Source organism: Podarcis liolepis (genome assembly GCF_965112155.1).
Source record: "Podarcis liolepis genome assembly, contig: HAP1_SCAFFOLD_36, whole genome shotgun sequence".
Taxonomy (NCBI): Eukaryota; Metazoa; Chordata; class Lepidosauria; order Squamata; family Lacertidae; genus Podarcis; species Podarcis liolepis.
Genome location: NW_028148820.1, coordinates 1,090,418 through 1,212,313, shown reverse-complemented (window position 1 = coordinate 1,212,313; position 121,896 = coordinate 1,090,418). Strand labels below are relative to the sequence as shown.

The 121,896-nt window shown below is 43.4% G+C and overlaps 1 protein-coding gene and 1 long non-coding RNA gene across 17 annotated transcripts; one reads left to right on the top strand and one right to left on the bottom strand.

Moving 5' to 3' along the window:
- Nucleotides 1–259: 259 nt before the first annotated feature.
- On the bottom strand, nt 260–76,459 carry LOC310699034 (muscleblind-like protein 2). Of its 16 annotated transcripts, none has more exons than XM_083520628.1 (10): nt 76,362–76,459; nt 54,527–55,293; nt 37,152–37,316; nt 34,442–34,642; nt 32,718–32,981; nt 28,723–28,776; nt 27,940–28,093; nt 21,296–21,331; nt 16,965–17,059; nt 260–1,235 (listed from the first exon to the last, which is right to left on the bottom strand). In XM_083520628.1, the coding sequence occupies exons 2-10, from the start codon at nt 54,698–54,700 to the stop codon at nt 1,221–1,223; spliced, it is 1,158 nt and encodes a 385-aa protein (XP_083376754.1). In that variant the 5' UTR covers nt 54,701–55,293; nt 76,362–76,459; the 3' UTR covers nt 260–1,220. The 16 variants fall into 16 exon arrangements, with proteins under 16 accessions (XP_083376754.1, XP_083376756.1, XP_083376746.1 ...); XM_083520630.1 differs by lacking the exon at nt 76,362–76,459 and adding an exon at nt 75,772–75,792; XM_083520620.1 differs by lacking the exon at nt 76,362–76,459 and adding an exon at nt 65,364–65,576.
- LOC310699037 lies at nt 28,783–30,159 on the top strand. The gene is made up of 2 exons (XR_014521900.1): nt 28,783–30,054; nt 30,126–30,159. It is a non-coding gene; the product is annotated as an uncharacterized lncRNA (long non-coding RNA).
- Nucleotides 76,460–121,896: the final 45,437 nt, after the last annotated feature.

The window sequence follows — 121,896 nt, the reverse complement described above, 5'->3', positions numbered from 1 at the left end:
CAATGACTCAGTTTCAATTATTCTGTTTTGAGTTAAATTAGAATATCTTGCTATCTTTTCACCTATAGACCCATTTCTTTAATTGGGAAGAAGTTATTTCATAACAAGTTCTTATTTTTGGTAACCTGATTGCAAATCTGAAAGCTTAATCACTTTGTGTAAATTCAATTATAGACATCAGTGTCACATAGTTTCAAGTCTGATGTGGCAAAATTTAGGCACTTTTGCAAAGGCTTTATTTTAAAAAATATCCTCTCTCTTTGTAAAATAACATAGTCAAGACTTTGTTTGGGGTATGGAAACCATACTGTGCAAAGGTTTAATTTAGTTCTAGAATGCCACAATTCCAGTACAGCTTCTCCGCACCTGCCCAAAATCAGCTCGTGTGCATCTCCGCAATTTGTGCTTTGCTTTGGAGCTTTGGACGGGTGATGTTCAGGGATACAGGGTTCGGCTTTCACATCACCTCCTTTGCCTTGGCATCAACTGCCTAGTAGAGAAGTGAGCTTTTTAAGAGAGTACAAAGTGGTCAAAGGGTTAAAAGTTAAGTCTGCAGTTGGTGAAGACTGGCCAAGATCCAAAGGGTGACTGGGGTGGGCACCCGAGGGCTTGCACGTGCTTTGATCCCCCCCCCCCCCGCTTCCTCTGAGCAGGAGAACCCCCTTTGCCGTCTCACCTACAGCTTTGGGAACTCTCCACAATTTCCGAAGCAGTTTGCCCTGCGAAGTGGCCGGGGCCCTCGCCCACGTGGAGCTAGTTAGGTGGTTCTCTGGACCTTGGGCTTAGTGGCCAATGTAAATCATTTATTGCTAACATTGAAAGATTCATAAAGTTGTGAACCCTACAATAATATATGAATAGGACTACTTACATTAGCTATAATCATGGCGGTAAGACGATATTTGTAAGAAGTAAACGGTGCTGTATAAAACCTTTAAAAGTAAAATGTTACCCTTTTTTTAAGTCTTGAACCATCACAGCTGGCATCAGATAGTTAACTAGATTAGTTTGGAATATACTAAGCATACCATATTTAATATTCATTTTATGATATAGCAGCACTAGCTCTTTAGTGTTTTTGTGATTTGTCCAGACGAACAAACTCTTTACTCAGCATGCAGTTTGTGGCAATTCTATTGAAGAGACAGGGTAGTATGTACAGTAACAATGCTTTGCTGTCCTCATCGAGGCCTCTTGACATTCCATCCCATTCCTGTTGACTATTTCAGGATTATCTGTTAGAAGAAAAGAAAAAACAGCAACAACATGGTTGGGTGTGCTATTCAATTCTGATGAAGTGATGAAGCGACTATTCCCCCCCCCCCCCTTTGCTTTTATGTTGCCTCAGAATGAAGCACACAGATGATGCGCCTAATGTTCTTATGGACTAAACTTGCATAGTATGCGAGCCTTTTAAGAATAACGCTGCTAATTTGTTACAATGGTGTGTGTTCCCAATAATTTCCTGGACATGCAATACAGTCGTACCTCGGATCCCAAACGCCTTGCGAGTCAAACATTTTGGCTCCTGAACGCTGCAAACCCGGAAATGAGTGTTCCGGTTTGTGAACCTTCTTTGGAACCTGAACGTCAAACGCAACTTTCCGTCAGCTACAGGAGCTTCCTGAAGCGAATTGGAAGCCGCGCTTTTGTTTCCAAACATTTTGGAAGTCGAACAGACTTCCAGAACGGATTCCGTTCGACTTCCGAGGTAGCACTGTATTCGGAAACTCACCACTGTGCCCCCAGCTGTACCCTGTGCCTTTGCCCTGTCTTGACAGATGTTGCTGAGAGCTGGGAATACTCTGGCTGCCATCTCTGAATGGCGCCACCTCAGCACCATGCTCAGCTGGGTTTCTCCTGTGCCACATCATTATTTCTTCCACAGGCACCTTCCCCTATGCCGGGGAAAAGTAGTCTCCAATTAGGGAATGTACTTCAAGCTTGCCTTTAGAACCAGAGACTAACCTGGAAAGGGAGATGTATCCATGAATATTTGCCCAATATGTCACCTAGGACGCAGCTATACAGCTGCAAATAAAACATTGTAAGAGTGTTTTAAGTGCAATATAGAATGTGACACTAGATGGTGATGGTGAGCCTTATGGAAAATTCAATGTACAGTGGAACCTCGGTTGTCGAACGTAATCCGTTCCGGAAGACCGTTCGGCTTTGAAAACGTTCGACAACCAAGGTGCACTGGGCGATCATCAAAGTGAATGGAGAAAGTTGAAAAACGCACCTCGGAAGCCGTTCGACTTACGAGGCGTGTTCAAAAATGGAAGCATTCACTTCTGGGTTTACGGCGTTCAGGTTCTGAAATGTTCGGCTTCTGAGATGCTCAAAAACTGAGGTTCCACTGTATTTTTGTTAAAAGCTTAAAAAAAACCCCATTTTTAAAAAATGTGTGTGCAGATTCCACCCTAACCTGCTTAGTAGTAGTAAGAAACCAGAAATCCACAAATACTGAAAAGTAGTCTCCAATTGGGAAATGTACTTCAACCTTGCAAACAGACACTCTCAGACTGAATAAAAGGGAAAACGCCTCCAGGTAATTGGGCAAGGAAGAATTGGTGGCTTTTTTCTTTCAGGGTCGCAAATTATTAATTTAAGCACCGTAAGACTAATGAAATGGGCTAGTAATTTTTGTGGACTTATTTACAAGGCTGATTTATTATTAAACTCAACTGCTTGAAGCGGGAGCTGCTTGCCTGGTGGGGTGGAGCTGCAGCAATAGCCTTCAGGCAACAGTGTTGATGCCATTCAGCAACCGCTGAACGGGCATCTCAGCAGGAACGTTGCATTGGCTCTGCCAGGGCACCCACGCAGCCGCAACCATGCAGCTGCCCTTCTTGGAAAGAAGCAAAGATGCTGCTGCCAGGAGACTCTTGCCGCAGCTGACCCACCAGGTGAGCTGCTTGAAAGTAAATTTCTCTTGGTAGATCCTTGAGGCCTCAACTCCCAAATTCTAGCACAGGCTCCCACTTATGCAGAAGTTACATTCTGGGCCTCCGCACGTGTCTGTGAAATGCACATTAAGTGGGGAACACCCTGAAGAGTCCTAGCGGCTTGCAAGGAGACACTACCTGGAACCTGAAGAGGATATCCTCTTTGAGCTCCGGGGAGGGCCTTCTTGCAAGCCGGAGGGGGAGCGGGGCTTTGTTGAGGCTGCTCTGCCTCCCTGCCTAGCAGCTGACATGTGGGGTAGCGCAGCAGCCGCTTCCCCGCACATCAGATGAGCATCCCAACAAAGCCCCACTGTCCCTCCAACTTACGAGGAGAGCCTCCCAGGGGACCAAAGAGGATGTCTTCTCTCTGGGGAGGGTTTTCATGTGAACCAAGAGGATTCTCCAGGGTGCTCCCCACGTCCCGGCACCAGATGTGTGCACGGTCGCGTGCAAGTGGGGAGCTGCCTGTACACAGTTTTCCAGTTAAAGTAGAAGATGTAAAATTTATATGCATGTGCACACCACAATTTAGCATGAGATGAACAAGTTGCAGCAAGCTTCAGGCTTGTGCACTGATTTCCCGGCATGGCCAGATATTCAAAAGATTCCGCTTTTGATTAACCACAGCTTGCCATGTAGTTTGGACCCACAATTATAGTAAGCATTAGCTATGGTTTGTTTGAACAAGCCAGCGTCGGTTAACTATGGTTTGAAGGTAAATATTATCATAGTTAATATTAAACCAGTTTGTCAGTCAGAATGCTACAATTAGGATTCAGAAAAAGTGACAACTTCCAAATTACTTCTCCCTGATTCAACAGCATCTGGGGACCCAATGTTGAAGAAAACTGCTATGGGAAATGCAACCACTATGAAGATCTAATTGGGGATACTTTAGGATGTTCCTGGTTGATTTTTAAAGTTCAATGTACAGTCATACCTTGGAAGTCGAACGGAATCCATTCCGGATGTCCATTCGACTTCCAAAACGTCCAAAAACCAAAGTGCGGCTTCTGATTGGCTGCAGGAAGCTCCTGCAGCCAATCGGAAGCCCCATTGGACGTTCGGCTTCCAAAAGAACGTTTGAAAACCGGAACACTCGCTTCCAGGGTTCAATCGTTCAGGAGCCAAAATGTTCGAGAACTAGGCTGTTCAAAAACCAAGGTACAACTGTATAAGGTTTGAGTCCTATATCATCACCTGAGGACTATGAGACACTACACCAGCATGGAGCCTACAGTTCCAAAATATGCAGCTGCTACATTTTTCTACATAACATTCAGAACATATTTCTGATAAAAGGTGGCAGTCTTCATCAGAATGGTGGGTGTATTTCATGTTCTCAGGGCAAATGGATATATTCTGTATGATATACATGAACTATTAACTACAGTGAAATATTACCTCTGCCCTACAGTCTAAAACTAAAATGCTATAATACATTACTAAAAACTAATACAAAAAGCTAAAATACATTAGCCATTAGGAGGCTTATTTCAGCCACATAAAGAATCAACTCCTTTATCAATAAATAGTTGCTGGAGCCAGATATGAGAATATAAAAGACTAGTGAGAGACCAAGCTTAAACCACAGGATGGACGGTTCATAAAATAAGCAAATAATAATTTCAAGTTATTTTATCCAGCTTCCTGCAGATAGCTCTACAGAGTTTCATTTATTTATGGGAAACATATTTTTCAATCACAACACTATTCTAATAATATTAGAGTGAGAGTACAAGAATCTGAGGCCTTACACTAATCCACAGATGTTCCCTGCCATAGCTTCCTCCTTGCTGTAGCTGCTTCTATCATTTATTTATTCAAATATTATTTATTTTTAATTCTGTTTTTAAGACCAAGAAAAAGGCTCCCAGAGCAGCTCACAAATCACTAAAAATTGACAGTCCCTGTCAGCAGCATTACAATATAAACAGACATGACGCAAAAGGGAAATGGATTGGGGAGAGGAATAAATGAACTTGGGTTCAAGTTCATGGTTAAAAGTTGCTCTAATGACTAGCTGGGAATGGAGCAGGGCAGGAAACGAGGCAACTCCCCACAACTCTTCCTTTCCTCTGCTGCAACTAGGGGGGCAATTTAATCACAGGAAGCTGGTATGAAGCCAGATCCAAACTCCATTCAGCAGTGGGGCTGCTGCTGGAAGAGGGAAAACAGGCCTTAAAAATAATGTTCTCTGCTGAGTTGCCCAGTCCTGTGGCCAAGAGGAACAGGTATAGGAGCTGGCCAAGTGCCATGCCCCTGGAACACCCATTTTGGGGAATTTGTAGCAGCCTCGGCTCAGCCCTAAAAGAGCCAGGATGACCACATTACACTGGCTGAGCTGGGGTTGGGGACTTAGCTCTGACTGCGTGGGGGCGTCAACCAGCCAAGCCAGAGATCCACTGCATCCTAAGCTGCTCACCCCAGCAGACCTTGCCATGGGATTGCATCCTTCCACTGCTGTTATGTTATGCCCCATACCTTTATTTAGAACAAATACCTTTGGGATTTGGCCGTGGTAGAGCAAGGGTGAGGTGACGCTGTACTCTTCTGTATACTGCAGCACAAGCTAATGTTCACAACCGAATGCAAGAAACATGATGACCTGCTTATCTCATTTAAATCAAAGGGCCAAAATAAAAAATAAAAATGGTGCATTCGGGGTCATTCCAGAACAGAGATGCCCTTTACAAAGCTATATCTGGCCCAGTGAGATCTGTTTTGGGACTGCAAGCCATATTCTATAATTCTTGGTCTACTTGAATGAACGGGACTCTCCAAATACATATGTTTACATATTTAAAAAATATTATCAATGAAAAACTGGCACATCCTTTGGGAATGACAATCTAGGCACCTCTTTCACAATCAACACTTCACCTTTACCTGAGGTTACCTGCCCAAGGATCAAAGTGCATTACCTTAAGGGTTCTTTTGCAAGAGATTTTGAAATTTCAAACAAACAGCGTCACAAACTACCGTATTTTTCGCTCTATAACACGCACCTGACCTTAACACGCACATCGTTTTTAGAGGAGGAAAACGGGGGGGGGGGGGGATTCTGAATGAAACAGTGGATGTATCACTTTTGTGCTTCATGCTGTGGCCACAGACATGTGATCTGATGGTGAATTTGGGGTGGCCCAATGCAAAAATCCTGAGAATCCCTGTGGATTCATGCTTTGTAACCACATTTTTGAACCGTTGCAGCCCCAGGCAACAGTGGGTGCGTGATTTTTTTGGTGCAGGCTGTAGCCATGGACATGCTATGTGATCTGATGGCGAATTTGGGGTGACCCAATACAGAGATCCTGAGGATCCATGTGGATCCATGCTTTGTAACTACATTTTAAGTGGGGAGGGAAGGAAAAACACAGAAGGGACAAGGAGCATGAGAGGGGTGTGCAGAGAAGCAGCTGGCTAAGAATGCAGGAGAGGGATTTAATGGGAGGGAGGAAAGAAAGGCAAAAGTTCCCCCTCCACCCAAGCCAGCCCTCTCTCTCCCTCTCTCTCTCCCACCTGCATGTTTTCTGGCTGCCTGCGAGGAGCAGGGAGAGGAATTAGAAGGAAGGACGCTCTGCTTTCCCCTCTGCTTGCCTGGAGGGGAGGGGATTTGCCTGCTCTTTGTTCCGTTTGAGCAAACACAGCAACGAAACACAAGCGGGTGGGCAGTAAGACCCTGAGGCAGAATGCAGGAAAGCAGCAGCTTCCTCTTTTCAGGTTTCCCTTCTCCGACACGCGATTTGATTTATGCCTGATTTTTGTTCCTGCGCTCGCCCTAGTCGGCTCCAGGGACCACACATTCACTCAATAACATGCACAGACATTTCCCCTTCCTTTTTAGGAGAAAAAAAATCTGTGTGTTATAGAGAGAAAAATACGGTACTTTTCAGTGCCAGAGAATTTTTGCCTCTGGGAGAAGTACCTGAATGCTATACCACAGTACAGGCATGCAAAACCCTTTTGGCTGCACAGGTCAGATCCTTAACAGGCCAAATTTGAAAGGGCTTAAATCCTGCTCGGGAAGGGGTTTGCATTGGAACCGCAGCTAAGAGGAAGGGGGAAACCCAAAGTTATAGCAAGGGGTTTCGTCCAGCTTAGCACTGGGTTTGGCCTCACAGCTTGCAAACGCAGGCAAGCATCAAAACAAGTTGGTCAGATCACTCAGACTCTGCTTCTATTTTACTAGAACCCCAAGTCCCACCAGTCAGAATTTGGTGCAACACAGCGACTTGTCCATGCGCATGTGAAATACATAGGGTGGCAATCAATGCTAGTCCTGCTCACAGCTGACTCACTGAATTTAGTGGGCATGGCTAGCATAGGTTTATTAATTGCAGTGGGTTTACTCTCAGTTGGACTTTGTTGAATAGAACCCATACACGTTCTCTTGAGGCAAAGGGTTCCCCTGAGCATGTGTTTAGCCAAGAAATTTGTTTTCAGGACTGGAACTGAGCTCATAGTCATAGTTAACTCCTGGTTTCCCCATCATTTTATTCATTTCAGCAGCGTACTTAAGGAAAGAAATAAAGGGCACTTCTGTTGCTATTGTTAAACAATCAGAACACTTTATTGATCTACTGCAAATCTTGCAAAGATCCACCACTAGAGATCCTGATCTATAAAGAATGTGTCTGTTCCTCCTGCTGCTACAGTGTGTGGGTTTCCATGATTAAAAACACACACAACTGAAATATGGTGGCTGGCGGCGACTGGCGCAGTGGCCGCCTCCATCAGCTGAATACAATGAACAAGGCAGCTGCTCTACTAATTTAAATCGACTGGAGGAACAAGATGGTATAACTTAAATCAACTTAAGAAAAGGTATAGTTTGAAATGGTAGCAAATTCTGGTTTGGAAGCATATGCTGACTTACTCATCTGGCTATTATTTTTGATTGAATTGATAGAAAATAGAAGTGACATCTCCGCATTATCATACCGCATAGCCAACTTCAATTTGTGTTTGCAAATGTTGATCTCATGATAAGGAAGCTGGCACTGTTTTTTATTTTGTTGCAAAGAAGGGGAAGAGTAGGAGGTCCGTTGCTCTGGCTCTCCCAATGTACTTTAGATTCCACCTCTTGTCCAACTGTTTCCATCCCAAAAAGTTCTTATAAGAACTCTGAGACTTTAAGTTACAGATAGGTAGCCGTGTTGGTCTGCCATAGTCAAAATAAAAAAGTTCCTTCCAGTAGCACCTTAAAGACCAACTAAATTAGTTCTTGTCTGAGACTTTAAGAGTAGGTTCCTGAGTCTGCTTGGGTCCCCTTTTCCCCTCAATTTCTTCTTCCATTGGTGCCATGCCTCTTAGATTAAGGCACAGACTGTCCTCCTTTTATTATTGATCTGTAAGCTGCTCTGGGAACATTTTTGGCAGAATAGCAGGGCAAAACAGGAAAACGTAAAGGGACCCCTGACCATTAGGTCCAGATGTGACTGACTCTGGGGTTGTGGCGCTCATCTTGCTTTATTGACCAAGGGAGCCGGCGTACAGCTTCTGGGTCATGTGGCCAGCATGACGAAGCCACTTTTGGCGAGCCAGAGCAGCGCACGAAAACGCCGTTTACCTTCCCGCTGGAGCGGTACCTATTTATCAACTTGCATTGTGTGCTTTCGAACTGCTAGGTTGGCAGGAGCAGGGACCGAGCAACGGGAGCTCATCCCATCGCGGGGATTCGAACTGCTGACCTTCTGATCGGGAAGTCCTAGGCTCTGTGGTTTAACCCACAGTGCCACCCGCATCCCTAGCAGGGCAAAATACATTGCATTAAAAAGTAATAAATATGTATTTATGCATTTACTGCAGTTCTCAAGCCCGGCAACCAAATTTCCTTCTCACTTTCATAATTAGCACAAAAGGAGTGGGAATAGAGAACATTTTCGGGAGGAGCCATAACTTGTAACAGTACTCTCATTCCTTATCCCAAGCAACTGATGTTCAGAGCCAATACTGGAGGTAGGGCGTAGTCATAATGACTAGAAGCCATCAATACCCTTATCTTCTATGAATCTGTCCAATTCCCTTTTAAAGTGGACCAAGTTGGTGTCCCTCACTGCCTCTTGTTAGAAGAAATCCCATAGTTCCAGCTATGCGTTGTATGAAGAAGTACTGCCTAAACTGAAAAGCCCCAAATGCTATAAGCTTTCCTTATAGGGGAGCTGCTCCAGCCCATTGACCCCATTGCTTGCCCCTTTCTGAACATTCCCCAGCTGAACAGAGTCTTCCAAGTACAAAATATATCTGTATATTGGCAGTTTTACATGCCAAAGGTCCCAGGTTCCATCCTTAGCAGAGTCTTTGCCCATGGAGGATGCTGTGCTGGCAAAGGAGAGCTGCTGGTGGTCACAACCGACAGACCTGAGATAATTGAGCCAGTAGCCTGAAAAAGGCAGGTTCATCTGCTGATATTTCTCCTGCCACCAATGTAAGTGTTTTTAAGAAGTCTTGTGATGACAGTCCTGGTACAGCTCAGAAATCCCTCCATAAATTAGTTTCATTTCCACCATTAGTTTCATTTCCAACATTAACCAGGAGAAAACGTCCAGATTTTGAAAGCAACAAATTGCTCCTCAAACGTTTTCTGGAATGTAAAATATGGTTTTTATTAAAGGTACTAAAACAGCTTTCTGTTGAATTGAGAGGATACTGTATTCCAAAAAGTTAATGGTTTGAGGAAAGAATTATTTTGACTTCCTGGTATATCCATCCGTCCCCATGTCCAACCAGAGTAATTCCTTCCCACCCTACATTTTGGAGCCATCAACTTTTGGCTTCCTTCTGGCGTAGTGCAATAAATGAACAAATATCGCCTGCGCAGAAGTGGTGTGAATGGAAGGAAAAGAGTAGCACAAGGTACAGCGGTTGGCAAGAAGCTGCTCAGCTCATTGTTGCTACAGGTGGAATTGCCAAGTGGGACTGAACAGCTGACATGCTCAGACACTGACTTGAAGACTGCATAGGATACAAATAGCACGATTGTGTGTGTGGCTAGCTCTTCTACCTTCTGCTTCAGATAATTCATGGCACTGACTACCAGCCTTACATTGCATCAAGGCTATTGGTCCATTGGGTCAGTAGGGTCATTGGCAGCAGCTCTCCACTCGAGGGTTTTGGGCGAGAGTCTTCCAGCAGAAGCTGGAGATGCCAGGGACTGAACTTGGGACCTTCTGCTAAACATGTGATACATTGTGGAGTTATTGCTGTTTCCCTAATATTTAACATTTGGCATAGCAACCAAAGAGTTCAGAGTCTTCACCTGCATTACCGCACTATAATCCTTATCACAACCCTGTAAAAGTAGGTCAGCAGTATTATCCCCCCAACTGCTGATTGGGGATTGATGGTCCTGATGAAAGTGCATGGTATTTATTGAGAGGTACCAATCGTTGCATGATCTTGCATCGACAAATGACAGAAATAAGAAGGAATTTTGGCCACTTGTGAAAGGTTTTTGATTAGTCCTGAGATTTACAACTCACTACAGTGGTGCCTCGCAAGACGAAAAGAATCCGTTCTGTGATTCTCTTCGTCTAGCGGTTTTTTTCGTTTTGCGAAGCAAGCCCATTGACGGATTAGCGGCTTTTAGCGGCTTATCTGCTGATCGGATCAGCTGATAAGCGGCTTAGCGCTATTAGCTGCTTTTAGCGGCTTATCTGCTGATCAGATCAGCTGATAAGCGGCTTAGCGCTATTAGCAGCTTTTAGCTGCTTTTAGCGGCTTATCTGCTGATCGGATCAGCTGATAAGCGGCTTAGAAAAAGGGAGGGGGAAGGAAAAAAAAAACCAGCAGGAACTCGCAAGACATTGTCATCTTGCGAAGCAAGCCCATAGGAGATTCGTTTTGCGAAGCACCTCCAAAATGGAAAACTCTTTCGTCTAGCGAGTTTTCCGTCTTGCGAGGCATTCGTCTTGCGGGGCACCACTGTATTTACTGATTTTCTAGACATTTATTGTAAGTGTGTGTGTGTGTGTTTTACTGTTATGGACTGTTGAGGGGACAGCCTTTGGGTAACAAGGTGTTTTATGGAGGATTTATAGTCTTTAGTTTTAATGTACAGCAATTCACATACTTGCCCAGAGTGGCATACACTGTGAGCATATACAGACAACAATTCTGCCACACATATTACCACATTGGCTGGTGATGTGTGGCAGTGTTGAGACAGATTGAAAGATACCATGGGCTGCTCTACATAGACTCAGTGATGTTTAGATGCACGCATCCTGCTTTGCAGAGGGTGGCACTAGATTACCCTCAGGATCCCTTCTAACTCTGCAATTCTATATATAATTGTGATCTATTAAGTCTCTCTTGAGTTTTGGAATTTATTTATTTTTTTACTTTTTTTCTTAAGAGACTATGAAGATGCCTTTTCAGAGTTCATATAGTAAATGCTGAATAGGTCGCAGTCTACAAGTTGCAGAAAACTGAAATGGAAATTACGTTTAGTGGCTGAAAGTGCTGTGAAGAGGATGCTAAACACTGGTATTTGCAGGCAATAGAGCTTTCTTTTAATGAAATGGCTTTTTAAAGCAATCCTTTGCATGTGAGTGGCATAGCAGGGAAATATGATGATAAAGTACATTCTAGAATCTAGATATCTTACAGAAACTCACAAGATTGCACTTACTGGAAACAATGTTATTTCCCCCCTACAAGTTACATAAAAAATTGAACTGAACAATTATTACGTGTATGTGTTGCATTCTGGACAGTTTGCTCATCAAAGCCATCACTGTGTTCTTCAGAAGGCATTTCCATGCTCTAAGTTATAATCTTAACCCTTAACTCTCCACTACTGCTTGCTGAATTTATTTTTACATTTGCAAACTAAAAAAAGGATCCAAAGCAAACTCTGGAGTGAGACATTCCATCCCAAATTAGTGGAATTAAAAAGCCATACTAGCCATACTAGCACTCCCTTATTAGGATAGTTACACAAATTTTCCTATAACTTAAAACATGACCTGTACCTGAAAAAAACTTTGATCAAAATACTGCTTCGCTAACTTATTCCCACACCTGAAATTGAAGAATACAAATGAAGTCTCTGGCATTTCACGAAAGTTCACTTTCAGATAGGCAATGGTATTTCGCACTTCTTAAAGTAGTGCTATCACATATTGGAAGGCAAATGTTAACTTTGAATTTGTGGCTGTAGCTGATGCAAAGCACCTTTACCGAAAAACAACCTTCTTTGCAAAGTTCTGTTTGGAGACAAGTTTTAAGTGCTGGAAAGCAATGTGGCATGTGGAAAATTAAGAATAAAAAGGGCATGTGAAATATGTATTAATGAGTTTACTGACTGTGTGCTGCAAAACTATTGGACAGCCATGTAAAATGGCATCTTTAATAAGAAGGAAACAAAGAAGTCCTAAATCATTCTAGTAATGATGTATGGAAGTGAGAGCTGGACCATAAAGAAGGCTGATGGCTGAAGAATTGATGCTTTTGAATTATGGGGCTGGAGGAGACTCTTGAGAGTCCCATGGACTGCAAGAAGATCAAACCTATCCATTCTGAAGGAAATCAGCCCTGAGTGCTCACTGGAAGGACAGATCGTGAAGCTGAGGCTCCAATACTTTGGCCACCTCATGAGAAGAGAAGACTCCCTGGAAAAGACCCTGATGCTGGGAAAGATGGAGGGCACAAGGAGAAGGGGACGACAGAGGACGAGATGGTGGGACAGTGTTCTCAAAGCTATCAGCATGAGTTTGACCAAACTGCGGGAGGCAGTGGAAGACAGGAGTGTCTGGCATGCTCTGGTCCATGGGGTCACGAAGAGTCGGAGATGACTAAATGACTAAACAACAACAACAATTGTTCTAGGCAGCCAAGTAGGTGGATGCTTTTTCTATTGCTGACAAAATCAACATCCTACAGAGAACAAAGCTTTTTACCTTTGGCAGTAGGCTATGTATTGTGGACAATCTGTAGGGTGGGTTCTTCAAACAGGTTTATGTTGCATCTGATCAGGAGGAGGTGGGGGATACAGAGCTAGGACATGGTGTCTGGTTTAGTCTGGCCTGCCTGCTTTCTGGCTCTGAATGCTAGAGTCCTTACCCCCGCCTCCAAAAACACTTCACAGCAGAGCGCATTAGAGTGGCACAGTCTTCTGTAGCTTGGACTTGACTTGCGGCGCACTGACCACAGTGCATGGCTACTGTTGCTCTGTACGAGATTGTTTTGATTTTAATAATGGTCTGCCAGCTTTTGCGACATGCTCCGGTCGGCTGCCGTAGTGCTAAGTGCTTTCCCATTAAGACATGTGTGGCTATGCATGTACTATTTATTTTAAACTGTGTTTTAAAACCATTTTAAATGGTTGAATCCTGGTCTGAGACCTTATGGTGAAGGGCTGGTAATAATAATAATATTGGTAGCACGTTTCCAAGCAGTGTGCTCATAATGTGCCATACTATAACCTCGATGCCGTTATGTTCCCAAGTATAGCCTAGGTCATCAAGGCTTGTGGCAGATATATGAACCAACCCCAGGCCCAGGTATGCAGAAGCAAGCATAAGCTGTGCTCAAGATAGGAAAGTGTGTCAGAGGCAGCTTAGATATCAGGGCTAGGGCTTAAAGAAAGAGATAAATAGCTGTGCCTTTGAGATTGGTGCAAGTGGACTGGAGTAGTCTCTGAGTAAAAGGGCTAGTAAATAATACTAAAGAATACTGTGTGTAGGTGTATTATCTATCAGCATTTTAGATTGCTTTTACTCGTTTTTATATTTGGTTTACTGTTCGTTTTGTAAGTCACTTCGAGTCACTTAGTAAAAACAAAGCAACTAATGCAATCCAAATCAGGGTGTTCACTGCAGAAAGATGCCTTAAAAAACAAAGAGCTCCAGGTGATATGAACAAATAAACTAAGCTCCAAGGAAAAGATGAGAGAGATCCCTTTGAGAGTACCACTATCTGGTGGTATATTTCTTAATTCTCTCAAATATGGTGATCAATCAGATTCTGAGTGTAAGCAAAAAAGGCTGATTCATAATCCACATCCATGCATGCATGTGTGAAATGGCTATCACAAATCAAACACTGCAATATAACTTTCCTGTCAATGCACACAGATTTCAGGGGGGAAATATGCTTTTAAAAGAGAAGCACTGTTCATGGTCAGTTGGTCAAGTCAGCTGTGCATGTCTTTGCTTTGCTAAACAAACAAACAAACAAACAAACAAAGCATGATTGCTCGTTTTGCTATAGGGGGTGGTGAAGTCTACTTTTTCCACTAAATGAAGTGTCTCCAAACACAAAAGAGAAGCACTAAATACAAAAGAGCAAAAAGAGAGGCAAGCTCTGGATAGTACAGAAAAATAGTGGGACGTTTAATAAAAGAGTAAGTTGCCCAAGATAGATTGGGAGTTTCTTATGTGCCTAAGGAATTTTTGTTCCTGTTTTGAAAACATTTAGGGAAGGCAGGGAGGTGAATATACCTTATACACATAGGTGAGCTCCACACCTCTGCGCTGGATGGAGTCAGTCTTAACCTGTTGCTTTCCTCTATTCTCCTACTGCTTCCGCTTTCCCCTCTGCTCTATGCACTAGGCAGATTTGAAGGACCATGCACGAAGATAGCAATAATATGGGGCACCCAGTACAGAGCTTTCCAAACTCTGTCACGACACATAGGTGTGTCGCTCCTTCTGGGGGATGGAAAACTGGTTTGCTAGCAAAACTGAATTACTGTATCGCAAAAGGATACATGTCTAAAAAGTGTGCCAACAACATGAGAAGTTTGGAAAGCTCTGGCATAGTGCCCAAAGGCTTGAGCAGACTTGCTCATTTAAGTTCTTGGTTGAAATCTGGCCATTTTACCAAAAGCAAAAAAAAATAAAAAATAGTATTATGAGGCTTCCTAACATCTGCCACATCTGTTTTGGCTTAGACAAATTGTGCTTAGACAGCTCTGAAGTTCACTATTAGCACTTAACTGATGCACACATTTTGCCCGTGAATGTGAATATACAAGCATGCATACAGATAAATTAGAGAAGCATGATTAGAACAGTAGAATGGTACCTCGGTTTAAGAACAGCCCTGTTTACGAACGATTCGGTTTACAAACTCTGAAAAACCGGAAGAAGTGTCCCAGTTTGCAAACTTTACCTTGGTCTAAGAACAGAATCTGAACGGTGGAAGGGCACCGGCGGTGGGAGGCCTCATTAGGGAAAGCATGCCTCGGTTTAAGAACCGTTTCGGTTTAAGAACGGACTTCCGGAACGGACTTAAGTTCGTAAACCGAGGTACCACTGTAGATGTAAAATTCCTGGGGGGAAAGCGAGGCAGCACTCCCTGAGTAAGGTGGCAAGCCAGCTGCAGGTGTGCATGCAGGAAGCAGATTATATCGTCCTATTTTGGTCAGCCTTCATGCCTGGTCTTAGCACTGAAACAACCTTAGTTGCCCTGACCGATGAGAGAGACTGCAGTGTGACCCTGTTGGCTCTCTTAGTGGCATTCGACACCACTAACCATGCTGTCCTTTTGGAATAACTGAAGAGTGGAAGTGGAGAGCACTGCCCTTCTACTTGCAAGGCTGTAACCAGAAAGCAGCACTACGTGACTGTGGCTTCTGAGCTGGGGGGGTCCTACAAAGGTCTATTCTGTTTCCTTTGCTATCTGACATGCAGTTGTTGAAAGATGTCATCAGGATTCGGAGCACAGTGTCACCAATATCCTGATGACACAAAGCACTCTTTCTCCCCATTCCATCCAAAACAAAAAGTTCTATGTTGAACCATTGCCCAGAAGCAGTGATGTGCTGGATTAAGGGCCAATAACCTGAGGCAGAAACCCGATAAGATGGAAGTGCAGTGCGTGGCTAGGTGCTGTTTCTAGGAACCTGCTCTAGAAGGAGCTTCTCGACCCTTGAAGGAGCAGGTTCATAGCCTGGGGGTACTCCTGGATTCCTGTCAATGGAGCCCCCGATTGATAGGAGAGCTTATGCCCAGCTTGGGCTTCTTTGGCAGCAGTGGCTGTTCTTGGACTTGGGATAGCCTGGCCTCAGTAGCCATCTCCAGCTTGGGCCACTGCAATGTACTTTACAGCAGGTTGCCCTTGAAGGAGGCATGGGAGCTTCAACTAGTGCAGAAAGTGGCTTTTAGGTTGGTGGAAGTACTGCACCGACTCTCTGTGAATTACAGGGGCCAATTCAAGGTGATGCGCACAGCTCTAAATGGCTTGGGATCCAAGGGTCTACACGATATCCCCCACAACACACACAAATCAACCATCTTGGGCTTTATGGTGGACAAGGGAGGCCCTGTTACTGGTGCTGCTACTGTTGTCTGGCTGCTGCTGACTTGACACACGGCCTTCTTGGTAGTTGTTCTCCGATGATGGAATACCCTTTCAGACATATGTCCCCTCCCTTATTAACATTTAGGCAGAACTTAAAAACATTTCTCTATACCCAGCAATCGATGGATACTTGATTCTATTTTAAAAAAATGAATTCCTTTTTCTGTTTTGTTGTTTGGTACCCAGGTGACTTTAGGAGGAAGGGCAGGGAAATAAATATAGATAGATGGATGATAGATAAATCCTCCAGCTGTTATTGCAGCTGACTTTGTCCTTTTGGAGTTTGTTTCAGCCTTAAGAAAAAGACTAGTTATTTATACTTACTGTGTGGAGAAAAGGTAGTTAGCATTTGAAAAATGATTTAACACATTACCCCACCCCACCCCCGCAATTCCAAAAGTTAATTGGATCATTCCAATAGATCACCGCTAAAATGAATGTATATGAGTTGGGTTAATTACACAGTGTTAGAAACAAAAAACGAACAGTGCAACATTAGACATAGCTATACCATTATTTGCAATAAATGTTAACTCTAAATAAGTGCAACCTGTCCACAAATACTTGCTAAAGGACTACTTCAAAATAAAGTTTGATGGGTAAAACCATGAAGAAAAAAATTCTCCAGGAGAATTTTTTTTTAATAAGTACCAGCACTCATTTAGAGTTCGGGATTTGTGAAAGAAAGCTTTAAAAGGAGCAAACCTGATTGGCTGTGGCTGTTGCGGCGAAGGGGACACTTGTTGCAGGAGTTGTTGCTGCAGAGACAGTGGCGGACGTAGCGCTGTGCATCATGGGTACTTTCAGGAGGGGAGCCATGGAAGCAATGAACAGGAGTGTGTAGCATTATGGCAATGGCAGTGGAATTTTGGCATGGTGAATATCAGAGCAGCAGCAGCAGCAAGCCATCATGGGTTAAACCAGCAGATGGCATGCAATCACAGTGCAAAGCAAGAAAGCGTGGCAGAGAAATAAAACAAAAGGGAAAATAGCTTATTACAGGTACAATTTAAAGGAAGAATGTCACAGTTATCAACGATTCCCAGAAAAGAATTATTAATTCGTGGTTTTGGTATTTTTTATTTAATAATGCTTTCATGAAAATGGCCAGTTTGTTTATGGAAAAGCTGGCGTGGTTTCCCCCTAAAATAACAAAGGTATCCGAGTAGGGGTTCTCTGTCAAAGTTTAAAAGCCAAGGATGATATCCAGTGACGTCAGCCCCCAGACTAGCCTTCGGAAGGCTGCTCCGAAGCCTGGCGGTGGGGCGGAGAGACCTCCTCCCGCCGCCAGGCTTCGGAAGGCTGCTCCGAAGCCTGGCGGCGGGAGGAGGTCTCTCCGCCCACCGCCAGCCTTCGGAAGGCTGCTCCGAAGCCTGGCGGCGGGAGGAGGTCTCTCCGCCCCACCGCCAGCCTTCGGAAGGCTCCTCCGAAGCCTGGCGGTGGGGCGGAGAGTCCTTCTCCCTGCGCCAGCCTTCAGAAGGCTGTCCTGAAGACTTGCGGTGGGAGGAGGGTTTTCCTTCCCACCGCCAACATTCAGAATGCTGTTCTGAATGTTGGCAGTGGGGAGGAAAAACCCTCCTCCCACCGCAAGCCCCGGGAACAGAGGAGAAGCGCTGCGCTCCTTCCCCTCTGTTCCCGTACCTGTCCTGAAGGCTTGCGGTGGGGAGAAAAGCCCTTCTCCGCACCGCCAGCCTGGCAAGCGGTTTCCATAGGAACGCATTAATTGATTTTCAATGCATTCCTATGGGAAACCGTGCTTCGCAAGACGAAAAACTCGCAAGAAGAAAAAACTTGCGGAACGAATTAATTTCGTCTTGCGAGGCACCACTGTATTTGGAATTCATTTATTTTTTTAAAAAACAAACCAACCTAGTTTTCTAAAAAGCCCAATTGCCTGGCTCTGAAGGTGCTCCCGAGCAGGCAGCAGACACCTCTATCTGCAGAATGAAGGTTATTCCCCCAGTTCCTGCCTAAGGCTGTTCCAGAAAAGTCCCTAACCCTCCAGAGGGTGTTTTCTGGAGGAATACAGGAGGGATGCATTAAGAACGAGAGTGTGGAAAAGCTCCATTCCCTCACATTTCTCAAACCCTCTGCCTAGCAAACTTCCCCGTCACTGTCCTAGAAATTACGATCCTACAAACTTAATTTTGGGCCGATCTGCTCTCACCTTCTGCCTGCCTGCCCGCATGTGACAATGTTCTGACACCTGCTTCTTGTCATCTTTACCAAAACCTGCTCTTATACAGTGGTGCCTCGCAAGATGAAAAGAATTCGTTCCGCGAGTCTTTTCGTCTTGCAATGTTTTTCGTCTTGCGAAGCACGGTCCGTCGCAACTGCGCCTCTTCAAGCGGCTTTAAAAAAAAAGCGCAAGATGTTTTCGTCTTGCGAAGCAAGCCCATAGGGAAATTTGTCTAGCGAAGCACGCAAAAACGGAAAACCCTTTCGTCTAGCGAGTTTTTCGTCTTGCGAGGCATTCGTCTTGCGGGGCACCACTGTATATGAGCAGCTGGTACTAAAATCCTTAGGCAAGCCTGTGATCATATTACTCTTAAACTACTGGATTCACCTCTGTGTCCATTTCTGTCACCTCTTCCCACTTTGGAAAGAGAGAAGTCTTCCAAAATAAGTGCTCCTCCCAGATGTTATGACTACATCATTACTCTGTTTTAGGCTAAAAAACCCATGCACATTTGCAAGGAAGCTCCACAGAATATAATGGAACATATTACCCCTAACTGCATATAGGATGGTGGTTCCTGAAGTAACCCTCCGTCATTTTCTATTGCCACCTCTGACCCCCAATATCTGGTTCAGGAGCAATACAGGTCATGTGGATCTTGCTCAACTTCTGTTCCCATCAGTTTTATCCTGCAGCCTTTTCTGCTTTATTGGCCGAGGGAGCCGGCGTACAGCTTCTGGGTCATGTGGCCAGCATGACTAAGCCGCTTCTGGCCAACCAGAGCAGTGCACGGAAACACCGTTTACCTTCCCGCCGGAGTAGTACCTATTTATCTACTTGCACTTTGATGTGCTTTCAAACTGCTAGGTTGGCAGGAGCAGGGACCGAGCAACGGGAGCTCACCCCGTCACGGGGATTCAAACCGCCGACCTTCTGATTGGCAAGTCCGAGGCTCAGTGATTTAACCCACAGCGCCAACCGTGTCCCAATATTTCTTTAGGGTACTGCAAAAATGCACGTACAATGTGCAAAGTCTTACTTTCTGGGGCTTCCTAATACACTCCCTCGCCTATTTCTACTTCAGGTCCTGGCAGGGTCCTCTAGCCATAGCTGTCAACGTTTTCCTTTTTTAAAGGGAAATTCCCTTATTCCGAATAGGATTCATCGCAAGAAAAGGGGAAAGTTGACAGCTATGCCTCTAGCTGCCTTATTCTCTCACTCCTCAAACATTCTTCACCTCCTCTCTTTTAAGTCCTTCAAAACACCTTACTTGCACTTAACTACATCCTTCCATCCATCTATATAAAGTCAGGGTTTGGATGAATTAATCTTATTATAGAGACACGCATTTTAGCTACATGAAAGATGCAGCCCTGCAACCCACTAGCGCCATATGCATGGACAGCTGCTTATGCAGAAAACTGGCAATCACTGGCCATAGATTGATATAAAACTTGAGGTTTAGCAAATGGAATCAGTTTATACTATCACACCGAAATAGGGGCACAACCTGCTTTATTTCCTTCTGAAATGGGAAAGGTACAATTATGAAAATGAAATAAACTTAATTCTGGTTTCTTATGTTCTTATATCAAGCTTACAGGTTTTGTCTTTTGAAAGGACAAGCGATACTCATTCAATCCTTTAAATGTATCCTTTTGCTTTTTATGACTCTCGGACAAAATCTGATTTATTTCACTGTCTGTAACCATTTTCTGAGGGAGCTATTCTACACGAGGAGCTGGCATAAAGAAAGCTGGTGCGAGTTAAGCTGTCCGGCAGCTAAGCCAACCTTACCTGGGCAAAGGGAAAACAGGCCTTTAGAATGGGGTTTCAGATACACCACATTTTTTGTTAGCTTAATTTATGCTGGGTTGTCCAGTCCCATGACTGAGCTGAACAGGGCTTAGGATTCAGTGTAATTGCCACCTCCCTGTTCCTGCCCCCAAAACCCCTCTTGTTCAAAGCTTTCGCCAGCTTCAGATCCAGCTGTGACCTGGATGAGTCAAGGATGAGGGAATTAGGCTGACACAGTTCAGCTGGAGATCCACTGGATCCCAACCCACTCATCCTGGCAGATCTTGCTATAAGATTTAGCTTGTATATTATTTGATCCTGAGGAGGAAAGCAGTTTATTATGGTAATTTATTTTGGTTCAGTTTTATAGATAAATTGATCTCTTATCATAGCACATAGCAGAAGTTTGATTGCAAATGAGTAGTTAAAAGGCAACAGACATAATGGATATTCAGTATTAATTTGGGGAAAGTCTGCTGGGCAAACTCTAATTTTATTTTTTTTAAACCAGAAAGTGAAAACTTTTCAAATGTTTCAACTCTTAAGTCAGATATATTTTCAATCAAAGGAAAATATTCTTTAGGTCTAAATACTTTTCTCTACTTTTTATTGCAAGTATTAAAATTAGGATTTCTGGGAAACGCTGATAAAACTTTCTCACAACACAGCAAAAAGAAGAAACAGGCACACCACTATGAAACTTTAGAACACTAATGAAATTAGACTGCTTTTTCAATATCTTATGGTTTAATAATGCTAGCAATATAAAATATAGAAAAAGGTTTTTTTTTCTTTTGAAAACAGAAAAGCAGCTTGGAATTCATGGTGTTTGTGCTTTTTGCAGTGGGATTGTCATAGCACGTGATGTTGCATCTAAGCAGCAGGGTTTTTTGTTTCATTTTTTTTTAACAATTAAGTTGAAAAATTTAACTGTTCAAGCAGAAGTCCAAATGGATCATCAGATTGAGTCAATTGTCTAAGTTATGTTTCAGTTCCTCAAAACAAAGGAAACTACAGAATACGATAAAAAAAGAGATCAAGAAAGAAGTTTGAAACCTACCAATACTGGTAGCGGGTGTCATGCACAAAACTGACCCTGGGTGTCATGCAATGATAGGTGGAAAAAGTGAATAAAGGGAAGAAACAGGTTAGCTGTTTAGAGTTAACATTCAAAGTGAGATCCAAGCATCCCCAAGATAAGCCAAAGTTAGTTAAATACAATTTCAAAGAGATCATTCATAGCTTCTTTGCTGTTTTAAAACAGTTCTTCTTATAGTCACTCAACACATTGTGCACATTAATCAAAATCCATATGGCAGAGCCTTTCTTTAGCATTTCCTTTCAGCAACGGGAACTAACTCTTTAAAAAGCAATCACTTTGAATAGTCTAGGTTATCCAACAATGGTCTGTATCACAATCTACAACTCGCAGCTCTGTTTTAAGCCCCCAAAATGTACTACTAAGATAAACAAGATTACTTCAGAGCCAATATAGTTAATACTGCAGCCATGACAGACAGGAAATCTGTGCAGACAACACTTGGCAGTAAGTCCCATTGGACTCAGTGGGACTTCCTTCCAAATATGTATAGCATTGAGCTACCCTCCATCATTTAAACAATTTGCTTTACGCACAGGTAAGTATAAATCAGGGTGTTTTTTTCTGCGTTTCACGTTCAAAGATAGTTTTTAGCTTGCAATGCCTATTCAGAAGGAAGCCCTATTGAATTTAATGGGACTTACTCCCAGGTAAGTGGGGGGTTAGGACTGCAGCCTAACAATGCAATTGCATAAATGTCTTCTCAAAACGAGATTGCACTGAGTTAAGCGGGACTTACTCCGAGCTATAGGATTGCAACCTAAAAGTATTAATACTCTACATTAACAAAGCTATTAAGTCTGCTTCACATTATACTCCTAAATACACTTACTAGAGAGTAAGTCCCACTGAACACAACGGAATACACCTCCAAGCAAACATGCATAGGACTGTGCTGTTAGTATGGGTGGGTTTCATTTTCGACCTGACGCAGTGCCTGGCGTACCATTATATTTCTTGTATTTTCTTTTGCATCTTTGCAATAACTCAGTGTTCCCTAGGGCCCTCGTAGTTAGGAGAAAATAGGCAGATGGGGGGGGGGGAAGGATCTGTATATGTAAAATGCTTTGAAATCCCAGCACGTCCTGCACTTCCATATACATTACCTACAGCTAGCTAGCTATGAAAGACCTTGCCTTGAAGGAACAACCTCCAGTGAATAATTCAATATTTCTATTATCATGCTCAATTAAAAAACCCCAAAGAAATGAGTATTTGACGAAAAATACTGCTGTTCCTTTGCAGATCATAAAGCAAACCAGGCATCAAATTACCAAATGACTATGCTAAAGGCATAGTAACTTTGCCTATAGCCCACAATCCATTTACTTTAATTCTTCTTACTGTGGAAGAATCAATGAGATGACTCTAGCATTTGTGGGCAGTGAATGGTAGCAGTAGTGGATAGTGCAGTATTGAAAAATGGAGACGGGAGATACTCCGTATTTTTCACATGGCTTGGTTTAAAAAACAACCACAACCTCATATGTATTTTCCCACATCCCCCCAAATAGAGGTTTTAGGAGTTAAAAAATCCCATTTTCACATGGGACAGATATACAAATGTTAACTGGTGTTGTGTTCCTCTAGGTGTCCCTCTAGGCAAGCTCCTTCACATCATTATTTAGATCAGGGCAGTCCATTGTGCAGCCTAGGGGCTGCATGCAGCCCTTGAGGCCTTTTTTGGTGGCCCTCAGCAATATTTCATGCCCGCCTGCTGTCTTCCCAAAGGCAGATAAGTGGGGCACTGGGCTCCAGGAAGGAGGCATGAGGTGGGGTCTCTAGGTGGGGTCCTAGAGTCCTCCCGTCTCCTTCCCAAATCCTAGTTAGTGTTTTCCCAGCTTTGGGAAGGAGCTGGAAGGCTCTAGGGCCTGACCAGAGCCTCACATCTCCTTCCCAAAGCCTGAAGAAAGCTGGGGACTGTCAAATTTGGGCCTCGCTCCCACCTCCCCTGCAACAAGGCAGTGAGCAGCCCGCAGGTTCATTGTTGAAGTACCCCACTTGGTATGAAACGTTGGACCACCCTGATTTAGATCACTGTAAAGGAGGCATACTCTGCTCAATAAATGAGAGGTATGGAAAAGTAAGCCATAGCATTTAAGGAAGCCCCTGTCAGATTCAACAGAAAAGGGGCTGCCTATTGGGGGGTGGGGATATTGTTGAGGTGTGTGAGCCCCAATCATTGCCTCTTCAGAGAAGAAAATCTCAGGCATTGCTCCTCCCCCCTCTCGGCATCAGTGCTCACCTGCTGCCTACAACCCACTCCTTGCAGGAGCAGCAATGTTCTACTGATCGCAGTCTTACTGCTTTCCCCAGGGATGAACAACACATGCACAGATGATGTCAGAATTGCATAAAGCTAAAATCCACTTAGTGGGAAGATGTGAATGAGCACCGAAGAAAGCTGACCATGGTTTCTGTGTCTTCTTAAATTTTGTTTGCAAATGCAGAAAGCCACTTCTCTGTACTCCCCTCAGTGAGAGGCTGCTCAAATGAGTCTGTGCAAGGGATGCATCTCTTTTAATACACTCCTGTTTTCCTTGTGTTAGCAGCAGCAGACTTGCAGCCTTCTTACACCATGTGAGTATCAACTCTCTCATGGCATCTACCGTATTTTTCGCCCCATAGGACGCACCGGCCCATAGGACGCATCAAGTTTTTTTGGGGGGGAAATAAAGAAAAAAAAATTATTTCCCCCCCAGGCGCTTGTGGGGCAGGCAGCGGGGAGAAGCGCTCTTCTCCCCGCCGCCCGCCTTGAGATCAGGTCCGGGGACAACGGGGAGACGTGCTGCGTCTCCCTGCTGTCCCCGGAGTGGTGGGGCGGGGAGAAGCGCTCTTCTCCCTGCCGTCAGCCTCCAAACCACTTCGGGAGACAGCGGGATGGCGGCGTTCCGCCTCCCTCTGTCCCCCGACCTTGTGGGGCTGGCGCTGGGGCTCTCCTGAAGCAAAGAAGAATGAATAATCCCGAGAATGTTTTAGCAATAAATTGATACTGGGCACTATGAAATTTTCCTTTTCAGGTGTAACACTGAACCAGTTTAGTGCTAGATTCACCACCACCACTAGCACCAACCCCTCTCGCTCTCCAGGCTTCAGTGAAAGCCTGCATTCGCCCCATAGGACGCACCCACATTTCCCCTTCATTTTTGGAGGGGGAAAAGTGCGTCCTATAGGGCGAAAAATACGGTAACCTCCAATGGAGGATTTTGGAGAGGAGAAGTGTCTGTACTGCCTCTTTTCCCTCTCTTTGGCACATCACAAGATTGGCTCCAGGTTGTACCAGACACAAGCACTTCTCTCAATTGACACTTACACTGACAGGCAATGACTGGTGATTCCCCTTAGCTGGGAACAAAGTACAGGCCACATCTATATCTGAATTTTCAAGTCACTACATATTGGAGTTAAGTTGTGCCAAAAGGGGTAGAGTTCTGCAGAGACATATTAAAAGATCTTCCAGTCCAATTGTCTTTATGGACGTCTTCACTAGTGTTTCAAGTTATTGTTTTTTGTTAGGGGTCACTACATTTCCCTACCTCTTTTCATAACGGAAACAAATGGCAAAATCTTTTGTTATTGATCTTTTGTGGAAAGCTGCAGAAAATGGGTGCTTTCAAAGTTCATATAGTTTACTGGGCAAGATACCTCTGCACTGCAAAAAAACTCAAATACAAAAATTTGCTGTAATGCAGGTGGATGCTATTCATGCAACTACTCTTTAGATCTGTGCCATTTTGTAAATACAGCTGCTGGAAATACCAGACAAAGGAGAACATCTTTAGCTCCTTCACAGATGTAATTCTTATTCCTGACTGCCCTCTTAAGTAAAATAACATAAGGCAACTATTTTTTTTCAAAATGTAGAAAGAAACCTTTTCCAACAAAGAAGAATGAATAATCCCGAGAATGTTTTAGCAATAAATTGATACTGGGCACTATGAAATTTTCCTTTTCAGGTGTAACACTGAACCAGTTTAGTGCTAGATTCACCACCACCACTAGCAGCAAGCCTCGGGCTCTACACTCTCACCTTCTGTAGTGAACCGTGAGGAGAAGACTGAAAGCTTTGCCTTCTCTTTGCAGTCAAAACTGGGAGGGAACGCTGATTGGTTTAACCTGTAGTTTGTTCCAACAAGCCAGGATCAAACTGTGGCTCGTGCTCCTATCTTGCTTGAACAAACCACAGTTTGATCTAACCAAAGTCCCCAAAGTCCAGATGCAATCAAAAGCTCTGGTTTAAAACAGAAAGCAAAAGCTTCCAATCCACTCTCCTCTTTGGGCTTGCAAGAAGAACAAAGGGAAGGCAGGACTCCTCTAACCCAAGCTGCTCACCCACACAGTCATACTGTTTGGGGCTCTGACCGGCCACAGGTTCCTCATGCCTAGTTTAGCCATTATGTCTGAACTAGGCCAAAGTTGGAGATCCCATAAGCATTGTTTTCTTTATAACAGCTTCTTCTAATGTTAAAAAGTATGTTTCGGAGGCATGGACATGCAAATCATAGCAATAACAAAATTCATGATATTCAAAAGACTGATAAGCATACCCACCTGTAATTCAGGCACAGGTAAGTTAGGCTGCAGCTGGGATGCTCAGCCTAATTTAGTTTTTGTTATGAGAGTGAAATGCAACAATAATGTAGCTTTAAGCACCATAAAAATTAACAGAGCTTGTATGTGCATGACAGCATCACACCCAAGCTGACATAGATTTTTCACTCTTTGTTTTTAATTATAGTTTATAAAATATCGGCCCGTTTCAGACTTAACACTAAACCATGTTTAGCATGATGTGAGCCTCACACTCACAAGCTCCTCCTCCCTTCCTTTGTGAGGAAATGATTGGAAGCTTCTGAGTCCCATTTTAAACTAACTGGAGTTTATCATTACATCTGAACTGGGGTTGTCCAAATTCTCTATCATTAATAAGGTAGGACCATAAACCTTACTTTTCTATAATCAAAGCTTGAATTTCTTTTGAACTCTTTAATGTATGTGCATATATTTAACTGCACAGTGAAAACCTTCCAAAATTATACTAGGGGTTACATGTGGGTGGTCATTTTAAATTACTTCAAAACAATCACTCATCCATGTCTATCAATTAAATAGTGATACTGATGTTTGCCCAGGCACTGTAAACACTACAAACTTCAGAATCAAGCATTGATTCTGTCCCTGAGAAACTATCATATCTAGTTGTGCAGTGATCTTTCTTTCTGAGAAAGAAAATATATCCCTGTACTATATTATCTGAAATTATAGATGGTGCTTGCCAGTGCTAATACGACAAGCTGAAAGATCTTCCATTTCATTTTCCGTGAGTAAGTTACCATTTATAGCTAAGGACACTGAAGATCTCAGCAGCTATTCTGGTGACTAGGGGTTTTTCTAGTGGCGGAGGTAGCCGCTGCAATCTTTTACACATCTCTGCATCCGGTGTCATACTGCTCATGCGAGTAGACCACTCATGTGAGCAGTTAATTACAGTAATCTACCAGCTGCAATAACATGTGCATTGGCTTCAGTGTTCAAAGGGGCAAGGAAACTCTTATCTTATTAGGATTCCATCACCAATTAGAATAGCCCTGTTCCAGATTGCACACCGTACCACTAACTATTGTTTAAGGGGGTAGAGCAGAGCGGCACTCATGGGTCCTGCCTTCCCACGAGCCCCCGTTGTCCATGTACTGAGGAGGGAACACCTTGGGAGGGTAGTCTGGTTGCAGAGGGAGCCCAGGAACATACGGCAGGTTGCCCTCTCCAGCAGATGTCCACCAAAGCATGGACAGCAGGGAAAGTAGAAAATTCTCAGGAAGCCCTGTTCTCTGCCACTGCCTGATCCCACCTGTTGCCTCTGGGTAACTGTACAGAACACATGCTCTCCTTGCCCATGCGAATTAGCTGCAGAAAGGTATCGTCACCTTGGTTTTTTATAGCAATAGCGGAAAGAGTCTGAATATTAGCAAGCAGGTTGATGTTAAGTAGGAATTTCATTCTGCTTGAGAAATGTACAGGTAAGCCATGCAAGATATACTTGAAGGACAGAGGAAGTTAATTGCAAGTACTTCACATACTCCTCGTGAAACTGAATGCCTACTTTGTCCTTCAAGGCTCTTCTCATCAGTTCCCAAAACCCCTGTGCAAAGAGGTGTATTGCAGAACATGCTTCAAGCTGACAGAAAACAATGGAGACGAGAACAGACTGTGTTCTGTCCCAATGGGTTGTTGTGACACATAGGAAGAAAGACCCAAAATAAGCAGTCCTGTAGATTGTCACATTCAGTGTATTGGGTCCAGGGCTTAGTCACCCTTAGATCAGACCCACCAAAATCTCCATGGGACTCGCAGATTTCAATGGGTCTGTTCTAAGAATGAGTGGGTCTGGATCCAACCCAAAGCCTTTTGACCACACTGACATGTTTCTGAAATCCTAATGCTCTTCAGAAGTAAAATATAATCCCACATAATATTTTTTTGGTCACAAAAGAGGTTAGAAAATGATGGATTTGTCCAAGTGAAAGCACAATGAATGTGATCACAAAGAGAGTGATCTCTGCTGCGGAGATTTAAAGAAACAAAACTAAACTCTCAAAATGACCTACCTGTTGGAATAAAGGCTGCATGTTGCTGCAACTGTGCACTAGCAAGAGCCTGTTGGTAGTGCAAGAAACTGGGATTAAAAACAGCACTGGCCCCATTGCTTTTCTCAAGTGCTTGCCTCTTTGGTAAAGTGTGAAGAACACCAGGAGGAAAGGCCTGCAAATGGAATAATAAGAGTAGCAGTAGTAAGGTTGACAGAAGCTGTAATAGGTTGTTCTGCTCTTAAAATATTACATTTGGTTGAAGATGCCTTGCCATGCACATTAGTTCAAAACAGGAACAATGTCAAATGGATGGCATTTTTTTGTTATTGATAGTAAATGCATGGCACAATTAAACTAAAATTATAGCACCACAACAATTAAACTGAAACAAAGAAAACAAAAAAAAGCTTTTCAAGACTGAAGGGGTTTTTAAAGAAATCCAAAGTTCTTTCTTTAAATATGGCTAAAAATAGAAGAAGAAAAACAGCACTTGTCTTTCATAACATTTTAAAAAAGTTAAATATCTTTGCACCGTTAACTATATTAATTAGCATAGAAGAAGCATCTTCAATTACAAAAGCAGGATGTTTAAAAAGCTTTTAAGGGAATATATTTGAAGATGAAACTGTGTTAGGAAAGGCGGAAAGTTGCTTTGCAATCACTACATGTGGAAATGAAATGGCTAAAATACGGAAATTATTTTTGTAAAATTAATAATACAAGAAAATTCAGTTAACATTAAAAATTATTTTGCATCTCGGAAAAGCTACATGCAAAGCAAAAGGTGAAAGGTCAAAGTACCAGGTCTACAGTTGCTTCGAGAGGTCGCTTCATTGCTTTGGCAGTCGACTGAGTCTTTTAATAACAGGCAGCGAGCACATGATGGCAGTGGGCCAATGGGATTCAAGCGAATTAACATACAGGTAAACAGCAAGCAGAGGTGCATCATGGGAACGGCATTGCATTGTGGATAGGTGAGAAGGAAAAAAATATTCTGAATGCAATATACAACATACAAAACACTAGGCATGCACAACAACAAAAATGTTTTGTTTTCTAAAGAAATGAATATTACATCTTGAATTAGTACCGAAGCAAAAAATGCATCTACTGTACCTTAGTTAAAAGCATATAAGAGAGTAAAATATAGATGTTTGAAATTTAGGAAAGTTGATTAAAACAGCAGCTTGCAGACACCCTTAAGCATTTATAAGCACCAGTAAGCTTGAATGCTACATAGGAAAGCATTATTTTAGGGGGGGAGGTGTTCCTAAAAGAATTTTTGATAAGTTAGTTATGCCATGTTAAAAAGCACAAGTTAATCTCCAAATGCTAACATTCAAATCTAAACAACTGAAAACGTTTTTTTAAAATGATTTAATGGAATGAGCACATAAGAGGTTTACCATGTTATTAGGAACAGATCTTCTATTAGCAAAGTGTAAAAATTTAAATCTGTTTTAATTTTAAAATCTATTTCTTTTTTTGGTGTATTTAGTAAATGTTATTTAGGATAATTAACTTATCAGCAAATTCAGCACGGGCCTTTTTCTTTTTCTATGCTGGGAACAACAGCTTAAAGGTTTTTTCCAGTGAACTTACCGCACAAAGCAGAGAAAAACTGCACATTACTTTGAATTAGTACTTTCTATGTTGTTGTTTTTTCACCTTTAGTCAAATAATCTATATACCAAGTTTTAATAAAACATAGTAATGGAAAACACTGCTCATTATGAGTCAGAAGTTTTATGATCAAAGCAGAAATGGCAACACTATAATATTTTAGAGACATTACGTCCTGTGTAAGAACAAAAAGCATATGAAACTGCCTTCCACAAAGCCGTATCATTTATCCATCTACACTGCTATTTTTTACCCTGTGTAGCAGTGGCTTTCCAGAGTCTCCTTTACCAGCCTTACTAATGCGGAACTGGAGGTTCTTGGGACCTCTTTCATACAAGTTTGGACCGTCAATATTTCAAAGTAACAAAGAGGGGTGGGCTTGACTACACCTCCAATAAATGTCTGTGAAGTTTTTCGTCTAAGCTAAAATTTTGAACTCTCATTTAGACTCTCAGCACAATAGGTTTCTCCTCTGGAGACAACAGTATTTGGGGGTCATATTTTCTTGTCGTGGCGCCACACTTGGAGCAAGAAGAAAGCCTGATCTTTGCAGCATTGCCAGCACATAACTCTCCAAAGAGAATGGAGTCACTCAAAGGTTGTACTTATATACAAACAAAAAAAGGGAAGAGGCTCTGTAGGTCCCAAGTTTGAGTCTGTCGATGCTTGGAAAGGGTTGTTGCTGCATTTGTACGACTGCATATGTTTATTCTTAGTACTTAAGAACGCTTTGAATGACATTTTAAGCAGCAATCAAAAAAAGTTGTGTGTGCATGTTTTGGAAACCCTCCGACCTTGCTTCTTAAGACAGCTGTCCCAGCAAGGGAGAGCTATGAGCAGAAACAGGCTAAGATGTAATTAGTCAATGCGCATGTTTGATGCGCATCTGAATTTGTATTCTCATGCTCATCTGAGTCCACTGAAATGAATGTGTCTCTTCACAGAGGTGGAAATGCATAGCCATACCACTAGCTGTTGCGTACGACTGGTTGCACATGACAAGGTGTGGATCAAGGGCAATGGTGGCCACAGAAGCTAAGAAACAAGTAAGGTAGCTTCTGGGCTTCTAATCCAAGATAAAATTATGTTCTTGACCTTAAGAAGGATATAACTGCTAGGCCAATGATTCTGCATTCCTATAGTCATCAATGGAACACACCATCCTTTTCAAATGTTCAGTTTGAACACTGGCTTATGTAAATTTAAAAGGAGGTGCAGTTCCTATGTGCTTCAGAGGCATTTTCGCTCTGAGCCGCATTCACACCCAAACCCTAAACTGCTTTTTAAGTTAAACAAACATTAGAATAACTGCGATGCTTTAAGATTATTCTGGTGTGCTGCGAACATACACTGAAGTGGGAGACATCCTCCTCTCTCCCTCTAAAACATGTGTATTCTTTGACCTTGAAATATTTCTGTTCTCTTCTTTGCAGAAGGTTGGCTTTCATTAAGTAAATTCTGTAGTGTGCTGTATTTCTCATACTGCATACAGTAGAAGTCTGAAATATTTGCCCAGTGCCAGGAATGAGGACAATGCCTCTTTGACCTGTGTGTGGAGTCAGCTTATCTTCCAGATAGGAAAATTCTGCTTCTACTGATACTAATTTGCTACCAATATAAAAGTTTTCAGGATGATAAGTACCCACATTCCAGAAGTAGTGAGAAAAATGTGAAGCAAAACCAGCTCTTTCAGCACTTCTTTTGAACTAAAAGAAGCCACTTCTGGAAAGATACTTTCTCTAGCCATCAGTATGACATTCCTGGCAGTCTTAAAAACAGCAGCAGAATGTGTCGTGTGGTTAGCTCTATACGCACCTGAGAACTTTCAGTGTACAGCGGGTACTTTCAGCATTCCTTTTTAAAAACTCAGTACAGTGCAATGAGCTTTTTCAGAAGCCTGGGTGTACCTGCAGAAACCCTTCTAAGCACTTAGGAGTTCTTGGAACTGTGCAAAAATGCTGTGGCAAGTCAGTGCATTAAGCTATCCTTCAACCTTCTGAGATAACAGCGTGTTCTTTTAATTTTTTACTTTAAAGAAAAATGAGGCGTCCGTTCAAACAATCATGGTGGTAACTGATTGCATGCCAAGGGCACTGAAGTCTGCCACGTCCAAGTTCAATCCTCATTTGGAAATTTTCTTTAGGAGATCTCAATTCACAAGATGCCACACTGGTTTGTGCATGTTCACCATGTTACCTCCACATCAAATTAGTCAGGTGAACAGACCCTAAATCAGGGGTAGGCAACCTAAGGCGCATGGGCCGGATGCGGCCCAATCGCCTTCTCAATCTGGCCCACGGGCAGTCCGGGAATCAGCATGTTTTTACATGAGTAGAATGTGTCCTTTTATTTTAAATGCATCTCTGGGTTATTTGTGGGGTCTGCCTTGTGTTTTTATATGAGTAGAATGTGTGCTTTTATTTAAAATGCATCTCTGGGTTATTTGTGGGGCCTGCCTGGTGTTTTTACATGAGTAGAAAGTGTGCTTTTATTTAAATTGCATCTCTGGGTTATTTGTGGGGCATAGGAATTCATTCATATATTTTTTTCAAAATATAGTCCAGCCCACCACATGGTCTAAGGGACGGTGGATCGGCCCACGGCTGAAAAGGGTTGCTGGCCCCTGCCCTAAATGTACATAAATTTAGGATTCTATTCTCTTCAGTCCTCAATACCTGCATATATAAAGCATTTTTTCCTCTTCTCCCTTGCTAGCTTTCATTTAACAAGTTTTATATCCTGCTTAATCAAAAAGCAACACTTCCAGTCACTAAGAAAACAGCAATCAACTTATCAGAGACTCCTATACAGCTACATCAAAACTATGGGTCCCAGAAACCACTATGCAAATGTTAACTGCATGTTGCTGTTAGACGAGCCTATCCAAATTTCTGAACATCCAAATAGACTCCTCACCCAGCCATTCCTAAAAAACCCCGTCCTAAACTATGGCAAATAGGGCATTAAGTACGCTGTTCTCCAAAAGGATGCCTATTGTGCTAAAGGTACAAAGTGAAAAAGGACCTTGGATCACTGGATTATTTCGTTAGATCAGCATTCGTAAATTAATAGAAGACCATATTCTGGTAAAGGCTTTAAGCTAAATTACACTCTTAAAAGCAATGCTGGCTTCACAAAAGCAGTAATTACGGATCCTGCGTTCTTGCACTTACCATCACTGTAGCAGCTGCAGCAGCTGCCTGGGCAGCCACTGCAGCCTGGTTGGCTTGGTGCTGAGCAGCTTTGATTTTGGCCTGCAAGTGAGCAGGAGGGTGAAAATATTTGCATTTCTCCCTCATGCAGCGCCCCTTTATGTAATCCATACAAACAGTTACGGTGTTGTCATTTGTATCAATCATTGTGCTGTCTGCAGGATGTGCAAAGCGGCAGTCAGTTTCGCCCCGTGCACAGTTTCCTCGCTGGAACTCCCTGCAAACCTGGTGCGCAAAACAATACTCATTATGCATACTAGATCAGGAGCGGCGGGGTGGGGTAGTTGCATATACTGAACAAGAGAAGACATTCAAAAATGTAACTCCCGAAGGCTTGAGACCAAATGGCCTCCAGTGCTTTTCAAACCAAACTTCCAACTTCAACCTACAACCGCTCTGCAACTTATATATCTTCAGGCACACAGGTCTGGATCATAAGATAACGTAAGGCAAGGAAGTTCACTGAAGGAATGCTTCCTGTCCCCTTCTTCCCCCTTCAGCCACCTGCTTCCCCTGAAAAGCCTTCCTTCTCTAGAAGCCGGTTTAAATAATGTGGCCTGGTGGCTCCTGGAGAAGAGGGGAATTGGCTAAAACGGGACTTGAATGCTAGGGTAAGTTATCAGAAGGAAGTTCACAGAAGGAAAATGTCTCATTCCTTGTTTTCACCCCCTCCCCAGCCCCCTGCTGCCCCCATACCCCATGTCACATTGTTCAGGAAGAGCACCTGACCTCTCAGAGTAGAAGCCCAGGGGGCTGCAAGAGGGACGGGTGACTTTCCTTCCCTGAACTTTTAAGTTAATTTATCTCAGGATCCACGCCATGCCATCTCGCTTCAAATTAGCCCTTTCCCCATTTCCATCTCTGTTACACTGCCCTTTCCTCCTTCGCTGCAGGATAGTTTTCCTGCCATTGGCTCACCCCAACTTAGCGAAACTCACAACCCCCAAGATGAAGACCAGCAGCCTAGATTTTCCTTGTACCTGCCTGCAATCACCTTTGAGGCATTAGGAGAATTGGGTATTTTAACCCTTAATGCTTCCTCACAAATCTATAAAGTCGCCTAAGTGTGCTTCAAAAATACAAGCAAATTTTGCTCTTCTGCCCCTTGTTTATAGTGTCAGCAGAGCTGGTTAGTGGTAGGGGTCACACAGCAGCCGTATTGTCTGCCATCAGGAAGAGAGCAAAATGATGGAACCCTCGCTTCCGACTTAGCATAGAGCCCTCCTGCTATCCCTCTGGCCCATTTTGTGCTAGTTGTCCTGTGTTACAAGGTTGGGAAAGTAGCTCCGCTTTACCAAAATACATTGTTTTCTTTTCATTCAAACTGGTAGGTAACTTAGGACAAGCAAACAATTGTGCATGTTTAGTTGGTAACAGACCTATAAATAGCTGGTGCGCAGAGTCTCTCCCTGGGTTTATGTTCCGGATTTATTAGGTCCTTTCCGTGTAAAACTGCTAACAGCCTCAAACCCACGCCATATAAAAACACAACAGCAGTAATATAATGATGTAATTACTTCTGTACTCCTGTTACTCTGAGCTGATCTCTGCTGTAGTATCTGCAATGCCTCTGCTCAGCGGTGACTAAGGTTAGGGAACTGCTTCACTGCACTAACCCCTCCCCCCCCATTTTCCCAGAATCCTAACATACGAAATACGCATCAGCATAATGGTGCTCACCATACCTCTAGCTTATCGGTCCTGAGGAGTTTCTGGGTCGTGGTTGAACCAGGGACTGAGACAGGGGGGCTTCCAGGAACAATGACAGGCTGCGTGGGGACAATTTCAGTAGGAACTAATCCAACCCCAGGAGTGACGGGTGTTAAATAGGGTGCAAAGCTAAGTGCTGTGTTGGATCCTATTGTTGGCCCTACAGGAAATGAGTGCTGAGGAAAGGGGGAGGGGAGAGAGAGAGAGAGAGAGAGATGAAAAACAAACATGTAAATCCTATAGGCAAACATGGTTCTGTATTAAAAACAATAAGGGTCAAAATTGGTTTCAATTTCCATCCAGATGCACCACTTTTTAGGAGAACCACAACTACACTGGCCAGCTTCCAGAACGCTGCTCCAGACTTTGCAGGGAACTTTGAAAAAAAGAATTTCTCTTGTTAAGATATAAACCGAGTTGACGTTCATGTGTCCAGAGCCTACAGTGATGGATAACTCACATTCCAGACAAACACTGCCGCAATAAACAGGTTCATATCAGGGAAGCAGCTTGCCTGCAGAGAATTATGACAAAAGTCAATATGGTTCTGCCCTGCATGGACTGTTTACAGCCTCCTCAGCATCTGAGTCTGGAGTTAGGCAATTTGCCAGGGGTGTGTGAGTGCAGGTGGGTGGGTTTTAATTACCGTATTTTTCGCCCCATAGGGCGCACCGGCCCATAGGGCACACCTAGTTTTGGGGGGAGGAAATAAAGGGGGAAAATTTATTCCCCCCCCCCCGGCGCGGGGCTGGGGAAGCCTGAGCTTCCCCCGACCCCAGCCCCCAGAACAGGCTGCTCTCCGCAAGCCGTGGGAGCCATCCCGCGGCTTGCGGAGAGCTACCCGAAGCCCGGGCACGACTGCTTAGCGCGCCCAGGCTTCGGGATAGAGGCAGCACTGTGCAAGCCGTGGGAGCCCGGCAGGAACTCCCGTGGGCTCCCAAGGCTTGCAGAGAGCTTCCTGAAGCCTGGAGAGTGAGAGGGGTCGGTGCGCACTGACCCCTCTCACTCTCCAGGCTTCAGCGAAAGCCTACATTTGCCCCATAGGACACACACACATTTCCCCTTCATTTTTGGAGGGGAAAAAGTGCGTCCTATAGGGTGAAAAATACAGTATTTCATTAAAAAGAAATAGTAAAATACAACCAAGCAGGTCCTTTAAAAAGTCAGTGTTCACTACAGAGTCAAACAATTGCCAGGTTGGAAAGAATATGCTGCTGAATTTGGTCAAAAACAGGATGGGAGAACAGGGAAGCTTCCAGACATCTGAGCAGTTTCTTGAAGTGGGGGAATGATTTAACCATGTGAGACTGAAATATGTGGTTGTAGTTTGAAATTATGGACCTGAGGCTACTCAAAGAAAACATGGGATAGTATGTGTAATGTATGAGGGCTCACAATGCAAATAGATGGATGTTTCCAAACACATATCATTTCATTGTTTTTAAGTGACTCACCAGTCTGAAAAGCATGTGTGATTGTGTCTAGAATATATTACGTGCTGCTGAGGTAGCTTCCACTACAGGCCTCAGCCTCAGAGGAAAAACATGGCTTAGCCTCCATAAATTGGACCAAAAGGAATAACCAAAACAGACATTAAGAAGCAGAAAAATTGAAGTTCACATTTTATAACTGGCTCAATATGAGTTCTTAAGTCATTTTTGTGTGGGAGGATATATGAGTACTGCACATAAAGGCATAAGATAAAGATGGGAAAAGGCAGCACAACCAACCAGTAAATGGCTGGGTGATTTTACATCGGTAAAATTAACTAAACTATAAACCTGCAAATCCAGTTGAAGGCATATATTTGGAATGATCCTTCTGGAAAACTGTGAGGGGTACTCAATACTGTTTCAGGAAAAGGAAACCTGTGGTTATCCAGATAATGTTAACTCAAAATCCAAAACATTTCAGCCAGCATGACTTGCTCCCAAGTGTGACTGCAGAGTACAACCATCTGCATAACCCTTCTGAAGTCCAAAAAACAAATCTGAACCACGGTTTGTTATACATTATGGTATGGCCTACTTCTAGTTGGACTAAAGAAGGGTAAGTAGAAATTGTCAGTTACAGATTAGGAAATTCATAGGTATTATCTGAACCTATAAAGGAATAGCATGCACCTGAAACTGTGATGAGAAAAATGCTAAAGGACAATCAACAAGAATGCTAAACAAAAAGCTGCAAGTTCATAATATGATTTCCACATTATAGGTTAAACTTTCAGAAAAAAAGCCATTCTAGAATAAGAACACCCCCCAGTAACCCTGCCTTTAATGAAGAATGCATACAAATTATGTTATATAAAAATATTTTTATAAACTATCCAAATATAGCTCTACAGCTCAGACTTTCACTTATTGGCCTAATAATCAATAAGCTGCCTAGTCCTGAAACTGAAACGTTTCAAAACAGCTGCACAAATCTATTTATGTATATATTGATATAGATATATATGAATTTAATTTACAAAACCTAGATATATATCTATACACATATAGATATATATGAATTTAATTTACAAAACTGATCTAGGCATTTTATTTCAGAACTTCACAACAGCAATATTGTAATAACTACGTAAGTTAAGGTGGAAATGTTAAAGTGCTTGAAAAGCATTTGTCAGTTTATCTGGAAATGACTTGTAAAGTTAATACAGACAGCTCTTTTGTTAAAGGTACTTACCATTGGCTGAAGAGGCGTTCCTGGAAACATAAATTGCATCTGCTGTGCAAGCATTGCTGCTGCAGTTTTCTGTTGGATCAGGTTGTTCCTTCCATTAATTTCTAGCTGCGTTTTCAAATGTGTTGGTGGATGAAGATATTTGCAGTTCTCCCTTGTGCAACGGCTCTGAAAAATGTGAAAATATTACTCAGTTCTGGAAATTTAACGATAGTCTGGTGTTATCACAAAAGCATCTGCAATGGTTGGCCTTTCTCCAAGGCATTACATCCCTATCCTAATAATATTGAGCATTCCATTGAAATCAATGGGAAGTACTTGTATGTAGCATATTTAGTATTGTGGTCTGATCACTAACGGCCTTGCAAAATAATACTTCAGCAGTTAGGTGGAGCCTTGGTGCTGCTCTCTATGGATGGAATGAAGGGAGAAGTTGAAGGTTTAGGAGCATCATATCCAATGCAAAAAGGCAGAGGCATGCCCTGCTCTACTTCCAAACACACCCCATGACATATGCCACGAGACTGGACGTAGTGCTCACAGAACTGCATTTCTCAGCCACACTGCAAGAGCTTCAATGGGGGAGACTCTAGAGCAGCAGTTCTCAACCTGTGGGTCCCCAGATGTTGTCGGACTACAACTCCCATCATCCCTGAGCTCTGGCCTTGCTAAGCTAGGGGTGATGGGCGTTGTAGTCCAACAACATCTGGGGACCCACAGGTTGAGAACGGCTGCTCTGGAGTCAGCTCCAGGCTCAATCCCACCCCAGGACACATCTCAGGGTGGGCTAATTACATTGCCAAGCGAGAGAGAGAAAAGGCCAATATAGAAAATAGGGACCACTTTTTATATGAGGCAGTAACTTGGCCATACAGAAGTGAGAAGGATGGGTTGTTAAGGCCTCTTAAAGACCCTCAAGTGCCCTGCAATTGAGAAGGGTCAAGAGGCATTCTCCCAGGACCAACCTTTGCTTGACACCATTCTCCTCCTTCCAGCAGATGTGATGAGAACTACCATGATTACAGTCTTCCATTCACCCACCCGCTTGGATATTCAATAAAGCTGCCGCCTACTTCATGAGATAAACCATAAATGTCCATACTATCTTAACTGACACAGTTCAAAAAGTAACAACGTACACATGACATAATGGGTTGGATCCAAAGGTCCAAAGCAGAACTCTCCACTCTTCCAAAAGCCAGTGTGATGTTGTGGTTAGAGAAACGGAGGTTCAAATTCCCACTTAACCCAGAAGCTCCTTAGGTGATCTCAGACAAGTCAATCTCTCTCTCTGTCTATATTATTTTATAGGGTTGTTGTGAGGACTAAATGAAGGGGGTGAGGAGAACCAGATATACTGCCCTGAGCTCATTGGAAGAAAGGTAGGATAGCAATGTAGTAAATAAAGTAGTAGTAAAAATCTGCAGAGACCGCTGCTAAATTACAGCCCCCTCTGAAAACTTTAGAGCTGCTTCAGTTTACAGAAAGGCCACCTGGGATGTAACTCATTATGCCACATTTGAAATGTCTGATCTCAAAAGGAGAATGTTTTTGACAGCCCTTTGTTTTGATTTGTTCAACAATAAGAAACAGGCTTCATTTTAATGGCTGTGTGTAGAGAATCCTATCTCAGCTTAATAAGCTTTATATAAATGAGATATAAATGAGCTTTTTGTCTGTGCCTGCAGACCCTTCACGGCTTGGGGACTCAAACCAGGAAGTCTTTAATGAACCATGTTTTCTGTTTTGTGCAAACAGGGAAGCTATGGTTACCAGAACTGGGCCAAGACAGGATATTAAACCAAATTCAAACAGTGGGTTAACATCCTGGCTGGTTCTGAAGTCAGGTTTCCCAGTTTGGGCAAAATGAGAAACAATGGTTAATTAGAGACTTAATGGTTTGAATGTCTGCTCTGCAAAGAGAAGAGTGAAGGGACTGTGTGCACAACTAAAAAGGCCAAGATACAGTTGTTCAAACTGAGTCTTTCTATTTGATAAGAGTAAGGGATTCAATTTTTTTGTATGTAGACTTCCATTTGTTTTGTTACATTAGTCTCAGATTCCAATTTAACACAATTTTACATTTGATCAAGTTAAATAATAAAAAATAGCATCCCTTCTTACACCCAGACAGAAAACCTGTTTGTTTTTTGTTTTGAAAATACAGCAAGACGAATGCCTCGCAAGACAGAAAACCCGCTAGACGAAAGGGTTTTCCGTTTTGGAGGTGCTTCGCAAAATGAATTTCCTATGGGCTTGCTTCGCAAGACGAAAATGTCTTGCGAGTTCCTGCGGGGTTTTTTTCCTCCCCCCCCCTTTCCCCAAGCCGCTAAGCCGCTTATCAGCTGATCTGCTAAGCCGCTAAACAGCTGATCCGCTAAGCCACTTATCAGCTGATCCGCTAAGCCGCTTAACAGCTGATCTGCTAAGCCGCTTATCAGCTGATCCGCTAAGCCGCTAATAGCGCTAAGCCGCTAATGGGCTTGCTTCGCAAGACGAAAAAACCGCAAGACGAAGAGACTTGCAGAACGGATTCTTTTTGTCTTGCGAGGCACCACTGTAGGGAGATTTTAACAGGGTGACATTTCCCCTAGAAATCACATACAGAGTGTCTCGAGTACCCTTCCTCTGATTCCCCCCGCTCCTCTCTAGAATTACCCAGTGCAGTTCTAACCTTACAAAATATCTGCTATTTTTACTTAAATCCATATATAATTGTTTATTACCTCCTACAAGCCTAAGCATAACACATTATTGACACTAAATAAACGTTTAGAAGCTGGAGCTCAATTTACTTTGCAAACTGCGAAGAAATCCTGTTACATACAGTAACGGAGGCATTTGGAAACCGAGGTTTGACTGTTTTGTGTAACTTAGCGTGTTTTTCTGTATTGCAATGTCTGCTGCATGATTTTATTTTATTTTAAAAAATAAATATTAAAGATTTTCTTGGTTTACAAAAGCACGTGCATCGTCTCTTTTTCAGGTTGTGTTTTCTACAGATCAGTTACATTTGTTGTGAGACTTTAGTGTTGAATAACATGGGAAGAAAGGAGGGGGGAAGAGACCCATACACTAAAGTAGAAGAATATAAGCTTTACCACCCCACCCAACCTTTGTATAATGTTTGTGATAGAAGAAGTCTTCTATCTGGTCAGGTGAAAGTCGGTTTATAACAGTCACTGGGGAACCCTAACTGACAGCTGGGAAGGGGCTGGAGAAGGAACTCTCAGTATGAAAAAGAAGGAGAGAAGGTCTGCAAATTCTGGTTGGTGGTAGAATTCTTAGTTGGACAGTGTGATTGGCTGGAGCTGGATGTGGGGTGGAGTCAGAAGAAATGCATATATGGCTAGGTGCTAGTCAGGATAAATCAATGTAGCTTGGTGCTTGGTCCTTGCGGTGGACAGCCAGAAGAAGATGAAAAACAGATCCTATGCTTGAATACGTGACCGAACAAGGGCTTTTGCCAAAGTCCTCAGTTACACTGTTAGTAAGGCTTAACTGGAGTGGAGTCAAATACCAAGGCAGAAGATTTTTAATACTGTAACAGATTACATCCTCCAAGTTGTCTTGGTTGGTATTTCAAGTTCCAGTAACAAGTTAGAAAAGTGTATAAGAATTTAAGGAGATAGAACTATATTAAAGTAACCACATAAGCCTGTGTACTACATAATCTTGTAAGAAATAAACATTAATATCATAGTTAAGTATAGCAACTATACCAGATTGGCTTAGAAGCACGTCTATATCCTACTGGGCTATTAAGGACAGAGGTGGAATTAAATGGTGGCAGAAGTATGGGTTTAAGAAAACCATTGGACTAGAAGTTGGGTTTTGTTAATAAAGTAAGGAAACCCCCCCCCTTTCCTCCACACAACACTATAATAAAGCCATCTGCATACCATAGTGAACATAAATTATAATTAATAAATTATCTGCTTCTGTTACATATGTTAATCCCATCCTTTTGCACTAATTACATAAATGGAAACTCAATTACTAAAGGGGCAAGTACAGCAGAGGAAATTAAAAGGCCCTAAATTCTATTATTCTGACCATCTAACCATCCATAAGACCTGCCTGACTGAGACCATGGCTTCTCCTTTGCTGGAGAACAGGTTGAATTCTTCAGATCTGGGAACTAACTAGATGACACTGCTAATTGGAGAAATGGAAATAGGAGGTTATTAAGCAACTGGCCTGCAGAACAAGATGTGTTAAGAACGTATCAAGAAGGTCACCCAGGGCAGGATCCAGCCAAAGTTAAGTATTATTTTAAGCACTGGTGATTTCAATAGGAATTAAATATGCTAAACTCTGGCTGGAAAATCAATACCAATGGTTTACATATTACTGTCTCTCTGAGGCAAGGTCTACATTTTTACTACATATGCCCCAAGTGCCTGGCACAATGCGAGTCTGATATCACCAACCGTCTCTAAGCTTTACTGTATTATGAACAATATACAGAGGCTTTATTTTATTAGTAGGCTTCATCCTTCATTGTCCAACCAGAAAAGTGGTTTTCCTAGAAAAGGGCAAAACGCAACAATCTTGCAAAGCATTCAAGTAGATGGATGAAAATTCCACCACTATACAAAGGCACATTCTCTTATCTCTGTGTGAGGCTGGCTGGCCTGGGTTTCATTGCTTAATGATACTGCCAGAGCTGCAACTATGCCATTAACAATGCATGTGTTTAGGGGGGGCAGGATTTCCCAACGAGAGGGCAGCATGATAAAACATTTCCAGTTTCTTGGGAAGGTGACAAAAAATTATGGGGAGCAGATTAAAAATAAACTAAGAACTTCATTGGCCAAGTCATTCATTAATCTTGATAAAGCAGAGCTTGAGGGGATTAAAGAAAATAAAGGACAGTCCAGGTTCCATTCACATTTATAGCTGAAATGAATACCTCACATGCCAAGGCAGAGTTTGCATGCATCCTGTATTATTCCTGCAAAAAATACATTAAAGCAGGGTCTGCCGGTGTAAACATTGCTTATTGGGAATGACCTTAGAGGCTGTGGGGAGGGAAAATTTGTCTTCTTCTGCCAGGATGCTCCTTTTCCTCCTTTGAGACTGAAAGTGATCACCCTGCCATGGGGTAAACAAGCACAATACTTTCATTATCCACCTCTCTCACCTTTACAAGATCTAACCTGCAGTCTAGCATAACAGATCCGTCTGTTGGGTGGACCGGGTGTTGCTGCTCCTCCCAGCCTCAGTCAGCCTTCCTTGCCTGCCTTCCAACCTCTCCAGGTGATGGTGCTGCCTGTCAGCTTTGCCCTTCTCAGTCTCATTGCTGCTGTTATACAAATCATTGCTGAGAAGGGTGGGGTGGGGGGAACTGGAATGAGCTGGCTCCGACTCTCATCAAGTCATCTTTTGGTTACTTGAGTTCTACAACTTTTGTGGGTCCTCCCATTAGGCGAGCCTGAACAAACTTAGCCTCATCATCAGGGCCCTGCAGGATCTGATTACTTTCCACAGAGTTGTTCCGGCTGGCCTTTGGCTTGGAATCAACTTGATCCCCTCCCCTATTTGGGGACTTCCCTGGCTTTTTTCTGGCCCACGTAGGACCATTCTTGATAGTTGGCCTTGGTGAAGATTTGACGTTTTCATCCCCAAAAAGTTTTTGATTTGAGTTTCTACTGAAATGAGGCTGCATTTTAATCTTGTTTTTAAGTTGTATTTTAATCAATTGTTTTTATACCTGGTGTTAGCCGCCCTGAGCCCGGTCTTGGCTGGGGAGGGCGGGGTATAGAAAAAAATTATTATTGTTGTTGTTGTTATCAGATGAGCTGCCCAGAGTGGATGGGGAAACCCAGCCAGATGAGCAGGGTATAAATAAAATTATTATGATTATTATGATTATTATTAGGTGCTATGCAAATAAAACACACCAAGAGTAGTAAGGGAATCAGGGAAGCTACTCAAAATATGATTAACAAAATTAATCTGTCTCTGGCAATATCTGCAAAGCTGCCTAGCAGAAAAGTCAGAGTACGATGAAGGACATAGGTGGCAATTATTCTGAACAGACAACCCAAAGCAAATACTAGCTTAGTTCAGAAATCTGATTTCACTTGATCGAATTCTGGCATTCAAGATGGATATTTTTACATTCAGGATGACCACAGCATTGTAATACACAGCAAATGCATGTTTCTAATTATCTCCATGCCACAGTCCCAAGCACTTATAACAAAGATGACTGAGTTACTTGTTTCAAGCTTTTCTTTCTGACATGTACCTCATGCCATGATTAAAATCACCATGGCACTTCAGATCTGAAAGATATTTAGGTTAAAAATATAACAGAGCTTAAACTGTGCTCTATCATTAGTCCTTTTCAAGTTTAAGATTTTTCCGTAATGCTTTTCAAACGACATGTATTCTAAAAATAACTGATTTACTTGAGTGAAGTCTTTTTCTTTTTCTGTCTTATATCAGTGTGTGACAGTAAAATTATGATGGATAAGTAGCATTTTGTCTGAAGAAAATTCACACAGCCAGATCACTAGGCAACATCTGAGCTGGAGGGCAGAAACAACCCTACTTTGGTAAGGATTTCAAGTTTACTTTATTAAAAGAAATTAATAATTGTATGCGGCTGTTCCTTGAGGAAAGGGGATGAACAGCTCTCATCAACATGTCACTGCAAATGATTGCTACAGATTATTCCTATCAACAGAGATGTCTGAAATTAATTTTATACATACAGAGATCTACAAATTAGAACTAGACTTGCAAATCTGGTAGCTAGCTGTGATGTCCAATCCTGTCAGAATTTTAGTGATCCTCACTTCTAAGCCAGGATGTTAAGGATCACATCTTAAATAGCAGCTAGTTTATTTAGGACTTTATTAAGTAATTGCTGCCTTCAAAATTTAGGTTGCAATCCTACCTCCCTATGTTGACAACAAGAAGGTAGTAACAATGCAGCAGTCATCTCTCCACCGGCAGAGGTGAGAACTGATATGAAGGTCTCTCCTGCCAACAGTAGTCAGTGGAAGCCACAAAATGGGATGTTTGGGCGCAAGGTCATGGAGACTTTGGACCAGCGACAGCAATAAAAAGGAGGGAAAGCCTCTCATCATTTACCAGGGCTTCAGTTGGGGCGGTATATCCATCATTCTGCACTGCCCCAGCCCTTCAGTATTGATTTGCCCTGGTGCAATCCTATACATGAGGGGCTGCCGTCCCAGAACCCATGAAAGCTTTCAGGGTGCTCCTAAAAAGACGCCCCAGTTTCATGTTTTAAAAAAGGATTTTTCAAAGTGTGTGTGTGTGTGTGTGTATTGCACCTCAGAAGCTAATTCCAGACCCAGCTCTAGCCCTCTTGTCCCTAGAAAGTGACTCACACCATGTGAGACTAGTAACAACATCCCACTGGAAATCTCAAGAGATGTGGTATAAAAATATATGGATTATATAGTTCTCAGAACATCTAACTTACCACCATTATTTAAGGGGGGACTGAACTTATAATCTTCATAGAACTCTAGCCCAATGGTTGCCATTAATTTGATTCTGAACTGATTTTAGAATGTGTTTCAATTAACTGACTGTGATTTTATGTAAACTGTGCTATTTTTACTGTTGCTAGCTGCTCTGAGCCCAGCTTTGGCTGGGGAGGGCAGGATATAAATAAAATATTATTATCATTAATGAACGGTATCCCTTTTTAAGTGTCTTAATGAAGGGGGCAGGTTTAGGCAGCCTCCAGCAATTCTTGACAGGAGAATTTGAAAATTCAGCAATGTTGCTTGGGATCTTAGGTATATTTGTACAGCAGACTTAACACCTTATGTAATTGTGTTCTACTCCATTACACCAAAGTTGTTCTTGATTTTTGTGTTTTGTTACTGTTAAAGAGATTTATAATAATAATCTAAAATAATAATAAAAAAGGTTTTCGCCCACTTGGAAAGCAAGCTATAGGGCAAAATGTGCATATAACTTCTGATTTCTGCAAACTGAGAGTGGTGTGGCTACCTCGTATATTTTTCCTGGTACTGATGAATGCTCTCTGTTGTTAATAGACAGCACCAGCATTAATGTTTGTATGTATGATCTCCATTATCAGGACCAGCAGGACACAGTGGACTTCCCACAAGAAGCATAAAGAAGGGGACGGTTGCCCCTCTCTAATTTTGTATTATGCCCCCCACCACCATGACACAACAGCCATTTTGTGACTGGCACCCCATCACTTGCTCAATATTTGAAATTTCAACACTAGTTCTTGAAAGTTGGCAACTCCTACTATAAAGGTTTACTCAAAATACACACTTTCAATGGAGTTTACTGTAAAGGAGGATACATGGGGTGGTTTTTAAATATTTAACTTACAATGATATGCACTGTCAGTCAAAAACCTTAAAATTTTACTCCTGGGTGTCTTCCCTTTGTAATCATGAATAGATCAGTACGGTGATACCTCTGGATACGAACAGGATCCGTTCCGGAGCCCCGTTCACATCCTGAAGTAAATGCAACTTGTATCTGCGCATGCACGGGTTGCGATTTGCCGCTTCCGCGCATGCGTGTGACGTCATTTTGACCATCTGCGCATGCGCGAGCGGCGAAACCCAGAAGTAACGTGTTCCGTTACTTCTGGGTCGCCGCAGAGCACAACCTGAAAGCACTCAACCTGAAGCAACTTCAACCCGAGGTATGACTGCAGTTCTAAATTAGAAATTCCTGGCTCATAATATTTCTAGCATTCCCAGATAAATCAACAAGTCTCATATCTAATTGTAATAATAATAATAATAATAATAATAATAATAATAATAATAATAATAATAAATTTTATTTATACCCCGCCCTCCCCAGCTAAGACCGGGCTCAGGGCAGCTAACAACCAATAAAAAACAAGTTGATTGAAATGCAACTTAAAAAACAAGATTAAAATACAACATTAAAACATTAAAATGCAGCCTCATCACAGGAGGAGAAAGGAAAAAGAAAGAGGGGGAGGGAATCAACTTGACTCCAAGCCAAAGGCCAGGCGGAACAACTCTGTCTTACAGGCCCTGTGGAAAGAAATCAGATCCTGCAGGGCCCTGGCCTCATGAGACAGAGCATTCCACCAGGCCGGAGCCAGTGTTGAGAAGGCCCTGGCTCTGGTTGAGGCTAATCTAACTTCCTTAGGGCCCGGGACCACTAGGGTGTTGCTATATATGGACTTTAAGGTCCTCCGTGGGGCATACCGGGAGAGGACATCACACATTTTCCCTGGCATTTTTATTCCCCATTTCTACTCTCTCTGTTTCCCACTAGTTCAAGGTGGGAAGTACGAAATCTTGATTCTTTAAAGCTATAATCCTTAACACACTTACTAGAGGGGGCAATCCCCAATAAACGCAGTGGTTCTTACTTCCAAGTAAGCATGAGCAGGATTGTACTGTAAATCAATTACCATCTAATAATTAGGAAACTGCGCTGAATGGATTATATAATTTCTCTTAATGAACATTCAGCTTTTAAAAATGTACAATCCCAAACTTGAAAAGGAGAAGCAAACAAACATATTGTATTTTGTGGTTCTCTTTAAACAACCAAATATATTACAAGTTGTACACTTAATTGCTCATTTCAATGTAAGATGACAGACTCTTCTGTTAGCAGAAGGCTACAATTTGAAACAAATCTATAATTACTAAGACAAGCTATTACAAGCCTGTGAATGTGTCTTTATATCTTGATGTTTCTACTTCAAGAGATGCTACAGCTGCAAAAACAAAAAATCCCCGAAAACCTGAAAAACAAAACCCAGTCCTACTAAATATGTTGGTAAATATCATTGGTTGACCTATTCTTCCAATTATAAGGCTGAGTGGGTTTTTTTTGGGGGGGGGGGCTGATTTAAAAGGAGGTCTGAATACAATACAAACATGCTAAATTCAAACATCTTAAAGCAAAGTCATTTACAACTGACTCCATGACCCTCTTTCAAACATAATGAGGAGATCTCTCTACCTATATACAGAAGTAGTGCATTATTATGGTAACCAGAGAAAGAACAGGGACTACAAAATCATCAAAAGTATTGTGATCCGGCAGGGGTCTGCAACCCGCGGCTCCGGAGCCGCATGTGGCTCTTTTACATCTTTGCTGCGGCTCCGGGGCGGATACTAGCGAGGGGAGGAGGCGCATTGTGCGCCCCGACACTCCTCACTGTGGCGGGCGCTGTACTGGCTGTGACATCGCATGGGGGCGGTGCGTGCGTTAGTCACGCACCGTCCCGACGTCACCTTCCCGCCCGCTGTCAGATTGTGGCTCCGGAGATATATTTGTTTTAAATGTCGCAATGGTTTTGCGGCTCCCAGTTGTTGTTTTTTCTTCGGAAACGGGTCCAAGTGGCTCTTTTTGTCTTAAAGGTTGCAGACCCCTGCCCTAGGTCCAAGAAGCCAATCTCTTTTCATTCAGAATAATCCATGAACAGAATCCAGTTTTATACCCTCCAGCTACCTCAGCAGTCAGCTCAGCTCTAAAAATAAATAAAAAATACATTATTCTCTGCAAAGAATGTGAACTCTTCTTCTGGGATTGACATGTGTCTAATGAACAACAAGCAGAAGCCCGTGCTTTCAAATCAAATCACAGTGAGATCCTATAGAGGCATACTCAAAAGTAGCGTCATTAAGTTCAGTGAGGCTTACCCTTAGAGCATGCAAGTATAGAGAACTGTGTGAGCTTGTGGAGGCATTTAGAGGATGGATAACAGATTGAGATTGAATCTCGACAAGACAGAAGTACTGGGGACAGCAAGTGGGCAGGTGTGGAGGACTCCCTGGAACTATGCCCCTAGGACCAGGTACGCAGCCTGGGGTCATTTAGGATTCCATGGAGGCACAGGCCAATTATGTGTCCAGGAGGTCCATCCAGTACGCCAGCTGAGACCCTACTTGTCTGCGTCCTGTCTCACCAGAGTGGTATATGCTTTGGCTATCTCCCGCTTGGACTACTGCAATGTGCTCTACGTGGGGTTACCTTTGAAGGTGACCTGGAAACTACAATTAACCCAGAATGCAGCAGCTAGATTGGTGACCAGGAGTGGCCGCCAAGACCATATAACACTGGTCCTGAAAGACCTACATTGGCTCCCAGTACGTTTCCGAGCACAAGTCAAAGTGTTGGTGAGGACCTTTAAAGCCCTAAACAGCATTGGCCCTGCATACCTGAAGGAGCATCTCTATTGCCCCCCATCGTTCAACCCAGCTGGAAAGAGAGGTCCAGTTTTCAGGGCCTTCTGGTGGTTTCTTCATTGTAAGAAGTGAAATTACAGGGAACCGGGCAGAGGGCCTTCTTGGTAGTGGCGCCTGCTCTGCGGAATGCCCTCCCCTCAGATGTCAAAGAGAGACACAATTATGCAACTTTCCATAGTCATCAGGATGTTTTTAATGCCTGATGTTTCATTATGTTCTATTAGATTTTGTTGGAAACTGCCTAGAGTGGCTTGGGCAACTCAGACAGATGGGTGTGGTACAACTAATAAATTATGTTGTTGTTGTTGTTGTTGTTGTTGTTGTTGTTGTTGTTGTTGTTGTTGTTGTACTGATGTACAACCAACTTTAGAAAATATCTGACTAGTAAAAATGAAGTTTGATTTAAATCATTTTAAAGCAGGATTTTTCTTATTTATTTAGTATGAAAGCCTTAAAAAGAGGGGGTTATTAGATTATAAGAATCTAAGGGAAGCTGCACTTGCTTAAATCATTTTTATGTGATTATTAAATTCAAAAAATTCTAACGACATATATACTTTAGTAGGGTCTGAACTGGTGATGACTGGCCAGGAAAGAGATACTGGAGTTGTTGTCACTGTGTATCAGCTCCATCTTAGGGAGTATTAGGAAAGGAGTTGAAAATAAATGCTAATATGGTAATGCCATTATACAAATGTATGGTGCAATTGCAGTTGGAGTGCTGGTTCAAATCTCACCCCTGCCATGAATCTACTATGTGTCCTTAGGCATGGCATTCTCTTTCAGCAACAGTCCATTCAGCTGAAATATGGGGATAATAATGTTTGCACACCTTGCAGAGTCAGAAGGATTACAACCACAGAAAGCACGTGAAGCACTGTGAACAAGTGAAAACGCTTTACAACCATTAAGTATTGTTATACTACAGCCTGATTTAAACAGTACCTTTTAAAATTACAACCAAGGTTTTTGCCATCTCCCTTAGTAAAAATGAATATGGGGGGGGGGGTGTTTGATGCTACTGTTCATCATTTACTTTAAGGTATGTGGATAGCCTGCATTAAATCTGTTTCAGCAGCAAAGATATAATATCAGATCCAGTATCAACTTTAAACATTAATAGGCCATGCACATCAGATATGCTCTATTATAGGGCTGGCAACATGGTGGTGTTCCCTATTGGAACTGAGATATGTATTTGCTAAGTTTAGTATTAGTACCTTGTTCTCAGGCAGAGAACACTCCGGCACAGGGCTAGCTATTGGTGCGACTTGTGCTTCTAGGTAACAATTCTTAAGGAACATGATGCATTGAAGTTCCAAACAATTTAAGTCTCAAACATTTGGGGCCAATTTTATGTGTATGGAATGGAAAAATTAGCATGCATGTTTTCTTCAAATATTTATCTCATTATAATCCATGTGATTACTCCAGTATTGATCTGGATTAAATGGCTGAAGAGTGGAGGGCCACAATTTTAGATCTGGGATTAGTTACTGTTGAACTCCTGCCACCCCTAGGTAAGATATAAACATTATGTATATATTCATATTTTGGTACAGAAAACAGATGTCTTTAAAACAGACAAGGTGCTTATTTCAGGGATTGGATGCATTCAGATCCTCACCGTTCCCATGTCCCAGGAGCATCAGTCTATAAAATAGGTTGATGACATCCAGCCCTTTTCAATGGGATGGGTGAAGGCTATTAAACAGAAACTCAATCCTGACAAGATGGAAGTTCTATTATTTTATTTAAGGCATTCATGCCCCACTTTTCACCATATGTCCAAAAGTGGCTATGGGCAAGGGGTACATCTGGTCAGGCAGATTGTGTTCAGCCTGTTCTGAATTGATTTGCACTCCCCCCTAAAATGATCAGGTTCCTAGGTATGGCCCAAGTGACCTCTGTTCATGAAGCACCTTTCCATCAGCTTCAGCTGATGAAGAGATACCCAGGCACTGTTATCCAATGAAGCTGTCTTTCAAAACTGCACAGAAACTGTAGTTCAAAATACAGCCTCTGGGCTTATAAAGGCCAGCTATTGGGCAGAAATATTTCAAAATATTGCATTTTTAAAATTATTATGCAACACCCCCTACAAACATGATTGCTTATGTTAAAGGAAAACAAAAACACCTGGCATCTTGCCAGTCAATACAGCTAACAAATATTAATGTGAAATATGGATAGTAATGTTAAGCTGTCTTTTGCTTTGGCCCTGGTTATCCAATAATTTGGATCACCTCATGGTGATTTTTCCCTTCCCATTCTCCCTTCGTGAAGCTTTCTTGTTGATGGGTCTTCATGCGTTCAGACTTTTAATGAACTGCACCCTTAATGAACACTGGCCCTTAGGCAGCAGCTAAATCCAATATATATATATATATATATATATATATATATATATATATATGCATGCATATTTGCAATAATACTTCCCCACTGGAAAATTACAGAGAAGATGATATACTATGTCTTTGGCTTCACTGCAAGCCTTCCTTCTAAGAAGACTTTTGGATTAGTGTTTAATTCTGCTGAAAACTGTCTAAGGCTATTGCCCGTATGTATGTGTTAATTCTCTTCTGAAAGTTTGCAAATATAATATTATGTCAGAAATGTTAACTTGGTATACCTGGAATATAACTTCTAGGCAGGAGAAAGGCGTAAAGAAGGAGTGAGGTGGCAGAAAGGTTGTCATGATGAAAACACACCACTGGCTCCGCTGCTGCTTCTACGCTGTGCCAACTTCCTGCAAGCAACAGTGACCCACCTAACAGGACGTCAGTGTGGCATCTCTGCTACACCCAGCGGGTCACTTCTGCTAGTAACCACTGAGAATCTGAAGCAAATTTGGCCAAGTGATTGGTATCACAGTTAAGGATTTCATGAATATGGAATAAAAGTTGTAAAAATAAATGGCCGTCAAAATGCTTTCAATTAGGAATTTCCTTTTCTCTAGAACCCCGATACTTTCATACACATGCTCTGCTGCAGCCCCTCTGGGGTTATGTCTCTTGTAAATATGAACTAGAAGGAGAGCAGATTCTGTGCAGCAGGCAAGAAGTTTTCATCCCCTAATCATTTTACAGTTCTCCACCTTGTTCATTCATTCAGGGAGGTGCTTAATCTTTTACTGAGATTGAGAACAGAGACTGAGATATTGTGACTTGCCCCAAATCACCAAGTGAGTTAATAACAGAGTGGTTTGGGGCAGCTGTGCTTGCTGTTCCCATATCTGTCCAATCAGACAAAAAGCAACAGATAGGTGGGTCAAATTTTTAAGAAAAAAAGAAGGGTGCTGGCAAGAGATGAACTTTCCACACCATCATTGTGAGAAGTGACAGGTGTCCGTCCCCCCTTTCTTTCTTTCTTTCTAAACCTTTACTGCTCACACTACCTGTGAATAAGGGCAGATCCACGAAGAAACAAATGTCTTTGCTTCCATCATGCTGAGTTTGTCCCTGTGCTGTGACTTGCGAACAAGCCTCCCAGCCCCCAGGGTCATCATGCAGACTTGCTAACATAAAAATTTAAGCAAAGATAACTCTGCTTGTATGAAAAGCATGGCAATGGTGACCCTCACGCACGTTCAATCACTTGGACTCCTGTTCCTGCTGCTAAATATTTAACTGCACATAGCGCCAAGTCTTCCTTGGTATTATACAAATTCACAAAAGTGGCAAACAGTTGACAATAGACACGCAATACAGCGATGGAGGAGAGGTCAGGGACTGACAGTGAATAATGGGGATGAGCAAGTCTGATGTTAGGAGTTAACCCAGGAGTGGGTTACGGTAGCAAGGCAAGTTGCGTTGGACATAAAATGGTTTATATGCGGCGCATATAGACTAAGAGAGCAAAGGATGTGCATGTAACAATAAAACATGCATGCTTCCACTGTCCTAAATGAGCTAGAACATCTCTTAAGAAGCTATTAAAACACAATATGATAATCCATGGATTAAGGTCATTAATAGTGCACAAAGACAATTGTTTGTCTGAAGGACTTGCATGATATAAAGCCAACAGATTTTCCTGAAGGGGCCTTTCTTTTTTCTACAGTTACTTCTCTCCCCGCCCCCCCTTAACATACATCTCTCTCCAGACCAGACACACACCAGAAATATCCTAAAGGAAGGTTATCGTGTGAACCTGTTTACTGCCAACATGTACATTTGCAGACTAACTTGCATCTTGGTGGTGATGCAAACACTTCCTCTTCTTAAAGGGTATGCATACATCCAAATGTCTTAGATTTAAGACATACAAAGTTGAAAAACATTTTATGGAAGGGGGCTCTAAGCCAAAGAGAGAATGGGCATGATAGACAAGTACTTACCATTCCGAGAAATAGAGCATAAAAGTCTACACACTAGCCAAGTACCACCACTAGCCAAAAATAGCCTTAATCATTTAACCACATCAACGTTTTAAAACTAAACAGGTCTTTTGATTCTCAGAACTAAGCATTTGACTCTTAATATACCTGTATAAACAACCAAACCAATTACAATAAAAAATGCACGATAAAACTTTTGTTACTCTTATGCTTTATACAAACAAAGTTTCAAGAAGCCAGACAGACTTTCTCAGGCTGATCCCACAATTTGACGGTGAGGAGCAGGGCTGAAAAGCCAATGGGCTCCCAGAAACCCTGCTGCCCTTAGCTTAGGAAGGTAGTGGCTGAAGAAAGAAGACATGTGCACCTTGTAGCATCAACTGACTATCAAACAGCTTTGGTGAAGCTCTACAGCTTCTGGGATGCTGAGTATGCTAATTGGAAATGTTGGGGTTTATAGGAGAGTGGGTTTAGGGACGCAGGCAAGAGATACTGGGCTCTGACTCTCACACACCAGGCCAGTTGACTTGGGAAGGATAGAATAAGCAGGGGAAGAAGAAGTACCTCATCTAAAGGTGTCATTTACAGGAATCTGTGGCTAAAGGAGCTTGGGGTGCTTTCAGAATATGACAGTATTAAACACATTTGAATCTCTTGATTTTTCTAAATCGCATCATCAGTTTTAATTCTAGAGGGGATTGAGTAAAGTTGAGTGTGCATCCAGCCCATCTAGTTTGTACATTCACATTAGAAGTTTTCAAAACATAACCATTTAAGAGTCAGTTACAGATAGGTAGCCGTGTTGGTCTGCCATAGTCAAAATAAAAAAAATCCTTCCAGTAGCACCTTAAAGACCAACTAAGTTAGTTCTTGGTATGAGCTTTTGTGTGCATGCACACTTCTTCAGATACATTTAAGAGTCATTTGAGAAAGTGGCCTAATGGATAAGTTGTTCACAATGTATTAGCCTGTGTGTAAGAATTACCTCCACACTGTGGAGGCTGACAGGAGGGAGGTAAGGCCAGAGCAATTAAAGCTGCAGGAACAGTGGGCAGCCTCCTTTGGTTGTACTTTGGGAACATAGGAGCTTATAATTATGCAAATCAATTTATTACTCATGGCATACTAGGTGACACCACAGACTTTGAGATTCACAGCTACAAGGAAAATATGCAGCCTCCCCCTCCCCTTTCCCCCCCTTCTTCTTCAAATAAGATACAACACAGGCTGAATTCAGACAATACCTCAAATAAAAGGAGTGGTGATCTAGTTTGGATGCAATGGAAAACCCATGTTTGGCTTTCGTTAATAGTTTCAGGCTCATGCGTTCCCTTCACCCACCTCCATTCTCCTATTCGCTCCTTGACTTCCTAAGTCCAGGCATAGGCAAACTCGGCCCTCCAGATGTCTTGGGACAACAACTTCCATCATCCCTAGCTAGCAGGACCAGTGGTCAGGGATGATGGGATGGGAAAACATCTGGAGGGCCGAGTTTGCCTATGCCTGTGGTAGTCTGTGGAACACCATAGTCTGCTGTTCTATCCAGACCAGACTTTTGAAACACAGACAGCAGTGAATTTAATTAAGCTGGGTATAGAGAGGGGTTGGGAAACAAAAAGAGGCAAGTTCCAGTCCATGGTTTGCCTGCTGTACGTTTGGAAGCTCACATCGTAGTCTGGATTCTAAGCTGCTGTTAATACAAACCATAATTTGTATTTAATTTACACTGCAACTATTAACAGCAGCAGCATCTTTAAAATTACTTAATAAGCCATTATTTCTTGCCATAAACAAGACACATAATGTTTAGTTCTTACCTTTAGGGAATCGAAGCAGGCAATAACTCTCCCATTTTCAACCTGGCAGCTTTTGGGTGGATGTGCAAATTTACATTCCTCATCAGATCGTGAACAAGTTCCTCTCTGAAACTGCCTGCACACTTCTAATGTCAGCCATTTTGTATCTCTTACAGGAGCAACATTCAAAGCCATGATGTACAATTGATTTAGATTTTGAGAGTTGCTGTTAATGAAATCACCTCGAGTTATGAATTCCAACAACTCGGGGAAACCCTTTCAATGTAAATAGCTCCTTGCAGCAATGATGTAATAAATGCTTCAGAGAGTCCAATGCGCACAAAGCTGAATGAGACAACTATTTATCAGCAAGCATGTCAATCATCAATCAATATGTGCCACTTGTAGACTTTTGGCTGCACAATATTCATGCTCGGTAGCATTTCTGGATGTAGAAAATGTGAGTCCCTCGATGGTTTTGTTGACACCGTTTTGTTAAGCAAGTTTTATTTTCATGCAATGACATTCCTCAACAACATTTTAGCCCACTGTGTCCTCTTTGTTGGCATTGATTACACAGAAAGAGCTACACATTCAGCAGTTTTCATGCCCAAACTAATATTTTCCTCAGGCTCTGTAAATGCAGGAGTCAGTTTTGCATCAAGTGGCTGGCACACTGCTGCAGATGACACATAAGGTAAGAGCTGGCAGAGAAATCGTTCTGGAAAAAAGCAGGCGAATTGTTTCTTGTACGAGTGACTTCAGAAAGGCACTTGCAATGCATGGACCTGTGAAAATAAAGCAGAAATCTTATTCAAACAACTTTCAAATTACCTGTGGTTTTTCGCCCTATCTAAGTAGCTTTATGGCATTAGCTGCTTCTTACAATGTGCCACAGATTTTTAAAGCCAAGGATATGTAAAGGAAATATAGCACAACTGCACAATGAGCTAATCTCTTCATCCTTAAATGACAAACACAAGTTTTGCAGGAAACACTCCTTTTTTATTATTATTAACTAGTCACTTTCACTATCAGTATCAGTTGTAAGGTTTTTTTCCACCTCAGACGTGCTAACACAAATGAGCATTTTCCACTGTTACTTGATATTTGTCTGTCTGGGCTGACTTTGGGAGGGAAGGATTAAGCTGGGAGAAGACCAAGTTCTTAATGTTTTAACGCATTTGACACTCAGTCTTGGGGCTAGCTACATATTTTAAAATTAAAAATATAAAACAAATTACTGATCATTCTAGTCCTAGCATAATGCAGATGAGCATGCTTACTATTCAGAAGGCTCTATAACAGTTTCCAGTTCATCATTTTACTACTCACGAGGCAATCCTATGCATGCTCAGTGTTTAGGGCTGCAGTCCCAGTTTGCATTATTTAGCAGCTATCTCCAAGCAGTCTGTCCTCATTTCCTCAGGAGGTAAAGGCCTTCTCTGAATGTGCCTTCTTCCAGGAAAAAAATAGTGTTCCTCATCTCTTAGCAGAGACAGTCTGTAACCCTAAATAGATTTCATTGCAAAGCATCGTGACTGGCACCACAGAATTAAACTTAAAATGTAGCAAAACGTGTACTAGGAATCAAATGGATGGGATTATTTTGCAAGGCAGATCAAGCTTTGTTTATTTGTTTTCTTATTTATAATGTTCACCTACAAGTAACAATTTCATTAAAATGAACCACATCTTCCTTGCCAGGATTACTTAATCTGATCCACTGATCCACTAGCCACTATAAGGTAGGTTGGGTTTTTTTTAATGTGCTATTTACAGGATAGCAATGAGCTTATTAAGAAAATCTATTGGGTTTACTTCAAAGCTGGCTTTATATTATAATAGCACGGGTGGCGTTTAGGCCATGTGGGAAAGCGGGACAAAAAATCTACCACCAGCTGCAAAGGAAGCAGGGCCCATGTTGCTACAACGGCAAAAACTCTCCAGAAAAGAATTCCTTTATGCAAGGCTGGATAATTGTGTATTGGGTCAGCTTAGTTAATGTATTTTGAAATCTGTTGTGACAAGAGAAGGCACCCCTTGTGCCCCGATAATGGCAGTGAGGATTCATCACAGGTTGTTGTACTGCCAACATCATCTCCCTTCCCATCATGGTTAAATCCTTGAACTGGTCCTTAAGCAACAGGACAGGGTGGCTGTATCTCTCCCTACAACGCTGGGACCTTCCTGGGTGTGGTGGGTTATCGTGCTCCTCTGTATGGTGCTGCAGACCAGGGTCTGAAGGATTCAGGACTCCACGGACCCTCACATCAGCTGCAATGTTCTACCAGGTGAGCTGAGAAGAGCAAGTCTGAGGGTCTTTGGACTTTGGGGAGTGGCCATGGCTTAGCAACAGAGCACATCCAAAGGGCCCCAGGTAAGGCTGGAAAAGAGAACGATCTGAAAACCTAGAAAGTTACTTCCAGGCAGAAAAAACAATACTGAACTAGATGGACCATTAGTCTGACCAGCTTCCTAAAGTCACTTCCGTGGCAACTCCACCCTCTCCGGCAGGCAGTACAGCACCAAAGTGGTTCTTCTCCCTACTTGGGACAGTCATTTGCAAAACGGTTGTGCGGGGAGACGGATGCTCTCCTCTGCGGCAATTATGCCACGGGGATCCTAAAGGCTCCATTTTATCCTCCATGCTTTTCAATATCCACACAAAACTGCTTGCAGATCCTGTTGGGAGTCCAGCAGCACCTTTTTCTTCTTACACAATTCTTAGATCATTACTCTCTTCCTTTTTGTTATGATTTTCTCTGCTTCATTCAGAAATGAGCTAAAACTGGTCAACCCCATCAAATGCACATAAAATAAACTTCTGTACGCAGCACTTGTTGGGGATATACTAGCACTACACTCGTGTCTTGACTAACACACATTAAGTATGAAGGGCAGATGCACACCAACAGCCGTCTGCACGTGCTAACAGCTCTAGCTGGCTGAAGGTCCCCTTCAGGTGTGCATTCAGCATTACAAGTCCACAAATTATACCTGCTTGAGAAACTGGGCAGCAAACGCAGGTATGGCATGAAGTATGAGGCTGTTCTAAACAACTCATCAGAAACAAATCTCAAAGAATCTGCGGTGTATCTAATGTTAAGAACAGAAGACACAATCATAGAATGAAAGAGTTGCGAGGGACCGTGAGGATCATCTAGTCCGACCCTCTGCAATGCAGGAATCTTTTGCCCAATGTAGGGCTTGACCCCACAACCCTGAGATGAACAGTCTCATGCTCTACCAACTGAGGTATCCCTAGCTGAGATTCCTGTATTGCAGGGGGTTGGACGAGATGACCTTTGCAGTCCCCTTCAATTCTATGATTCTTCCCCTCCAATTCTATGATTCTAAGATAACTCGCCTAAGAATAGGCCGAAATAAGAATACACACAAATTAAGGTAAAAGTTAAAGAACTTCGAAGTCACTACAATGTGTATAGGGGCTTGCTTGTACGCTGAATTCACTGCAGAGAGACATCCATTCTTTGTTGGGATGCGCTTTGAAAAGCCAACAGGCCAATTGCGTTTAGCTTACCATACTGGTTCACATGTCATGCTCACCTAATCAACAAATGATTGGGAATGTTCCACAAGTCTGAGCAGTCCTTGTTCTGCCCCATCCCCCTCATGCGCAGCAGCTTCACCCCTCCCTTCCGTGGTTTGCAATAACCAAAGCTTGCCAATGCCATGCAACTTAAGGCCAGCCCTAACCAGGACCGCTTCCAAACCTACGTCACACTAGGATTTCAATTTCAAACAAGGATTTGGAAGCAGTTTGTGAAATCTTTAATAAAATCTGCTGCCTTAGGTCTACTCTGCCTGTGGGTTTGTCGGTCAAGCCCAGGCAAGATGTAATGGATAACAACTCTTGCAAGTGGAAAGTGATCAGGCCAGTCAGGTTAGTTTCAAAGCCATTAGTAACTCGCTGCAAAAAGGCGCATTGCTTAAATGAGGGTGTCTTTCCTGATGCCACAAAAGCAAGTTAAAAGTGTAAGTAGGCGTATGCTATGTTAGCAAATGCAAACTTGCAACAGCTCTGAAAGTGGAAAGATTCTATAGGATACCTTTACGCTGAGGTCTGATTTAAAGGTTACCTTTGCTGGGCGGGAGCTGCCTCTCTGGCTGTGTACACACCACATGTTTAATGCACATTGAAAGCACATGACTTTCCCCGAAGTAGTCTAGGAACTAAATGCTGGAAATTGTAGCTCTGCAATGGTTAAACCACCGTTTCCAGGATTCTTTGAGGTAAGTCATGTGCTTTAAATATACAGTGTGTGTGTGTGTGTGTGTGTGTGTGTGTGTGTGTGTGCTGTCTCCAGATCTCAACTCCTTTGAGCCCTGTTTCTTCATCCCAATCACGTGGGAGAGTTCAAACTGCTTAGCTACTATCTAGTAAGTCCCCACAGAATCTGGTTTCTGCTGTTAATGTCAGCAGTACTTCATAATTCTCATAGGATTTGGACATACAGAGGTTTTTTGGTAGTGTGAAATCCCATTGTGATGAATTGGCTCAACCATCAAGAAGGTAATATTTCAACTGAGTCGGGAGATAAATAAAAACCAAAGACTTCAGTATAAACACACTTCCTAGGAAGCAAGACCTGCCAAAATTATTGGAATTTATTTTCCATGTAATCACAGTTAGGATTAGGATCAGAGTGTAAAGTATCCACAAATTCTCCAAGCCAATAAACCCAATTGAAATCAATGGGATTTGATATATTGGGGTTTTAATATGTATGGTTATTAAATTACAAAATGTATATAATGGTCTGCATCCCTTGTCAACTATTGAAACATGTTTTGAATGGGTACATATGTAATGTTAATTCGTGCTTCACTCCAGGTAGTAGGAAGGAGTGAGGGGAACACAGGAAAGAATTTACCATCAGAAGCTAAAATTAAATTAGCAAAAGAATGGCAATTAAGATCAATACACTCAAGGGAGCAACAGCAGAGTACAGTATATCAAAGAGATGATATGCGGATATTAATTAATTCATGCAGGAACTCAAATTGTAGATATGCTGTTATTTACCAATTACCAGATGGATGTTTGCGGAATTCGAGGACATAAGGCAAATTTCAAATCTTATTTCTGCACGAGACTGTCCTCTCTGCTTAATAGTAGTTTTATTATATCAATGTCATTCTTAAGTATCCATATATTGTATTCTAAATTCAAATACCACATCAGCAAATATCACCTAACAACAACAACTACAACAACAACTCCAACTAGTATCTTTATATTAAATGTATTTTTGTGTTTTTATACTGTAAACCGCCCAATGATCCTTGGGCTGAAGGGCTGTTAATTAATTAACTGATTGGATTGGATTGATTGATTGATTGATTGATTGAACGTAGGTGCACATAAGCCCCATTAAATTCAATAGGGAATATACACAAGTTATGTTTATTAAGCATTACCTCTTCTTTGTTTTCCAAAAAGCTAATGCACTAATGAGATATAAATCAAAAGGCCAAAGTCTTGCCAGACCAAAGATTTTAAGCATCTATTGATTTCAGTGCAAGTTATTTAAACACATGGTTAATATTCCCATTAAAATCAGTGGAACCGGATCATGCCCCAAGAGTCAACACGATAACATGCAATAGCAACCATACCAATTCCCACCATCACTCCCTCTAATATCAGTGCATAAATGAAAGCTTCATGGTTGCTAACGAATTCTTCTTATACCTGCAGGTGAATACGGCACCTGGCATTTGGAGTACCCTTCCTCCCTATTCTAAACGTAATGTATTCTGCTAGCAGCCTCAGGCAACATCCATCACGAGTAAAAGCAAAGAGTGTTAAATACTTCTGGAACAGTTTTTTCAGGCTAGCATGCCTTACCTCAGTGTCCACATGTATATTTAGAGATGTATATACTTCACATTTTCCTCACACTACTTGAAGTTAAAAATATACTGCCAAGTTCTCTTGAGCTGTACTCTCTGCAATGAGAGCATTCAGTGCCCACCCAATGAAGGGCACACACCTTGGTAATCACAGACTTTTTGCCACAAGTGTTCTAGCACAATTTCCTGCCTAACAGCAGGACTATCCATTCACAAGTCTTGGCAGTCCAGAGCACAATGTGCCACAAGCAGAGAGAGCTGACGCACTGCACAAAACAACTTAGAAAGCAAATAGTTGTTGATGTCTCAAGCAAAAGGACGGAGGCGCATGCGACTCCTGCTCAGTGGTGTCCAGCCTATATGTACAGACAATTCTTTTCCAAACTAGTCAGATCCCCAGAGGATCATGCAAAAAGGAAATTCTGCATGACGCAACTCCATCACATCCCAAGTACTGTGACATAGGGCCAATTCACAGAGTACCATCTTCCTAATAAAGGTTGTCTCGACCCAAAACTGTCACTAGAAGAATGAAAAAAGCTTGGGTTTTAGGTAGCTAGTACTGCAAACGTATGATTCAGGTGCACTATATCTTGCCTTGCCCAGTGTCCTTCAAAAGGGGAGTGCCCCAGCTACTATTGTTACAGCGCATTCCCACACTTCATGCTCAATTTCCTTCCCATTTGCTATCGCAGTGGCTGCTTTCCTCCAAATCTGCTTTCCATTATTACTGCTGCTGCTGTTGTTGTTGTTGCTGCTGCTGCTGCTGTTATTGGCATCTGTCTCAAGAGACAATGGAGTGCACCTCCACGGGTGAACATTAGCAGCACCAGTGACCTACCTGGGATGCAAACCTGTGCATTGTGTATGGAGGTTCTGGGCTGCCCAGACAACAAGATCTCTCTGATGTGGGCCAAAGGAAAGCAGAGCAACACGTTTGGCAACAGCTTGGCTGCAGGATTTTCCAAAAGGAGGCATGCAAGTCCCCATCCAACTGTCTTAGGGACACCACTCTGAATTTGTGTAGGGTTTACTCCTTGGCCTTTTCTTCTCCCGAAGATGTCATGTAAGGCTGTGGAGGTTTAGGACCAGAATTCTCCTTCTCTTGTATGGGTTGCCTTCTCAGGTTGATGAGCCCAATCTGCCCCTCACTTCCCTCTATGGCATGTGCCAAAACTGCCTTCTTGACCATTGGACCCGCTATTGCTTTTTCCACTCCATCTGCTGGAGCCTATCTTTGCATGTAGGGGAAATCCCTAACTCACTGAGGGTTTGAGACCCATCAGCTACCCACACCTGGTTTAGCCAGCCAGTTGAAGCCTTTCCTGGTGTGTGGCTGCTGTCACATACTGACAGCTTCTAGGAGCCACAGGTGAGAGCTGAGTGCATAGTGGGGATCAGAGGTGCTACTCCTCCCCTAACACCCCATAAAGGTAAAGGTAAAGGGACCCCTGACCATTAGGTCCAGTCGTGTCCGACTCTGGGGTTGTGGAGCTCATCTATCTTTATTGGCTGAGGGAGCCAGCATACAGCTTCCGGGTCATGTGGCCAGCATGACAAAGCTGCTTCTGGCGAACCAGAACAGCACACAGAAACACTGTTTACCTTCCCGCTGGAGCGGTACCTATTTATCTACTTGCACTCTGACATGCTTTCAAACTGCTAGGTTGGCAGGAGCAGGTACCGAGCAATGGGAGCTCACCCCGTTGCGGGGATTTGAACTGCCGACCTTCTGATAGGCAAGTCCGAGGCTCTGTGGTTTAACCCACAGTGCCACCCGCGTCCCTTAACACCCCATACGTTATTATTAATTATCATTATTATCGTCGTCGTCATCATCATCATCCTATCCTTCCCCCAAGGTCCCTGAGCAGGTTACAACATTTTAAAAAACAGTATTAAAAACATTTTAAAACAACTTACAACACCCAAAACAAGGTGGGTCCTAAAAATATACACCCTGAGTGTCAAAAGCCAGTTAATGCAGTACGTCTTCAGAATTGGCCGCAAGCTGTATAATGAGCATTCCAGACCTACCTCTGTAAGTAAGGAGTTCCACAACACAGGGACTGTCACAGAGAATGCCCTCTCTTCCAGTCACTACTACACCAAACTTCCGCAGACAGAGGAACTACCCTCTGTTGATCTTAGTCCCCAAGAGGGTCTGTAGAGAAGGAAGTGTTCTTTCATATATTTGGGGGCCTAAGTTGTTTATGGTTTAAAACATTAACATGATAACCATGAATTGGGTCTGAAAACAAGCTGGCAATCTAGCCCCAAAGTACTAGCACTACATGCTTCCTCTTATATCTACTGAAAGTGGTATTTGCCACAATGCCGTGTAAGATGCTGAAACACTCCAAACTAGTCTTCCACAGCCTTTAGATGTTTTGAACTGCAGTTTCCATCATCCGTGATTACTGACCACACTGGCAGAGGTTGGTGGAGGCTGTAGAATCCAAAACATCTCGAGGTCACCAGGTTGTGGCTAAGGAAAGCTATTTAAATTATATATTAGATGTATGTGACAGATATCTTACTTATAGATAATACTAACAGAATACAAATAAAAACTTGGGTCTTGTTTATTGTTAGGGTGGCACCTTATCTTCATCTTGGACTCGTAGATTTGGTGTTTCAATTTATCTATCAGAACTTACATATAACATCAGCCAGCGAGTTGCATAGTAGTGTCCTCCCTTTACATTCTTTACAAGCAATCTGAAGTTGGGAGAATTAAAAAACAATGCCATACAAGGAGCTACAATTACAGGGGAAATGATAAAATGATCCACTGGGATGAGTGGGTTAGGATCCAGCAGATCTCTGGCTGAGAAGGGAGATTATTGGCACAGCTGGGCTACGCTGTCTTAACTCCCTCAACCTCGGCTCAGCCAGAGATATGCCAGTGTATCTCCTCCATCCCAGTTTATCTGAGATCCAGTGAATCTCAAACTGGATAAAGCCCTGAAAATGGGGTGTTCTGGGGTGTGGTGGGACTTTGTCTGGATTCTAAGCCCTTTCAGCTGAGTCATATGAACTGGCAACCCGGAATAAATCAAACCAGGAAAAAGGGAAATGTAACTAAAACACTATTTAAAGGCTTGTTTTTCCTCTACCAGGCTTAGGCCTGGTAGCAACAACCCCACTGCTTAACAGAGTTTGGATCTGGTGTAACTTTAAAACTGGCTTACTTTATGGCAAGCTTGCTTTATGCTGCTGTAGAATTACTCCTTAAGTATTCCTAAAGGCAATTCTCCCCCCCCCTTTTTTTTTAGTAATTTCAAAAAGGCACCATTCTAAAATAGAAAAGCAGCCTATATCAAGATCAACTTTCCAGCAGCTCTCTGAACAAATGAAGGCAATCACAGAACAATCCTACACATATCTACCCAAAAGTCTCATTGGGTTCAATAAAGTTTAATCCCAGAAAACTGGATATATAATTGCAGCTATATTGCACCAGCTATATTCCAATCAACACTCTGCCATATCAGGAAGTAAATGATAGGACAAATGAGAAGTTAAGCGACTCCTCACTTAACAGATACTGTACAAGAAAAACCCCTTGCGCATTTGGATTAACTAAAAATTATGTGCAACTTTGTAAAGATAGGTACAACATTTTTCAGTGAAACAAAATTGGAACATTTCTTAAAATTACAGAGATGTTGCACTGCATAGAAGCAACTTGATAAATCTTCTGCTTTTGCAATACCAGTTTGTTTGGTAGCAGCTAAATACGATATTATAGTTCAACTCTGAAAGCATGCTCAGTCTGAACTCCTTTAATTGAGAAATGTTTTGAGAAATGAACTGTATGCTTAAATATCCATGACAGATCATGAATTAGTATTTTTCATGCTTCAGTTTTAAAAACCTTCATCATAAAATCATGTGTGTGTAAAAAACAATAGTCAAGAATGAAAAAAATGAGAGAAATGAACAACTAACAACCAATTTCTGCAAATTAATTTTTTCTTGAACACAGTGGGTATAGAAGACAGTGAAATTAACAGTAAACTCTGCCTTTCCAAACCCAACTTTCTATTAAGAATCAGTCTTCCATCCCAACTGCAGCTTTCCCCAATCTCGTAAGTGAGAGTATTCAACATAAATCTTCTCTGTTGCTGCTTGTAGCTAGTTCTTATCAAGTAAACTGACATGTCTCGGCTTTAAAAGCCAGACCTCCTCATTAAATTATTCTGCTGGCTGTGTGTTCTCATTAAAAATGTATATAGATAAGATATCTGCAGTAACTATTACTAGCCTGGCCATTTCTGTTTTATATAAGGGTTCTACAGTACTGACAACTTTGGAAATAACATGACAAGTTTGAAAATAACACTCCAAATCAATCACTGCTATCAAATCATGGAGATGTACATTGCAATGGGCTACGATTTCCACTGTTCTTTTGTGAAGGAACAGATTCCTTTTAGAAATTATGGCCATTGCCAAATTTTGGCAGGTAGTTTAACTAAAACAATCACAGGCTTACCTGGGAGTAAGCCCCATTGAACACAGCGGGGCTTATTTCTGACAAAACTGGCACAGGGTTGTGCTGGTAGTTTAAGCTGACATCCGCCCGCCCGCCCCCCCAAGACAGAATGTTTTATTCCATGAACTCCTTTCGAATCTGTCTGTTGCAAAGTTCATTAATCCCCTTCCCAGATTCAAGGTTCTTGGGATTCATTTAGACATGCAATACTTTTTGGAAACATTGAATGCTTGTTTCCCCACACAAAAAATGTGTTATTTTTCAACAGATCTGTCCCATCACCCTATAGAGAGACAGGATCACTTGAATTGCTTTACACTGAATTCTCTTAATAAAACACAAACATCCTACAGAGACTCTTTGTACATGGGGGGGGGGTGTCTCTTTTTCTGCCCCTCTAAGCAACACATATGGTATGCAGCATACTGCAGTAAACTCTTTAAACATTCAGTAAAAGAAAGCCAGCCTCCTACGTACCTTGTGTTGCTCTGTCTATCTGACACTTAAATCACGCAAACAAAACACTCTAATGCAACAGCGGTCCTATCTTTTCGATTGCATCATGACGATGAACAAGTCTCCGGTGAAATAATTACCGCTGCTTATTTTCTCCCGCCTCTCTGGAAGCCGTACGCTTTATCTGGGGATTTTCCTTTCGATGATGAAGCAAAGGCAGCCTGAACTCTGTTGGTGAACAACCGCAGCCCTTCCTTCCAGCAAAATCCCTCCCAGTCCACTGTAGCCAATCACACAGAAGTTCAGCAGCTCTGTTGGTCTTAAACTGGTTGGAATGCATTGACTGACAAGGCAGCACAGCTCGCCTAATGTGCAAAAACAATGCGTCCACGCCAATGAGAAAGGAATCTCCCTGGAAAATGGTGTTTCTTGAGGAGGTAAAATGACACCTCTACAAGAAAACAGAAATGCAAGAAGCGGGTAGGCGAGAAACACCACCAGATGCTCAGGTACCGATTCAATTGCAGGCTGATTTGAGAATGCTTTGAAAGAAAACACATGAGAACATGCAAACAAATACTGAAGGAAATAATTTACATTTTAAAATCAGACTAAAGAGTCAACACCACCAGCTTTTCCCCCCCTCAGAAGCAGTAGTGCTGGTATGTACAGGGTTATGGGTAACAGGCTGCCATCTGTTGGTACTGAGATTTGTTCGTGCATATTAATCCAAGTACTGTAACCTTCACTTTAAAAAAAAAAGGTTGCCAAAATAAAAGCTGATGAATTTAGACAAGCGGTTTATAATCTCCACATTCAATGTGGAAATTGCATTTTTTCTTAGAAAGAGGTTTGCCACAAACAACGTACTATAGCATTACCTCATTTATTTAGCTTCTAAATTTGAAATTTGAATTTGTTATATTTTTTTAAGTTACATTCGGCACACATGAGGTAGGAAAAGACCTGAGAGACTGTCTTCATCCCTACAGAATTATTATTTTTGGGGGAGAGGGGGTGTTCAGATCATCAGAGGGTTCCCTCTTGGTGGTTCTGCCACCTTCAGAAGTTCAGGATGTGGCAGCCCAGCCACAGAGAGGGCACACCTGTGGAACTAGATCCCCACAGAAGCACAGCTGGCATTTTTGTTGCCTAGTTTCCTTTGCATGCTGAGGACGCATCGCCTGATGTTTAATAGTTGAGATTCAGAGCCGTAGCCAACTAAATTTTACTCAGAGTAAGCCCACTGAAATTAATGGATCTAAGTTAGTCATGCTCATTAATTTCTATTGATGCACTCTGAATTAAAACTAACATCGGATACAACCCGTATAATTTAGGAATCGCTCAGTTTTTCTGTTGTAAATTGTTTTAACTTATTTTATATTGTTGCAGCTTGCCCTGGGACCTACTGTCAAAGTAAGAAATCCTATAAATAAATGGGTTATATATAAAACACGTATCTTCCAATAATTTGGATGCTGAGGTACAGATTGAGATATAATTCCTGGGGCACAATAGAGATGCGTTTTTTAATTAGCTCCCGCGGTTTCTTGGCATGGCTTGGTTGGTTGTAAGTCGCTTCAGGTTGCCTTGGACAAGATAAAGAGACTAACAAATTTAATAAATAAGTATTATTATTATTTCCTGAGAGTTTCGCTTCATGGAAAAACTAACACTTGAAGAATAAACAGTTCCTTTAGATTCCTTCCTACACTATAATGATCTATAACAGCTAATACATACATTCAACAATATAATGGTCTAGAGTAGTGGTTCCCAAACATTCCCCACCGCCCATGGACCACTTGAAAAATGCTGAGTGTCTTAGAAGACAACTTGTCTGCCTGTTGCAGCAACTGTAACACTACAGTTCTGTGCTAGAAGCTGTACAATTTTACTTCTCATACACTGTATTTTACTGCATGCTGTAGATTTCGAATTGCAATACATTAAATCATAAGAAATAAAAGAAACAATAAAATGCAATTCAAAATCACTAGGAATACTTATTGCAATGGATATGCCATCACTCATCTTCAACCACAAATACATAGACATCATCATTATTATTAATTAAATTTGTATACCGCCTTACAACCGCAGGTCTCAGGGAGGTTCACAGGATACACTGCTGACCACCTGAATGATGCCTGTGGACACTTTTGTTCCATGGACCAGCTTGTTAAGACATGGTCTAGACTAGAGCATCCCTATATTCAGTCACCAAAGTGTAAGCATTGGGCATTTAATAGCACTCTGAAGAACAAATGTGATTTATTCTAACGGGAACGAAAGGGAAGCCTAACTGAACACATGCAAAGGAGCCATAACTGATGAGGCAAGATTATCTCCTTACTGGGTTCTGTCAAGTGGGACTCCACAGGAGTTGATACTATTACACAGTGCTCAACACACACACACAAAGCCATGGGGCAAGATAGTCTGGAGCTGTGCAGTTGGATATCATCATCGTGTTGATGAAACCCAGTTCTATACTTCATTAACTAAACAGCTAGGTGCTAAAGCAAGTGTTTGGAACTGATGAAGTGGATGAGGTTGATTAGGCTGAGACTGAATGCAGACATCGTCTGTCTGATGCTGATGCTCAAGGGGCATTTTGCTCTATCCCATCAAAGTAGACTTACAGGCCAGTGTTGCTCCTGGACTCAATACTGCACCTCGCAGGAGTGCCTTCTGTCACTTACACCCGCAGCATAGGCTACACACCTTCTTGCAAAAAAGGTTTGCTGTCCTCCTACAAGATTCTGCCAACCTACTGAGAACTTAGAGGGAAGCCCTGCTCCACATCCTGTTCAGCTGGTGAATACATGGAAGATGGCCTTCATGGATGAAGTATCCAAACTCTGAAACTCTCTCCTTCAAGAAGCATATCTCACAGAATCATAGAATCATAGAGTTGGAAGAGACCACAAGGGCCATCGAGTCCAACCCCCTGCCAAGCAGGAAACACCATTAGAGCACTCCTGACATATGGTTGTCAAGCCTCTGCTTAAAGACCTCCAAAGGAGGAGACTCCACCACACTCCTTGGCAGCAAATTCCACTGTCAAACAGCTCTTACTGTCAGGAAGTTCTTCCTAATGTTTAGGTGGAATCTTCTTGTAGTTTGGATCCATTGCTCCGTGTCCGCTTCTCTGGAGCAGCAGAAAACAACCTTTCTCCCTCCTCTATGTGACATCCTTTTATATATTTGAACATGGCTATCATATCACCCCTTAACCTCCTCTTCTCCAGGCTAAACGTGCCCAGCTCCCCTAGCCGTTCCTCATAAGGCATCGTTTCCAGGCCTTTGACCATTTTGGTTGCCCTCCTCTGGACACGTTCCAGTTTGTCAGTGTCCTTCTTGAATTGTGGTGCCCAGAACTGGACACAGTAGTCCAGGTGAGGTCTGACCACAGCAGAATACAGTGGCACTATTACTTCCCTTGATCTAGATTCTATACTCCTATTGATGCAGCCCAGAATTGCATTGGCTTTTTTAGCTGCCGCGTCACACTGTTGGCTCATGTCAAGTTTGTGGTCAACCAAGACTCCTAGATCCTTTTCACATGTACTGCTCTCAAGCCAGGTGTCACCCATCTTGTATTTGTGCCTCTCATTTTTTTTGCCCAAGTGCAATACTTTACATTTCTCCCTGTTAAAATTCATCTTGTTTGTTTTTGCCCAGTTCTCTAATCTGTCAAGGTCGTTTTGAAGTGTGATCCTGTCCTCTGGGGTGTTAGCCACACCTCCCAGTTTGGTGTCATCTGCAAATTTGATCAGGATGCCTTGAGTCCATCATCCAAGTCGTTGATAAAGATGTTGAATAAGACCGGGCCCAAGACAGAACCCTGTGGCACCCCACTAGTCACTCTTCTCCAGGATGAAGAGGAACCATTGATGAGCACCCTTTGGGTACGGTCAGTCAGCCAGTTACAAATCCACTGAGTGGTAGCATAGTCAAGACCGCATTTTACCAGCTTCTTTACAAGAATATCATGGGGCACCTTGTCAAATGCCTTGCTGAATATCTAGTGCCTTCTCTCTTAACGTTTAGGAAGATTGTGAAAAGCATCCCATTTCTACGTGTTTTTAGTACTACCAGATGATGCATTTCCCCAAAGCTAAGTATGATTTGTTCTGATTATGACTTGTGTGTTTTGTTTTTAAATTTCAAGTGCAACACTTTGAGGGTGTTTTGACAAAGAAGAACAGCTTATATATTTTAAAAATAAATAAAAAGAGGCTCAGCACCCAATCCATCCTTATAATTTATGATGGGTAGGACAGTATGAAAGCCACTCAGTCCAAAAAAGTCTTTTAAAGGTTAAAACCAGCACTTTGAATTCAGAATGGAAGCAAACCAACAGCAAGTGAAACGGTTGCAGGATGGACTGGATATGCTCCCAGCCCCAGTGTTTTGCTCTAGGTTGGGGGTTCCCAAACTGTGGCCTGAAAACTTATTTTGGTCCATGGCATATATGTGGATGCATGGTAGAATACGGAAGGCAACAATCCATCAGTTTAAATACAGTGGTACCTCGAGTTAAGAACTTAATTCGTTCTGGAAGTCCGTTCTTAACCTGAAACTGTTCTTAACCTGAAGCACCACTTTAGCTAATGGGGCCTCCCGCTACCGCCACACTGCCGCCACGCAATTTCTGTTCTCGTCCTGAAGCAAAGTTCTTAATCCGAGGTACTATTTCTGGGTTAGCGGAGTCTGTAACCTGAAGCGTCTGTAACCCAAGGTACCACTGTATTAATATTGCATTTTTATTCATTTGGTCCATGGCATATCTGTGGATGCATGGTGGAATATGGAAGGCAACAATCCATCAGTTTAAATATTAATATTGCATTTTATTTCTTTCCTTTCTTATATTGGTTTGCATTACAATCTGAAACCTATAGAATGCAATATATAACTAACAAAATAATAAGTAAAAAGACAACAAAATCATAAAGCATCTAGCCCAGCGCATTACAACTCCTGTGCTCTTGCCCGTGTGTTTGCACTGCGCCAACCTCACAGCTGCCTTACCCATACCACTCTCTTTCCCATTGTGCAGCAGCAACTCAGCCAGAGGCAGCCCTGCCATGTTGTCTGCTACAGTCAATATGAATTCCCCAAACACTTGTGACTTATAGGTCAAGGCCAAGACATAGAATTGGGGAGTCCATTCAGATTACGAAGCACAAACATGCAGGGCAACATCGGGTTTAAATCAGTCTTTTCATGCTACTAATGGGCCCCAGCTGGTTCTACCACCCGAGTTCCCATACGGCACATCTCCTTTGTACACTCACTTTGGCCTCCTTATCTCCACAGACATGCCACCTAGCAGCAGGCAGTTATTGCTTAGTGTGTGATCTGAGCCAAAAGGAGTACTGCTTCTGGATAAGCATCACGAAAAGAAAGAGGGCACAAAGGCAAGGGAAGTGACTGAAGAATGTAACAGCAGTGGTGGCAGCAGTGTCGTGCCACAGCTCTGGTGGTGGAAGGGATTCCAATGGCAGTGGAATTGGCAATGAGCCCGTCTGAGCTCCCGGTGCTTAGGTAGGTGCCCAACAATGCTGACATTTGACCCACGTCATGTGCTGTGCCAGTGATGACATAATCCAGCAAGCAGATTGACTCCTGCTGTACTCTGCACCAGCTGAAGCCTTGAAACCAACTTCAAGAGCAATCTTGCATTGTGTGCATTAGTGATACAGTGGTACCTCCGGTTAAGAACTTAATTAGTTCTGGAGGCCCGTTCTTAACCTGAAACTGTTCTTAACCTGAGGTACCACTTTAGCTAATGGGGCCTCCTGCTGCTGCTGCTGCGCCGCCACCGCACGATTTCTGTTCTCATCCTGAAGCAAAGTTCTTAACCAGAGGTAATATTTCTGGGTTAGTGGAGTCTGTAACCTGAAGCGTATGTAACCTGAAGTGTATGTAACCCAAGGTACCACTGTACAGCCTTAAGAATCTGACACAAAAGCATTCCAGCCTATCCTGAAGTGCCAAGTACAGTACAAGAGTAGTTTATGCAAGTCCCCAAGGTTTTAGACCTGAGTGACAAGAGGAGACTGATCCCTATCTGTTATGGGTGTCCCTATCATTCCCACTGAGGACACAATACCTGTCAATCTTCATTAATTCCATTTAATCTGGACACGGCTTTGGTAAATAGACATGCATGGAGTCATTCACTGTGGTCAGCTACACAGTAAGCGCTTCACACCACAAGATCTGAAGACTGTTTTACCCTTTACTGGTTTCAAGGTAAGCCGAAAATGTTTTCTGTGTACAGCCAATAACATCCAGAGGGCTACAGCTCCTCCAACCCTGGCTGTAATTTGCTTCTATAATTTTACCTGGTAGATGCCTATGTTGGAGAAGGTGGATGCAGCTCTTGCAAGGACAACTCCCAGGGCATAATGAGCAGCCATACGGCATCACCATTTGGCAGGTACTGACAAATGCCCTGGCCAGAACACCAGGAAGGAAAACAGATCCTCCCCCCTACAAAAAAGAGAGCTCCCAAACAGATCCATTTTTTAAATAACTCTTAAAAGAATGGGAGGATAAGGAGACAGCTGCCTCCTCTCACACAATGCACATTCTCACCATTTAATAGGCAAAATGCACACAAACAGCAACTCTATGAAAAGAATGTGGTAAACAGGTATATTTGTATGAGAATTAACTACTCTGGAGAGGGTTTTTCCTGAGGCTAGGCTGATAAGAGAACATCAAGAGGATTCCTTTCAGGCATGCTTAACTATAAATTGCTTTTATTTTACTGTTATTTTACTTTTGCTTTTTCTTCATTGCCCCATCATCTGCTTTGCGCAATAGTTGCCTGATGAAGAGAAAGTCTGACACTATTTTGTGACATTTTGGTTGGTCCTAATTAGAGGGGTTTTGTCATTATAAGCCACAGAAATTCCATGGCTTATAATGATTGCACCTTGACATGGGGTTTGGGGGCCACAAGGGAGTCTAAATTTGGGCTCTTCCAAAAATAAGATGATCCACTTATTTTTAAGTACCCTAACTTATTTTTTACTCAACCCAATGTGAGCTGGGGTGGGGTGGGCAGTCAACAATATCTAAGTTTATCTTGCCATTGATAAAATTTCAAAAATGGACAAGCATTTTCCATCAGAGACTGTGCTCAACCCACACCCCAAAATTAAAAAAGTGATCTCTCTCCTTAATGCAGGGCTATTTTTGCAGAAGAGCTAACCTCAGTTCATTTACACTCATGCATGTAGTGCTAGACCATGGTTCAGCAATATGTACAAGTGCAGCCATTGTAAACAGGCAGTAGCCCATTTTCTTTGAACATCTGGCATTCCATGTGATTCACTGATAGCCTATTGAGATACCAGCTTTAAGGATCAGGTTTAGACATGTGTAAAGAAGTAATAGATGCTGCCTGGCAATGGTTGCATCTTCCTTTGGGTAGGGTGTGTTTGCAGAGTTAAACATTAAATGAGAAAACTATGAGTGTGCAACAAGTTGCAGCTTGGATGAGAATAGGAGAACAAAAGAAAGGAGTTGATGACACATCGGTTCTTCCACAACTTGAAGAATCGTTCTCTCATTTTTCTACATGCCCCTATTAAGATATTTAATTAAACACTGTATTCATTATATCTGAGTTGGGCCCTTTCCCCCATGACATACAGCAGCTACAACCCCACTACTTTTATGACATATTAAATTAGGACGCAACCAGGCAGTATACCGTATTTTTTGCACCATAACACTCACTTTTTTCCTCCTAGAAAGTAAGGGGAAATGTCTGTGCATGTTATGGAGCGAATGCCTGCGGGTGGCGGGGGGGATCTGCTGCAGTCGTGAGCGGAGGATCCATGGTTCCCCTTCCTTCCCTCCTCCGTGGTTACAAAGCATGGATCCACATGGATCCTCAGGATTTTTGCATTGGGCTACTCCAAACTGTCAGATCACATGTCTGTGTCCACAGCATGAACCACAAAAATCATATATCCACTATTTCGTTTAGAATATTTTTTTTTCTTGTTTTCCTTCTCTAAAAACTACGTGTGTGTTATGGTCTGGTGCGTGTTATAGAGCGAAAAATACGGGTAATTATCAGATGCTACAGTGATACAAAATTCACTTATCTGGAGCAAAGTTAAATTACGATCCACATACAGTATTGTTTTCTCCCAATGAATTCAATGGGACTTAACCCAAGAATATCCAAAGCAAGTCATTTTCGTATGACTGTTCGGTATTCTCACTAGTCAGGAAAAAACCAACAACCCCACATTTCTAAAAGAAATGAACAAACGTGCAACAGAATCCTTTTCCATGTTTACTTTGAAGCAAGCTCTATTGTGTCCACTTCCTAGTTACTAACTCCCTATGCAGGGCCAATATAGCCTTATGTTTATAGATTTAAGCAACCACTGCAATTCAGAGTTCATTTACTGAATGTATGGTCTACCCAAGTCGATGGAACAATGTTAGGTGCCCACCAACATTTCACTACCATATGTTGGTTTCATACATCCGAAAAGTGGCTCCAAGGCACCCATATAGTGCTAATTTTATCCTTTAATATAACATTGCATTTAAGTGTTTATAAAATTATTATAATTAGTTCAGAACTACAAAGGCAAGCTGAAAGTCTAAATGCCACAGCTCAGCAGCTTGAAACACATGATAATATTTTTGATGGGAATCACAGTTCAGTTCAGGTTTTTTAATATAAAGTTCAAAAGTTTTCATATATTTAAAATGTTCTCAAGCTGCCTGTTAAGACAAACGAAATACATTGAGACAACTGAATCAAATAAATAATGCGAAGGCAGCAACTTAAAAGCAACAAGACAGCGCTAGCCAGGTACAAAACAAACAAATGTCAGCTATGCTGCCAGCTTTTCCCACATGTTGACAATTGCGCAGAACCTTTAATGCCATTTTTAAAGCATGTTATGATCATTTTAATTTGCAAACTCTCCCTAGGCAACAATCTCCCCTCACTAAATGGGAAGTTTTAATATGAGTTCAGTACGGGTAAGGCTACTTTTTGTTCCAACCCACCAAGAGAGATACATGCAGGAAGCAGAGTCCACCATCACCAATAGTGGACTGGGAGACTGGATATGGGTGCGCAAATTAACAAATGTATATGACCCCCTTCTACCATGCATGGTTTGAATGGAGTGTGCCACCTTCCCATCTATCTTATAATACGCATGAGAATGTAAGATGGCACCCACTGTTTCACACCACTGGTATGTAGCCTTTGGTGCACGGCTGTGTCAGGAGTGGGAGCTGTTCCACTAAAACCAAGGTGGTTCTCTTCACCGAGTCCAGCGGAGGAGGAGGAGACTGCACTCACAGCACAAATCTAAGCACATATACTCAGAAGTAAATCTCAAGTGATTTCAGTGGGATGTAGTCTGAAATTCCATGCAAGTTTAACTGGGAGGAAGACTGAAATCCTAAACATAGTTGCTTAGGGAGCAAGCACCACTAGTGAACTTACTTCTGAGTAAAAACACACAAGATTGCACTTTAAGTATCAGTGAGCACATGGGACTTCCTTCTGAGTAGGCATAGGATTGCAGCATTTTTAGAAATGTAATGTTTTCTTGCATTCAGACAATATCATACAGCATAAAATGGGATTCTATGAATTGCAAGCCTGCAGAAAAAATATACCATTCCAATGCAGCCTCAGTGTCTGAAGCCTTGTTTTTATGTAAAATTCCTCTGTCTCTAGTGTTGCATTTTCTTTCATCTTTCCCTCTTACAGCCAAGAGAACATATTTTACTGTCTCTGAACTGTTTCTGGCGCCAGATCACTTCTGTAAATGCAATGTCCCTACGAATGTTACTTCTTGCACCAATCTCGCCAACAGCTGCAACTACAGAACCAGGAAACAAAACATTTAGAAAACACCACCATACAAAGCACCTTGCAGTCAGGCTCTCTTCCTTGCTTGAAACAACTCAGCCAAATGCAAACATGAGCTGCTCGCTGCTGCTACCACCAAAAGCACCGGGGGTTGCCAAATGCTGAGTTAACAAAACTGTGAATCTGCACTGAACCAAAAGTAATAGGGAGTGCGTGGCTTTCTTTCCACACGATCTCAGTAGCCTGACACTGTTGTACCCTGGACAGACAGGCACGTAACTTTATTCTTCTTTCCGCAAGGGCAGACGCAGATGCGTCAGATCTTTTAAAAAACTGTTGAAAACCAACGCATTTGTGCCTCATTCAAGCGGATCCCAAGTTACATATGCTACTCATTACTCGGGGAGAGGAGGGGAGGGGAAAGATTTGAAAAAGGCCTGAGTCAGCTGCAGGAGACCTTGGTGTCATTATGATTATGATTATTACTACTACTATTACTATTATTAGGGGGGATTGAAGGAGTAGTAGACCAAGTTGGCATACCCTAAGGGAAAGGGATCTGGCTCCCATCATGGCTTTTAATCTTATCTAAATCAGAACTACTCCTCCCTCCTCCCTGAGCAAAGAGAGGGAGAGGCGTTCTGCTCCTTCACACGCGCGTCCCTTGCAAATAACGCCTCTCCCGACGCTCCACCAGCCACGGTGCCGCCTCGGCGCGGGGGGAGCCGGACAGCCAGGGGTTAAACCCGGCAGCCCCTCGGGCGCGAGCTGCTTGTGTGAATGCGCGAGCCTCGGGTCCCCGGGAATAGAGCACACCAAACGCGTAAACCCGGGTCTAGAGGGTAAACAGGGCGCCTGGCAACGTCGCGGCTCTTCTTGCGCAGCGAACCTGCGCTCATCTCCATAGCACCCGCTGCGGGCGGGCGGGCGGAGAGGTGACGCCGCCGCCGCCTCGCCGCGACCCCCCGCCCAGCCCGCGTTCCCTACGTGCGTCCCCGCCGCCCCCGGGAGAGAGGCCGGCGGCGTCCTCCCCTCAGCCCGCCGCCCGCCCCTGGCCACCCGCCGCGCGCTCTCGGGAGGAGCCGGCGCGCCTCGCCAAGGTTCCCCTCGCCGCCTCCGCTTCGTCCCCTCACCTGCTGCGGAGAGACCGAGCCGCGTCCGCGCGTCTGGGGCTGGGCGCGAAAGGCAGGAACTTGCCAGCTCTGCCGGTGCGGCGGCGGGGGCGGCCGCTGGGGACGGGCTGGCCCGGGCCCACCCCGAAGGGCCGGGCCAAAGCCGCCGCGGCGCCGCCTCTTCTCCTCCTCACAGAGCCGCCGCAGCCCCCGCCGGCAGGCAGCGCGCGAGGAGACACCGGGCGGCGGGAGAGGCGGGCGGCTTCCCTGAACCCGCTGCTCCCCCGGCGCCTCTGCGGCCCATGCCCGGGGGTCGCCGCGCGTCCCTCGGAGGCGCACCCGCCTCGGAGCTTTATGCACCGGCGTGGGGCGGCCTCGGCTTTCAGCTCGCCGGCCCTCCCCTCCGTGCAGCCAGGCCTCCGAGTCAGGGAGGCAGGCGCGGGCGAAGCGTGACGTGGGGCGGAAACCGACCGTCCCTCTCGCGGCGCTTCAGGCCTCGCCGCCGCCGCCGCCTCAGTCCTGCGGCTCCGCCAAGGTGAACGCGGAGGGGCTGGGCTGGCTGACGGGGAAGCCGAGGCCCCTCTTCGCCTTGCCTTGGGGGGCCCTCGGCCCTCACGAGTTGTGAAAAACTGACAAATCACAACCATCATATTTCTTAGTTATTTTTTCCCCTTCCCCATCCTATTGATAAAGCACGAAAAACGGGCATTATTTGCCCTTGAAATGGGCTTGCTTTCAAAACATGCACACCGTGATAGGAACCAGGCGTCATAGAACATGAGAATCAACAGCCGTATAAGCCTGGCTTTTTCCAGCTTGCACCGTTTGAGTGAAAGGCACAAAACAAATCTGAATTGAACTCTTAGCTCGGCTGTCACTAGTCTTTTTTTTTTTTAAAGTAATGTTTATTAAGAGTTTAAAAATTACAAAAAGAAGAAAAAGTTAAACAAAGCAAAACAATACAATACATAAAAAACACTGCTTATCTTAACAAAACAAGAACAAAAACAGAAACAATTAAAAACACATCCAATATTTCCATATCTTGTCTTTCATTTACTTGTTTCGATGACCTCCTCACACCTCCCTTTTTTGTATTCTAGTTCAGTTAGCTATTTCAGCAAATCCTTTCCATCTTTCTCAGTTTTTGTCCCATAATTTATCTTAACACAATCTAACCTTATTTTTTCCCCTTTAGCCCATTAACAGTCTATTTTTCCTTAATTCTTTATAACATTTCTGCTAAAGCCATATAACTTCATTCCAGCATCCTTCTAACATTCATTAATTTTACAGTGTTTCTGTAAATATACTTTAAATTTTTTCCCAATCTTCTTCCACCGACTCTTCTCCCTGGTCTCGGATTCTGCCAGTCATTTCCGCCAGTTCCATGTAGTCCATCAGCTTCATCTGCCATTCTTTCCGGGTGGGTAAATCTTGTGTCTTCTTTGTGATAAGTATTCTTGCTGCTGTTGTAGCATACATAAAGTTCTATCCTTCTTTGTCAGGCTGTCACTAGTCTTGCTTCTCTCCCCAGTCCATTAGGTGGGATATCATTTGAGGGGTTGGAATTAAAAGTCCTCTGGCAGGGCCTGCCGTACAAGCTGATTATGGGTGTTGTGAAAGGACAGTGAATTGTTGGTCATTTAATTTATTATCATCATCATCATTACTGTATTTTTACTACCAGAGAGGAGGAAAGGCACCTGTGGGATTTTCTACCTCAGGTTCCAAATAACTTTATGCATTTTTAACTGAGTGGTAGAGGCACCATTTGCTGTCCCACTTCAGGCAGTAGAGTATCTTGGGCTGGCATTTGCAGATTGCATATTTCTCCATTACATTTATCACTTTATACTGTACATAGTTTTCAAAGGAGAAAACTGTTCCTGAAATGTGGGGATGGTGAGCTGAGGAGCATCTTGGCGATATGAACACCAGTCCCTCAGCATCACCCAGAGCTAGTTTCTGCTGCAAACAGGGCCCCATCTGCACTTTTGATTTAAACTTTTAAAGCAATGTAATACTACTTAAAGCACCCCAGAGAATCCTGGGAACTGTAGTTTGTTAAGTGTGCTAAGGGTACCCCTGCTCCCCTCACAGAGTGACATTTTCTCAAATGCATTAACAATGGCTCTTCCTAGGGAACTCTGGGAATTGTAGCTCTGCTAGGAGAAATCTGACAACTCTCAGCACCCTTAACAAACTACATTTCCCAAGATTCTTGGTGTGGTGTGGGGAGAGCTGTGATTGTTCAAAGTGATATGATACAGCTTTCAGTGTATTGTGCAGAAGGGACATGCATGATAGCCTTAGGTTATCACACCTGGTTGATGTCTCATTCACCATTGTCACGAGAAGCTCCACGTTCCCCTACTCTTTGCATAGGGGCAGGATTGTGACACACCTGTTACGAATTGGAAATAGTAACAAGCAAAATGGGAGCAGAGGAGGGGAGAAGAGGCAAACAATTCTTCTTAGTAACCTCTTAAATCTGGGTTCCACTTTCTCACTAACCAAAAGTGAAAAACCGACTAGCATAATTAGACCCAAGACAATATTCCCTATTATTTTGTAATCATTACTTGCACAGCAGAAATCTTTATTGATAACCACTGCTTTGATCAATGCTGTGTATCTCTCTGAAGATATTCTTTGCTTTATATACATGTAGTTACAACGGAGTATATTGTTCCAGCTTGTCAATGATGAATTAATGGGTATATTTCATTAATGAAATACTATCATTGTACAAAGTGTGTGTGTTCTGCCTTTTGTTATGAAGTACTATCATAGAGTGAGGATCATAGCTCAGTCACAGAGTGCATGTGGTGCATAACAAATGCTTCCCTATCTCCAGGTAAAGGTAAAGGGACCCCTGATCATTAGGTCCAGTCGTGGACGACTCTGGGGTTGTGGCGCTCATCTCGCTTTACTGGCCAAAGGAGCCGATGTTTGCCCGCAGACAGCTTCCAGATCATGTGGCCAGCGCGACTAAGCCGCTTCTGGCAAACCAGAGCAGTGCACAGAAACGCCGTTTACCTTCCCGCAGGAGTGGTACCTATTTATCTACTTGTACTTCGTGCTTTCAAACTGCTAGGTTGGCAGGAGCAGGGACCGAGCAACAGGAGCTCTCTCTCTCGCAGGGATTCAAACTACCGACCTTCTGATTGGCAAGCCCTATGGCGCCACCCGCATCCTTTACCTCCAGGTAGGACTAGGGAAATTCCCTGCCTGAAACCCGGGAGACTTTATGCCAGTTCATCATGGCATTAAAGGTCTGACCTGGTATAAAGTAGATTCCTGTGTATCTGAGGTGATTGCTCCCTGGCTGCTTGTAAGGCCCACTATGGCTCCTTTCTCTTCCTTCTTGGAAATATTGCTGCCTTTCAGGCCAGGTTCTGCATGCAGAATTTAAGGAGATATTGCTAAGTTGCTCCTGATCACCAGCTGATATTCAGACAAAGGGCCGGAAGGATGTTCCTTTCACAATCCTCTGCTTGCCTGCTCTTAGTCCCAAGAAATATTCGTTGGAAATGGCCATTTGTCAAGTGGGCGGGAACTGAAGGAGCACCCCCGGAGCATGGGAAAATGTGTGCCTTAGGCATCCCGGGAGGTGGAAGACGAGTTCCGCAGAGTGGTGGAAATAAAATGCCACATCAGTCTTCTAATGTGAATTCCCATCATGTGCCAAATGATCACGCACCTAGTGGGTGGGTATTGAAAGAGCAATCTCGGGAACGTTACAAACTGCACCTCATTTATTGCCCTTTGCGCTGTTACATCAGCTCACTTCTTTCTTTGAAACAGATGCATATTTTAACTTGTTCACTTGTTTCAGGTGGCCAAAGAGGCCAGTACTGTTAAAAATGGATAACTTCCATGAAGCAGCAGTCTTCCTTTCATAGCTGCATTACACTTGGAGTTGCCTTTGAAGACTGTTCAGAAACTGCAGCTGGTAGAGAATTTGGCAGCCAGGTTGGGGCAAGTCGCTGGGGCAAGATGGTCTGAGCACATAACGCCAATCCTGGACCGACTGCACTGGCTACCAGTCATTTGCTGGGCCCAATTCAAAGTGATATTTTTGACCTATCCAGTATTATGTGGCTCAGGACCCCATTACATCAAGGACTGTTTTTCCCTATATGAATTAACCAAGATGCTGCAGTCGTCATCTGAGACACTTCATCATATTCCCCTTCCATGATGGGAGGTCTGCTTGTGGCATGCTCTCCCCATGGAGAATCGCCTGGTGCCATCATTACATGTCTTTAAGTGCCAGGCAAAAACATTTCTTTTTATCAAGCCTTTGGCTTTTAATTAATTGTAGCCTTTTCTGCGGGTAGGATGTTTTAATCCAGTTTTCTAAAAAACTGAATTTTCTTTTAGATTTTTTTTAAACACTGGTTTTAATACGTTTTTTATTTTTTTTGTTTGTGCACACAAACACAGTTTGTGCTTGTAAAGGAGCATATATACTTTTGGTCCCTCAGATTTGCACAAAACCAGAAAATGCAAAGTATGTGCTCAGAATTTACAGGTGTGTGACTGTGTGCTTTTGCACACTTCCTGGATGGGGAAATTTAAAAAACAACTACTAGGTGCACACACAGCTATCTGCACATGTTCCCTGTTGGTAGTTAACCTGTCTAGTTGATCAATCTGTATAACAGAATTTTTAAAAAATGAAGGTGGGGATAAATACAAAAGGGACAAATGTAAAATGGGAAAAACCAAAGGTGCTTCTCATAAAAATTCAATATGTGTGGGTGTGGACTACTTTGGTTTAATCTGAATGTGGTGGGGAGTGGTTTAACAGCTAAATAAAGCTCAAATGTGGACAAACCCAGAACTTCTTTCTGTGACTCTGAAGGCTCAGGAAAGTCCCGAACTATGTGGCATTATTATGATTCTTGTAGCTTTTTTAAGATACAATGTTTATAGCCTTACTTTCTGCCCCTTGTCTCACTTTAGCAGGGCAAAAAATACGGAAATATTCTCTTGCGGGGGGAGAGTCATTTATGCAGTGTTTGGAATAAATGCACAGAACAATGCAAATAAAAACAACAACAGTACCAATGAAAATGGAATTGTACCAGTGAAAATGAACAGTACCAATGAAAATGAACAGTACCAATGAAAATGGAAACAGTACCAATGAAAATGGAATTGTATCTGAAGAAGTGTGCATGCACACGAAAGCTCATACCAAGAACTAACTTAGTTGGTCTTTAAGGTGCTACTGGAAGGATTTTTTTTTTTTATTAATGAAAATGGAAGTCACTGAAGACTTATTAAGCAACTCTACAGCTACTCTAAACAAATAATAGCACATATTAAGCAAATTGGGATAAGAAGCAGGACCAAGGATGATATATAGGTTTGTTAACGTAACAGAAATATTATTTATATTAAAATATACCAGGCTTGAGTTTCCCAAGTGACGTGTGAGTGCGTATGATCACAAGGAGGATGAATTTGCCTGGAAAACTGCATGCCTTCCTCTTAAGGCCTGTTGAGGGAATTCCCTGCATTGCATTGTCAGGAGTTCTCAAATGTTATTAAACCATTGATTTTTCAACTGTAGTTGTGAAGTTTTCTCATTTGACCCTGACTTCAGTTAGCTCAAATGTACCTATATTGAGCCTCTGATGCTCCTATCGTAGGCCCATGGCTCTCTGCATAGCTGCAGAGAACCTCCTTCCCTGCACAGTAAAGAAGTCGCAAATATTAGAATGACTCCACTCATCCAGACATGCCTCAACAGGACAGGCTGTTCAAAATCAGAATTTGCCTGGGTAATGCCAGTCATCCAAGCCTGTTGGTTTATTCCGACATTTCAGCTTGCTGCCTGGCTCTGACCTGATGGCTTAACAGCTATTGCTCTGCCCTGACAGCTGCCTGAAGCTCAACTTTGACAATACATCTTAACCCTGGTGTTTGCTGCTCAAAAAATTAGGGGAGTTAGAAATGAATAACTTTGCGAGGGGCGGGCAAGCGTTGCAAAGCTGCAGTTGCACTGGATTTTCTCCTGTACATTCCTTGCGTTCTCTTTGCTCCCAGCTAAGTCACCACCTCCAAGACTTCAGATAGTGAAATATACTCAGAGTCGAGAGTGGATTTCATGCTCTTTATTCAGCTCATAGTGGTGAGGAGGAATGAATGAAAGTCCCCTCACAGTATCTGCTTTATATACATTATTTACACAATGGGCTGCACATGATTGGCTAATTCCGGAATTCTACTGTAAGCCAATCAGGTTGTGGATTCACTTCTATCTGGAGCAGGATTGGGTGGTTCCTGTCAACCAATCATACTGCTGCATTGTTCTAGGACCAATCAGACTGCTGCATTCTGAATCCTATTGTTCTAGGACCAATCAGACTGCTGCAGTTTGGATCCTATGGACCAATCAGACTGCTGCATTCTGAATCCTATTGTTCTAGGACCAATCAGACTGCTGCAGTTTGGATCCTATGGACCAATCAGACTGCTGCATTCTGAATCCTATTGTTCTAGGACCAATCAGACTGCTGCAGTTTGGATCCTATTCAACTCAGTACATAACAGATAGCAATGCAGTTCTAAAGTAGGAACTGTCAGCCTCACAGGCTGAATGTGTCCCTCCAGGCTTCTCCGTCTGACCCACATAATTCTCACTGGGCACACAACTCACTCGCCCTGCTTCTCACCTGAGTTCCCTTGCATCCCTGGGTGGAAGATAAAAGAGACTGTGCATGTCTATCCGTTGCTCCGCCCACTCTTGTTTCGGCTCTATTCTCCCCCGACATGTGGTCCTTGGATGATTGCCCAGAAGGAAATGCACCTCTTGGCACTGAGAAAGTTTCTCCACCTTTGACGTAAGATGAACAGGTATGGATTCGGTCCGAGGGGAAGACGGATGAATGATGGCTGGTCTCCGCTACTCTGTAAGATGTTGAAATAAGCCAGCCAGAGAGTAACTTTACAACGTCCCCCTTATTCCTTGTAAACACTCAGCAGCATTTTTTATTGTGACCGCACACCCCAGTCATTTCGGGCGCAGACTCGGTTTCTCCTGGTGGAACCCACAAATAATTAATAAACCTCTTATCTGCTTGCTTGTTCCCCCCTAGTCATGTGTTTTAAGTGCATTTAAGTGCTCAAACAATGGCCATGTGGATAGGTTGTCAAGAATAGAATGTTCCCGTTCTCAATTCCATCTCTTTCATTCAGCAAAGGAAAGAGGCAGAAGGCGCCAAAGAAAAGGCGGGGGGGGGGGGTTTGCGTGTTTCACTTGGTGGAAAAGCATCAACATGTCTGCCACATCCAGCAACCTTGGTTTAAAACAAAACACAAAAAAGCCAGCGCTCTGGCGGTTTTCATTTGTGCTTCTGTTTCAACAATAGCATAATTTGCATCTGCGTGCCTCATGCTACATTCTAAATAACCCATTGGAGGCAGAAAAACCACCCTGCCCTCGTTTCATCGTGAAAGCTGCCTTCAACAGTCTCTTAGCAAGGGAGGGAAAATACATTCCCTATGACTAAAATGAATTCTGTTGGATCTTGCTGCCCTAGAATATTTAGAAAACAAGCTAATGAATTGGCAATTTATTTGCTTGCACGTAACTAATATGCACATAACTTTGGCTGGATCATGCTCTGTGCTTCCACCTTGCTAGTCTATTACTATTACAGAGGGTTTTTTGGGTTAACAGGCATGGCCAAACTTGGCCCTCCAGCTGTTTTGGGTCTACAACTCCCCGCACCTGGGTCAGAGCTTTTTTTGCCCCTCCCACCCTTGCCTTCCTACGCTACTAATAACATACCTATACTGTGAAATAAACAACATACATGATCAAAAGCAAAATTCATATTCATTTGTTCAAGGTTTGTTCTCTCTCTCTGTTCTATTATTTCCTAAGGGTAGCTGCGTTAGTCTGTTGCAGAAAAAAGAACTAAAATCTCCTTAAAGACTCACAAAGTGGATTCTAGTCTATGCGAGCTATACCCATGGCTGCTCTGTTTTATTCTACAGTGGTACCTCGGGTTAAGTACTTAATTCGTTCCGGAGGTCTGTTCTTAACCTGAAACTGCTTACCCTGAAGATCACTTTAGCTAATGGGGCCTCCTGCTGCCGCTGTGCTGCCGGAGCACGATTTCTGTTCTCATCCTGAAGCAAAGTTCTTAACCTGAGGTACTTTTTCTGGGTTAGTGGAGTCTGTAACCTGAAGCGTATGTAACCTGAAGCGTATGTAACCCGAGGTACCACTGTATTTGCCTTTCTGTTCAGCAGAACTGTGCTTGGCGGTGGAGGGTTGATTATGAGTAGCAAATTTCATGAAACATTCCTGATCACCATGAGACAAGACAGAAATTCTGTATCTTCTAACATCTACATATAGTTACCACATGTAAATGACTGCTTTATACTCCTGCATGATGGATGTAATATCCCTGTATGACGGTTTGGAGAAAAGCTTGGTACTATAATACTGAATCCAGATTACCTGCCAAAATGACCCAGCTTCTCCATTTCAGAGTAGCTGTTTGGTCAAGTTTCAAGCATCTTCTCCAGGTAGAAAGGCTGGAATTTCATTCCTGTTCTGTCCCCTCCCATTCCACCCCCACTTCTTCATAATATTGTTCATCAGGATGTATGTAGGAGATTTCTCCCCCTCCACACCTTTCCTTTCTCTTTCCCTGGGTTGGAGAAGCATTCATGGCCCATCTCCTGAAATGTTCCTTGCTTATATCCTTCCTTCCTTGACTACTGTAATTCGCTCTACGCGGGGCTGCCCTTGAAGCTGTCCCAGAAACTCCAGCGGGTGCAGAATGCTGCAGCGAGGCTCCTTACGGGGTCCTTGCCGCGGGGTCACATTCATCCAGTGCTTTACCAACTGCACTGGCTCCCGGTGGAGTACAGGGTCAGGTTTAAGGTGCTGGTTTTGACCTTTAAAGCCCTATATGGCCTAGGACCCTCATACCTACGGGACCACCTCTCCTGAGATGCCCCGTGGAGGACCTTAAGTTCCATAAATAACAACACTTTGGAGGTCCCAAGCCTCAAGGAGGTTAGTTTGGTCTCAACTAGGGCGAGGGCCTTTTCAGTACTGGCCCCGACTTGGTTGAACGCTCTGTCACAAGAGACTAGGGCCCTGCGGGACTTGACATCTTTCCGCGGGGCCTGCAAGACCTGGCCTTTGGTCTAGAATCAGTTTGATTCCCTCCCCCTCTTTCTTTTTCCTTTCTCCTCCTGTGAAGAGGCTGCATCCTAATGTTTTAATGTTGTATTTTAATCTTTTTAAATTGTATTTTAATCAACTTGTTTTTATTATTGGTTGTTAGCTGCCCTGAGCCCGGTCTTGGCTGGTGAGGGCGGGGTATAAATAAATTATTATTATTATTATTATTATTATTATTATTATTATTATTATTATTATTATTAATTGCATGCATCAAACCAGCCTTCTTGCCCCAAGCAATCAGACTCCATGATAAACAGCCAGGCTGTAGGTGATGTTTCCTCTCTAGCGTGGACACAAACTGCAAGGGACCTGCTCCTTTTCCCTCTGTCATGCAACAAACCAAAGACAGAGGAGATTTGCCAGAATGACTGATCTGCAGTTCCAGAGACCTGGTTCTGCCCTTCAGGAAGCACCCCAATAAAACACGGTTATCTTGCCATATGGGATAGAGTGTTAGACCTGCACCAGATTCCCAGTGGAAAGGGTTGTTGATTTTTCAAATCAGCAGAACTATGGCTAATGCCAACTGCAGTTCTTCAACTCATTTTTACCAGACTTCCCCCCCCCCAGACTATTCTATTTTCAAATAGTTCTTAGTAACAGTTTCTGAATTTTGATAATGGCCTTTAATAATGGGGCTGTGGGAATAAGAGGTGTGTCAAGAAAGATAAAACTCATTTTATCGGTGCATTCTGCTGTAGCTCTTTATGTTGTTTCAGCTGCACATATCTATAGGGATCAAGGTGATAAGCTCCTTTGAGGGGGGGGGGAGAACAGTCAGGTTTATATTTAGAAACTGGAACAGGATGTCTACATTTCATCTTCACTCCCCCCCCCCTTTGGCCATGAACTTTGATTGCACAATATGAGGAGCACAATCCCGTTTACTTAAATCTGCCCCACTGAACTTGAGATGTAAAATATTTAATTTTATCCAGACCGAGCCCCTGGCTTGGTAACTCCCTCTTCTACCTGACTGTATCCTAGTGCTGCCTCTTGGTATATGGAAGGACAGGGAAATGAAAATAAAAAATCCGTGACTGAGAAGAGTAAATGTATGAGGGAGAAAGTCTTATTTTGCATTATCACAGCTCTTGACTCACTAAAAATCTTTTTAAATGCATGAGCTATTTCCCAATGGGGGGAACAGATGTTGCTGATAACATTTTAATGGCTATTTATTATGAGAAGTCACTCAAACTGCACTTCTACTCCCCTTAGCAGAGCAACTAAGGAGGCCTTTTACCAAAAGGCAAAACGGCGGCATTGCCAGGCCAGCCTATAATTCTGAAACTGGGATGAGAATGTCCTCCATCAAAAACCCTGATGAGCTACTGCCAGTCAGTGTAGACAATACTGAGCTAGGTGACCCAATGATCTGACTCAGTATCAGGCACCTTCGTATGTTCAAAGGATGTAACCCTAAAGGGAGTTTCAGCACATTATACAAATCCGCATTCTACTGAGGCCAATGGAGAACCTTCCCCATTTACCGTATTTTTCGCTCCATAAGACGCACTTTTTTCTTCCTAAAAAGTAAGGTGAAATGACTGTGCATCTTATAGAGCGAATGCGTGGTCCCTGGAGCCGAATTGCCCAGGGGCGAAAAGCAGATCCTGCCTTTTTTTTGAAAGAGGGAAGTGGGTGCTGAAACAAAGCCGCTGATCGGAAGCGATCGGAAGCAAGATAAGAGACGCTAGCAATAAAGGAGGCTGTCTGGGAGGGGGGAGGTAAAGACAGCAAACTTGCAAGGAGAGGAGACAGGAAGACTAAATCAATGAGGGGAGAAATTAGAAGAAAAGGAGGAGCAAAAAACTGCTCCAGCTAAGGAAAAGACACTAAGGCAAACAAGAGGGGAGGGAGTGCTGAAAGGAAGCAGCTGTTTGGTGGGGTTGGGAGAGAGATAAGGGACGCTAGCGATAAAGGAGGCTGCCTGGGAGTGGGGAGGTAAAAGCCCATGGATCCTCAGGATTTTTGCATTGGGTCACCCCAAATTCACCATCAGATCACATAGCATGTCCACGGCTACAGCCTGCACCAAAAACATCACGCACCCACTGTTGCCTGGGGCCGCAATGGTGCAAAAACATGGTTACAAAGCACGGATCCACATGGATTCTCAGGATTTTTGCATTGGGCTACCCCAAACTCACCGTCAAATCACATGGCTGTGGCCACAGCATGAACCACAAAAATCATACATCCACTGTTTCGTTCAGAATATTTTTTTCTTGTTTTCCTCCTCTAAAAAACTAGGTGCGTCTTATGGAGCGAAAAATACGGTATTTTAATGAATCTGGATTACATACCATCCAACATTTCTCCAATGAAAATAAGGACATCCTATTCAATCATCATCATCATCATAATACCCCACCCATCTAACTAGGTTTCCCCAGCCACTCTGGTTGGTTTCCTATATAAAAACATAGTAAAACATTTAACATTTTTTTAAAAAAACTTGCCTATTCAGGGCTGCCTTCAAATATATTCTAAAGGTTGTATTGTTACTTATCTCCTTGGCTTTGGGGTGTGTGTGTTGCAGAACTCTATGTGTTCCAACATTTCTCCAATGAAAATAGGGACATCCTAAGGAAAACCGGGACATTCCAGGACCAAATCAGAAACCAGGACTGTCCCTGGAAAATAGGGACACTTGGAGGGTCTGGGATTACATTGGGATGGGGCCTAAAATTCCCCTTCAGAGGACAAAAGACGGCCATCCTTGGAAGCCAGTCCCAACGTTTGGAGCTATGGGCTCCAGACTTAGCAAGCTGCCCTACAATTTTACGCTTGCAGAACCCAGGTGTTTGTTTTTGGTCCCTAGGCCTCACATACCCTGAAAAATTTCTCCAGTGAAAATGTCCCATTCCATAATGATTATTTTACTATTTATACCCCCACACATCTTACTGGGTTGCCCCAGCCACTCTGGGCAGCTTCCAACATATATAAAAGCATGATAAAACATTAAACAGTTAAAAAAAATTATCTATACAGGATTGCCTTCAGACAGCTTTGGGGGTCGGATAACTCCATACCCTCCAACATTTCTCTGATTAAAATAGGGACATTCTAAGGAAAAGTGGGACATTCCGGGATCAAATCAGAAATCGGGATGGCTTTTCTAAATCAGGGAAGTCCCTGGAAACTAGGGACACTTGGAGGGTCTGGAACTCAGTGAAGCACGGTGCATAAATCAGTTTCCCATTCTCTGGATAACTTTCTTTCTGCTGAAAAATTGTAGGCCCACATGGTTCATTGCTGCAGGTGCAAGAGGAAGAACTGCTCCCGGCAGAGATGTTTCTGTGCACAAGTTGTTGGAAGGAGGGCAGAGCCCCGGGCAAGCGCTCACACAGAGATGCAACAGGCAGCCTCCTTCCGAGGGCAAGTAATCTTGCTGCGTCTCTGCCTACCAGAAGTGATTGAATCTTCCAGTCACATCTGATGCACAAATCAGAGCAGCGTCGCTCCCTCTCCACCACAGAGGCCGCAAAAAAAGGAACAAGGCCGGAGCGCTAGGCCTCCTTTGTGAACAGCCTTCTTTGTGGGTGGGCACTGGAGCTCACAAAACCCTGTAGCTATTAATGAGTTTCTCGCAGCACATTAGCAGTTCTCCTGCGGCACAGCAGCGTGCCTGAGCACAAGGCTTGGGAATTGCCTGCATGATGCGGAAACCCCCTCAGCATTGCAAGAGCCACTGCCAACTCCCAGCGAATCCTGGTCCTACTGTTGTTGCTCCTCCTGCTTGCAGTCGCTGCCTGTTCAGCAGTCCTCTCTAAGCATGCAAGCAGAGACCCTCCAACTGTCCCTATTTTCAGGGACAGTCCCAGATTTACAGAAGCCGGTTTCTGATTTGATCCCGGAATTTCCCACTTTCCCTTATTTTCATTGGAGAAATATTGGAGGGTATGGAGTTAGCTGACCCCCCAAGCCATCTGAAGGCAGCCCTGTATAGGGAAGGGTTTTTTTTTAATGTTCAATGCAATGCTTTTTTTTTTAAGCAAAAAAGGTGCTGGTACTGCTACCTTAAGTAACCTCGGAAAAAAGCACCGGTTTAATGTTTTATTATGTTTTCATATATATATTGGAAGCTGTCCAGAGTAGCTGGGGCAACCCGGTCAGATGGGCAAGGTATAAATAGTAAAATCATCATCATCTTGGAATAGGATGTCTCTATTCTCATCAGATAAATGTTGGAGGGTATGCAAGCAGTGACCACTGTGAGGAGCCAGAGCAGCATCCTGCCTTTGGAAAGAGGGAAACTGAATGGGCAGCAGTGCGAGAAACAAGGAAGTGGGGGACACAAGGCATCTTGGCCAAGGACACCTCCCAATATAATGGTATATCCCCAAACCTGGAATCAGCACTGCTTGGTCCAGTCACTCCCTGTTTTCCAGGTCTCTGTGTTGCGAGCATCTTATCTAGTTACTTCTCACTTGCCTTTCATCATGATGTCCTAGGGTGGGTGCCATAACCATATAATCGTACAATTAAAATCAAGTAAAACAAGTATACATTTTAAAAACAAGCAAAGCCTTTCCCAGACAGAAGGAGTGGAGGTTAAACGAAGCAGGAAAGGTGCGTCCCACAATGATATCTGTCAAAGGCCGGGGTAAAGAGGCGCACCTTTGGCAGAAGGAAGAAGCTATCTCATGTTTTATTGTGTGTTTAATATTCTGTTGGGAGCCGCCCAGCAAACCCAGCTAGATGAGCAGGGTATAAATAAATCATCATCATCATCATCATCATCATCATCATCATCATCATCATCATAGTTGAGATGGTTAGAGCATGGTGCTGATAACACCAAGGTTGCAGGTTTGATCCCTATATGAGACAGCTGCGTATACCCTGATGATCCACAGGGTCCCTTTCAACTCTATGATTCTATGAAGACACCAGGCATAGGAGATGTCCCACAATTTATGGGTTGCCTCAGAGGTAGTCCCCACCACCACCACATTTCCCTGCACTTCTGAGATGCTGGAACTAAAAGCATAAGAACAGCCCGCCGGATCTATTCCAGCTTCCTGGTCTCACAGTAGCCATGTGGATGCACAGGGAAGCCCACACAAAAGGACCTGAATGCAACAGCATTTTTGCCGCCAGCGATTCTCAGCAGCTGGTATTCAGAAGCATACGGCTCTGAGAGCAGAGGCAGAACACGGCCATCATAGCTGGTAGTCCTGGATAGCCTGATCATCCACGAATTTCACGCATCCTCTTTTAAAACTGTCTAAGTTTGTAGCCATCACCGCTCACTAGCAAATGGGCCTCTCTCTGCCAATTTTAACACCTGAAAGGGTTGGAAGTGGTCTTTTAGATATTTGCTACCTACGTCGCTTAGGGCTTTAAACACCAGCGTGAGCCAGTTTTGTCACCCTTTATCTTGGCAAGAACAACAACAACAACAAAGCAAGCAGGAATAAAGATATAAAGATGATTGCCTATAATTTTCCACGGCACAAATTCATGTCGGTGATGACGAAGCTTTCGGAAATGAGTCATTCCGAGCTCCTAGAAAGTTTGCCCTCTTCTTCAGCTTAATCGTGTCTCTCTGACATAAAGATTTAAATGAGCCCAGCAAGAAGTGTTCTGGGGGGGTGTTGTAAATAAAAATATGCCCTTTTCCCTTATGGGGTATCCAAGAGCCCATATAGAGTCCTTACATAGGTTCCCTATTGGTAGGAGAAAATAACAGAGGCCAACCAGAGAATATTGAGAAGCAAAGCAGCTAGTAAGCTTGATCTTTATTGATCTGTTGCAACAGGGTACTCCCCTCACACGCAGGAGAGGAAGAGGACCCAGAACAATAGCCTGCAAGGCCTTATAAAGACTTTTGAAATTCCCCTTCTCTAGATCAGGACCACCCCCAGAAACATTATGCATACATCACAGAAGGGGTGTAACCTAAGACCACCCCTCAGATACATCCCACCTACATCACAGAAATTTAGATGTTGTTTTTCTCTTCTCCTTGTTTATCTCCTGTCTAGCAGGTTGCTTGATTGGATTTCTGGGGAGCCTGGCCATTCTTTTGTAGTGCTAAAATACTTATTTCCTGGGCCAGGTCACAGGCTCACACCTTATTCATATCTTTGAGACAGGATTTGTGAGGAAACAGACAATGGGGAGGCTTTTCCAGTTTAACCTTGCAGAGAAACATTTGCTCAGTTTAGGAATCAAAATGGTTCCAGGATGGCTTTCCTGTGTTGATCTATGTATGTGCAGTTATGAACATTACTATATATTTAAGACCATAAAATTCCTATCACATTATTGGCGACCACGAAGGGACTTTTGGTTACCCGGATTCTGGAAACGAGGAAGGACTGGTTATCCAGCGCGCACCAGGCAGTTTGCCAGGAGGAATAACCAGTCTTCCATCGGTCCCAGGGTCTGGAAATAACTTGGAGTTTCAGCGGGGCTAACCAGAGGAAGCAAATCTTGATCAGGCCGGCCTTAAACAACCAGTCAAGAGATCCCGGGATCACCAGGACAGCGCTTGCGAAGTGAGTATGAGTAGGAAAAATGGGTAGTGGGGTGGGATTCTGCAAACCACAGCAAACCTATACTTCTCAAATCCTTACTTCTTTCCTCACTTTAACTCTTGAAAAAAAAATTGCCTGCTCCTCCTTTCTGTCCTCTTGATCTCAACACCAGCCCTAGCCCTTCGGAGTATGCCCAGGCAAAGGTTGTGTGTGATTTCTTCCACTTAATTCTTTATGCCGACCTATTCCTTCGGAGTTTTGCCCAGAAAGGTCGTGCAATTTCTTCTGCACTGAAAACTATAATTCCCAAAACTATAACTCCCAGCGCAGCCGCACCTCTGCCATGGCGATCTTTGTTAGAAATGACCTGTGAACAGAGAACGCAAGGGCGCTGAATTCCTTTCCATCTTTTGTATTCCAGAGTCTCAATCTGGCATTGCAAGTGTGCAAGCGTTCAGTAGGGACTCTGAGTTAGATTGTAAAAGGCAGGGAGGTTGCTGTGGGTTGTAGAATAGAGATTAAGTGAGGTATCCCCAAGTTTTTCCCCTCGGAGATTTGTCCAGGTATCCCCAAGTTTTCCCCTCGAAGATTTGTCCAGGTATCCCCAGGTTTTTCCACTCGGAGATTTGTCCAGGTATCCCCAGGTTTTCCCCTCGGAGATTTGTCCAGGTATCCCCAGGTTTTTCCCATCGGAGATTTGTCCAGGTATCCCCAAGTTTTTTTTTGTCCAGGTTTCCCCTTTTCCGGACCCTTCGGAGTTTTGCCCAGGTCCAAAACCCTTTTAATTGAAAATGGGTGCACCTCAGTCAAAAGAAAAATAGTCCTCAGACCCCTGGCGTGAAAGAAGCCCAATTGGTGCTTACTTCCCGCCTGGACTCTGACAGTCCCCTTCAATTTGTGTTTAAGAAACGTTTTTCCTGTGTTTAAATTGTACTTAGGTAACATCCAGCAGCTGCTTATCTTAAATGTGCCATCTAAAATAAAAATGCAAGCTTGCTCCAAATTCTAAATCTAAGGAAGCCATGTTGAACCTTATCAGTCTTAAAAACAAGACAAAATGGAGAATGAAGTGTGCAAATGTTTGTTATTTGAGAGAGGCTCTAAAAGAGAGTTTTTCTCCCAAGTGGTAAAATCCTGTATACGTGCTACTTGTGTTCTGAAAGGAGGATTACCCCACCTCCTTTCTCTAGTTTAAGAGAGGAGGGTGATTTTAAGTCTAATGGTAAATGATGTGGTGTTGTAACTTTTGAGTTTGTGACTACACCTGTGTTCCAGTCTAAGTTAACCTAATGTTTCTGCTGCAAAAGCCTAGTTGAGCCAACTGCTCTCTCAAGCTAAAATGCAGTGTATGTATTTCATTAAGCATATGCCTATGAAAGTATGGTGTTCCTTCTAAGAAAAATATATGAGTCCAGTTTTAACTTTGATCTGGTTGGACAGAAGAGTTATTGTAAGGCTCCTGATATCAGTCTCTATAAGACGTCCTGGCCTCTTTTCTTAGAATATGCCCCCCCTTGTTTCATTCTGTCTTTTTCAGGTTTTTTTTTTCCCCTTCTCCTTCTTATTCTGTGCCAGGTAAATTTACTCCCGAGTAAGCTTCCTTTAAAGGAAACTGCAAGGGGGGGGGCATAGATTAGGTTTACTTTTGTATTCCTTTTAAATCAAATCTATGGCTGTTTAAACTATGCTTTATAAGAGATCCTCTCCCTATCTTAGGAAAAATGTTCACTTCAGTCTTTAAAGATAATTTATCTAGGAACTTTCACTCTTTAGTCTAAGGAAGTAAACTCTCACTCAAACTAGCTTCAAGATCTGCTAAAAGGGTTCTGTATAGAATTGGGTACTTTTATTTTCCTCTTCCTTAGTACATGATAGGCGCATGGCTTGTGATCTCTTCCCCAGTTGTGTCTGTGTACATAAGTATGTGTGTTTCTGGTAGTACAAATCTTGCTATGAACCCTGTATTTTAGGGTTGGACTAGATGACCCCAGGTCCCTTTCAACTTTCCCAATTTGTAGCTGATGTGTTGAAATTCAGCCCAGATTTGCTCTTTGTTTTTTAAAAGCTGTGAGGTGAAGCCATGATGTTTGAAGCAGAACTGGTGATATCAGGCATTTAAGTGATTACAATGTTTATCATTTTGTCTATTATTTACAAAAATCAGACTTAAAAGTCTACTCAAAGTTTAAGCACATACAAATGAATAATCAAGTAGAATTAGCCTTGACCATCCATCCTGTAAATAAAGGGCAGAAAATTTTGTCTGCAGATGGTAAGGCTGAGAATGTTAAAAAAAATAAAATAAAATCCTATGAATTCTAACTCTCTGGCCATTTTTACTCATAAATAAGAGAGCGGTTGATTGTTCCGCGAATGGCCAGAGGGATATTAGCCCTTTCCTGTACATAAAGGAAGCAGTCACGTTTGCTTGGGCTGAATTGTGAATACTTGAATTGCTGAGTTTTTCTTTTTTGTTTTAAAATCTAACCCTATTTTTAAAATCTACTCCTTACCTTTCCCTTCCTTATTCTAATTGAGCCAAAAGATGCAACATTTTCAATGGTATAAAAGGTTTGCTGAGACATGAACTCTGCACATGCACAGAGGCTAGATCAGCTAAAGAAGAGAGAGAGGGGAAGGGGGGAACTGTAAGGGGGGAAGAGGAGGTTTCTTCCAAATGTAAAAGAAAACTTGGAACCATCAGGGAAATCACCCTTAATGTGTTTTGCTCCAGGGCTACTTAAGACAATAGTTAAGTACTGGACATGCCAAATTCTTTTCACAGGTAAATATCAAAGCACTCCCACTGTGAGTTCCTCTCTTGAGTAGTTTCTCTCCCCCCCCCCATGGGATTTAAATTTTATAACAGTTTTTTTGTGTGTATGTGTATATGCCTATGCATTTTAGGAACAGCATTTCCTGACAAACCTCTCACATGAAATAATTTTCCCTTTCAACAGGTGTGTATATGCCTATGCATTTTAGGAACAGCATTTCCTGACAGACCTCTCACATGAAATAATTTTCCCTTTTAACAGAGTGTCCTTTCTTTTCTCCCACAGCACAAATGATAATGAGGGGATGCAAACAGTGATTTAAATACTCTATAAAAAGTAATTGCATTTGTTTTTCTTTTTGTTTTTCTTCCCTTAAAGGCAAACAGTCACTTTCTTTCTGTTCAGCAAAACAAGTCTGAATCCCTGCTATATTAGTTGATTTCCATCTATCTCTTTGTGGCTTTGACATTTTTTTTAGGTTACAAATAATTTGTTTTCGTTTATTAAGTTCGTTTTATCAGTTCTTCCTCGAAGCACAACTAAACATTGTTTGTGGAATGGTATTTGTTTACCTTTTTGCCTGAGCATTTCTTATTAATTCTGTCATTTTGGCTAGTGCAAGGTACCTGCACAACTTTAAATTGCCATTCATTTTTCTTGGTATTAACTCATTTCCCAGTATTAACATTACAGCTGATGATGTCACATCAAGAAACACTTTTATTTTCATTTGGGATGTTAGAATGCCAAAACAGATTACTTCAGGTTACTTATTAATTGTGTGTCTTAGCATTTATTTATTTTTGGTTCCTCATAGCTCATTTTGTGTGTTTGTGTTTTACTTCGGGGACATGTTCATCACATGTTGAAAGTCAGTCTCATGAAGTTCTTTTATCAGATAGCACATGGTGAATTTTAAGTTTTTCCCCATTGTTTTCCCATTTTTTCAGTCTAGTAGTAATATGTGTGGTTTTGATAATATCTTTGTACTATTTAATAATAGTTATTTTCTGAATCTGATGTCTTTGTGTCAAGTTTGTTTTCATCTAACTGGTAATCTAATTTTTGCTTTCCTTTTATTTTTTAACCTTTCTTGTATTTTTTACAGTTCTCTTTCTCTACATGTGGAGTAATTTTTTATTTTATAATATGAAAAGAACAACAACAACAAAAATTAAGTGAAGGAAAGCAAACAAACTTAGCAGATAATAACAGTAATTATATGGAAATGTGATAATGAATAAAATGTTTAATCCACTAAGATTGTTATTATTTGCAGCTTCCCATGGAAACTGGAGGACATCCTTTTTGCCTTTTGCCCCTTTCTTGTCTAACTGTGTTTAAGTCTCCCCAAAACCCTGCCCCCTTACAGGATATCACTTCTACAGATGTGCAATGATGAAAAGCAGCAACAACCCCTCAACTCAGTTCTTCACTATCACAAGACCAGAGTTTTCAAAGTGCCCACAGCTATCTCTTTCAAAGGCTATAGACTGACGGGGGGGGGGGCTGACAAAGGGGGGAGGAGTTGAATTGCAAGGACATTTTTTCACTTGAACCTCAAGCCTCTGCTCCAGGATTCAAAAGATACATACGTAAAAGATCACAATTGTGTCAAGATATGCAACAGATATTTAATTATTTTGTTTTGTATTATGTGTTATTATGTAAGAATGTTGAAATGTGTCTGACAGTGTGATTTCCACAAAGGGGGGGCAATTTATTGTGTGTAACTGTTTTTATATTTAATGTCTTATTGCTTACACACCAATGGAGAATTCTCATGCATTTTATACTTTCTAATAGCTCACACTATTGTGTAGTCCAATGTTTAGATAACCACAATTCGTTGTCCCACCTGGCACTATGCTGACCTTCCCTACCCATTTTAAAAAAAATGTGCTAAAACTTGCTTTACCAAGGAGAAGCTTCTAAGAAACATGAAGGTGGATATGCTTTGGTTTAGCAGGAATGATCCCTTATAGACTTAAATTGACTTATTTGGACAACTGCCCTTGTTAAGAATGGTTTTCTTTTAACAGATTGGTTTGAAGAGTTGAGAACCATGGGGCAAGATAAATTCAAATTGGACTCAGTTGGAATTGGGCAAGTGTATCCAGGCTGCAATTAGCTTTTGGTCCTTTAAGTGCAAGTGAGCAACTTCCATGAGTACAAGACCACAGCCTATAATAAAATCCCATAGCTAAAGGCCAAGGCGAAGACCTCTCCCTCACGAGATGCCCAAACCTGTGCCAGCTATGGTGAATGCCAGGCAACATGGTTAATTGAAAGCCCTGAGGGGATTCAACAGACAGGATGTGTTGCTGTAGCACTATGTCAGTGTGAGACCACAGAAGAGCTACCTTGACACCTGAGAACACAAAAATGGCGGGGGGGAAGCAAACTGCACTTTTCAGTCATTAGTGGACCTTACCTTCCTGCTAGGTGTAAAGCATAGAACACTATTGAGTAAATGGTCTCTCCCAAAGTGTTAGAATGCCACAAGTAATTTAGTAGCAAAACGCAACATGTGTTATTTTTATGATATATTTATACAAACACATCCATTTACAACATACGATGTTATTATTTGTGGGGCAAAAATTTTTAAGAAAAATTCTAGCCCCAAAGGGGGGAATAATGTGATAGGAATTTTATGGTCTTAAATATATAGTAATGTTCATAACTGCACATACATAGATCAACACAGGAAAGCCATCCTGGAACCATTTTGATTCCTAAACTGAGCAAATGTTTCTCTGCAAGGTTAAACTGGAAAAGCCTCCCCATTGTCTGTTTCCTGTCTCAAAGATATGAATAAGGTGTGAGCCTGTGACCTGGCCCAGGAAATAAGTATTTTAGCACTACAAAAGAATGGCCAGGCTCCCCAGAAATCCAATCAAGCAACCTGCTAGACAGGAGATAAACAAGGAGAAGAGAAAAACAACATCTAAATTTCTGTGATGTAGGTGGGATGTATCTGAGGGGTGGTCTTAGGTTACACCCCTTCTGTGATGTATGCATAATGTTTCTGGGGGTGGTCCTGATCTAGAGAAGGGGAATTTCAAAAGTCTTTATAAGGCCTTGCAGGCTATTGTTCTGGGTCCTCTTCCTCTCCTGCGTGTGAGGGGAGTACCCTGTTGCAACAGATCAATAAAGATCAAGCTTACTAGCTGCTTTGCTTCTCAATATTCTCTGGTTGGCCTCTGTTATTTTCTCCTACCAATAGGGAACCTATGTAAGGACTCTATATGGGCTCTTGGATACCCCATAAGGGAAAAGGGCATATTTTTATTTACAACAGGGGGAAATAATGTTCTCCCTGATGTTATAAAGAGCAAACTGTATTGTGGCACACGGTGCTCTTAACAAAAACGTTTGTCAAGCTGCTGCCTTTGTAGGAAGGAGGAAAGAGCAATCGCACCTTTCCAACTCATGTGGTAAACATGTGTGTCTCTTTCTGTCTCTGTGTGTATGGCACACAGCTAGAGAATGAGTGAAATGCAGGATCTGAGCTCTGAATAAACACACTCCGCCCTGGATTATAGTGAGCTGCTAGAACTTGGATCTGTGGTACTTCACAATCAAACATTTGTGTGTTCCAAATGCAACTGCAGCTCAGTCCTTAAATTGCTCTGCCCACATCTACTTCTTATTAAATGTCTCCGGAGAAAGTCTGGAGGGCTTGCCAACTTCCTCTCCTTTAAGCTCCCACTCTTGACTCTCAACTCTGCCCCTTTCTTTTCTAATCAGCTTACTGGCTATCTCCTGTCAACTTCCCCTACATTCAGTTTCTTCCTTAAGCTCCTCTCCCCAGTCTTCCTCTTTGTCCCTTCTCAGGAGATTATCCAAAAAGAAAAAGAAAAGTAACATCATCTCCTAAACAGCCATCTTTTCCTTCATCTCTACAAGAAAACCGTCTTGTGGGCTTCCTTTCTCATGCAGCAGCTCAGTCCCGTTTGAATTGTTCATTTGGAAGAAAATCCTACTGAGTCCAGTGGAGTTTACCCCAAAGGAAGTGCCTACAGCGCTGCCGGCTTAGGATGTGTACACACTGCCTGATAACACACATTCACTGCTGGATGCAGGCATCTTTATTGGGGGGGGGGAGCGCTGTACACATGACATCATCCATGCGTACTGTGGGTGCGAGCAGGTGGCGCTGTGGTCTAAACCAGTGTTCCCCAACCTTGGGCCTCCAGCTGTTTTTGAACTCCAACTCCCATAATCCTCAGCTAGCAAGACCAGTGGTCAAGGATGATGGGAATTGTAGTCCAAAAACAGCTGGAGGCCCAAGGTTGGGGAACACTGGTCTAAACCAGTGTTTCCCAACCGCTGTTCCGCGGCACAGTAGTGTGCCGTGGAACTTTGCCTTGTGTTCCGTGGAGGCGGGCGAGTTGGGCGGTGAGAGGCGGGGCGGCGGCGGCGAGCACACGCGGGGCGGCGAGCGAGCGAGCTCCCACATCCCATCGCCGCTCGCTACTGGGCCTGCGCATCCGCTCGCCACTGGGCCTGCCCCAGGAGGTGGGGTTGCGGGCATCACGCCCTTCCCCACGTGAGCGGGGAATCCCATCCGCCCCCACGTGAGCGGGGAATCCCATCTCAGCCACCGCGAGAGCAGGGGAATCCCATCTGGCCACGCCTCCTGGCTGGCTGGAGGGGGCGTGGCTTGCCCTTTTTAGGGCCGGAGGGGAGGGGGCTCGCCCTCTCTTCTCCGGCTAGCCCCATTGCCGCTCGCTACATCCTATCGCCGCTCGGCGAGCACACGCGGGGCGGCGAGCGAGCGAGCTTCCACATCCGACGGCACCAAGCAGGGGCCCTTGGCCGTGCCGGTGCCCACCGTGCCCGCCTCCGCCCAGGAGGGCGGCAAGCAGCCACCGCCACCACCACCCCCGCCGCTGCCCGGCAACCGCGCCGCCGCCCCCGGCTCCCCGCGGCGGGTGATCGTGCAGGCTTCGACGGGCGAGCTGCGAGCTCGGCGGGCAGCGCCTCCGTCTGCAGCGCCCGCCTCGCGGATCTCATTCCCTGCCCCTGCCAAAGCTTGGAGGTTTCCCCCCCCACCCCCAAAGCTTGGAGGTTCCCCGGCAAGGGGGAGTGGAAAAAATTAAAAACTTTCACTTTCGTGCGTCCCTCCCGGCGTGACGCTGCGCGCTGACGTCACGGGGCTGTAATGGTGGTGTGCCGCGAGATTTTTTTTCATTAAACAGGTGTGCCGTTGCCCAAAAAAGGTTGGGAAACACTGGTCTAAACCACTGAGCCTCTTGGGCTTGCCAATCTGAAAGCCAGTGGTTCAAATCCACACAATGGGGTGAGCTCCCATTGCTCTGTCCCAGCTCCTGCCAACCTGCAGTTCGATAGCATGCCAGTGCAAGTAGATAAATAGGTACCACTACAGCGGGAAGGTAAACGCCATTTCTTTGTGCTCTGCCACTTATCATGGTGTTCTGTTGCACCAGAAGCGGTTTAGAAGCTGGCCTGGAAAGCTGTCTGCGGACAAACGCCAGCTCACCTTGACCAGAAGTGAGATGACTATCCAGGGCTCCTTTACCTTTTAGCATCCCCATGCCCTCCCTGCCCTACACTATTTGTCAATCTAAAGTGCATTCTGCTGGAACAATTATAATCCACTTTGTGCCAGGAATGCATTTCTCAAGCACAGTCCTGTGATTTCCAGATGAAGCAGGGGTATATAAATTTAATTAAGAATACTAATAATAAATAACAAAGCAGAGACGGCAACCACCACGGAGACATGTGAACAGTAGCATGAAATGCCAAATAAGACCAAGTCTGAGCCACCAAGGCTTACACATGTGTTCTGAAGTAAGATCTAGGCATGCAACACAATCAAACAGCCGAACTGTGACGGGGAATCTGCAACGAAATGCACTGAAACTGCAAAAATGTCACCCCTTCGGTACAGACCTTGCAGGAGACCTTAGCTGGGATTCCTGCATTGCAGGCTGTTGGAATACAATGCCCTCTGGGTCCTTTCCAACTCTACGGTTCTGTGATTCTAACATTATAAAGAATCCGTAGGACTGAGAGCTCTTTTAATTTTCATCTTCTCCTGTGGCCTTTTCAAAATGAGGGATATGCTGTAACTTTTAAAGTAGCAGATTTAAGCACAGAGCACTGTAGCACAACCGGGAAATGTCCCTGGGGCGAGGCAGTTACCATTTGTCCTTGGGAGTCTGCCACGTTAATAGTGGGGTGCCTCCTCCTATGCCAATTCTATAGCCTGGCATGTATAGATTAAAACCTCACATACAGGTCAGATGCTCTACCGCTGCGTGTTCAATCCGTGTGCAGATGTAGCCCTAAGGGCAAGCTGCCCAGTCAGTGTGTGACTCAAGGATCCCATTTAATTATTTTCATTTCATAAAATTTATACACCGCTTGGTTATTAAAAACAACAACCTCAAAGCAATTTACAAAAAGATAAAACCATAAAACAAGGAAAAAATCACAACACATGCAAGAAGTTAAAATACTGAACTTTCACCTGTGAAAAAGAAGACATGTCCTTGAAAAAGAGGATAAATGGCAACCCTATGGCTACACCAATAGTAGGCAACAGAAGGAAAGAACAATACAGTATCTCCATCTCCACCCCCCCACCCCCCGTTTCCTTTCCGCCAACTGCAAGATGTCTATGATGAAAGTGTCTCTCACCAGACATAAACAAACTGTGAAAAAGACCATGAATTTAAAGTGGAGACAATAGATGTACCTTTTCCTGCTTATCTGTTTGCTTTGTAAAACAAAAAAAACCCTTAATAAAAACTTTTTTTAAAAAAGAAGTTATAATACTGAAACAGACTAAAATTCACATCAGCATTTCTCAGCATCTGGGTAGGCTGATCCAACCAAGAATGTTGTTAGCAGGTGCCAAAAGGAATACAGCGAAGGCACGTGCTTGATCTCAATAGGCAAAGGTGTCTCTGAAGTTCCACTTTTAACAGGAAGCGAGAGAAGACCATGAACAGTGAGAACTCTCCATACCCTTCCTTCACTTTGAGGCCAGCATTTAAGCAACCAGAACGTAAATTCATTTAAAAAAGAAAGAAAGGTGACATGGCTGTAATTTGAATTTTGCATACATGGACATTATTCATTTATTTAAAGAGTAAAGGTAAAGGGACCCCTGACCGTTAAGTCCAGTCGCGGACGACTCTGGGGTTGCGGCGCTCATCTCGCTTTAGTGGACGAGGGAGCCGGTGTTTGTCTGCAGACAGCTTCTGGGTCATGTGGCCGGCATGACTAAGCCGCTTCTGGCGAACCAGAGCAGCACATGGAAACACCGTTTACCTTCCCGCCGGAGCGTAACCTATTTATCTACTTGCACTTGACATGCTTTTAAACTGCTAGATTGGCAGGAGCTGGGACCAAACAATGGGAGCTCAGCCCATCGCGGGGATTCGAATCACTGACCTTCTGATCGGCAAGCCCTAGGTTCTGTGGTTTAGACCACAGCACCATCCACATCCCTTAATAAAGAGTAAGGTAAAGGTAAAGGGACCCCTGACCATTAGGTCCAGTCACGGACAACTGTGAGGTTATGGTGCTGATCTCACTTTACTGGCCGAGGGAGCCGGCATACAGCTTCCGGGTCATGTGGCCAGCATGACTAAGCCACCAGGGCTTAAAAAAAAGTGGGGGAGGCACAGGTGCAATCTGGAAACCAACAAAAACAGTGGCGAACTAGGGGCCTCAAATTTCAGCAGCGTCCTGTGCGATGCTAAAATTCGCCCCCACGTACACCTCAACAGCATGGTTGGGGTGCCCCCTGTGACATGGTACCTTGTACGGCCGAACCGGTTCTGCTATCCTAAAACCATCTCTGACAAAAATCTGGAGCCAGACTATTACCCTCCAAAGTGTTGTGACCTGCAAGTCTAGTAAATCTAAAATTATTTAACTGTAACACTAACACAGGGATTCAAAGTATTAAACAAGTGCAATTAAACCAAGGGGAAGCCAACATGATGCCTCTAGGATGTTGCCAGACTCCCATTGGCCTCTGCCAGCATGGGCAGTGGCGTAGCGTGGGGGGTGCAGGGGGGGGCCGGCCGCACTGGGCGCAACATCTGGGGGTTAGGGTTAGGGGGCGCAAATCCACGGGTTAGGGGGCAGAAATCCACGGGTTAGGGAGCGCAAATTACTTGCCTTGCCCCGGGTGCTGACAACCCACGCTATGCCACTGAGCTCAGTGGCGTAGCGTGGGGGGGTGCAGGGGGAGCCGGCCGCACCGGGCGCAACATCTGGGGGTTAGGGTTAGGGTGCGCAAATCCACAGGTTAGGGGGCGCAAATAACTTGCCTTGCCCCGGGTGCTGACAACCCACGCTACGCCACTGAGCATGGGATTATGGGAGTTGTAGTCCATAGCTTCTGGAGGGCACCATGTTGGGACCCCCTGAGTTAAACTCTCTGATCTGCGTTTGCTTTTCTCAGCAAGTCTCTTGTATGTGTGAGTTCGGAACTGAGCCATACATTTACCCAAGTAACGCCCTGCTCTTAGATCTTAGGCACCAAAATGTCCTCATCACTGATAGCAATTGTCGGCGTTCTTGAATGATCCAGCCTTTGTTGACAGAAATGAAATGTTTCCTATTGACCTCAGTGCCCACTGGACTAAGCCCTCAGTTTGGAAACAAAATGCTGGATCATCCTGCATTCTGCACAACTACAGTTTGTGCGCTAGCTAAGCCTCAGCACTTCCTGTACACAAAGCAAGTCATAAAAACTGCACAGGCAGAGAAAATATAAATTAACTCATAATTAAGCTCAGTTTGAATTACAGAAATGCGAAAGGATGTTGGAACGAAGCCAGGGCCCGGTATATGTTCAGGGATTGTGAACCTAACAGATTTGATATATGAATCGAGATATTCTAAGGTGAGGTAGCAGCATGAAATGAGACAGAATGGTCGGGTGCCTTGGATTGGGTGAGGGGGGCAATTTGCTATGGCAGCTTGGAAAATGAGTCTAAAATAGGTTGCTCTTACACAATCCTTGGACTGCAGGGGGGAAGAATTTCCAGTAGCAACCAGGATGGATAATATGGGTTTGGAACATTTGTGGATCAAGTCCACAATGTCCTCTGGGAACCCACATGGAGTTTTAGGTACATATCTGTTGTTGTTGCTGTTGTTGTTGTTTAGTCATTTAGTCGTGTCCGACTCTTCTTGACCCCATGGACCAGAGCACGCCAGGCACTCCTGTCTTCCACTGCCTCCCGCAGTTTGGTCAAACTCATGTTGGTAGTTTCGAAAACACTATCCAACCATCTCGTCCTCTGTCGTCCCCTTCTCCTTGTGCCCTCCATCTTTCCCAACATCAGGGTCTTTCCCAGGGAGTCTTCTCTTCTCATGAGGTGGCCAAAGTATTGGAGCCTCAGCTTCAAGATCTGTCCTTCCAGTGAGCACTCAGGGCTGATTTCCTTCAGAATGGATAGGTTTGTTCTTCTTGCAGTCCATGGGATGCTCAAGAGTCTCCTCCAGCACCACAATTCAAAAGCATCAATTCTTCGGCGATCAGCCTTCTTTATGGTCCAGCTCTCACTTCCATACATCACTACTGGGAAAACCATAGCTTTAACTATCTATTTTTACATATTTTACATATTTATAATTTTTTACATATTTTACATATTTTTACATACATATTTTTACATATCTAGGAACATAATGGTGGAATTGCAAGTCGTTTTCTGTGGTCAGCAGGAGCTTTTTTTCCTAGTGGATATTCTGTTCTACCCAAGAATTCCCCAAAGGTCTAGAAGATCCATGCTAATTCCATTAAATGGATTAATGGCAATTTCAGGCAATTCACTCTCAGCCTTTGGCACTAAAACACAGAATGCAAATATACAAGCTGAGAGGGACTTAAACAAAGAAGAAAACAATCTGAGATGAAATAAAGGGACGTATCACTTAAACATCAACACTTTTTCTTTTCTTTTCTGTACCTTATTTTTCTGTTTTGATCTGCACTGCTGAGGACAAAGGTAGATATCTCAGTAATCTTAAAAGCATCAACGAGAGGAATCTGGATGCTGAATGTTATTGACCGAGGCAAACAGAATGTAGAAGCCTTGCCCTCTGTGCCCTTATCTTCTGGCATGCTTCAAGCCAAGTGAAAAATCAGACTCACAGTCAACTTGGCGGAATACATCTTTGGAGTTCGTGTCAAGAATTTAGGGCAGCATTTCCCAAAATTAAAATTGGAGTCACACTTTGCTCTTAGGTTTTAAAAAAGGAAAGATACCTGTGTGTCAACTTGTTTTTAAACATTGAATTTTACTGCTATTTGAAAGGAATATATAAACCGCTTAGAGTTGTTTTTTTGGTGATTAAGTGGTTTATGCTGTCAACTGCCCTGTGATCCTTGGATGAGGGACGGTATATACTTTTACTTATGTATTTAATTATCCAGTTAAATTAAAGGAAGGATGAAAGCTGGCAACTCTTAAAGAAAAGGATGGCTCAGTTACCCAGTTATTATTAGTTGTTTTCTTTATTTCATAAACTTTATATACCTCTCAACTGTAAAACAACAACACAAAACCTCATTGTGGGGTGGGTGGGTGTACATGTAAATTCCACCTTTCCTCCAGGGAGCTCACCTGTTTTATATTATTCTCCCCTTTCGCTCATTTTATCTTCACAACAAACCTGTGAGGTAGAATAAGGTAGGAGACAGTGACCGGCTCAAGGTCACTCTGTGAGCTGCGTGGCCCAGTGGAAATTTGAACCTTTACTTTCCAGGCTGTAGCCCAAAACTCCCCTTTGCTCAGGACTGAGGAATGGAAATGAACTTCCTCAGAGATAGTAATAATACTTCTAGGACCATCACTTCTCCTCTAGATGATCTCCCTGTCTTTATACCAGTAGAGGAGGAGCCTTACATGGGTTTCCTGGGCATAGAGTGATGATGTCATTCAACCTCATGGCTTAATTTTTCGAGGTACACTTCAGTCCTTCTTATTACCAGACAAGCACTGACATAGAATGTAATGCCATCTTCAGGCTGGCCCAAGACATTTTGCTGACTGAGATGAAGGAAAAACAGGCTCCCTTCCCACATTCCATGTAAAGAAGCTGACTGGATGAGCAGTCAAATATTACTTCAACACTGGGAAAGGAGAGGTATCCTTCACTGTACCTGAGGGCAGCAGTCTAGTTCAGGTGACAGCACAATGACCGCTCCCCGCATAAAACGGGGGGTGCCCTTTGTGTGGACGTGCACAGCCCCTAGATCTGGAGCGGCTCCAACAGCATAGGCTTGGTTTGCCTTCCCTCAGATGGGATACCTGGAGGTCTCTGCCTAACTCTGTCAGTTGTCCAATCCCACCTGGGGGAAGCGTTGCCAAGGAGACCAGGCCAGGTAGGGGAGGGATTACCTGCCCACACACTAGTGGGAGGATCTTACCTGGGAATCCTCACTTGGCTCCAGAGCTTTAGTCCATCTTCCTCTTTGCGGGGCGATACCAGGGTTCCCCGTTAAAGGGGTTTCTGAAGGGAGGCTTTGACCGTACGCCGAAAGGTCGTCATTGCTCTCCCCTGCGGCGGCGGCGTAACGGGGGCGGCTATCTCTGCTTGAACATATGTTCTCCAGAGCCGGCCCATCCCCCCCCACACACTGGATAACCCTGATGCTCCCTAGGTCCCCGGCTGGGGACCGGGGAGGGAGAACACCCAATGCCTGAGCCAAGGTCTACCCACATTTGAAATGTAATAAAGTTGTGGCCAATTTAATCCCATAGCACGTTGTCTTGAGTCGTTATTCCACATGACGGGGGGACCGTGCAGGATCTGGGGACTCTGCCTGTCCACGCAATGGGCTGTCCTCCAGCACCTTGTTGTTGCTCCCTGCTCTCCAGCATTTGCTGCCTGAGAAAGCCTCCTCACTCTGTCTAACAGTAGGACTGGCCCTGAAAGTGTTCTTCTCTGTATGAGGACGTGAAAAGAAGGGAAAAAAGAAAGCTGAGATTTTCAGAATTTTTGAATGATCTCCCTTTTTCAGTCATTCACCACCAATTTCAGTATTTCTGCATTATAACTATTACAGTCACAGCTAGCATGTTTTTTGTAGCTACGTGAAAGCATCTATTACCACATTAGTTGCTATATATATGCTCCAATTATCCCCATTTGTTCTTGTGGTTTTGAGAATGCTATTATTTCTCTCCCCAGGAAATGCATCACAAAACAAAGTAATAAAAGCAAGTTTTCTTCCATGCAGATTTAACACTATATACACACACATACACACACATGCTGTCTTGAAACTATATTAACATAAAGACACTTATTTAGATGGGTGGATCACAGGGACATAGATCAGTGCAGTTTCATTTCTCAAGATGGCACAATCAACTGTAAAGCAGGAAAATACAGATAAACAAAAGAAGCCTTGATCTCTGTGGGACAGATGGATCAACAATTGATATCAAATAGCATCTCCATATGGCAACGGAAACTGCTTATGAATGGAGTGAAGGGAGTGTGATGCAATGAGTTCAAAATGCACTTGTAATGCGCAGCTAGGAAAGGACCTTAATAGGCTCATGCTTTGCCAACTGCAGGGGTTCAAAATGCTGACGCTTGTCTCTACATATTTCTGTCCAAACACTAAGGCAAGAGTTCTCAAACTTTCTATTAGGGAAAAGCCCCTAGCCACGGCTTTATCAGTTCAAGTATTGCTGCTTTTAGGCCACAACGTATTTATTGATCATTCATCCTGATTGGCTTGTGGTTAGATTGTACCCAGTCTTTACTGAGCATTCGTTCTGGTTTGTTTACAGGGTGGCTATATAGCAATGAGCATTCATCCTGAATGTTTATGTGTCTCCTTTAGTCATTCGTTTGTGTCACACTTTTAATTGCATTTCCATGTCACTTTCCAAACCACAATACGTTCTATTCTTTTTAACAAGTGGATTGATAGCAAGGGGATGGTATCCACAATATACAAAATACTGCTCAAAAATCCCACAAACCCCCTCTACATAATAATAAAAAAATGTGAGTACAATACAGTGGTACCTCGGGTTACAAACACCTCGGATTACAAACACTTTGGGTTACAGACTCAGGTTAGTACCTCGGGATAAGAACTTTGCCCCAGGATGAGAATAGAAATTGTGCACTGGCGGCGCAGCGGCAGTGGGAGGCCCCATTAGCTAAAGTGGTACCTCAGGTTAAGAATGGTTTCAGGTTAAGAACGGACCTCCGGAATGAATTAAGTTCATAGCCAGAGGTACCACTGTATAGGCTACGAAATAAACCCTACCCAATGGACTATAATGTGGTCTAAACCTCCCTTTAAATCCATCTCAGCCTAAAGAAAATAACTCACTCTGAAACTCACTTACAGATGGTACCTAACACCACAGAAACTGGCGCTGATACACCCAGAAACCTCACCAAAATACTGGAGAGGCTGCAACTCTGCAGGTACATATCTCCACATGAGGTGGAAATGCCTCAAAATCCAACCCTTTTGGACAGCAGTCCTAATATGCAAAATAACTACCGTACTTTTCCATGTATAAGACAAGGTTTTTTTTTACTTTAAAATAAGTTAAAAATCTGGGGGCATCTTATACACGGATAGTGCATATACCCGTTTTCTAAATTCGGGGGGTGTCTTATACATGGGGGCATCTTATACACGCATAAATATGGTAAACAGGTATTAGAAATCACCCCAGAACTGGCCCTACTGAACATTTCCCAAGATAACAATGTCCACTCACACTATAAAGAGCTCATCACCGACCTACTCTCAGCAGCCAGAAGCACCATAGCCAGACACCGGAGAGACCTGTCAGCTGTAAGGTAAAAAGGTAAAAGGGAAAGGACCCCTGGATGGTTACATCCAGTCAAAGGCAACTATGGGGTGCGGTGCTCATCTCACTTTCAAGTTGAGGGAGCCGGTGTTTGTCCTCAGATTGCTTTCCGGGTCATGTGGCCAGCATGACTAAACCGCTTCTGGTGCAATGGAACACTGTAACAGAAACCAGAGCACACAGAAACGCCATTTATGTTTCCGCTGCAGCGGTACCTATTTATCTACTCGCACGGGTGTGCTTTCGAACTGCTAGGTTGGCAGGAGATGGGACAGAGCAACGGGAGCTCACGCCGTCACAGGGATTCGAACCGCTGACCTTCTGATCAGCAAGCCCAAGAGGCTCAGTGGTTTAGGCCGCCTTGTCAGGAGTGAACATGGACCACTGGTACCAAATGGTATGGGGAACAGCCTTACTAGAAAAGCTGGCCAACAGACTGAAACTGACATGGGGACAAATATAATAGGACACCTTCACTCCACTATAGCTCCCCTTTATCAAATCACAGCCCAACAAGACGGCAAGAACCCACTGACAGCACGAAAAATCAATATGGCTTCGTTGACCCAACAACCCCCCCCCCCACATGCAAACAAATCTCACCGCAGCCAGTTACAGACAACCAAGCATACCCTGGAGCTCTCCAATCCCTCTCACTACTAAGGAAATGTAATAAGCGAATAAAAAGAGAACCTACCCGGTTGACGCTGACACAAAACCCCACATGTACACTATATAAAAGAATATGTTTCACCACACCACCCCTCCTCTCCCCCTCTCGTCTTCCCCAACCTTACACAGAATACAACACTAACGTCTCATATCAAATGTAACTGATCTGCAGAAAAGACTTCACAACCTGAAAAAAGAGACAACGCACATACGTTTGGGCCTCTGTTAGGTTCAAACTAGACTTGGGCTGTGTACGCATTTAAAGCACGCACCCCACCCCAAGAATTCTGTGAACCTTAGTTTGACCCTCACAGAATATTGTCAGCACTCATAACAAACTACAGTTCCAGGATTCTTCCAGGGAAGTGAATATTGTGCTGGTGTAAAGTTACACCAGATCCAGTCTTCATTCAGGAGTGGGGACTACGCTTGTTGAAACACCCTAAGCCTGAACAGAGAGAAAACATGCCTTTAAAATAGCATTTGAGTCATACAACCCTTCCTGCTGGCTAAATTTACACCGGGTTATCAGGTCATGTGATTGAGTTGAATGAGTTTAGTATCTGGCCTAAGCTTCCCCCTCTCTGGACCTGCCCCTACCTTGCTCCCATAATACCCCTCAACCAATGCTTATGCTGGTTTAAGATCCACCAAGCTCTGCCCAGCCAGCTGGGACAATAGGGGAGATATGCTGGCTCAGACGGAGACCCACTGGATCCTACCCCACTCATCCCTCCTCCCCTTGCTATAGGATTGTTCCCTAAAGCTGGGGAATGTTGCCTCTTAAATAGTGTCATCTGCATAGCCGAAGCTGGTCAAAAAAATATCGCCTGCTAAGGAAGGGTTCCAGATAGATTTGATCCCAAGGAAACAGACTATATCTTGGGCATATGGGACTCATGGACTCTAGACATGCCTATTCTTACACTGGGAAGGCAAAGGCAGCACTTATCAAGGACAAAAGGGAAAGAAAGCAGAGGCTAGCCAAGAGACGCAAGACTCAGGGTAATGCTTAGTAAATTGGCCAGCAGCCCAGACCTTAGGTACTCCTTCAAATAGGCTGATGTGCAGAGATTGATTAAAGGGTAAATGAGGACACTGGGCAAAAATCCACCAAACACTGCAGCCGGTCAACCTTCATTCACTTAGGAAAACTGATATCCAATTGTGTAACAGAGCCTGATGAAACATAAACCTAGAAAACAGGGTGGTAGTCTGTGTTGGTCTCTCCTCTCTTGAGCATCAATGAAATCTATGCTGGACAATAAGCAGCCATGCTTGGTGAATTATTACTGCACCTAAAAGCGTCAGACCGTATATTTTAAAATGGCGGCTCCCCCCCCCCCTGACAATGCCTCGTTTCTAGAATTTTTGAAGTGCCTCCAGCAATCCCGCTGAGGTCCCAGGAGGCAGCCTCCAGAATGGACAGATGCTTTCTTTAGCTCACGGGAAAATTCCACCGTAAGTCTTGTTTGCAAATGATCGAGAGTTAAAGGTGAGCAGTGAGGTGGCCCAATTTGCTGGCGCTATTGAGCTGTTCAGGTCACTGAAATAAAACAATCTCCTCAGGGCAGTTGTGGCTGGTGCTCTGTGGGACTGGTAGGGAGGAAGCAGGGCTGGCGCACCCACGAGGCAAGGTGAGGCAATTGCCTCAGGTGGCAAGATCCCTTGCTGCTGCTGTGGTGCATTCCTTGGAGGTCAGATCTGCCTCCTCAGCAGCCACCCAAATCCCACTTCTACAGCAGCCTCTTAGAGACTAGGAGGCGCTGCTGGTCTCCTCTCACCCTTGTTCCCAGTGTAGATAATTATTTCTCCCTTGTTCCCGATGTAGATCTTCACTCGCCCCAGCTTCCCTGTGAAGGAGGAGCACCCATTTGTGGTTCTCCTCATGGGCAAAAAGGTTTTGGGCCACCACCAACAGTAGGTGGTGTCAAAGTCAGGAAGAGCCAACTGATTCTAGTTTTGTCCTCCACCTCCAGGACAACGGTTATGTACTGAGTTGAATAGGATCCAAAATGCAGCAGTCTGATTGGTCCTAGAAAAATAGGATTCAGAATGCAGCAGTCTGATTGGTCCTAGAACAATGCAGCAGTATGATTGGTCTGCAGGAGCCACCCAATCCGACTCCAGATGGAAGTGAATCCACAACCTGATTGGCCTACAGTAGAATTCCGGAATTAGCCAATCACGTGCAGCCCATTGTGTAAATAATGTATATAAAGCAGATACTTTGAGGGGACTTCCATTCCCTCCTCACCACTATGAGCTGAATAAAGAGCATGAAATCCACTCTCGACTCTGAGTATATTTCAACAACATTGGAGGAGGGGGAATTAGGAAGGTTGTGGTTGGCGGGTATCTGGCTGGCTGAGACTGAGACTGAGGATGGTGAAGCAGTGACCCACTCATTTTAATGGACCAGTCTCTCAGCTACTTCTTCCTCATCCCTCCACCCTTACCTCAGCTTCCTCTCAATCCACTGTCTCTTTGCAGCTGCCTAGCTGCTGGGTTCTCCTGTCTCCCAGCCTCGCAAAGTCCTGATACCTCTTTCTATTCCTGTCCTGTCTCTCAAAACTTCTCCCTAGGACCTCTGTCGGGTTTTAATCGCAGCCAGAATGATAGCTTTCCCTGCAGAGACTCTTGATAGCTCTATTTCCCAAGTTTATCCTATCATACCAGCTTATCAACATCAAACGCTTCGTCATATCAAGCACGATACATACAGATTGGATGGGAGCAGACTTATTCTAACAAACAAACAAAACTTGAGATGTGCTTTAGCTTGTTACAGGCTTCTAGGAAGCAAAGTAGAGGTTTTTGATATTGATTTGCTGATTTGTTTGTTTGTTTGTGAAATGGATATCCCAGCTTTCCGCCAAAAGATGCCCACAGCAGCTAAAAATGGTAAAAACTGGGCACAGAATAAAATAATAATAATAAAGTATAAAAAGCAGCTAACACATTTTTTAAAATCAATAAAATAATAATAAACATTCCTATTATGATGACTGTTAACAAACATTTTTTAGGTTATAGCTATTTATATTTATGATTATCTCTCCAAATTAACAGCACAATCCTATACATGTCTACAGGGAAATAAGCTCCTGGAGAGGACGCTGTGGTTTGCAAGGAGTCGGTAGTGCTAATAGTTCAAACCCTTAGGCTGCATCACACTTTGAGTGGCTAGAATATCACTTGCACATTTTCCTTCTCACTAAGCCAATTGGCAAGAGCTTCCTTGTCTTTATACTTCTTTTATTTTTATTTAAACAAGCCCACCGGAGGATGTGTAGACCTAATGTTTCTCTGCACAGGCTCATCGTATCGTCTTGGGTACTCTGCAACCCTTTCAATCCAAGGGGTAGCCAGCTTAGTCAGCTTACAGCTGAAACGAAGCAATAGACAAGTTGCACTTCAAACATGGGCAAATACCTTATTGAACACGCAAGCATGAACAAGCAAGAACGATGCATCTGATGGACTTTAGCCAAAAAGAAGGGGGGGGGGAAGCTTAAGCATAATAAATTTGTTTGTCCTTAAGGTGCTGGTAGTGTTCCTTTTGTTGTTGTGCTCACATTGCATTGTGGTCCATTTTACAGGGTGTTGAGAGGGTGAAAAGACCATAAAACACTTTGGCAAATTCAAAATATTATTACGAAAAGCAGGGTGGGGCAGAGGAAGGTTCAGATGACAACTCGGAGAGCAGCGCCTATGGGAGCACGGATTGCACTCAGCCTGCACATCCCACCACAACCTCTTTGGCCACGCCTCCATGATCTCTTTGGTTGCCAAGCAACCCCATCAGGTTGAATGTCCATCAGCCAGCAGTGTGCAAGTTCAGTGGGACTTACTTCTGGGTAGATGTACACAGGACTGAAGTCTATCATCTAGGGTGCAATCTTAGGACTGTAGTGCTGCACACTCTTTCAGGAGAGTATAGGTGCAACCCTACACAGATCTACTCAGAAGTAAGTCCCACTGCCTTGAGTGGTGCTCACTCGCAGGCAGTGGCGTAGCGTGGGTTCTCAGCACCCGGGGCAAGGCAAGTAATTTGTGCCCCCTAACCCGTGGATTTTAGCACTCGAGTCTCTTCCGCGCCCCCCCAGATGTTGCGCCAGGTGCGCCAGGCCCCGCTGCACCCCCCACGCTACGCCACTGCTCCCACCACAAGTCTTCAGGACAGCCATCCGAAGCCTGGCGGCGGGAGAAGGTCTCTCCGCCCCACCGCCAGGCTTCGGAGCATCCTTCCAAAGCCTGGCGGCGGGAGGAGGTCTCTCCGCCCCACCGCCAGCCTTCGGAGGAGGTCCGAGGACAGTGGGGTTCCTGCTTCCTCGAGGAGGGCTGGCCAAACGCGCCCCCCCAAATGTTGCGCCCGGTGCGGCAGGCACCCCTGGCACCCCCCACGCTACGCCACTGCTCGCAGGGAATGCAGTCTTGGGGTAACACTAAACTCATCGCAACTTACTTCGGAGAAAACATGCTTAGGATCCAGTTGCAATCTGAACGACTGGGAGAAAAGTCCAATGAGCTCACTGGGATGTAACATTTAAGTAAACCTGTTTAAGATCAGGCTGAATAAAGGTGTAACATAGTGGGTTAATTTTTTAAAAAGGGGAAAGAAAATTACTGCGCTATTGAAAGGCAGAATGGAACAGTACACAGCGTAGCCCACATTATTCCAGCTGAAGGCAAAAGGAGGCAAATGAAAATGCTTCGAAATGTTTATTTGCCTCTCTAGCTCTAATTTTTAATGAGTAATGCCCTCTCTTTGTAATTTGATAGTTCTGGCAGACAGCACTATGGCAACCAGGCTGGGGGGGGGGAATGGGTGGAGGAGAGGGGTTGCTTAGCAACGCAGAAGCTTTAGCCAGGCAAATGCTGGCTTAAAGCGCAGCCTCCGCCTTCTCTTCCCCTGCCCCCCTCCCCGTTTTAATCTGTCACTTTCCAACATCTGAAAACGATGATGTGTTTTATTTTTTAAAATGACTTTAAAAAAAGATCACTGGTCTTTTGGAAAAGGAAGGAGAAAAGGAAACAGAGAAGAGTGCTAGGTAAATTTGCATGGCTTTTTATGTGGCTTTTCCTGCATATGCACCTTCAGGATCAAGAGCAATAACTAAAATTATTTTATTTTTTAACAAACTGATAGAAACTGAGATTTCACTGTGCAATACTTCTATCTGTGATGCCTTATATGCACTTTTGGCAGCCCTCCAGATGCTGTTAGATCTATCAATGGCCAGAGATGAGAGAGAGAGTGCTGGTCCGGCAATATCTAGTTGCCCGCAGGATTCCTATCCCTGGTCTAAGGTTTGGGCTGCGATGAAAACAGTGCTGTGACCCTGCAGCCAAAGATTATGCAATGTACACAATTAATACGTTTACCAAATGGCCTTTGCCATAAGCTTCTGGTAACACCAGTCCCCTGGGAGGTGCTTGCATTTAATCTCCCCCCACCAACAGATCGTTAGAGCTTTTAAAACAGCTCGTGATGAGTATCTGCTGGAAACATACAGACACAAAGACTCCTGGGTGCTGGATAAGATTACTTTGTTCTACCTTTTTGCACACAGTCATGTGTGCATCGCATCTGCAGTGTCATCCCGCCCAAGGAAGCCTGTGGCGATCAGGGCCCCAAGGAAGGAGCTTTATCAAGAGAGGGGCAAGGGAAGGACAACCGTGTTGCTTCTGCTCAATCTCTCCATGATGTTTGACCACTGCATCCTCCTGGAGCCCTCTGGGAGCCGGGAAAACTAGGCCAAAGTGCTCCTGCTTAAGGGAGTGTTTCCAGAGAGTAGCATTAGGTGACTGCCTTTCAGCTCCTTGGCTATGGGGCGTCGCAGGACACCATATTGTCCCCAGTGTTGCTTCGGATCTACACTGAACTGCTGGGAACTGATTGGAGGATTGGAGGCTCAATGTCATCAGTGCATTGGGTACACACAGCTCTGTTTCTCTGTAACAACTGAGATATCTAGGTGTACAGTATTCAAGTCAGTCAGAGAGGCACTTTCTGATTCCTGTTTCAGAGGTCCAATGAGGACGTGCTTATCCCCATTATTGGTTTTGCCCAGTGTTTTTTTTCTAAAAAAAAAAATCTTTAGAGGTATTCTTATTTTCCTATTCATATTTAAATACTGCCCCTCAATGAGGCCAAACTTAGATTCACAAAAAGTTTAGGGGTATGCGTACCCCAGCACACCCCCAGAAAAAAACCACTTGTTTTGCCTGTGGCAGGCCCTGTTACATGGAGGTATTTTAAAATTATTTTTAAAATGTGCTTGTTAAGTATTTGCATATTTTGCTCACCACTTGGATATTTTTTGAACAAGTGGCCTGTGGGTTCCCAATAATTGTATTCATACGTGTGACTATGTCCGTGTTTCTTTCTAGGTTGTGTGAAATACTGGGCCAGAAAGTGTTTTGCTCATCACAAAAACGAACAGGCCAGACACCACAGAAATTATTTGTAGGATCAGGGAATGTTAGGACTGGGGAGAAGTCCAAACCTTTGTCTTTAGGGCACAACATCTTTCAGAGATGGTGCCATAAACTCCATAAAGCTGGCTATTAAATTCTGCACATCTGCCTCCTAAAACAAGAGTTTCCCCTCACCTTATGATATAGCTGGACTGGACTTGGAAGTTCATATTAGTATTCATTCATTCATTCCAGTTGGTTCGCCTACACAGAGAAAAAAGTATAAATAAGTACTCTAATTACAGGTAAAACAATTTCAGAACAAAAAATAACAGTATTTTAAAACAATATATAAAATCCATCTTTTTATATGTTTTTCATTAAAAGCAGATTAAAATACGGATGTATTTGAAACTGATAAATATGGGGTCATATGTATTTTCCTTAGAGAGGTCCACAAATATGAAGCCAAAAAGCAAAACTGGTTCTATAGATGTTGATGGATGGCCTGTGAGCAGGGTCTCTAAGACAGATCTTCAGATCCGAAGCAAGTTCATATCGGTTTCAGTGGTCTGAAACCTGGTCTGAAACTGTTTAGAACACCATCAACACCCCAGACAAGTAGTCAATACAACTGGCACAATACAGGTGTTATATAATCCAGTGCCAGGCCACCCCACCATCCATGGCTGTGTTCTGTACCAGCTGAAGTTTCCAAAACCATCTTTCAAGACAGTCCCACTTACAGCACGTTACAACAGTCTGGTCTGGTTGTAGTTAGGGCATGTGTAACTAAGGCAATGCACACTTTCTCTAGATAGGGTCACATCTGGCAAGCAAGTCTAAGCTGGTGAAAGGTGCTCATAACCACTGATAAATCCATGCACAGATAGCATCTGTGAGGACTTCCAAGCAGCAGACTTGGGAACATGCAACCCCATTCTGAAATGACTGCAAACCTCTGGCCTGATCAGCAGCTTTGCCAACACTGTCTTATCTGGAATAAAATTCTTGCAAGCCAGGAATCACCAGCAGCCAATGAAAAGCTGCAGGCGGATCCAGGAATATTACATGTGTGAGAGAAAACATCACCAAATGTACTGAAGCATCAGAGAAGCTGCAACAAATGTTGGAGAGCAGTACAGGAAGACCCTTCTTTTGAAATAATGAAAACACCTGGTTCCTAAGTGTATGCCCATTTTGTGGAAGGGTATGTCTTCCGCGGGTGGCGCTGTGGGTAAAACCACAGAGCCTAGGACTTGCCGATCAGAAGGTCGGCGGTTCGAATCCCCGCGGCGGGGTGCGCTCCCGCTGCTCGGTCCCAGCGCCTGCCAACCTAGCAGTTCGAAAGCACCCCCGGGTGCAAGTAGATAAATAGGGACCACTTACTAGCGGGAAGGTAAACAGCGTTTCCGTGTGTGCTGCGCTGGCTCGACAGAGCAGCTTTGTCACGCTGGCCACGTCACCCGGAAGTGTCTGCGGACAGCGCTGGCTCCCGGCCTCTAGAGTGAGATGAGCGCACAACCTTAGAGTCTGTCAAGACTGGCCCGTACGGGCAGGGATACCTTTACCTTTACCTTATGTCTTCCAGGACTGTTGTTGCAGGGATAGTGAGACAGCAGCAGCTGGAAGACAACAGGGCGGAGAAGACATCATAAAATCCATGGTAATCAGAAAGCCAAACATAGCCTTCCTTGTCACAACAGGCTCTTATTTATACAACCTTATGCCACAATAACATCCCAGAATAATATTTTTGAAGTGACATAGGAGAAGTGGTATAGCAGGGGTTGCTCATGCCCAGGCTGCACAGAGGGGTGGCTTGGAGAATGCGGCCGCCGAGACCATATAACACTGGTCCTGAAAGATCTTCATTGGCTCCCAGTACGTTTCCAAGCACAAGTCAAAGTGTTGGTGCTGACCTTTAAAGCCCTAAACGGCCTCAGTCCTGTATACCTGAAGGAGCATCTCCACCCCCATCGTCCAGCGCCGAGGGCCTTCCAGCAGTTCCCTTGCTACAAGAAGTGAGGTTACAGGGAACCAGGCAGAGGGCCTTCTCGGTAGTGGCGCCTGCCCTGTGGAACGCCCTCCCAGCAGATGTCAAGGAAATAAGCAACTATTTTACTTTTAAAAGACAACTGAAGGCGGCCCTGTTTAGGGAAGTTTTTTATGTCTGATGCTATAGTGTTTTTAATATTTGGTTGGAAGCTACCCAGAGTGGCTGGGGAAACCCAGCCAGATGGGCGGGGTATAAATAATAAATTATTATTATTATTGTAGGGAAATAAACATTCAGTACGCATGTGCATTCAACTGCCTAATGGCATCTGCATCACTCAGGAGACCATAGCCGCAGAGATAAGAAATGTAGAGTTGTTCTGTTGTCTGGAGATGTCACTTCCTGGTTCGCATGAAGAAGCTATTTTCAATGGAGTCCAGCAATGGAAGTGTATTGAGGCAGCACTGGGTGTTGAAATTTTGTGCCCCTAACAATTTTGCGCCCGGGGCAACCACCTCTGTGGCCTGCCCACGCTATGCCACTGCATAGGAGCTCTGTTCCTCCTGCATAGGGAAGGAGGATGTGCCTGCTGGTCTCAAGCCTGACCGCCAAGCATTCATCGGATGCATGTCTTGACCCAAACATGGATCATCTCCCGTAGTCACAATTCACAACCTCAGTTTTAATCCAGCATTAATAACTGAACAGGGCCAAGAGTCTTTCTGCTGTCAGTGTAAAAGGTATGCGTTAGAAAGATGACAAGCAAAATATCTGTGAATTGTTAGTCATCTGGGACAGAAATGACAAGGTTTTCCTTTTCCAGCATTCTGTGATAGCTCCAGCTCAGATTATTTGTCTGCAGTAATGAGGAATGCAGAGAACAGCACCTCTTGCTGCTCTCAAGGCGAGAAGAAGAAACGAGCGGCCATCAGTGAGTGAATGATGCCACCTGCTGATTTTTTCATTTGGCGGCCGGTATAATGAGACCAAGCAACCTTGCTCCTCTACAACCAAGAATTAAATAGTACAAAATGGTCCAGTCCACTTTACAGCTCAGGATTTCAGTAGGTCTGTCCTGAGCATGACTAGCATTGGATAAAACTCAGAGTTTCATGTTGAAAGAAAGCCAGGACCAATATAGGTAATAAGGAAAATCATGGGCTCATATAGGGAAGATCTCATCCACATAGGCATTGGTTGGCCTCTGTGAAAACAAGATGCACTTGTGGTCTGACCTGACCGTATGCAAGTGGCAACCATGACACTTGTATCAGAATGAAACATCAGAATTGTCCCTTATATGCTTCCAGGAAACATTGTTAAGCCCTCTTTTCACTATATTTGCTAAATGTAAATTACAGTAATGAATAGATTGCATTGTGCCAAGTGTTGTTAGCTGTCTTCATTTTTAATAAACAACCAAGAAAAGGCAATAAAAATGTGTTATCAATCTGATTTTTTTAAATAATGATTTTTATTAATTTTGCAATTATAATCCAATGATAGCCTCATTATAAAAATGACAATTTAAAATACAATGACTAATACAGTGGTACCTCGGGTTACAAATGCTTTGGGTTACAAACGCTTCAGGTTACAAACTCCGCTAACCCGGAAGTAGTACCTCAGGTTGAGAACGGAAATCTGGCAGCAGCAGGAGGCCCCATTAGCGAAAGCGCGCCTCAGGTTAAAAATGGTTTCGGGTTAAGAATGGACCTCCGGAACGAATTAAGTTTGTAACCCGAGGTAACACTGAATCAATCATTCAAATACCAAATTATATAATTTAGATAAGGTGGCCCCCTCACATGCTAAAATTGATGGTTTTCTTTATTTCTGCGTTCCAAAATCTGATTGATTTTAATTACCGGTACATTCCAGTCATCATCATAATCCCTTATACAAAAGCTGCAATATTTATAACTTCTAATCCTGTTGACACATTAAATGATTTACAAGCCTACAAGAGAAAAACCACATATCAATCTGATTTTTAAAATGCTACCTTTAACTATTTCACACCCTCCAAGTGCCCCTATTTTCCAGGGACAGTCCCAGATTTACAGAAGCTGTCCCAGTTTCTGATTTGATCCTGCTTTTCCTTAAGATGTCCCTATTTTCCTCTGAGAAATGTTGAAGGGTATGGTAGGACGTCCCTATTTTCATCAAAGAAATGTTGAAGGCTATGGAGTTATCTGACCCTGAAGCCATCTGAAGGCAGCCCAGTATAAGGAAGATTTTTTTTTTAAAAAAAGATTAATGTTTTATTGTGGGTTTTTTTTATATGTTTGAAGTCGCCCAGAGTGGCTGGGGCAACCCAGTCAGATGGGTGGGATATAAATAGTAAAATTATTATTATGAAATAGGGCAGGCATTCCCAAACTCGGCCCTCTAGCTGTTTTGGGACTACAACTCCCATCATCCCTAGCTAACAGGACCAGTGGTCAGGGATGATGAGGACTGTAGTCCCAAAACAGCTGGAGGGACGAGTTTGGGGGTGCCTGAAATAGGACATCCCTATTTTCATCAGAGGGACGCGGGTGGCGCTGTCGGTTAAACCACAGAGCCTAGGACTTGCCGATCAGAAGGTCGGCGGTTCGAATCCCCGCAACAGGGTGAGCTCCCGTTGCTCGGTCCCTGCTCCTGCCAACCTAGCAGTTCAAAAGCATGTCAAAGTGCAAGTAGATAAATAGGTACTGCTCTGGCGGGAAGGTAAACAGCATTTCTGTGCGCTGCTCTGGTTCGCCAGAAGCGGCTCAGTCATGCTGGCCACATGACCCGGAAGCTGTATGCTGGCTCCCTCAGCCAATAAAGCAAGATGAGCGCTGCAACCCCAGAGTCGGTCACGACTGGACCTAATGGTCAGGGGTCTCTTTACCTTTATTTTCATCAGAGAAATGTTGGGGGGTATGCTGTGTGCATATTTAAACATCTGTATCCGCATAAAATGGACACACTTGGGAATGTTCCAAGGCACTAGATAAATAACCACATATGTTTCGTAAAGGGAAACAGACCATCAAACTAATACAGGGGGGTTTTTTGTTTGGGGAATTTCTTTGCTTTTTTAATTAGCAGCAAAGTGTAAAGGGGAATGACTATCAACAGCAAGAGGGCACCCTTATCTATGGGACTGAGCAACCTTGAAAGGGTCACTTCCCTCGCCCTTCCGGCTTGAAAAAGGCCTCTCTCTTAATTCATCTCTTTCTGCTGCAAGGGCTCCCATTAAGGAGCCTTTTACTGGCCATTTTGTTATTGCTTCAACTTGGGCTTTATGCAAAGGCAGCCTGCTGGGCACTGTAAGCGTGACAGAAAAGAGGTGCACTGCTGTGCAGGAAGCTCTCCCTGTAAATAATGTTCCAATTAATAAGATAATTATACAGCCAGGGAAGACTTTATTGATGGTCTCCGCAAGTGAAGTGCTATTCTTAACCCGCTTGTGAAGGTTGCATTAACCTTCTCTCCTTGTCTTCAGAAGAGAGGGTTGAGAAATACATTACAGGCTGAAAGGAAGCTTCATGGGGAGCGATGAAACAAACGTTCGCTGCAAATGTGAGGGGCAAGGAATGTCTTTCACTGGACCCACTTGCTGCCAGGCACTTGGGGGGGGGGGGGAGACAGCTTTTAAATGCACATACTTTACTGGACTAGATTGGAATGGCTGGCGCAAGCAAGCTATCTTTCAATACAAACAAAAAGGGAGGCAGTGCAGTTTTAGGCTAAACAGCAAGTGGCTTCCTTTGCATCGTAGAATATTGAGTTCTGTCATTTTAAGATCAGCCGCACAGGGCTGGTAAATGGTATACTCCCTCGAGCCAAACGGAAAATTCTCAGGGAAGAGAGGTGGTAGACAGGATCGGTTTGCCTAGGCCTGTGGTTCCCAATGTGGGGCACACGCCCCACAGGGGGGCAATTTGATTTTTAAGGGGGGAAATTCGAGAAAATTGTATTTTGAATTTGTTAAGTACCTTTATTTTATTGTATAGTAATTAAAATAGCAAAGTATTACAGAAAAAGCTTCCATTAAAATTACCGCATTTTTCCATGTATAAGACTAGGTTTCCCCCCGAAAAAATGTCAAAAATTAGGGGGTGTCTTATACACGG

Bases quoted from the DNA above. Each gene is read 5' to 3' on its own strand.
- LOC310699034 (XM_083520628.1), bottom strand. From the start codon at position 54,700: ATGGCTTTGAATGTTGCTCCTGTAAGAGATACAAAATGGCTGACATTA. The intron at 34,643-37,151 runs GTAAGTACCTTT...CCCTTTCCTCAG, and splicing joins GAACGCCTCTTCAGCCAATG to CACTCATTTCCTGTAGGGCC. The intron at 21,332-27,939 runs GTAGGTCATTTT...CATGACACCCAG, and splicing joins TGCAGCCTTTATTCCAACAG to GGTCAGTTTTGTGCATGACA.